This window comes from Liolophura sinensis, chromosome 6 (assembly GCF_032854445.1).
Source record: "Liolophura sinensis isolate JHLJ2023 chromosome 6, CUHK_Ljap_v2, whole genome shotgun sequence".
Classification (NCBI taxonomy): domain Eukaryota; kingdom Metazoa; phylum Mollusca; class Polyplacophora; order Chitonida; family Chitonidae; genus Liolophura; species Liolophura sinensis.
The window spans coordinates 17,303,629-17,447,807 of record NC_088300.1 but is presented as its reverse complement, the minus strand read 5'-3'; the positions used below and the strand labels follow the sequence as shown (position 1 = coordinate 17,447,807).

At 38.9% G+C, this 144,179-nt stretch overlaps 7 protein-coding genes across 11 annotated transcripts; 5 read left to right on the top strand and 2 right to left on the bottom strand.

The window, feature by feature from the left end:
- The first annotated feature begins 3,697 nt into the window (after positions 1 to 3,697).
- Positions 3,698 to 10,406, top strand: LOC135466572 (protein FosB-like). The gene is made up of 4 exons (XM_064744125.1): positions 3,698 to 3,980; positions 5,760 to 6,131; positions 7,722 to 7,829; positions 8,037 to 10,406. Exons 1-4 carry the CDS (start codon positions 3,852 to 3,854, stop codon positions 8,595 to 8,597), a joined length of 1,170 nt encoding a protein of 389 aa, XP_064600195.1. The 5' UTR covers positions 3,698 to 3,851; the 3' UTR covers positions 8,598 to 10,406.
- A 21,845-nt stretch (positions 10,407 to 32,251) lies between these two features.
- LOC135468484 (cyclic AMP-dependent transcription factor ATF-3-like) lies at positions 32,252 to 46,479 on the top strand. The gene is made up of 4 exons (XM_064746766.1): positions 32,252 to 32,284; positions 43,981 to 44,259; positions 44,616 to 44,723; positions 45,192 to 46,479. Exons 2-4 carry the CDS (start codon positions 43,987 to 43,989, stop codon positions 45,426 to 45,428), a joined length of 618 nt encoding a protein of 205 aa, XP_064602836.1. The 5' UTR covers positions 32,252 to 32,284; positions 43,981 to 43,986; the 3' UTR covers positions 45,429 to 46,479.
- A 6,927-nt stretch (positions 46,480 to 53,406) lies between these two features.
- LOC135467717 (uncharacterized) lies at positions 53,407 to 57,910 on the top strand. The gene is made up of 3 exons (XM_064745538.1): positions 53,407 to 54,153; positions 55,301 to 55,411; positions 56,867 to 57,910. Exons 1-3 carry the CDS (start codon positions 53,695 to 53,697, stop codon positions 57,026 to 57,028), a joined length of 732 nt encoding a protein of 243 aa, XP_064601608.1. The 5' UTR covers positions 53,407 to 53,694; the 3' UTR covers positions 57,029 to 57,910.
- A 3,648-nt stretch (positions 57,911 to 61,558) lies between these two features.
- LOC135466957 (uncharacterized) lies at positions 61,559 to 69,512 on the top strand. The gene is made up of 5 exons (XM_064744710.1): positions 61,559 to 61,690; positions 62,956 to 63,073; positions 66,639 to 66,952; positions 68,610 to 68,732; positions 69,255 to 69,512. Exons 2-5 carry the CDS (start codon positions 62,983 to 62,985, stop codon positions 69,510 to 69,512), a joined length of 786 nt encoding a protein of 261 aa, XP_064600780.1. The 5' UTR covers positions 61,559 to 61,690; positions 62,956 to 62,982.
- Positions 69,513 to 76,891: 7,379 nt separating this feature from the next.
- LOC135468099 (rRNA-processing protein FCF1 homolog) lies at positions 76,892 to 121,397 on the top strand. 4 transcript variants are annotated; one of them, XM_064746158.1, is made up of 10 exons: positions 76,892 to 76,969; positions 88,885 to 88,949; positions 96,844 to 96,972; positions 114,270 to 114,337; positions 115,341 to 115,409; positions 115,820 to 115,968; positions 118,096 to 118,168; positions 118,413 to 118,500; positions 119,017 to 119,111; positions 119,414 to 121,397. In XM_064746158.1, exons 4-10 carry the CDS (start codon positions 114,303 to 114,305, stop codon positions 119,460 to 119,462), a joined length of 558 nt encoding a protein of 185 aa, XP_064602228.1. In that variant the 5' UTR covers positions 76,892 to 76,969; positions 88,885 to 88,949; positions 96,844 to 96,972; positions 114,270 to 114,302; the 3' UTR covers positions 119,463 to 121,397. The 4 variants fall into 4 exon arrangements, with proteins under 4 accessions (XP_064602228.1, XP_064602230.1, XP_064602227.1 ...); XM_064746160.1 differs by lacking the exons at positions 76,892 to 76,969; positions 88,885 to 88,949 and having other exon boundaries at positions 96,236 to 96,972; XM_064746157.1 differs by lacking the exons at positions 76,892 to 76,969; positions 88,885 to 88,949; positions 96,844 to 96,972 and adding an exon at positions 111,915 to 112,001.
- On the bottom strand, positions 97,510 to 110,330 carry LOC135468098 (protein unc-93 homolog A-like). Of its 2 annotated transcripts, XM_064746155.1 has the most exons (6): positions 110,049 to 110,330; positions 106,973 to 107,073; positions 101,649 to 102,892; positions 100,443 to 100,578; positions 98,936 to 99,067; positions 97,510 to 98,615 (listed from the first exon to the last, which is right to left on the bottom strand). In XM_064746155.1, exons 3-6 carry the CDS (start codon positions 102,855 to 102,857, stop codon positions 98,395 to 98,397), a joined length of 1,698 nt encoding a protein of 565 aa, XP_064602225.1. In that variant the 5' UTR covers positions 102,858 to 102,892; positions 106,973 to 107,073; positions 110,049 to 110,330; the 3' UTR covers positions 97,510 to 98,394. The 2 variants fall into 2 exon arrangements, with proteins under 2 accessions (XP_064602225.1, XP_064602226.1); XM_064746156.1 differs by lacking the exons at positions 106,973 to 107,073; positions 110,049 to 110,330 and adding an exon at positions 104,572 to 104,649.
- Positions 121,398 to 122,033: 636 nt separating the features above from the next.
- On the bottom strand, positions 122,034 to 128,000 carry LOC135466955 (leucine-rich repeat-containing protein 74B-like). Its single transcript, XM_064744709.1, has 10 exons — positions 127,906 to 128,000; positions 127,244 to 127,422; positions 126,767 to 126,874; positions 126,281 to 126,374; positions 125,953 to 126,002; positions 125,613 to 125,694; positions 125,066 to 125,151; positions 124,243 to 124,437; positions 123,601 to 123,696; positions 122,034 to 122,933 (listed from the first exon to the last, which is right to left on the bottom strand). Exons 1-10 carry the CDS (start codon positions 127,991 to 127,993, stop codon positions 122,034 to 122,036), a joined length of 1,878 nt encoding a protein of 625 aa, XP_064600779.1. The 5' UTR covers positions 127,994 to 128,000.
- Positions 128,001 to 144,179: the final 16,179 nt, after the last annotated feature.

Sequence of the window (144,179 nt, the reverse complement as noted above, 5' to 3'; positions counted from 1 at the left end):
TACTCGCATGTGGGGACGTAAAATGATAACATTAGCGATAAATTGTTGTATGACTGAATTTGAATTATATACGATACCATTTCCATTGAGAAATGAAAGTGAATGGAATGTCGATGCTAAGCGCATGAAATGACATTGGAATAAAGAATGCTATAGTTATCTGTGAGCACACATAACAGTTGATGTTTACACATTCCTTACATACTGCATGTCCACCTAGCATACAGCTATACACACATATGCTATGCATTCCGGGACGAACAAATGAGCGACGAATGGGACTAGAGGGTTAATGCGTATGGACATACATGTACGGTACATAGTTTGTTATTTGGGGTGTGGGGTGTGACTTTGATGACGGATGTAAAGCTAAATGTTAATTTACAAAATTGAACGACTGACGGATTTTTGTAGATTTGACTATATGCATAGGCTGCTAACTGTATGATAGTTATTTATACAGATTTAACGGCTTTTCATCGCAACGGCAGACACATATTTTAAGTTTTATACATTTATGCACCTGTAACATTCCTAGCTCCTTTCCGGAATCATTCATTAGCTGTTGACTTCTTCGCTTCAAATTTTTAGATTTTCTTAGTTCCTTGTTGGTTTATATTTGTGATTACTGACCTTGAACGCCTGTTATTTGTGATGATTTGCATACGAATGTCTGTTATGACGTTTCCATTTGAATGCTATTTAGGTGATCCGATGATGTTTTGGAAAACCTTTCATCTTATCATCTCATCATCTTAACGTATATTACTGTTTTTGTTGTCAGTTAGTCGATGTGACCCACATTACAGCCACAGAGTGCATAAACACTCTAATTTCGCTTATGGAGACTGTTAAATCTTGTCACAAGTACTCATCCTATTTTGTCATATTACGTATGCACACTCCAGAGTAGAACATAAGTACTGGCTCATATTCCAACGATCGAGGTCTTGACAAAGATCGTTACATCTTTTGCCGGACCGCCAATGCCAATTTACGTCATGGAATTAAGCTTCTTTTAAAAGTGAAGTCATTATTGTGAAATTGTGATACTAATTGTTCTATGCAAGTCACTTGTCCCGCATGATTTGATCATTCGCGTATATAACTAAGGGAAGGGCCAAATCTGCGATTTATACCTTGAGAGAAAAGTTTGGGTCAACTGACTCAAATATCTAAGTTATACAAACTGAACTTATTCAACTCACAAAACTGAGTCATGTGACCAAGTAAATCAGCCCAGTCATGAAACTCATCTGGATATATTGTTGACTCACTTGGTTCGTCGGAAAAGTCACAGGAGTCTTTCGTGGCTGACCTGATCTGGGCATATGATACAATTTTCTGAGTTGAATTATAGCTCAACTGTATGTAACTCAAAATTGTGTATTTTTTAGTTAGTTGACGAAAAACTTTTCTCTTAGTGTATACTGGAACAAATCTCTGCAAGGCCGTTGGGACATATGAAACTGCCATATCTTATGACCAGAGTTATATGGTGTACACAGTAACTAGAGTGAACACTTCTCAACAATGCCGCCATTTCAAATGGTACTGTTTTATATTACCAAAGCTATATTATATATACAATAGAAGAACAACTACAATGAAATGCTGCCAAGGACAGTATCTACTAGGCACAGGATGATGAGTGTCACGTCTGCAGTTTTAATGTTTCCCGAACTTATGGTGTATGTAAACAGTTCAGGTTATAGGTCTGCTCACAGGTGTCAAGCTACGTGCTCTTCAGCTTAGTTATTCCTTTCCAGTCTGACAGGTTGTTGTCAAACGCACGTTATTGAGAGAAAGAACTGGATGGGCCGAGTGTGTTTGTCTTATCACTACTACTAATGTCTGTACAATATATACTGTGTGATCATAACATTATACACCGAAAATCTATATAACAGCTCTTCAAGTTACAGTTTACTTTTGAAACTCTTCATACCCGTAAAAGCTGTAATCTACTGATGAAATTCATTCAACCTTTATGGAATGGACGACAAGGGAAAGCTACCATACCTGTCAAAATCATAGTCTAATTAAATGGTAAAACTCATTCCGCTTGCTTAAATTATTGTCTTAACGCCAAGCGAGGAATTGATAACTTCCTCTTTTTTAAGGTTTGGTAGGAATCGACCCAGGATTGACCATGGATCGACCATGGATCTCCCGCACACGAAGCGGACGCTCTACTAACTGTGCTATCGGAACCAGTCCGGTAAAAATAATGAAACTGATTCAAATTATATCACATAGGGTAATAATTATACCATATGGTAAAAGTGATCAAAGTTATTCAAGTTATAGCATACGGTAAAAGTGATCAAATTTATTTAAGTTATAACATACATGTATGGTAAATGCAATCAAAGTCATTCAAGTTATAACATACGGTAAAAGTGATTAAACTTGTTCAACTTTTAGTCTATGGTTAACATCACTGCACTATTTCAAGTGATTGAGAGTCAATCCACTTAATCTGGCAGCATGGACTCGCACTGCCACACAGAAGACAGTATATGTGCACACGCATAAGTGACTCCTCGTCGTCATCGTATGTTTGCATACGTAGTCGTTTTAAGTACGACTTAAAATCCAAAGCATACATTCATGCATACATTCCACTTAATCAAGTTAACGCATACACTGAAAGTCATGGCCATTGTCTACGTTTGGAAAACCATTCATCTATCTAAAATATGAAATAACCCAACAAGGCTGGTTAAGTAATTGGGACTCTTTATAGCAATCTTACTGAAGTTTGGCTGGACGTTGCGTAATATAACAGTACTGAGTTCATGATGCAGCTAAACTGAGCCTCGTGAGCACAAGGTGTGACGTCATACCGAAGTTACTCGGCCTATTATACATGAGAGTATTTCGGACTTTGGTCGTGGTGTTCCGCGACGGTCATAGATCACGGCTTAATCTTGACTCAGTATCAGCTTTACAGAGATATGTTTACAAACCTAGTCCCATGGAGGTCACTCACTTCAGTTTAACTCCTTGTACGTATGAATCCGTATGTAAGCTTGAGGTCATGCTGGCCTGGCTGTACATGCCAGCAGATTTAAAATAAAGCCACAGCAATTAAGTTGCATTCCTGTTGAAATGTACATAATGTAATATGAGTTTAAGTAATAATTATGTGTGCTAAAAGTAAATGTGATCTGAACAGGCGTTTCTAAACTTATTTCTAGAACCTTCCCCTGCAGTAAAAAAAACAAAACAGAAAAAAAAAAAACAACCAAACAAAAAAACAGGTCAACCCAAGCTTCGTGGCCACAGATGTAAAGAATACATAAATATGAATGAGAATAAAACCGTCATGGTTATTCTATATATGGGTATAAAGGGCGTGGCTATGATCATCACTTCGGGACGGCTAACTTTACAATAATCACTGCTAAGAGAGCGTATTTCAATACACACAGCTCCAGATGATTATAGCTGTGTCGGGTTATATTAATTTGCATTATGTTTAAGACGATATTATGGTTGTTTACCTTGGTAAACAACAAAACCAGAAATAAGAGCATACGTCAATCGATCGGTGACGTCAACACTAGAGGCCATATGTAGCGACCACGTGACCCAGCTATTCCGGAACGGTGAGGTAATGTTTCTAAATATAGACCATTACGCTATAACCGGCCGATGACTCAGACTGTATATTATAAGCCCGTAGAGGTATTTTCCCTCCACAAGTTACAAACCAGTGAGTCATCGCAACTTGGAGCAGGAGATTCTCCGGAAGCCAGCGACTTCTGGCCACACTTCTACTACGATTTTCTTCCCGAGAACTAAATATTATAACTGGCAAGCACAGTTTTTCTTTGTGGTCAGCGATGTACAACAGAAATCCCTCGGACAGTACCTCAGAGGACTCACAATCTCAGGCCGGGATAGCCAGCGAGTCTAAATACGTCGCCGATATCTTGTCGTCCATGGCAAACGGGGAGCCAGCGGCTCCTACGGTAAGTTAGACTGTCTAATGTGTATTTGTGAGGGAGAGTTATTAAAGTGGAATGGAGTTTTACATGTTGTGAAGGGCTGTGGGAATTTCTCCTATCCAAAGCGTTGAGCTCCATGACCAAACAATGGAGGTTATGGCTTGACCTAGCCATGGGAGGCTCTAGAGTATGGTTCAGTCGGTGTGTCCCTGGTTCAGTTCTGTATATTCACTGACGAAACTTTCATCTGACACCCCACCCTCACCCCCCAGCCCACTGTTTCATTAGGTTGTCTAATGACACATTTTAATTAAGATAAAAAACAATTCATAAATCAAGCTGGAACTGACGCCTTTCGACTGAATTGGGGGAGGGTATGGAGGGGTGGAGGTGTCGGTTGACCCGCTTTGACACAAGATCAGCGCAAACCATGTTATATGGAATGTGCTAGCGTACGGGCGCAATGCAGGTATACAAGTGCAATAAAGGTGATATGATTGTGTCTGGATAGATACCCTCTGATAAATCAATCAGTCAGTCAATCAGTCGATGAGGCTGAGAATATTCCTAGGTATGTATTTGCCTTTCAATTGATCCCGAGTTCACATGACGTAATCAATCACTTTTGCGAATCTGTTGGTATAAGCTCACATTTCGGTGAAAAATCCGTTTCACGTCAGAAAATTGATTTGGCCCACTACACTTTCTTGTAGGAAGTTTAAATTTGGCGACAGTTAAGTTCAGCCCCTATCACGTCACATCCCTGTCATACTACCACGGCTCTCAAGACAGCAAGACCCGGTCGCATTCCCCGGCACTGTGCGGGCATCAACTACCCTTTTAGCACTGCCATACGTCTTTAATAAAAGGTCGAATTTAAAATTTGCCTTTCGATCATTTCACTGCATTGGACTTTTGGGCTGCTGAAGTGTTTCACCCTCTCTGTGTATGTCTGGTGCATAGTTTTTGTCGTCCCGGTTCGCAAATTGATTTTCCTGCCGATAAGTTTTTCTTGACTTTGAACTTGAACGACTGTATGTCTGCCCATGACAATTCCTCAGGTAACCCTAAATCGAACCCATGGAAACTCAAATAACATTCTCCGTGTCAAAATTTCACCCCTTGTCGAGGAACAGCAACTTTTTGTCCATTCAACATTTCATTCAAATATAGTTGTGTTTGGTGTTCAATTATTTATTGTTACCCTTTACGTGCTAGACAGCCTTTCTTAGGGCCTGTCGATGCCGATGCTTGCAACGTGACCCTAGTCCAAACGTATCGATCCGCCTGGAAAAACGCTGCTGTCTCCATCTCCCGTGTGAGAGAGACCGTGGCCGACGCGGGATCTCTCCTCAACTTATACGACCCCTCGTGTTCTCTACCCCAAGAGATCGAGAAATAGAAATTGGCCTGTTAAACACATACATGTAAATCAGCTGTATGCTGGCCAACCAGTCACCGGAGCGGAAACACACTGTGCTTCGCAGAGAAAAAAAAAACAGTGTCAGTAGGCCAGTGTTATATAGTATGAGTAATAGGTGGTGGTTGAGCCATTCACAGTGTGTCAGTTGACAGCACCGCACTGCAGACCGTTACTTTCTCTGAAGTTTAGCAATCACCCCCTGCGGACAGTTATATTGCACCTTCCACTCCCCGCGGACTTACCTGGTGCCTTACTGTGGATATACTTGTCCTCAACTTAGTCAGTGAGCTGCTGTCCCCCGAGGCTACGTGGCATTACCCGTAACCATGCTTCAGTACCACATGCCTGATTACATGAACATGCATTATTTCCATCCACAGTACACCTTACCGGCGTACGCCAGTGGAGTGACCACAGGAACCACGCCCACACTCACACCTACCACGCTGGCTAACATCGAACAGACGTTCATCGAGCTCCAGTCCGTGCCCGTGAACTCCGGGGGACATGACCCTCTCACCCAGAGCGGCTTCGTCCCGCCCATCGTGGATCCGATCTCGGGCTCGGACCAGACCCCAGGTGGCACACCGGACCACTATGACTACAGTGATAGTGACCAAGAGTGGATGGGTCCAGCCACTAAGACCTCTCGACAGGGCTCAGGCAAGGCTGTTGTTACCGGTACCTCTTATCCCTCAGCCAGGGGAAGGAAATCCCGGCGTCTGGATGATGATCTCGAGTTCTCCTCAAACGTAAGACACCATCTGTTCTTGTAGAATATCGTATGTGGTGGCCATCATTTAAATCGTAAATTATAGATAAACAGAATCAAACTTTTGTAAGAGAATATCTGAAATTGGAGGATGGGTAATAGAATGCAGCCAAAGTTGAAGAACTTAACTGCTTAAATCAAGATTTCACTAAGTCGTGGCTTTCTTTAAGCTTAACTTCCGATTTGTGTGATAAGTGTACACAGGCTTAAGCAGGAGTCGCCTTCTTATCAAAAGAACGCGTAGTAATGAAAAGACGCATAGCAAAATTCCCCTTTTATAAGATGAAATAAAATAATATCAAATCTAGCAAGAAAATATCTATTTGGAAAATGTAGCAAAACACATCATAGCGAAATGGCTTTACATATGGATTTATTTTTATTTCGCTTTGGGAACATACTGTAAATATTTACTGTTGTGGCATACATTAAGCTTAACGTCTATCTATGGATAAGCGGTAATTTCTATGTTCTTGAATATGAAGAGACAATTATAGTGATGAGAGTTTTACGAAACGTTTAGTGGGTGATAATCCCATCCGACATACCGAAATGTTCGAAGTATAATGATGAGAGGCTCGCATATAGTTACGAAATGAGGTTACACTTTCGCAGTACTTCTGTCAATAAACTGCTCTAATATTACGTCTCACATATATATAGTGTTTATAATCCCTGTAACTCACATGCCCGTGTGTCTTCGGTTGGGGGTCGGGAAATCCCGGTGTGTCGACAGCTTCGCCCCTGAGCGAAATCACCTGAATCCCACGGCCTCAGCTCGACCACTCTAATTAGACCTCGGACAATGAACCTCTTATAGCGATACGCTGAAGCTTTGTGCTGAAATATATACCCTCGGGGTATTCTGCTTGTAAAATTACTGCGGAAACTCAACGGAAAGGCTTTTAATACATGAAGGTGGTTGATAAATGCTAGTTCCTGGTCTGAGCGACACAAGCGGAAAACCGTCACTGAAAGCTGTGGGCAGGGGGAGTTCTTAAAGCGCGGACAACTACGACAGCCAGTCATTCACTGTTATACACTGGTGGCGCTCCCCTGTTTTCCACGATCTACCCGCTGTCCGATCCTCTAAATTTTTTCACCTGTGAAGTATACTGTATTGAGACGGGACACTCATTTAGCAAGTTATTGGCTGAGTCGTGGTGTCTGGTTCATCAGGATGAACTCCGCGGGCTACCCCATGGCTTGGTCTCACGAGACTGAACACTACCAGGCCCCACAGGACTTGAGTTACCGGGCGAACAACAGTCATCACTTTCCCTACCACCCACAGCAAACCCCTCATCCATTTTACATGCCGGAGGTCTACCCTCGAATCCGATTGAATACATCGCGACATGTGAGTTACAGACAGCTTGTAGGTTGTACGATATATACAGGGTTAATATTGTGAGCTGTTACCGACAGATGTTTACTACACAGGCTGTTATTGTTGGAAATACTATGTTAGTTTGTTCAAGTTTCACTGTTAATGTTTTACTATGTTTATACATATATGTTCGTGTTCATATTTGCAATTAATGTATTTCTTTGTTTTTGTGTACCACAGGCTTCTCCCGAAGAAATCGAGAGGAGGAGAGTTCGGCGAGAGAGGAACAAAGTGGCTGCCGCCAAATGCCGCCAGAGGAGAGTAGATCATACAAACCGATTGATAACGGTAAGCACCTATCCTGCTTGGTTATTACGTTTTATCAGAATGTGCCAAGGCCTAATGACTAATTTGACCTGTTTATCTCCCACGCACGCCTAAACCATCTCACCATTGTTCACACCCACTGCTCCTATCTGATTTCAACAACAACAATGTTTGTTGTGCTCATGGCTTTGCGTCACTCTGAACCCTGAATTCTCTTTATCCTTTTAGGAGACGGACAAACTTGAAGACGAAAGATCTTCATTGGAATCTGAGATACAAACTCTTCAGAAGCAAAAGGATCAGCTAGAGTTCATTCTCCAGGCTCACAAGCCGTTATGTAAGGCCGATGGTATCATGGAAAAATCCCGAATAAAGCCAGAGTTCCATTCTGCTTGTGGGGCGGAAACTGACCATAGCAGCAACGGTGCAGCCGCATTTCCAAACGGCATCACCACCATCAAACAGGAATTACCTGATTACGTGGATGAGTACGGTAGTCAGTGTGGGATGAAGCCTGACCATCACTCTCTCCACCCCTGTTCCCGACCCAGCACTCTGCCTCTCCAGGCCAAACCAGCGCCAGCCAGATCTCTAGCCCAGGTCACACTGTCATCTGCTACAGGAATCTCCATCACCACGCCATCTAGCGGATTCTTTAGCTTTGATGGGTTTGACGGGCACAGTGGTTTGACGCCTATCGGGGGTCCATCTTGCGCTAGTCAGATCCATAGGAACTCGGCAGACAATAGCCCTGACGGCGTCACTTCACCAACTCTCATCTCATTGTGATACTGATGCTGCTGCGGAGGAGGCATTTTATATTTCAAACTTTTGAGACAATTTAAAAAAAACATTGTTCATCTGAACATGGCTGTTTTGTAATTTTGTTCATGTGACGATGGAAAAACTGCTGAATCATGCAGTATCCCCAGCAGTATCTGGTTATGGTCATGCAGCAAAGAAAAAAAGACTAAGTGGACTTTTTATTGTCTGATAATGCCAGTAGCCGATGCAGAGCCATTAGAAAGCATCGCGGTGTTTAAAATGTTAGATTTTGTTTCTCAGTATTTTGTGAAGACAGTCGGGCTTTGTTGCTCTTTGGTTATGGATCTAGAAAGTCCCGTGCCGGTCACGTGGTCGAGATTCAGAAGTTATGAATATGTTTCAATAGTTTATATATTTTATATTTGGGCATATGTGCTGTACAAATGCTTTTTTGTTTGTTAACTTCTACAAATATAATTTTCTGCTCCACTTTTCTGTTATTAAAGTTTCGATATTTGTTAAAAGTTAGTGGTCAAAGGTAATTATTTTGTGTCGTTTTTTTAGTGCTGAATTTGGAAAAGCTTGTTTTGCTCAAAAGCAATTGTTTACTCTTGTATTTATAATTTCGAGGCGTGTTCTAAGCGGATTTGAGCAAGTCTATGGCCCTGTAGGTTCAAATTTAGCCGTCAAATCTTGTCTTCTCTCGTCTTTATGATGGAATGTGGGATATGGCGTAGTTTCAGCACGATTGTTTCGACCAGCACCGTGTTAGTGACGGTCTTCCATACCGAGGAAACCTCCCGCGCTCACGTTTTGTACATTTGGCAGAGAAGGCTCGGTTTTATGAGAATAATTGCACTAGCAAACAATGGAGTGTGTTGGGAATGCCAGTAAGCTCTGGTGGTTCCAAACACAGCGATGTGAAGCCTGCCGATACAGCTTGTTCCCATGTGACGAGAATCCTCTCTCTTTCTAAGCCCGGATTCGGCCTCTAAAGCCACTAGCAGAGATACTGTTTGATTTCAACCGGTTAATAACGCCGCGGAGTTTTCCAAGTTCTGATAAGCCTTAAGACCGAGATCTTATTGAGATATTTACATAGTGTGTCTACTATGCAAAGAACCAAGTCAGCTATATGCTATCCTCAGTGTTAAATATCCATCAACTTATGCATATGATCTTTACCATTTTTTTGTACCAAGGCTGTTTGAATGTAATTTTGATGATACTATTTCTGGGTATTTTTGACGAGTTGGTTGCCTGAACGTGCCATAACCGCTCGTATATACGTGCGTTGAGCCGGTGACGTCTATCTATGTATACATTCACTATGTCTCCAACGGTACACCGAAGACGGCAGTTTTTTTAAACTTTACATTTTGGATCTACATATTACAGATGCCAGGTGCTACGAAATATTTATATTGTATTTATATATAAGTCTTCCCTTTACGTCGTACGTACTACATTTGGCTGGAATGGTATGTCTTATGAGATTGTCATGCTCGCTGAAACAGTTTGTTTTTATATACATGTAATTGTGGGCTTATAGACAGTAGACTAAGGTACTTTCGTGTGCTAACTGGCTGTATATATGATGGCGACAAACTGTTATTGCTGCGTCGTGCTATTAAAGGCTGCATGTCAATCTGCGTTCCTGTTCATGCAAATCTGTGTTCTGCAAAATGCATTCTAAATATTGATCATTAAGATCATTAAGTGTATATTTCGCTATCAAAATCCATTTCACGTTTGTCACGTCATTTCCATAGTCGTACACATTTCGTGTGTATATGCATGGTAATATATAAGTAATAAAACATTTGAAACTTACTGGTTTGTCCAGACTGTTCATTCAATTGACGACTGACGGACTGATTTACCGATCCATCTTCAGTGAAATGTTCCTCACAACGGTGTTTTGGTTCTATTAAAGTGAATGAAAGTCGGAGTATATTGTGCACCAGTCAACGCAAGCACCCGTAGACATAAACATGGCAATGTTTAATGTAAGAAAGATAGTACCATGTTGGGAGAGGTCTTCACACAGTGCTGAAATAGATAAACGTTTTTCCTACAGAGGTATACATTAACTCATTGTGCGACTGACTGAATGAATGAATGCTGAGGGTTTAACGTCGTACTTAACAATCTGTCAGCCACATGACGACGAGGAGTCATTAGGTGTATGTATATATACTGTGTCACCTTGTTTCAGGGCGAGTCCATGCCGCCAAAGTTATGCGACTGAACACCTGCGTTTGTTAACCAGGTTCAGTATTTGATGGATTATAAATGGCGTGTTTAGCTAAGAGGTGCATTACACCGGATTAGTCGTTTGGTGTACTGAGCTACATGTAGGGCATTTTCATGAAACTTTATTCAAAAACTTTTATCCGTGAGTGTACCCTAAGTTTAAGTACTTTGTAGAGGAAAATATCCTTTCTAAGTTTAATTTGCGAAAGTGCATGGGCCCCCTTTCCCATCTGTTAATCGTGACGTACAGTTTGGGTTAAGCCTACGATGAATAGATTTATCAGAATGAACTGTTCTCCAGTTCTGGCCCACGGTTAGTCCGTTGGCCAGAACAGTCCTATCTAACTATATTGTCATTTTCTTCGAACATATTTATTACACGGTGTACTCCTATATAAATACAACCTGGAACCCAACTTGCCCGCTGGATACATTTCATTTCTGAGTAATACCCTGTTGTGAATGGAAATCTTTTTAGTGTGTCAGGTATATATGAGAAATGTTATTGCAACATAGAGGAGCTTGTAGGTAAAAATATTCATATCTATACAATTCTGATCTTGATTTTGCCTCACCCTAAAAGCACAAATTTTGTACAATTGATTTGAATTTACCTCAAGCTAGAAGCACAAATTTTGTGAAGCATTGACACATACAGCAGTGTGTGTGCACGTGTTATATGTTATTTTTGCCAAAATATACTGTATACCACTTTGTACAGAGTGGGTTTTTTTTACCTCTGTTTTCTTCTTAATAATGTCATATTATTCATTCGTTGATTGGTTGATTCACTCATGTTTGGTGTGTTTATACATTGCACAATTATTTGAAAGCCAGTTTCATACTAGGCTTTTTATCTTTTTATTAATTGTCACGCGGACATTTATTTTTGTCAGCCTGAAATATATACACAACTTCTTCCTGGTTGAAACAGTTTAACATGTCACAATCTTCAGAGCTGCGTATTTCCGGTTTGCGTAGGTTGTTCCTGTTTGTCTATGTAAATATCAGTCGGATCCAAACTGGTCGCATTCTGTATACTATTGGTACATTGGTACTGATACATTTGATGCAGCCAGTGGTGTTATCTGTGATGAAGAATAAAGCACATATATATTATATCACTGAATATTAATAATTATTCAACATGTATCCTTCCAATGTGTGTATATAAGTCATATGTGTTATAATTTGGTCACCGTTGTCAAATGAGTTATTAACCAACTGGATTGCAAATGGCATTATCATGAGGCCTTATCACTTGAATTCTTCCGTTTTAGAGGTCTACCATGTGATTATTACGTAACACTCACCACGTGGTGGGAAGCTAACACGTGGTAGTGGAGAGGTGGGGGGAGGGGGTGCATTTTGTGTTATATTTTCGTAAATATAGGAAAATCAAAATATATGGTACATTTATCCATATTGTTATTTATCCATATAAATAAAAACATTAGGGAATTGCAGTTATACAGCGATATTATTTATGCATGATTAAATGCTCAACTCGTTGGTAAAGATTGAAGACAATACGACCTTGCAATAGCCAAAGCACATAATAGAGGTGTTTGTGCTGGTTGCGTTTTGTATTTTGTGACCGTTGCACTCATAACGTACATAACGGCAAACACTCAGCTTCACAAAAACAATACCTGACATGGGATATAGATTAGAACAGGCCCCAGTGGTCTTACGTAACTCATGCACCTTAGGGTCAGAGCTATAAAAGTCTTGATAGGAGTGCGGGGAAAAGCTCTGAAACGACAGTGAAAAGTGTAACGTGAGATAATATGCATAATTGTTTTACACTGCATCTATCGGCTGATGTGTACATACAGCACGCGTATCTAACAGATGTATAGGGGTCATCCGTGAATGAGGTGCTTATAGCGTGCCAGCGCGGCACAATGACCCTGGAGCCTGTCACCAATGTGGTCGTTATGATTTCAAGTCCAGCTCATGCTGGCTTCCTCTTCGGTACGTGGGAAGGTGAAACATTCTTGAGTTCGGCGTGAAATACCAATCAAATAAATAACAACCGTGCAGGTACGTGGTCACTTGTAATGTGTCCTATAGATTAAGGCTATAGCTACTCAATAACTGTCGGAATTCAAAAAGTGAATATCTCTGGTATTACGCTGAGGGGTGGGAAGACAGGTGCATGGAGTGGAGACATGGCAATTCCTACAGAAAGGCAAATTTCCGCACGCCACGGTCCATACGAGTTCAACAACCAGTGGATAGCAAATTAGTTAAAACTGATCTACCTCAGTTTGAACTTCTAAAAATATGAACTTCCTTAATGTAGGTTTAGACTAAAAAAAAGCTACGTGATGGGATCCACGTAGCCTATAGCTATGGAATTTTATCGCGTATTTCAGGGGGGAGGTGAGGCTTGGGTTGAGGTTGGGACGGGCGGCGGGGTCCCCTTGTTCTGCTATGTTCTTTTCACTCATATAATTATGTTCACCGTTGTAAAATTTATTCATTTACTGACTTCCGTGTTACACTACATGACGGTCAGTTTTATGGGAGGAGGTAACGTGTGCCCGTGGAGAAAACCACCGACCTTTGGTAAGTTGCTGACGAATTTTCCCACGTGTGACTTGCACGTCAGATTGTTGGAAGACAAATGACCTTCAGTGAACGTTACATTACACAAGCGGCCATACCAACCTGCCGTTATAAAAGTGAAATATTCTGAAGAACAGTGTTAACAACCAATCAAATAAACAATGAAATAAATAACGAAAATAATATATAAATAGTTTATTCCGACAGTGTAAAACCAACCGGCAGCCATTTGGCTGAAATGACAGGTGTTATCTGATGCTATTTGATCAATGTGTAGTATCTCAACCGCACATACATTTCAATATATTGCATTCAATTTATATACATTTCCCACCATATTGATGTCTGTGAACAAAAAGCTATGTATAAGCAACGCTTACATATGATCACATTTCGTGTCACCCTTAAAGGCTTATAGACCTGAAGATTTACACAGCTATTGATAACAAACCTAACGTTTTACAAAACCCAAATATTTGAAGAGCAATAATGGTCTACAGACGTAATTAATAGTTTATATATTTACTGGTAACAATGGTATGAAGGCATTAATGGTTTATAGACTCGGTTGTGTAAAGAAGTAATGAGATTTACTCGTAATGTTTTGTATAGACTGAGCTATTGCAGCACACTGACCAGTGAGGCGCAGTCCTTTCCGGTCGTACGTGGGAAGGTCTGTCAGCGGATGGTCATGGGATTCCCCCAGGCTGTATCCGGTTTCCTTCCACCATAATGATGGCCGCCGTTGTAAAAGTAAAATATTTTTGAGTAAGGCTTAAAACACCAATCGAATAAATACATTTATGTAGACTAGTGGCTTACATAACAAACGGTTTGTGCAATAAAAAGAGCTGAATATATAAGAAGGACAATTATAGTATCTTTTGATTATCTCCAATTCCTCATATGACATTTATTTCATCTGCATACAAGAAAGAACATACAAAATCCTCTGAATGAAGTAAATGCAATCTCCTTCAAATAAAAGAAAGAATCACAGGCCAGTTTTTCTCTGGCTACTTTTAGCTTCCTTATTTAATGGTGGACTTGCTGGAAAAAAGCTCGGCAAACATTTCTTTACTATGATGGACATGCCTGGCTAAACTGTCACAAGAAGATCCAACTGCTTACGGTTAGGATAGTTTGTACCTAAGGCAAAATCATCTGAATCATTGGTATAGAGTATATAGTACAATGTACATGTACAATTTCCACTGTACTCAAAACCAATGTGACAAAAAGCGTATTCTTAATTGTAACATTATATTAAACAGGCTAATACTAGTGAGGAAGAGTTTCAGCTTTTGGTCCTTAGACCCATATATGGTGTCTATATTCAACATATGCACCACTATAGCATGAACGGGCAATTAGCTGTAAGCTGACAATGATACATTATACGTCACTCTCCTATATAACAGCTGGGAAGCCAGGGTGTTTAGGTGATTGATACGTGATGTGTTGTACTTTCTAAATAGAACCCGGATTTAGTTCGTGCACAGTTAGAATATTACAAGCACAAATCAAACAATAGTGTGTTATGTGTTATACAATCTGTCACCAAAAGGTTCAGGCTTCCTTCAAACAATGAAGCAGTATATGCTAGCTGACCTCAGCTGCAAGGTTTCTTCGCAGTTTGATATAAGACACAAGTATGAGATAACACACGTTTGTTTCAATTATATAATGGAATTTTCATTTATTACGCTGGTGGTAACTTTTATGGGTGGGAGAAACGGACCTGTAGTGCGTAGTAAACGCATTTTTGATTTTTCTATCAATTTGAACTCGTATTAATTCCCCACTTCTGTACACTTATGTGTCCAGTCATGATTTTACATGTGGCAGGCAGAAAACTCTTGCAGATCATAGATCAAAGCTTTGCTGTCAAGCATTTTAGCTCTTCAGCCAAATTTTCCGCAAATGCCCAGCATTTTGCTTCTATATTAGTGTAATGTAGCTATACGCAAGAACCTACAATGGCTAAAAGAGAGGTCGTACAACTATTTAACAAACTATAATATTTTAAAGATTCAGTGTACGCTTATGAAGCCAGTATTTCTTCATGGTTTAAACTTGTACATCGAGGGGGTTAAGAGTAAATTTACGAGAGACATGCACATGCTGGTGGAGTTACACGTACACTGTGACAAGGTGTCGAATCGATCGTGGACTACAGAGCGTGAGTACAGAATCAAACCAATAGCTTGATTCCCTCATGTACGCGATAAAGCAAAACCACCACTGATGGGTTAAACACAAAATACAGCCAACTGTATCGATAGGTAAGACCAGCATATGTAGTGCACGAAGTATAGAAATGGCTTTTGAACAGATATTTTTTGCCGATTAACCTAGTTTGATAATGTATAAATGTATATAAGTATACATTCCTTATAGTGTGACAGCAGATGTATAGAGAATTGCAGTCTGATGAGCAGTATCATGGTAGAGTGAACGACATGACGGAGAAGTTACAACCCCGGCTACTTAGCAGGTACAGCACACATGGGTTCTGATTTACATACATGTACGAAACTGTGGTCGACGGAAACCGTTAGGTCGATTTGAGGAGAAGTGTAAAAGTAGATGTATGAGTCAGGATGAGTCATAACGCTGACCTAGCCCCGGTTACACGTATAACCTACATACTTACCACACAGTTTACATATGCCCTGCAGGCTACAGGCTTCTCTCGCTGTGTGTGTGGTGTATGCTTACGCAGACACCGTGTTACCTAAAGCTAACCACCTCCGCTAAAGAAAATCAGGCATGTGCGAACCGGCTGTTTGAAGCATATGTATAATGCATGTAACAAAATAATGTTACGCTCGAAACTTACGTTTAGCAATAAAGCATGTTCACAACTTCACATATACAAAGTGCCTTGAAAGTTGACTACCAATGGAAGGAAAAGTTGAAATGAATACACATAACATAATGTGGTAAGTTGGCTATGCAAAGTTATACCCTCACCCTCAACAAACGTAGTTATCCCATTTACACATCATAATCAAATATACTCATGTATTATATGAAGGTTCAAATACCTATACGTTTGATACAAAACAGACATAAACATCAAACACTTCACAAATAAGTGTACACAGACCTGATTCGTGTGCCAGCTATAACACTGTCGTTGCTATTCTGGTTTTCCCCTCTATTCTGTACGTCTTAATTATATGTAAAGACTGTTAAGGCGACGATGGCTATGCTTGTATAACTTTGTATTAATATTCTTCATCTCCTCCAAGATGCTATATACCCATACATACTTCATCTCCTCCAAGATGTTAAATAACATAGTTAATGACGTACAGCACAGAGAGTAAAACCAGAGCAGCGACGACAACGCGATAGATGGCAAATGGTCACACGTAACCGGTGAAATACAACCTTTTATCTATTTACCCCAGTTAGCGTTTTATTTTAACTGTTCATGCAAATGCTTATAAAATAGCATATTATACGCCCCCTAGCACCATGGATGGCTTGAGCAGAATATGGTAAACATATATGCAATGATGTTAATTACAATATATTGTCTCTACTCCAGAATTACTCAAAATGTGCTGTGCCGTCATTCACATTTAACATATAGTCACATTATAACAATATAAAGAGACCAGGCCTCGGGGAGGCCTACATACTCTGTCTCCTCAACAATGTTATATACCAGTACCAATACATACTTTCCCTCCGGCGGGGGTGGGTGGTGGGGGTGAGGGGGTGAGGGGGGGGGGGGCGGGGGATCGAAGGGCTCCATGGCCAAGTAGTTGGCGCCCAAATGCAGCGCAATAAGCCAGTAGCCCCCACCAATGTGGTCCGATTTACTCTCCTGCCGTACGCGGGAAGGTCTTTCAGCAACCTGCGGTTAGTCGTGGGTTCCTCCCATCACAAAACATCAATGAAAACTTCATCTCCGCAAACATACTATATACCCATACATACTTCATCTCTTCAAAGATGTCATATACCCACACGTACTTCATCTCTTCAAAGATGTTGTATACCCATACATACTTCATCTCCGCAAACATACTATATACCCATACATACTTCATCTCTTCAAAGATGTTATATACCCATACGTACTTCATCTCTTCAAAGATGTCATATACCCACACGTACTTCATGTCTTCAAAATGTTATATACCCTTACATACTTCATCTCCGCAAACATACTATATACCCATACATACTTCATCTCTTCAAAGATGTGATATACCCATACGTACTTCATCTCTTCAAAGATGTCATATACCCACACCTACTTCATCTCTTTAAAGATGTTATATACAGATACATGCTGCATCTCTTCAAAGATGTCATATACCCATACATACTTCATCTCTTCAAAGATGTCATATACCCACACGTACTTCATCTCTTCAAAGATGTCATATACCCATACGTACTTCATCTCTTCAAAGATGTCATATACCCACACCTACTTCATCTCTTTAAAGATGTTATATACAGATACATGCTGCATCTCTTCAAAGATGTCATATACCCATACATACTTCATCTCTTCAAAGATGTCATATACCCACACCTACTTCATCTCTTCAAAGATGTCATATACCCACACGTACTTCATCTCTTCAAAGATGTCATATACCCACACGTACTTCATCTCTTCAAAGATGTCATATACCCACACGTACTTCATCTCTTCAAAGATGTCATATACCCACACGTACTTCATCTCTTCAAAGATGTCATATACCCATACATACCTCATCTCTTCAAAGATGTCATATACCCATACGCACTTCATCTCCTCCAAGATGTCATATACCCATACATACTTCATCTCCTCCAAGATGTCATATACCCATACATACTTCATCTTTCCAAAGATGTTATATACCCTAACATACTTCATCTCTTCAAAGATGTTATATACTCATACAGGCGTCTCCGTGGCTCAGTCGGTTAAAGCGCTAGCGCAGCGTAATGACCCAGGTCTCTCACCAACGCGGTCGTTGTGAGTTCAAGTCCAGCTCATGCTGGCTTCTTCTCCGCCCGTATGTGAGAAGGTCTGCCAGCAACTTGCCCGGTTTCCACCCACCAATCAAATAAATAAGTAAATAAATAAAATAAATATACCCATACATACTTCATCCCTGCAAAGATGTCATATACCCACACGTACTTCATCTCTTCAAAGACTTCATATACCCATACATATTTCATCTCCTCCAAGATGTCATATATCCACACACATTCCATATCGACTAGAAAACAATATCCTAATATCTGACACATCCATTGTTACAGATTACTACTGTATAGTGCCAAAGAAATACGAATAACATTAGTTCGCATTTTGTAATCTGTTGTATACTACACCACTAATCCACATTTTCTCATTGTGTAAATTGTACCGCTGAGACGGATTACGTTATGGCCAAAACGAATAGCTGGAATTCATATGTTTCTGGATTGTCCGCTTAAATTAAGCCTGAGCGAATACTATTATACATTAACACTAGTATGTAATATGTAACTTCATACCATAATGATCTGCAAGAACAAAAACCAAATGTTTTACAGTAATGTAATATTAATAAAGTGAAGTGTCTTGAATAGTTGAATCACCGCGTTTCCCAAAGTAATCTGTTAATATACGACAACATGAGGAGTAAAACCAGACCAGCGACGACAGTAAAATATAGCTGATGTATTGTCGCGCGTAGCGGGAAAAATCTGACCTCTTCTCAATTTACCTCAGTCATGGTTTTAGTCCAACTGTTCCTGTAAATACGTTATAGCAGCAATCTGGCACCTTAGCTTAAGCGGAATTAGGTTGAAAAACATGCAGTCCTCTTATTATTTATTAGACGTCACTGGTCTAGAATTGTTCAAAAGGCTGATTACCCACAACATTCAAAAATAATCTCATGAAAAATATGTAAAGGGATTTGGTCTAATCTCAAACACAGTCAGTTTTCAGTGATACAAGAAATATAATTGATACTGTAGGCGTGACATCTTATTACAATTTTAATCTCGTAATCCATGAATAACTTCCGGGAAGATTTCAAATTTAGGTATCTCAGTTGCGTTTCGATTGCAACTGTTCAAAATACTAGTATGTTGAAGTGAAAAAACATGGATGCTTATACTGCCTTGGCCGCAGGGATTAGAGGGTATAGTTACAACTATATAGAATAGATAGCCATAGATCTTAATTGAACGCTCTGTCCATATTTACCAACCAGTGTTATTATCATCATAAAATTTAAGTAACTTAAGAGTGAGTTTGATTGAGTATCCTGGACACTCTTTTTTAAATTAGAAAAACTTGTTACGTATAGATTGAGTGACATCACCACATTTCATGCACACTATCTAGCACAAGGTGAGATATGTATACGCCAAAACTCCTACCTGACCGAAAGTTTTTAATATCTAAAACAGTATATACATATCAGATGTTTCTAGTGTTGATAGAACCGATTAATTGGTTGGTTTGAACGCGTGGTCATATAATTGAATACAGTTAACGTAACTGCCAACGATTCTTCGAGTCTTTGCCTCTTCTCAGAATTTCATATTTGCGCGGAACTGCTTAAACTGAGGCCATGCAGAACGAGACTGACTGTATAATTGTGAAGGATCCGTGACTCAGGTAGATTATTGCTATTCAAAGTGAAGTAATAACCCTTACCTGGAATCCCGCAGTTCTAAATATAACAAATTTCACAGGCTTCGGTCTATATTAAGCCAAAGATTTTATACACCTGAGGAATTTCCACACGAAAGCAGTCTATTTTAGTTCCTGTTTGTTGTAGCCGTGATATACTAGTCAAAGAGGGGGGGGGGGGGGTAGAGGGTCAGGAGCACAGTCACTGGGTGACTTTTGTTGGACAGCTTTATACAATGTCGAGCGTGAGACATGTATACATGGTAACACTAACGCTCGCCGTGTATTTACACACGTTCCTAACGTGAAGCATTAATTCCACATTTGAAGTACAAACACGCAGACAGTATACATTTCAGCGCGGTTCTATATAAGAGAGGGGCCTCCGTGGCTCAGTCGGTTAGCGCGCTAGCGCAGCGTAATGACCCAGGAGCCTCTCACCAATGCGGTCGCTGTGAGTTCAAGTCCAGCTCATGCTGGCTTCCTCTCCGGCCGTAAGTGGGAAGGTCTGCCAGCAACCTGCGGATGGTCGTGGGTTTCCCCCGGGCTGTGCCCGGTTTCCACCCACCATAATGCTGGCCGCCGTCGTATAAGTGAAATATTCTTGAGTACGGCGTAAAACACCAATCAAAAAAAAAAAAAAAAAAAAAAAAATAGAGACTTACAGCATAGAAAACAAAACCAGACAAAGCAGCGACGACAGATGGTCACACGTAACCGTTGAAATATGGATTGTCCATTTACCACGTTTTCTGTTTCATATGCATACTTACATAGTAACAAGTTACTTAAGAAGCATATAAGTAAAACGAAATATTCAGTGATGTTAATTGTAATACTGGTATATCACTGCTCTAGAATTACTCTGAGACTAGAACACAGTCTAACTAATATATAGAGAAAAGAGCGAACATAAGCTAAATTATCATGCTCCAAACATGACAAGAATAGATAATAAAAACACAAAGCAGTGATTAAGTTCAACTTGAAAAAAATTAACGATAGATAACATGAGGATATAAAGCGGAATTTCCTCGGAGTAACGGGACAAGTTCCCCGCGTGATCTGCTACAAAACTGACCGTGTTTGACACACGGCTCATGGAAGGTTTATAAAGTCCTTGTGCATTAAACTGCACAAGTGTGCAGTTACTGAACACCAGGAAAACGGGTCTTCGTACAGATCCGGGCGGACCGTCAGAAGTCAACTGGCTCGTAAGCAACATCTAGGTGTATAGGCTTGGGTTCACTTGAACTGTACGTTGAATATACGTCTTAAAAAAAATGAAAACAAACATGAACAATTGCCGAAGTAAAACGAACTACTCACTGATAATCTCGTCAATTCCACGAAAACACTCTAAAGGAACACATTTTCAATTACATTTACGAGAAAATATAGACCTAAGCAAACCCATGCAAACTTAGCTAACTTTTTTATCTGCATAGTCTTCTTATAAGAAGTTTCAACATATAATGTGTAAAATTATACACCCGCAAGTGGATGCACTAGCACCACTATACAATCCGGTGCTGTGTCTACCACTACATAGTGTTGTTATTGATTCAGTTATAGGAGATGTCCATCTGGATATTCATGCAATCGCGTGCACACTTGCAAGTGGTCTTTTCTTATCGTATACATAAACAGTTAAAACCACAGAATGATAATATTTATTGTTTGTTCATAAAGCAAACATACCTCGACCAAGTTTTAGTTTTGGGATGGATTTATTTGAAGGTTTTAAACCTTCTCCTCAGTTAGGGATTGAAGCAGGGCTGTGATGCTCCGCTCCATCACTGGGAATCAATGTCGCATTAACTTTCAAACATAAGCTTATTTCATGTAATCAAGGTTAATGTTTGAGCTTCAGTGCTGAAACTGGTTTGTCCACATACAAACGCTACGTTTGTTATAATATTTGTATTCTGAAGTGAAATATTAAGAAGTTTATATTTAATTATTTTGTTTCATAGTGTTGACAACGATCTTACGAATGTTTCGATAATATATATTACATAACAGTATACACAATTACACAGAGACATTGGTAAACCTCCTAATGTAAGAGGACAACGGAGCTGGCAAGCAATGCTCTGAAGTACCCATTACATCATTCTGGCAAAGTTCCTTGCTGGTAAGTATTCGTCGAAGGGATGCTGGCATCTATATATAGTTCATAAGAGCAATCACTCATCTGTACACTGTCCCTGTAGTGTGTGAAAGACAATACTCTGTTGTCAGTGAAACGCTACATGTTCACGAAATCAGATTCAAAGATATAATAATTTATTAGTGCCAAACTGTAACTAATTGTAACAGAAAAAGGAGACATGTTGGAAAAGGAAACTAACAACAAAGAGTTTGGATTCGCACATGGCCCAAGTCAATTAAAATATGAGGGATAAAGTCTTTTGACGAATCTTTTGATATGCTACGTACTTTATATGTTAAGTACATATGTTAGCCTATATACCAAGAAAACACATGTGTCCAATTAAAGTGAGTTTATAATTATACTACGTCTAGCATACCTAGTTACTTGATTGTAAGAGGACAAGGGCACTTATATATCGGATAAGCGGTCGACGACACATGCATACATATACATGTTTGTCATCACCAACAAAACTGACCGCAATCGTGGAAGAACATTCTTCAGTACAACGTTCAACGACAGCGAAAGAAACAAAAGAATATATATATAGGATAAGATTGGAGGAGTGGATGGGTTAGGTGGTTCGACTGTGGCCTAACGTCAGGGGGTTTGTTAGGTAGTGCCTGGCTATGTGCGGTTGCTTTCTTCCTGCTCATGTCAACGTGTGATAGATGTGATATTTGTGAAATTGTCTACAATATGGAATATAGCGTATGTGAACTAAAGAAATAACCTGCAGTTCATAATTACAGTTACAAATGGAGTTGGTACAGCGCATTTCAAGAATATGTATATGAACACGTGACCACGGTTAGAGCATTACGGGTATTTTATCCAGCAATACGCTGATGCAGATATAACTGTAAACGGCAGGTGTTTTGGTCACCTGAGGGTACATAAACCTGAACTGTATCACAACTGATCGACACGCCATTATGTAACAGCACATAAAGAAGAAAAAGAGGAAGAAGAATCCAGCAATACGCTGATGCAGATATAACTGTAAACGACAGGTGTTTTGGTCACCTGAGGGTACATAAACCTGAACTGTATCACAACTGATCGACACGCCATTATGTAACAGCACATAAAGAAGAAAAAGAGGAAGAAGAATCCAGCAATACGCTGATGCAGATATAACTGTAAACGACAGGTGGTTTGGTCACCTGAGGGTACATAAACCTGATCTGTATCACAACTGATCGACACGCCATTATGTAACAGCACATAAAAAAGAAGAAGAAGAAAAAAACAAACAAACAAACAAACAAAAAACGCTGCTCTATATGTATAATGCCTAGAGCCGTCAGGCCATATATTTTACCTGAGGCAATCTACTTGTTATCGAACAGGAAATCTGAATGTGAAATAACAAAGACAAAACCATGTCATTTATGTCTGCCTCGGGAGAGTCTCATGGAGAGCGAGCACACATGATTATATGCCACATGCTGGGCACATATCTGAAAGATCAAGCGCAAGTACACGTGCACAGCTAAGTGTTGGGTACACAATATGCATCGTGTGGAACGTAACATTACACTCTTCCATGGCTTCATTTTGCTATACTGCATATTTATGCAAATGCAAGCGCATGTGCAATAGTAAAATCTAAGCTTCAAAGTCCAACATTCGTATACCACTCTTAAACCTTGACGGGTCGTTCCAAGTTGCTAGTCGAAAGATCCATATCCAAAGCAATCTAAACACAGTTCCCGTACAAAACGTAATAAACAATGATACAAATAGCAAACAAAGCTGGTAACATGTACGAGGAAAGCAGTCATCAGTTTGCACTGATGTTGGAGGACAGTCGCTGTTGCTTGATAGGCTATCCCGAAATCAAATTTCATGAATAATTTCCACACCTAATACACCTTGATTGCATCATGTTGATTTAATAAACATGAGTGCTTATACACTCCCAAGTAACGGTTTAAGCGGATACGGCTTGTATACAGGTTGTCAGAAGTCATGCAGTCTGCAGTCAAATCCTGACTGTGCATAATGATGTACTGATGAAATAATATGAAAGACTACTTAACTGCATCGAGAGTAAAACCAGGGAAACCAGTCATGTTGCATCTGTCACATCGAGTAATCTCCCTTGTTTATAGTGTTTTTTTCTGTGCGGATCGTTCCATCTTAGCTTTTACCTCGACAATGCCACGTGATTTCTGATTGATATATACCTTGTGTACTCCCACAGGCATTTGAGGAACTTCAAATCCAAACCGGGCAACCCAGCCCTAGTTTTCTTAACGACTGACTTGTGGAAATAACCCAAACACTTTTCTGGGGTATATACTGCCACACAGGGAAGACGTGGACATCACGGTCACCTTATACAGTCAAATAGTAGTCAGTTTTTGCTCTTAGCACACTTGTTTACTGGTAATGTTGTGTAAGCAATACAGGATGCTGCAAGCGTTTAACTGATGGTAACATTTGACCTTTTGAAAATAGAAACAATCTGGAGCGGCCTGATGTAGAACTCAGTACCGACGGGCGACGCAGACGAAGATTTGCAACATGTACTAGTAATGTTTTCTCCATGAATGATATAAGTGAGATAAAATGGAGATCATTTCAATAACTTAGAACATAATATACATATCTATTTAATCGGAAGGCCAATTTCCAAAAAGACGTTTAATTTAAAAATAAACCACCCAACAACATTGTGTACAGAGAAGCTATCAGCAATTTTCAATGATAATGGAGTCGCGAGGAATGTTCTAGGCAAAATTAGTATTTACATCGGGTACGGCGCTAGTATATAAGTTGTCGATAGTTAAAATATGTATATCTTAGTTGCGCTTTGATTGCAACTGTTCATATATCCAACATGGCCATCTAATTCAACATGATGAGTACTCTGCCCCTAACGCCGGGTTAGAGGAATTAGACACATCAGACAGTTGTGAAGCCGGAGATTTCAGATATCCTCTGCGCTCATTGTAAAACATAAGAAACTTAGAGTAAAGGCGATTGATAGAATAACCTTGACACACCAGCTTTTTTCAATAGTAACGCAACAGTGACGTTCATTGAAACCGTCATATAACACACAGGATCAAACAAATTTGGCAAGGCGAGATACACGTATGTACACATCTTATGCATGACCCTTCAATATATTGCTATACAAGCAGGGCTAATTCCCACTGTCAAAATAGAAACTATACCTCTTGTCCTAAAGTCTGCGAGACAGGAAACCGTTTAGTCTTTTTGTACAAATACAGGTCCAGATAAGATGTATCATCTGGAGGGTAAGTTGTTTCCTTTTCAACATCTTTCACAGATTTTTTGCTACATATGAATTGTCATATTCATACCGGAACAAGTATAGGTCAGCCAAAGAGGGGCACAATTTGTAACCATCGGAATACCTACACATTATATGTCAGTTATTGCCCGTTATTCACTAAAACACCGGCCTGAATAAATTTTGTGTTGGGGCAGATGTAAGGTCCGTGCAAGGTAGTAATCTGGTCGGTGTATGGCTGATGTTGGGAAACATTAGGCTACACTCATTCCATTAAACAGGCAATTCCGGAGATTTTTGGAAAACATGAAATTATGTTTTTTGTATTTATCAACAATATCTGAAATTATTGCTTTTCAGTGCATATCAGACTCGTTCGAGTACTGCATGTATCTATAATGTTAAGATGTTTGGAAAGTTTGAAATAGTTATAATGCGACCCGCTTTATAAATTTTATAAACTTTAGTAACGGTTTTGAGCGGTAACACGTGCACAGGCGAGACTGATATTTTATGAAAGGTATATTTGGGAGCTATTTTAAAATAATAGAAGAAAAATCGATTGGATTTGCACTGATCGAGGTTTCATCAAGGTTTCGGTGAGAGCCTCCGCCTCGAAGTCAGGAGAACTACGAAGTAGCGCGGGGTGGGTTATATCAGGGGGGATAATATCAAGGATTGAGAGGTTAGAACAAGGAAACAAGGACTGGTAGGCCTGGTAGCAGAGTAATGTGACTGAGTGGGTTGTCTGATGTCTTTGGCATGATTCTTCACAGACGGCAGCAGTTTGGCAACGTCACAGATTCTGCTAGAAAACGCAGAATGTGTAAAAACATCTAATGACTACTTGTTGTCATATAACTGGAAAATTCGTAAGTATGACGTAAAATCCCAAGCATACATGTCCTCGAAAAAAGTTACCGTGCATTTTGCAAGTTTGCATAATTTTAACAAACGTTTGAATGAATAAGATTATACAAGTACATCCTCTACATTAATATTCGTTATAGGTGACCTCGGAATGTGCTGATTTGCCATGTTTGTCATAGAATAGTCACACTTCAGCCATAGCAAACGTTTACCCATTCAGTCTTTAAGCCATTACGTCATGCCAAGACTGACTTTAAACGAACGTAAGCAGGCGGTTGGTATGTTTGCCTCAAGATTAACGTAACAGGAGGTCGTGAATCTATGCGTCATTACAAACATTCGTGGACCAGCCGTCAACCAATGAGGACGTTCCAGGTCAAAATCGCACCAGAGATTCTGGACGCTCTGTCCATATTTACTTACAAGAGAATAATACTCACTGTAAAACTTGGAGTGAAGGCGTTTGATGGAATAACCGTGACACACTAGTTTTTGCAGCGATAACTTGTGACGTTAATTGTGATCGGCACACAACACGCAGGATCTAAGAAATGGTACAAGGCGAGAAATGTACACGCCATAGGTAGAACCCATCGATATATTGTTGTCCAAGTAAGGATAATTTATAATGTCAAATTTGGAACTATCCCTCTATGAGGCGGATGCATCGTCACAGAAACACCATAGCAGCGCTCGCCCGACGCCAGAAAATTCTTCTAGTCGTCCACGGGTAACGACGCCTGTGCAAGATCGGTAGATTCGCGTGACATCTCAGGAGCAGACGTCAAACAGCCGTAGGAACCGCTCGAACCATTCCAGATCATCGTTGCATAAACCCCACCAACCGTAAGAAATCTTCTGCGGGAAATTGGATCTCACGGATGTCGTCCTGCGATATATCCGTTGCTGACACCTCAGAATAGTCAAGTAAGGTTGCAGTGGTGCTGACAGCACACTGGTGTCGATTAGTCTTTACGGACGAATCACGTTCTCACCGTTCCCATTCAGATGGGCGCCAACGCGTGTATTGTCATCGTGGTTAGCGTTACTTTGATGCCTGCATGTGCTGTCGAGAGAAACTTTCACGCAATGGCTAGAATCTATGCGTCAAAACAGACATTCGTATATCAGCCGTCAAGCAAGATGGACTTCCAAGGTCAGTAATTGCAAGGCCAATTCCCAAACGACGATTAATACAAACTCCCAACCAAGAGCTAAGAAAGTATGGAAAGTACGAAAATAGGACGAAATCATTCGAAGAGAAGTAGCCACAAGTTTTTTTAGTGATGTTGGAAAGAGGCAAGGTATGTTCTTACAAGTTGGCAAGTTGGCAACTTAGTGATATCAGTATGCAAATCGTGTACCATGCTAGAATGCTTTGACTGCAACTATTCATATGTCTAACGTGGCGATATGTATTTAATTCAACGCGATAAATGTACCGCAATTCCTTGCTCGTTTGGTGACTTAAATGAGACGGAGGTGCACAGAAACCATCGACGCTCCTGGTGGACGTACCTATTAGGTCTACTGAGCTTGCCAGCTTTCATTTTGACACTTCCTCCATCAATGACCTTGAAAACACGTTAGCGACGTGACTCGAATGACCATTTTTAGTCTGCTCATTGGCAATGGGTTGTTCTTCGACCATGAATAGAAAAAAGACAGTATGTATTCGAAAATGGAAGAACAATAAATTTATATCTATGCACAATTGCTTGGTTGCGTGAGTATATATTTACCACCTGAGTGACGATACGTAGTTTTGAAAAGCTAGAAAGAGTTGCCTCCCCTGAAACACCTACATTTGACATATGTGTGTGATGCACATGCATGCGTACGAGGCTAGAAGGCATGTAAGCACCGCAATGAATAAAATCGACACATGGCATATGCGAACAGTTGAAATGAACGCGAAACTGGAGTACATATTTTGATTGTCGACAGCTTATATAATAGTATGGCACGCGATTTGGATACTGAAATAAATTTATAAGCCTAGAACATATATTCTTTACGTCATTGGAAAGTGTTGACTGTCTCGATTTGCTTCTTCTTACTTTACATACTTTATTATTTCTTTATTGGTTTTTCTTTAACATTGCGACCTAGAATTTACATTATAGTGGACGGCTGATAAACAAACTTCTGTTTCGACGCCTAGATGTAAAAAAATTACTTTTGGGGGTCACTCTGTTTTACATGGAGATACACTGTTTCTCACTTGAAAACGGTAAATCAAACTATTTAAGCAAACAAGGGCTTGAGTGTACAGCTGAAGTATAGCAAGAGGTCAACCCTGGCTATGTAAACCAAGATGTTCTTTGATAGACACAGCAAACCTTTGTTCAGTCTAGCTTCACTTTCGAACCATGCCTATTTATGAAGTAATATTGATTAAATAGGTATTTTTAATTTTTTAAAAAGAGTTTATAATAGATATTTCCTCTTCTTCATATTCCAACTCATTGCACGGCCATGTGCAGTCTAATTTATGGCATAATTTAGTAGATACTGTGTTAAGGTTTAATATAGGAGGAGACGTTAGGATTCGGCAGGCCATAACCGACATTAAAAATACACATCAGTAAAGATGGGGATAATATCGAGCTTAGGCAAGAAGAATCTGACCTTTGAGGAGAGTTATTTCTGAGTTATATCTAACTTTAGAAGACTACAGCACGGAAAGTATAACGAGGCCAGTGACGATAGAGTGAGAGCAAGGATAACTTAAATGACAGGTTACTTGTATGTGATTCAGTTGCGCTCAAAAGTTAAGTACGTAGATATGGAAGAGAGGTTATACACACATGTGAGGGATATCTAAAGAAAGGCTGAAGAAATAACTAGATGGAGAAAAAGAGTCTGGCGATCACGGCCACGCCATACGAATGATTCATATTGGCTGGACACATGTATACGCAGCCGCAATATCCACTCTCAGTTCCAGTCTGTCACCTACATGTGCATGTACATACGTTTTTCTGTCGTGTGTTTGGCATTAAAATATGAGTAAATCATGGCATAAACACAATATCCAAACAGATTTTATAGGACGCTGTACATTTACATCGGTTACCTGTACCCTGATTGCTCAGTACTCTGTGCAAGTACAAGTAACCTCGCTGACGTTACAGTCTAACGGGCCTACCTCTGAAGAATAGACTGTGATGAATTCTGAGATCATGCGTTCGAATTCAGCTCGTGCTGGCTCACTTGGTTAGACGCAATGACTTCTCCTGGACGATTCTGTACGGTTATCCTCACCAACTGGTAAACTTGTCCTCCATGATTTAATTGAAATACTCTGGAAAGAATGTGAAGTACCAATCTTATGAATAAATGTACGCAAGACAGTTTAAGAAAATTGTGTAACCAGCATAGAATGAAAATGTAACTATATCATTCCACATATGCTCATCATGCAGTTATATTGGCTCTTTTTTATATGTACAACTAAGTACATACAACACCAGAGTAAAACCAGCGTAGCAAATCCGTCCTTAGCCTAAGATAGGCTTTTATTTCAATTGCCCATGTGAATGCTTATATAATAGCAACTTATGCATGCTCTTGCATCACGATGTAGGCAGAATTAGGTAAAATTAGGCGCTGCGAGAGAACCGGTAAGACCTCGGGGAAAAACAGGAAATTAAATCACCTATAATATAGCTAAAGTTGTGATAGTTGGCAAATAGCTACACGTAACCGGCGAAACCGCGTGCTTCTTGTCAGTTTAGACCATTTAGGGTTTTCATGTTAATGCTTAAATATTATAATGCTCTATATAGTTTGTTTCTTCTAAATGTTGCCTATGTAGTATTCGCTACAAAAACTGCCCTTTTTCAATGACACGTAACACGAAGATCGATGTGTTAGACATCCATATTGTTGCACATAAAATGCAGTTGGAATACTTTTACAAACTGATAATGTTAAACTCAAAGGAGTTTTCATTTCCTCGGGTGACATCATAATTATTCAAAACCAAATGGCATGCTGGACAATGGGCGTGGGGAGATATTTGTTTTACAATAGCTGCACGCCAAGCGGTTAGATCACGCAGACAACACTGTATTATAGCATCAGAAGTCCATCACCAAGAAGTAGGGATGTTGTATAGTTCTAGAATGAATCAATGAATGAATGACTATGGCTTAACGCCACATCGGCAATCTTCCAGCCATTTCGTGGCGACATACTTCTGGATAATGGACTTCTGATAACCCATATGACACACGTAACTGCCATGAGATCATATAGCTACAAGAGATGAAATGACTTTTGTTCAATAAGGTTACGCCGCACAAAACGTGGAAAGGAATTTCATGTATTGCATAGTCAGAAACAGGGTTAAGGTAAAGTCGATCATAGTTTAGATAACTGATGTCCTCCGTCAAAACATAGTGGACTCCGCCCATTTGTCCAGCATGCCCTCGTTTTTAATAATTATGAGGCAATAAGTCCTTTGAGTCAAAAGCAAGCTTATGGTAGTTAAACATTATGAATTAAAATAAAGTTGGCATAAAGTAACTGCATTTTCCTTGCAACGCCCAACATACATGTACAAGTATCAGTTTGTAGTTCTTCTGGTGTCACTCACTAAAGGCAATTTTAAGAGTGAGTATGAATGATAATACTGGGAGTATTATGCCCAATGTCAATTACCGATCTCTGGGAAGTTACTGATGAACTTTCCCACATGTGCCTTACAGATGATAAACACACAACATTGATTTATTTGTTTATTTGATGTTTTACGCCGTACTCAAGAATATTTCACTTATGCAACGGTGGCGACCAGCATTATAGTAGGAGGCAAACGGCGGAAACCCGGTCACGACCACGTACCAGAAAGGAAGCAAGCATGAGCTTGACTTGAACTCACAGCGACCGCATTGGTGAGAGGCTCCTGGGTCATAACGCTGCGCTAGCGCTCTAACCATCTGAACAACAGAGGCTCCCACAACATTGATGGTCTCCCACGAATGCTATAGACTGTATCTGTAAACGACAACAAGAGCGTCGTTGACGTTGACGTTAATGTCAACAAGACCCCGCGTCACAGAGTGAGCGCTGGGGAATCTTTAGTCGCATAGCATTATACTGCATAGACCTATAACAGTGTATATTTTGATGCATAATACATTTGTTTGTTTGTTCGTTTGATTGGTGTTTTACAACGTACTCAAGAATATTTCACTTATACGTAGGCGGCCAGTATTATCGTGGGAGGAAAGCGGGCAGAGCCCGGATGAAACCCTCCACCATCCGCAGGTGCCGACAGATATACCCATGTACGGCCGGAGAGGAAGCCTGCGTGAGCTGGACTTGAACTCTCAGCGACTGCATCGGTGGAAGGCTCCTGGTTCATTGCGCCGTGCTGGCGTGCGAGTAACCCAGAACAGCCAGATTTTCAGTGTCCACGGCTGTTCTCACTAATCCATGCATCCCCGCGTCAACAGTTAACAACAAAGCGCGGGACCATGGTACTCTGTTATTACCAAATATGGTGTTGTACCAAACGTTTCAGACGAGTATGTTAGCGGTGTGTAAAATCCTTTATATATACACTTTACATATACATCCCATAATATCGATTACCTGTAAAAGCTCTCAAGAGATATAGTGTACAGCAATACCGAATTATAACATCAGGTTTATGCCCGATTGTATTCATTAAAGGTACATGTCGTCTGTGTGCTATCTTATATATGTTATTAAATAGCACGATAACGCCCGACAAAAAAATCTAAGGAGTATACACGAAACAGACGTGTAACATTACCATATATGGTCATTATCAACATTACTGGTCACGTGGGTAAAAATGCTCGTATTTATTGTATAGTCGTCTGCGATGTGCTCAGAATTTTATGAACCGAGCTGAATTCCGGATCCTTGTAAGCAATATATGGGCCTATTTCGTAAGTATACTCACTTTGACAAAAAAGCAATCTTTTTCTGCCAAGGTAGAAGAATGTATGTGCATTTCTAAATCTATTATTTTTTTATCAGAATAATTTTACTACAGAATTGCGTTTGGTGTAATTTAAAAAATTCTTTAACAATATAACCGTTACAGATTAACCTCACTTAAATGTGAGTCTGTATATGTAAGACCTGAAGCATCCACTTCTTAAATGTACAGAAAAAAACTGTAAACAGGTTTTGAAATGTCGGTTATCTCCCCTCAACCATACAGACAGCACTGGTCCACAAGGCATAGGCCTATTGAACAGTTTTTTTAGTAGGCCACTTTGCGGTCCTCTGTTGAAGCCCATTAGTGCCACACTGAAAAAAAATCGTAAAAATAATGTTGTAATTACGATAAAAAATCTCGCGACGCTATAATGGGTTCCGTACCGATTGGTGTCGAGAGCTCACAAAATCAACCTGTCTCCAATGGACAACGTCACACTACCTAAATAATTCGTATATGCTGGGTCTAGAAAGGATAAAAAAAAATCGGCCTACTTTTATGACAATCCCTCATGTTATAGGTTGTGCATGGTGCAACGTCACTGAATACGTCTTCCTTGTCACTGTGTTAGTAACTGCCTGTCATCTCACATCGATCTGCAGATGTCACGAGTTCGAATACAGCTCTCGCGGGAAGGCCGGTGGTATACTCAGAGCTTTCTGGTTTCTTTCACCCCAAAAAACTTATTGTCGTCATGTAAGAGAAAATTTCTTGTATACAGCTTTTAAACACCGATCAAATAAATAATAATAATAATAAGAAGAAGAATAAGGATAATAAAGCAGTCTGGATAAAATGCGTACGTAGTCACACTTTGCAGAGCCTGTATGTATAGACTGGTCTTGATAGGGACATATATATGTATGTCAAGGTCTCTTGGAAGCATGATCGATTTGCATAGCAAGAGCGGCTGACATTGTTGGCTTTGCGGATGGGTGTTTGTCGAATTCCTGGAGGCATATTCTCGAGTGTACATGGGTATATATCACCGCGCATGTATATGTAACGTCTCTGTAAGTGGCGGAATCCTGGAAAGGCAAATCGTGAGCCAGCGTACACATGATTTGTATCCTGGACACGTCGTCGCTGTTGCGTACAACAGGGCTATCGCGAGGATGTGTATGTAGCGTATTCGCGGGAACTTAATCTCGGGAGTACTTGTGACGGGTTGTGTATATTGCGGACTCCTGGGGACTGCATCTCTGATGTACATGTAACGGGCCTATATATATAGCGGACTCCCGGGGACTGCATGTCGGGCGTAAATGTAACGGGTCCGTGTATATAGCGGACTCCTGGCGACTTCATCTCGGGAGTACTTGTGACGGGTTTGTGTATATAGCGGACTCCTGGGCACTGCATATCGGGCGTACATGTAACGGGTCTGTTTACACAGCGGACTTCTGGCGCTGCATCTCGTGAGTGCTTGTGACGGGTTTGTGTTTATAGCGGACTCCTTGCGGCTGCATCTCGGGAGTACTTTTGACGGGTTTGTGTATATAGCGGACTCCTTGCGACTGCATCTCGGGAGTACTTTTGACGGGTTTGTGTTTATAGCAGATTGCATCTCGGGTGTACATATGACCGTTCTATAGTCTAGGGACTGTTTCCTCAAAGCTATGCCCGGTTTCCTCTCACCACAATGCTGACCGCCCTCGTAAAAGTGGAATATTCTTGAGTATGGCGTTAAACACCAATCAAATAAATCAAATAAATCAAATAAATGGATAAATAGAACTATCCCAGGCTAAGTTGATTGAAACTTATGTGGTAACAAGAGTTTTAGTGATGTATAACCATTATAGTTACGTTCTTAGTCCAAGATGACTCCGTAACGATGTGTAGGGAAATCTTATAGCTCAAATCTGAATAGCATTTTGACGAAATGTTTTCCATTATAGTAAATATCCAAGGGACACATGTACACCAAACATCAATACCTGTAATTTAATTATATAGGAGCCTGTCATTCATGGAGATATAAAGAAATAATTAGGATCGTATTTGTACGGGCCGTATAGGCCAGGTGACCTGTATAATGTTCGTTTGTGCTAAAGGCGCACAGACGGCGCAATATTGGTAGCATGTACCATGCAGACGGATTGATATCTATGGGAAATCCCCTCTCTGTATGCGTGTTCACTGGTCACGCCTTTTAATAAACCGTCATTCTTGTCTGAAGTCGTCAAGATTCAACAGTAAAATATTTCACCTATTGTCAATCACACGGCGTAATCTTTCTCACACCGTGACCCAGTATGAATTTACAACGCAGATGTAGATACGTCATAATGTCGGAGTGTGCCTGTGTCCGCAGGTTTTGTATGTCACTGGTGTATAGTATACAATTACAAGTGCATGTATAGACAGCGGGAGTTACACGTAGATGTATCTATATACTAGAGTAGGCTAATTGTTTCTTAGGCTGTCATCCGGGTTACTACAGATGAAAAATTACCCTATACGTGATACAGATTTAATCTATTCTTGAACAGTGAAAAATCCACCTTTAAAAACTACAACAACATATGAGTAATGCGACTGACCCAGATGCGTTATGCTGCTTACAGACTGTCATATATAGCTTTAAAATAATAACTTGTCTCCTGGCTGTGATACCTACAAACGCGTCCGAGAACGCAGTGCAGTATAAAAGATTCAAATACAATGGAATAGATAAGCGTAATTCACAGTCGATTTTCTGCATATCCATGCATTCCAACAAGAGGAAGCCTCGATAATGATTCAGAAAATCAGATAAACTACATCACAGTCATGGAAGTTTTATTTTTCTTTACTTAATTTTTACTTTTCCTTGCCGGTCATGTATTTGAAAATGATTTGTGACCAAATAGGCTTTTTATTCATCAGTTTATAAAATTAAGGCACGTAGTACAAAATTTATTTGTCTACTCATTATTCGCAAACTAGGCGCTGGAAAAAAAGCCTCTTTTCACTAACGTTGTAATGTAGCCAGCATCTGAGGATTGTGATGATTTTAGCTTACTAGAATCTTTATGTTGAATTAATTGAATATATGTGTTATATTTAACAGAATAATATGTTGCAAGAGCAGAATACATTCTAAAGTAGATAACAGGAACCAAAGTCAAGACGAAATTCCTGTCCTAGGCTAGGGATACCGTTATAACTTCATGTAGGCCTGAACAGCTATATCTTCATATAATGAAGCATTTTTTTAGGATACAATCTGTATCATATTTCCGTATAAGCTTTCGCTGGATCCTACAGTACAAATGGATCCGGGTTGTTTCTTTGTTTGCTGAATTTGTGTGAGAGGTGTGTCCCCTTGTATAGTCAGTCCTAATGCTGGCATAACGCTTACTCGCCGAAACGCCGTCCAGACACGGCACCACACACACGTCACGTGTTCTCCGGACGGTCCATTTCCCTGATTCAAACTTGACATATTCTCTGCGTGGAAGAAGTCAGGGGTGATATAGATAGAACACACGCGCACTCTTCTTTAGGCTTTTGCTATTACTCCAGCTTTACTGTGATTTTTGCAAACTTCAGATCTACCCGTTAGTATTATCTATAGTAATACACATAATTATTTATCGTTTGTTTCATTTTTATTTTTAAGGGTGTGAGAGAAGGTTATATCTATATGGGTGGGGGGTTAAGTGTGGTTTTCTGGGACAAAGATGTACGTTGAATCAATTCATCACAACGGAAGTGTCGTAATGTTCTATTCCCTTTTGGAATCTTTGGTGAATAGTAGTCCTACTATTAGCTTATAAATCAGTTAGGCATATCAATTGATAAACTTGTACATATGTGTTAATTCGGTCTCTCTTCGAGTACCAATATCATAAGATGCACAGTAGTCCAGTGTGTCACTACGAGCAGTCCCGACCCCTGGGCAACCTTTAATCTACAGGTGGCTGTATTGCACACCTGTAGAGTTACCTGTATGACTAAGGCTGATCAAATCAGTGATGACTCACCCCTGAGTCCCTAGCCGTGGTACCGAGAAGCTACCGCAGACTTGGCCACAGCATAAGCTTGTAGCTCCATTAGCACCATCCACTAACCTACAACTCTATCGCCTAACAGTGCGAGCCAGAAATCAATAACTCTCGGTTTTGTAGGCCGAACCTGAATGATTTGTTTTGTCAATGGTTCCGAACACTTGCCTAGCTACTGTGCAGTATAAATACATCGTTTGAAAAGGGAAGCCCAGAAGCCTCGGTTTCATGGCGGTGGCGCTTGACGGGTCACGTGGTGTCTAAATATAGCAACACAGCATAGCGGTTTATATACAAGACGACAACCCCGAGCTGGCTTCATAGCGCGACCAGAGCTAGGCAGCATCGGACTGGACCTGAGTGAAGGCCTCCACCGACACGTCTACCTAGAGTATTTGTCAAGAACCAAACATCTATTCACCTGATCACCACTAACCATTTCTTCAAAGCACAGTCATTTTGAAACAACAGGTAAGGCATGTGTAACGCGCTCTGGCGCGGGGGAACCCTGTTGACGGGGAGACCCGCTATAAATAGATCTTCCCACCGCAACATGTATAATGGCATCAAGACCTGCACGTCACGTTGATTATTAACTGCAGTAACGAGCTCTTTCCCAGTATTTTTATTAAATCACGTGCTCGGTTGAGCGGTGATATGTTGGCATTTTCCTATGTAATTCACACTAGTTAATATGAATTTATTTTTTCCATCGCGTTTTTCATATGACGTATTGAACCGCATCTTGCGTACATTATAATTTCTTAGTGGGGCATGAGGCGAGATCGTTCTTTCAATGCTTTCCAGTTGTGCTTAAATAAATTTTCTTTTTCAAAATATCTCTTGTGAAAACGTGCTAAATATATTGTAAGCATGCGTTCAGCAATGTGTTTGCTGCTTTTATATCCGGGTTAAACAGATGGCGGTGTATCCCTGCATGCATTATTTTTCAGAGACATGTTCTAGAAATAAATTTTTTGCGGACATATATATACGAGTCCACTCAATGCAGTATTTGTACCTCTGATATATACGTCGTGGGTGTGCATTCATGTGTGCTTAGAGATTTGATGAGTCTATGTAATAATTGGTGAGTGAAAAAAAAAATGAAAAAAAAAAAAATGATCAGATTGCCGTGCAGTGACATGCATATATTTATGAACCACGGGTATTTACTAACATCTATCATTTCATCTTTAATCATCGTCAAATATTTACAAAATGTTGGTGGGATAACACGAATTAACTGCAAATTCCGAAACATGGTAATTAAATATGTTGATGTTTATATAAACACGTGCGTTTGTGCGTATATATGTATATATGTATGTATGTTAATATACGTTATATTCGAAATGGTGAAACTGTTCAGAACAATATATCAACCAATCCAAACTGGATCTAAGTAAAAGAAATGTAAGCACTAAAATAGAGCCATTGGAACATGTGGCATTATTACAAGTTAAGGGTTAAAGCTAAAGAAGAGAAAAAAAAAACAGAGAGGAAAAAAACAACACCCCCCCCCCAAAAAAAACAACAAAAAAAAAAAAAAAAAAAAAAAAAAACAGCAAAAAAATAAATAAATAAGCAAACAAACAGTACAAAACAAACAAACAAGCAATCAAAATAAACCCTATGAAATACACACTGGAATGATGAAAATGTACTTTACCTTGTCGGAGATTCTGCTTCAAAGCAAATCTGACAAGCTGAAAGTACAGACCTCCAGAGCGAGAATTAAGGCCTCGGTAAATAATACATATATGCCATATGTTTCATCATTGGAAATGATGAGTTAACTTGTACAGGAGGACTCAAGCCCTGAGCTAGTCACACTACATGCATTCATTTTACCCACAGTCATTCTTGTCACCCATACAAAAGCTTCCCAGTACTTCACATAGACATCTCCACACTTCCTCTTGTAGCTCAGAATTGAAAAAGACTACATGTATGTTAACCCATGCACCTTGCAAAACAAAGACATGGCGGTTGGTGAAAAACTGTAAGGTAGGTCGCGCAACTTTTACCGAATATATCTGGGCGGCGAGAGGGCCTGAATGTTCTTGCATAAAGCTTAAGGTATCGAGCATTTAAACTCCGATCGATTTTAAACCATGACAAGTGCTATCCAAGTGCTCTTCATTCTCACGGGCTTACAAGTTGACAGCGTACTGTGTTTGTAGGTAAATGTGCAACTATACATCATTGTGAGCTACTGGTTTTGATTCTATACATGTGCTATTCGATTCGTTTGATTGTACATGTCTTAAATCGTCACAGGCATGGACGGAGAGGATTGTACATCTACATTACACTCAAAACACTTAAAACCGAAGTGGTGCATTCAACACTTAAGGCACTGGAGGACTTATACAGCTGGTACAAAAAAACCCTTACAACTGTTATATGCAGTGCACTTACAACTGCTGCTGAGAAGATTTTGAAAGTGTGATCACTCCCACGTCTTATACTAGGTGTCAAATGCATGCATTTTAGTTTTAAGCGTATACAAGCTGCTGAAGAATAGTAATTTTGACTGAATAACCGACTTCCATATGGACCCGGTTGTACGTGTTGCTTGAATAAAGGAACAACAGTGTCTTCCTGATAGTTGGAAATCGTAGTGTTTTTTGTTATTATGAGGTCCTATTTACTTTAAAAGATGCCTTTTGTACCTGCTGCCAACTGACAAACTGAAATATTATCTCTTGTCTGGCTTGGTACAAAATATACAACAAAATAAATAAATAAATAGAAAGATAAAACAGGCCAACAATATATTCACCGAAGTCCGCTGTAAAGTAGTCCTACCCCCCCCCCCCCCTCCACCAATTCCTTAGCCCAATAAAATGTACCACTTCTTCTCTCTTAAACTTTGCTTTGACCAGGTCACTGTTTATAGGTCTTGTTTTGTATGATGCAAGTACAAACAACGGCGATAAGCGGATACGTCCGTTTATACCCGAGTGAGTGAGTGCTTGGGGTTTAACCAGCTTATCCCTGGGTCAATCACAAATGACTGAGGTGTTTAATGATGCATGAAAATATTAGGTGACAATAAAATTACTGAATAGTTTTGGATGAATAGAAATATTACTCATCTGGCTTTTGTGGGGCGTTACCTGTATATCTGGTATACATTGTAAATTTATCTCGCTGACTGATACGTAAGTAGCGACATGGCACGTGGCCGGCGAGAGGGAACCGAATTTGTGTATGTGTGCAGGGGGAGAACAGTGGGGGGGGGGGGGTGGGCGTATGACACCGGTGACTCAAAAGGTCACTGAAGAACGACCCCAAACTTCTGTCCTTGACAAGTGAGACTAGGGTGATGTCATCCACGCGGTCTTAACACGGGAACGAACTACTTCTTTATGCACAGAGTTCGGAATTAGTATTCAGTTAAAAGATACATGTATCAAAACTTCCGAACTTTTACATCTGTACAGAGACAATAGATTGAAACACAACGCTGCAAATGAGTTTGAGAAATCTTTACAAAATGATCGATATAAAAAAAAATGTGAAAAGAAAAGAAGGTATTTTCGTGCATGGTGAAATTTAAAGATGGTTATTTTCGATAGATTTGGGTAATTGACGAAAGTTTGAAAATATGTTAGAGCCCAGCACATCACATTAACATTCACATCACAAGCAAAGAAGTGAGAGCGTGATCTATCTTTGGTGTTACGGGGTGAACCCTTGGTCATTGCACCGAGTTCAGGAAAGAAGTTCCAAGGTGAAACTGTGGCCAGCTGAACAGACATGAAGTGCACTCAAACAAGTTAAATACACACACACATTGCTTTGAGAGACACGTCAGCCTTTACGGGGCATTATGATGTCACAAACGCGCACGTGATGGGGGATTCCCCTGCTCGACCGGCCTCGCTTTAACCTGGATTGATTGATGGTTCACATGCAGGGCATACATAGAGAATAAACGCTATTATGTGAATGTGCGTCTGATGTTTCTGAGCATCACGTGCGGTGCGTATCAAGGGCCACACCTCTAACGAAGATTCACGCGGCCGAAACTGGATATCAACAAATACCAATAAAACAGACTGAATAAAGCGTGATGATCAGTGGGTTAAGTTTCTTGTATACGATCGAGTCGAATAGGTGACAAAAAAAAGTCTATATATTCACCTACTGTTGTCACAAATTACCAAAAAGTTGTTATTTTAATGAACATCAAAGTGTCCTGTCGGAGAGTAAAAACAAATAAACTGAATTTGCCTCCATCACATCAGAACTGGCTGACTGACCATATGTCATATACATGTAGATATCGTCACTGAACAATTTTGTCCGTTCATGTATGAACTAGATAGACGTGGGTATGCTCTTATATACAGTTTTAGTTGGGTTTTGTCTAAAGCATGGTTAAATTATTGAATGAACAGGTTTGCTGTTTACAAACATTCATATATGTCTATTCAGGTCATCATATGACTTGGGTGCGTGGTCTAGTGTATCTGATTGGAGCCAGGCCTTGATTTTCTGTAACTCCGGCGGCATTCATATATAAACCAGCATAATTTCCTGATGTTTGATATTTTGCCAAAGGCCAACTGATTTACGCTAAAGGCTTCACCTGACCCGGCTAATATGTATACAGTAGTATAATGTATGCTGGAATCCGTGAAATACCGGGAATCAGAGCTACTCGGTGCGCAGGTGCACGGCGCTCGGCTGAGGGTCGATACAGAATCATGTGCCTCTTAGTCATCACTAATCTGCTAGGCCAGCGTCAAAGCAAATACAAACACAGCGAACATGTACATCTAAACACAACGCCTCGGGCGCACTCTTAAGACATTGAAGGGTATTTCGCGTTATACTGTTTGTTTGTTCCCGTTTATTTCTGTTGTTTTCTTGTTTCTTTTTCGATGTATTCGAAAACAAAATAGTGCAGTCATCAGTGAAAGCAGGTTAGCGCATCCCTAGATACAAGTTATCTCCCTTCCCACTGGGCGTGTCCATACAGACGATGGGGAATTCCCTGTGGCCTCGTTTTCGTTTAACCTTCCAGCGTGGTTTCACCGTCGTGGTGTAATCCGCTTCATTCATTCCCCAGACGTCAAAGCCTGACCGCGATCTGATTGACGGGATCTCTCTGACTTTTTCACAATATAGTCACACAACGACCACATACTAGGTAAGCACTACACATCTCTGTCTGTATGAAGCAGCGAAAAGAAGCCAACTTGACGAGAATGGAGTGTGCAGTAGTCAACCGGCTGGCTACATTCCATTATGACAAAGCGATGTACGTTTGCTGTACGTTCTTATTGGGCTGTCGGATACCTTTAATGAATTGCTATGTTTCTGAAGCTTTGTGTCTTTTTTTTGTTATTTACGTGAACACTGGAATTATTAGCGTAATTACAAACATGTTGATACTTAGCGGGGCATTACTGCACGCTATCAGTTAGGGCTATCTACTTGTATCTATGGGCCTATTACGTATTATTTGATGAGAATGGATCATGGTTACTTGTAGACTCGCCTGACGTACTGTACACATATCTAATGAAATCTTTGAAAGTCTTATTTTATTGCATGTAGGTCAATTTTCGATATGTATACAATTATGTATATAGGGCTATTATTCATAATAATAAGTACATGTATGTAAAATATCCTCTTTGAATTAGATGTATCGTTCCATGTAAGCCACTGTTAGTTGAACTTAATTAAGGATTTTAAATAATCATGACTAAAATTATGATATGGAGTATAGGTGTATATTTACATGTATATATGTGTAGGTTAATATGTAAAGATCTATGTGTTAAAGTCCTCCCCTGTCGTGCGTGTTAAGGTCTGCAGCAACCTGCGGATGGTCGTGGGTTCACCCCGGGCTCTGCCCGGTTTCCTGCTAACATAATGCTGACCGCCGTTGTATGAGTGAAATATTCTTGTGTACGGCGTAAAACACTAATGAAATAAATAAAGTAAATATGTGTTAAAGACCTGTAAATAACCGTTAAAAAGGATAATTCTATAGTTCTATATCTGCTATACGCAAGCCGAGTTTATAGAAGACCTGTAGTATGTATTTTATGCCGCGGCCCTAGATCGGCACCCAATGCTCCTTCGCTTTCCAGACGTAGGCTTCAAGTACACGCCAGCCTTGAGTCTATGCTTGAGTACACGGCTGTATGCTTGCTCAGGGATTGCCTGCCTGTCGATTTGTTTGTATACACACGGAGACTCCCAGATTTCGTCATCGTTCCGCGCAAGCAGTTGCGGCCAGCTACGACGTCATTTGCCAGCTCGCTCCGGGAGATTATTATAGACCGGCCAACTGGCAGGCACGAGCTGCCCCAGGCTGTGGTATGTCCCCGCTAGGTGACTCAGCGTCAGCCGGCTACCGTGATGTGTGGCGCGATAAAAGGTGCTCGTTTACAGGCGAATAGTAACAGAGTAGAAAATCTTGAACCAGGTTACCGCAGATCAAAACAACCGTGACAATGTGCCCTGTAGTATGAATAAGTCTATGATACGCCAAATCACATGGTTTGCCAGGTCACCAGACTTCTCATGACACACGTAGACTGAAATAATCTTAGTAAACAGTGTGTGACCGATATGTAGACATCACCATGCTATAGTTAACTTTACTTATATGACTAATACACGTCAGGTTTTAAGCTTTTGTCTTTCTTAATTCCCATAGCAAGTCACGTGATGCTAGACTACTGTTTTGTAAGCGATAGGGCAGGTTAAAAAAAATAAGAAAAAAAAAAAGAAAAGAAGAAGACAGAGTAGCCGGTTGTTAGCACATTATGTCGTAATAGTTATCTTTGTGTGTGTTTTTGTTTTTGAGGAGCACTCAAGGTTATAAGATTATTTTAATAACATGTCCATGACTGCTCAGAATAACTATACTACTGCTGTAATTTTTCACTCTTTTCGTATGTTTGCAAGGTGTTTATTTAAGCATATTCTGAAGGTATTTTTCTGTGATGACTGATAAAATTATACTTTTTTGTGAAGCCCTGAAACTGGCCTATAAAGCCAATGCAGTTAGACAAAAATCAAATTAAAAATGTGGGTAAATTGGGAATATTTCTTATTCTGTATTAATGTGTATACAGCTGATAGATTTGCCATATTCATCAAAAACTTTTATTTGGGCTGAGGCTGTTTTATAAACAATAATTATACTTTTTTTTTATATACATCTATGGTTACTAGGTAAGATTAATTTGTGTTTTCCTGTTGAGGAAATATGCTAGAATAAGTATTGTTTTGAAAAATGAATCTACCATTATCGAAGATTCCAGTTTCATACCTGAGAAATCCCATGATGTGACTCCAACGCCTTTTGGCGTTGCCTAGTATAGCGTAGAGTGCCATGTATAAGACAACAATGGCCCTATAAATGTATATCGTTTTATTATAACATATGACAGTTCCTTGGAGATCGTGTGCATGCCAAAATGGCATGTTATGTAAAGGTCGCTATGTGAGTGAAACTCTGGATGTCACATGTGCGAAAGTTGTCACTTTCATTCCAAAGACAGGGGGTTTTCTTCTGGCACTTGGATTTCTCCGTATCTCTGCAATATTAAATTCAGTGCGAGCTTGATTATATTATCTTCACTAACCAACACAAATCTATGTGTTTCAGCCCACCATGGTGATGACGCCAACCCTTGAGCTTTCTGATGACAGCTGTAGCTTTGCAGGACTCTCCACGGCTAGCCTCACGTCCCCGGCTTCTTCAAGCACCCGCAACACGGAGAGTCCATTGTTCTTCAGCGATGAGGAGATGATCAAGCAGCTGGACTTTTCCACAATTATGACGCCTATAATAAAGGACACGCTAAAGGAGACAATCTGGAAACGTCTGGAGGAAACCGGCAAGCCAGTACCGGAAGTGGAGCTAAGGCCCTCATGTACAGAAACGGTAAGACGATGACAATCTTCACGGTATGCTAGAAATTCAAATTAAAGTTTTCTGAAGCGTTTATTTTTAAATTTGATTAAATTGGACAAATTTCAAGGTTCATGTCAATAATGTAGTGCAGTGTTTGTTGCTGTTATCCGTTTTTCATAGCAGAGATAGTGTCTGTTATTTAGATGGGATCTGTTAAAAAAATGTCCCAGACACAGGACACCACGCAACTCAGTTGTAATTTGATTATCTAGAAGGGCATGCGAGCTTCAGCGAGGGCAACTTAGATAAATCAGCCAGAGTCAACCCTGGCAATCTTTGGCAAAGGTGGGATATGTTTTATCCTGAATTCACTGATTATTTAACAGTTAACAAAAGAGGAGGAGGACAAAAGACAAATCCGCCGGTTGAGGAACAAGTTAGCTGCACAGAAGTGTAGGAACCGGAAGCGCGAACGAGGTGACATGCTGGAACAGGTCAGTCATAATGACATCTTAACTTACTACTGAGTACAGTTTTTTCTTACAAACACCTAACTCGTGACCTACATTGTTCAACCATTATTGTATAACACTAGTAGGGAAGGTCGCACATCTTTAGTTGATCATCAGTGTTTTCGGATAAACGAGGTAAAAGTAAGTTCTTGATCAAAGAGGTCGTAGTGCTACGTTTACGTAATTACCATGACGACGTAATACCTATACCATGGATACCATGGAAGTTAATAGCACATATAGAACTATGAAATATATCCTACGTGCGCTTTGTGAAACGGACCCTAGAGATTTTTGAGGTGCCTAACAAAGATCAGTGGTTTACTCCAGGCACTCTACGGTATTTCCACACATAAAGCTGACCACCGTAAAATCAAGTAAATAAACAGTAGTCCAGATAGTCTGATTTACCTGATTAATGTGAAAGTGTCTGGAATTCCTTGTTGACAGCAAGCTGAACAATTGGAGGCTCGCCGGGATAGTTATCAGGAGGAGATAGAGCGGCTCAAGAGGGAGCAAGAAGTTCTACAGGACATGCTCGATGCGCATGCGCCATTCTGTAAGAAGCATCGACCATGCGCACACAACACCATTCAGTGTTTGAACAATGACCATACGTACACGCTGATGGACTGCACTGACCACTCTTCGGCCGTTCCGTCTTTGTCAGACGTGGAGGGTGAGTGAAGACTAACCATGCAGCACAGAAAGGGACGCAAATTCTTGAAGTTGACCTCTTCACAGATTGGATCATTCAGACAGTTACGGGCTATCTGTCATGACGCCATAGCCGGCCTCGTTTTGATCATGATTTGCTCAGAATGTATAACCAAGGAGATTGCTCAAACTTACTCCTATACTGGAGACTTTTTACAAGTCACTGAATACGAGGAATTTGATCAATATACCATCAGAGAACTGGTAAAAGTAAAAACGACGACAGCCGACCGATATTCGATGTTTTAGTGATGAAGAAATTTTTGCTCTTCTTTTAAAGAATGTGATCGGTATATGGTTTGTAAAATAATAAGGCATTTACAACCAACTTTTGGACAGATGTTTCATGGTTGTTATCGATGAGTCACTTTATGACGTACTTACATGTACATTTACTTAATATGCGATTATTGAGGAACTGAAGATTGTTGTTAAAAGAACATCTTAGTGTATTTGTCAACCATTGCTTATTGGAATGTGACTTAGTTTATAGACACCAATAGGGTTTAGAGAGAGTAACCTTTCCATGACCCCTGCACGCATACGATGCTGACCATACATCCGTTAAAGTATTTGAGGTATGATTGAAAATCGTATTGCATTTGGCTGAAACAATGGCCCTATATATGTATATACAAACATATACATTTGGTAAATAAAACCTCATCACCTAGATGGATGGATTCAGCAAGGAAAGGACATTATTGGTTTTCGGTGTAGGCTGAATGCTTAATCATGCATTTTTACAGGCGAACAAATTGGCTCATTCCTCTACGATATATACATAGTGTAACCGAAAACGTACATACAAAACCTATATGTATTTTGAACTATATGAGTGTTTGACCTTGATTGTTGTTTATTCAGATACTGTTTATTGTTAATGTTTGTGTGAATTTTGAGTTGCCAAAGTGCGATGTGGCATGTAAGTTATGTATTAGTTAGAGTCTATCATCCTGTCTGAATGTGAATTGATCTGAACTCATATTTCCAACTTAATAAATTTTGTTATGTTTTAAGAGCTTTGTGTCTGGTGTTCCATTTTTCACTCGTAGGTGCTAAGGATTCCATCGATGCATTGACGTGATCTTTCAGACTATATACAGTTGCATTAATTACTATCAAGTTAAAAAGGTCCTATACGCATGTTTTATCGCTGACTGGAGAGACGAAGGTAAATATTTTAAAGTAGGTTTTTTTGATGATTTCCCTTTCACCAGCATCTGTTCTATTTGTTTATTTGATTGTTGCTTATACTCTTATATAAGAATTTTTTCCTCATATGATTCTTAGGGTTCGTTATATGTGTTAAGAATTAATCGGGCTACTGAAGAGCTCTCTCATCACATATTATACTTCCAGGTCTGCACGCTATATACTGGTGCATGCAGGCCAATTGGTCTTCAAAGAAAGCATATAGGACACGCAAAAGGACACTCGACGGAGATCGACCGTTTGTTGGCACCGAAATCCCGTATAATACTGAGCCAAACTAATAAGCCAGATGGCGGTTTCGAACCCACACCATTACGCATGAGCAGAACATAAGGACATATGCCTGTATATCCCATTAAGCGTATGCTACAACAGTGCATGTTTTATACTGCAGCAACCCAGTTGTAGTTTTTCTATGCGTATGTTCTACATTTTTGACTTAAAAACTTGATTTAAGAGAAACAGGACCAATGTAATCAGGCTTTGTGTTGGCTCATTACTGTACAACAGGCGCAGTATTTTTTGTACAGACTATAACATTTCAGTATCACTGTCAGAAGATTACTTATACCGGAGGTCATTAATTTACCGCGGGCACTCCATTTTCTCGACCCAGTCCTGACCATGGTCGTATAAATGGAATTTTCCAGTCTCTTTAATAACATATCTTTATCTTTCATAGAATGACCATAGGCGACGTCATTACAGAACCCGTGTATATTTAGCGGCTATATTGTGCCTTAAATCCAGTGGCGATGAATGAAGCGTGACAGAATTGGGTATTGCATCGCTCCATGCACTAGTGTTTGCATCAGCATTTCCTTCACTCACATAGTTTCTGTTACCGTTTCGTGTATCGAAGAAAAAATTCTATAATCGAAAACAGAAAGCGTAAGAAGAACCCAAAAGTAACGCTCTGGCTAGAGACAGGCAAATAAGAATGGCGGAACGTGACCAACTCTTATATAGTACCGAAAATATTTATTTATTTATTTGATTGGCATTTTACGCCGTACTCATAATATTTCACTTATACGACGTCGGCCAGCATTATGGTGGGAGGACACTGGGCAGGCCCAGGGGAAACCCACGGTCATCCGCAGGTTGTTGCGAGACCTTCCCACGTACAGCCGGAGAGGAAGCCAGCTTGAGCTGGGCGTTAACTCACAGCGACCGCATTAGAGAGAGACTCCTGGGTCATTACGCTGCGCTAACGCGCTAACCAACTGAGCCACAGAGCCCCCCCACCCCCGTATAAAGCTATACGTTGTTTCAATCAGTTACAAAATAGTTTCGTCTACATGATTACTAAAATGGTAGTAGTCAAACGATGGAAAATACAATAAAAATCATACTCATGACATACTCAAAAAGTTAATATAATTGTACAACAACATCCAGTTGCTGAAATGTTACAGACCATACTCATTATCTTTTCCAGTGTTTGATAAAGTGCTGCCGCATGTGATGAGTCAATTGTTCTGAAAGTGACGAAAACAAATAAAGGAAACACCAAAACAAAAATGAAAACAAAACAAAAGAAACACCAACAAATAAAATTACCTCATTACATGTGGTTGTAAAACTTTCGGAATTTGTCGAATGTTTATTATTCCTGATGACTCCATTGGTTGTGGAAATAACGACAAAATAACAAGAGCATAAACATGAAAACAACAGCAACATCACAAAAAGACACCATAACACCATTATTAACACCATGTTAAGTAGTTGTGAAATTACATATTAACCTCTCGAGTGTGGTGAAGGGTTGCTATATGTGATGTGTCAACTGGTTAAAGAGCTACAGGAACAAAATCAAAGCGGGGGAGGGGCTTTAATGAAGATCATAACCATTCGACGTGACTGTCCTAATCTATGGGCTTTGGGTGTCTTCTAAAATCCATTCTTACACACAAACCTAGGCAAGAATATGTTATAAAACATTCTTTTTGGAACCTAAATATACAGCAGAGAATCAGCTTATATTTCCCAGATCCTAATTGAATAAGGCTGTAAAATATCTGAAAAGATATAACTAGTCTCTTTATGTCAGAAGACAGATCGACTCAGATATACTCATTGAGAAAATAGCTATATGTTGTAAGGCGAATTTTAGATAACGTTTGGCAATAAAATATGTTTTCAGATCTTTTTTAGACAGAAACTATCTCTATCGATTTTGTAAAAAAAAACAAAAACAAAACAAACACTCTACTGTGAACTTATACATCTGAAAATAATAATACGTCAAAATTTTACACGTAAAAGGAAACAACTGTGGATATGTGTCACGTGACTCGTCAGCCACTGACTTGCATTTTCGCCGTTTCGTCACGACTAAAATGGGAAACCTTTAAATTTCACTGCATTACGCAGCTACACTTCATAAAGGGCCATTACAGTTCGCATATACACATGTATTCGTGAAACACTACATCTATGACCAAGTCCTATATGGATGGAAGAGATATGATTCGTGTTTAATTATTCCTTCCGCGAAACTTATTGGATATATACCAAAGGAGTTAGAGGAATTTGTATACACGGTGAAGGTCAGTACATGGCATATAAGGTTTTACGAAATCACACCCACATCTCAGATAGGTGTGGAATTCTATGGACTACTCAACACATATTTAAATCAGCTGTTCAAAGGAGAAGCCCACAATTAAAGGTAATTAGTTTTCTAACATTTTGGTATCCTGTACGCGAAATACTGGTTAATTTGAGGAAATAACAAACTGAGCTGGACAGGGCAGTTTACAGTAGTCAGTGTTGCAAGGCTGCTTAGCAACCCACACATGCGCGCATTCGCTCCATGCAAGTATTTTGTACAACGTTTAGCACACCACACCAGTGGTCAATTCTGATATTTACTTATAGCTTATAGGTCTGTTGAGTTCAGAACTGATTAATGTAAACATGTTCGATGCGTCGTTACCATGGTGTCGTAAAATACCTGAATTATGTGCTACCATTAATGTTGTAAAGAAGGAATCCCACTAAAGAGCTTCTAAAATCATTTTACTTTGACAAGCCTTTTTCACGACCTTAAATATCTCGGCAAAATGTATATATATATATATATATATATATATATATATATATATATATATATATATATATATATATATATCTATATATATATATATATATATATATCTATATATATATATATATATATACTTAACGACATTAACTGTGGGATTTATGAAAAATGTGCCTTCAATAAGCTAATATTCAAATATTTCATTTCTTTACATTCAGCGGAGACAGGTAATGAAGGTATGTAAATATCTATGTATATCTGCATGGGTGGTTAGTGTACATGACCTATACACCTACAAGGCAGCGAGACGATTTATCTCGGTCAATTTATCTTAGTCATTGTTTTATCCTAATTTGACAATATACATGTATTACCTATTGGGTGAACTGTTTACCTATATTATGTCAACGTTTTACCATACTCCTTGCGGAGCATGAGTCACTCTCCACCTTTCACTTAACATCACTGCCACCAATAGCAAATTGTGTACAGAAATATTGAACAACGCCGAGGTCACTGGAGTCACGGTGATGCGGCGGTAGGTGATGTCAGAAGGCACAAACAATCCGTCTCAAACTTTGTCTCTAATAATACTTTACACACATGAATTTTCTTTATCTATAGTATGTACAACATAATTCTAACTGAAACCTAAAACAAACTTATTGATGAATGCTGATTAAGTAGTTCCGCGGGAGGAGACAAGTGATGAGGCTAAGCGTAAACAAGCTTACGTGAGCACTCACAGGCTCCAAAGGTCAAGCTTGTCCATTGGTGGCATTTATGTAAAGCGAAAGGCGGAGAACGACACGATGTAAGGAGTATGGTGTTTTATTGGTAAGGGCAATCCGTGTCATACACATGTATATACCCAGTATGATGAATCATTCATTGTATACAGAGCCAAAAAAGAAATGAGTAAACTAATTTTCCTCAAAACAATGGCATAACTTATCGGCCTATTATTCCGAGTAGGGCTTACAATAGATTATTGCATACCGTTAATCATATTACGTTAACAACACAAAAATTGTATGGTTTGCCTGCATTGTACGCTGTTAAAGGTGAGTGCAATCATTTTATTTGACCATTCCGTCATTCCGGAAGTAGCACTTTCGTCGTGGAAGTGTCCGTTATATGACTCGTACCTTTACATGGCGTTTATATGAACCTGAACATGTTTCACGTGACTTGCAGAAAATTAAGACTAGAGAAAAAAAAAATATTAAACGGATTCAGGTTTATCTTGAAACGGACAACAAAATTTACTAACCTATAGACAGCCTCGTTATAGAAAGTTCTTACTCAACTATTTGAGTTATGTCGTCACGTTTATAAATGCTAAAAACCAGCTATATACGAACTACGCAATTTTGGACACGGTCCATATAGTGTCTCCAATAATACAAACCACAGTGCTTTGGAGACTATATGGTAAAAGATCACATGTTCGAGAGATGACAGGTTGTCACATGAGCCACAAAAGAAATCTTAAAAAAAAAGCCACACTCAAGCTTTCAATTCCTCAAGGCCAATTGATGACCACTTGGTTCTCAAGTTGGTTTTGTCATCGTACACAGGTAAGCAACCAGTTTTAATGTCATATACATTCCTATTATATTCATTTAATTTGTACAGGTAGGTAATTTCAGTTAGTTTTCTGTATACTTGCTTTAGATTGCTGCTACTTTCACTGGTCTTTTAACATCTAAAGCATGTACTTTTAGTCACTTTTAGAGGTTTCGCCATTGTTGATGTAGTTCAAAACTGTGGTTGCTCTTGATACGAATGAAATGCAAGTGCATCTCAGTCGTGAGTTCAAATCACTTCTATAATTCACGCTTCTCGTTAATTTATGTTAAAAATGACTTACATCCACAATGATAGTATGGTAACGTGTCATGTAAGGTGCAACTCAACTGAGATTAAGTCCACAGATATTTGGATGATAGAAAAGTGATTGTTTTCGCGACGTCTTCAGAACAGATTCCATAATGATATTACTGTATAACCAGAAGTTAAATCAGATTTTTCATTCTGTCAGTCTTTCCCACTGTTTCAACAGCTGAGCCTTTAAAAATTTGTCCGCTTAAACAATTCATACACGCAGTACACCATTTCGGTAGCTTTATATATATGATCACATTCAACAAGAAATTAGATTTGATCGTGCACATTAGCTAATTGTGTGTAACAGAAAGTATAGAATATAGGCCTACATCAGTTATCCATATACTTGGTAAGGAATGTACATCAGTCAGTAGGTACAACAGTTAAATAGGTAAACATCGTCGACAGGAGTGACTACATAATGCTTATTAAGAGTAGTATTTATGACTCAAAGTCTTTAATATTTAATGTATATTGCAGTATCGCCTAAGAAATATACACGTCGTGTTTCAGTCATTCAACCTATTGCACCAGATTTTGTATAGCTCTATCTTATGAAGATGCCTTGCCCAAATATGAACTATTTCAATTTAAATTCTATCACGATGGCATCAGCATTTTATCGACCCCTAGAAAAAAACCTAATTCTTGAACCCACATACATTCTTGAACATTTTTCCAGGATTGTTTCATGTGCATCGTGCCATATATCTTACGGTATTGCACAACATCTTGCTGTGTCTTTCTGGGCTCCAGAGTAGTCTCCCCTTACCGTCCCAGTTTCAAAGTGACCTCCTTGTATATGAGGCTTGCGTCAGCCTGCTAGCTCCAGAATGTTCGGCCGTGTCTATGCCGTATCTGCGTACGTGATTCCTAACCGAGCAACAGTTTCGTCCGACCAGCTGATCGGACCAGCTGAGCAATTACACGTCATTTCAGACCTACATCAGCAGCATTGATCTGAGGACCCCTGGATATAGGCTTGTGTTACTCGAACAGGCTGATGTAACCCATAAAAATAGGCCGGTGCAGTAAATGTGGCAGTATATTGCACTATATAAATCAAGTGTTATTCGCACAACACGAAAACAAGATGATTGAAACCGTTACATCTTTGTTTAGCGGTTTAATATTGTAATACATGTTGGGAAAGTTGCTAGACGAGAAGAATAAAGTTGATGATTGTGATATTGCTTGTACATAATGCTATATATGTAGGCCTACATGACTTTTCGAAAATGGTGGCAAAAAGTCCGATCAGTAGCAATGGAAAGATGGCGATGTTATATGTTTAAGATATGTTATTTGGGGGAATATAATTAATATTGCACCACATGTATGGTATGTGCAACGATCTTTCGATGTACAGGTTAAATACGGTGCGACCGTTGAACTTTGACGTACATGTAGCCGAAACATGATGTCATGGATATGAGAATGTACATACGTAATCTTTTAGTAGGGCTTACCACTGATGACGGTGAAACTAATATGTGTTAAACTTAGCTTCGTTAGAGCCAGCAAATATGAAGTTCAGCTTGAAGGACATCTGATTCGATTTGTTTTTGAAAATATATCCGAGCCAAAATGATGAAGTACATTGTATTCATGTAACATTATTATATATATGGAGGCTTTAAGTTCTGACCATTCTCCTCGCAGTGTCTTTTTACCAGTAGATACACATCACTAAGCAGGATAAATTTATGCATGACGCAAGACCCACGAGAATAAACCCACTCTATTTATAGCTCAAGCGAGCGTGGTTATAGTCAGCTGTGGATATTGACCTTCTCACTTACTCATGCAACCGGCGACTGAAAGGTTCTACCACCGTCTCTTTCTTCGTTACCCAGTCTTAGAAAGAAAACAGTTGGATCTAGTTGAAGGGTTTGACAGCATACTGCTTTAAACTAGTTTGGTGTTTACCCGAGAGTGGATATAACTAGTGTTCGGATAAAGTTCGTAGGACTTACGTCTTCGGTGCCTGTTAAGCTATATAGGCCTCTATATATTTCAGGGTGTTGTGTAAGTTGCCGTATTTCACCACATCGGATCGTTCAGACTGAAGAGTGAAATATGGTTCGTATTGTAGGCTCTCACCATTTTGCCAACTCTGGTCAAATTGTACCAGTGATGTACCCACACCTAAAGAAACACCGCAGAGACCTACGGTTACCTGTCACCCAGCTGGGGTCACGTGGACACTTACTGTCCTGTCAACGGCCAGATGACAATTACGACGATACCGGTGAAAGTTGTAACATTCCAAACCTGGCAATCCTGAGTCCTAGGGTCATTGACCTCCGCGCTGCGGAGACGGCTGTACAGGCGCTGAGAGTCAAGCCCTCAACGTCAGGAGCTGAGAGGTTAGGACCAGGGGTGGAAGAGGAAGATGTGGAGATGTATGAGGAGACGGACTACCCAGACCACCACACCCACAGTGACAATGAGGGAATTCGACGGAATTCGACGGAGGATTTAGAGCGGAGATTGACGTGTGACGGGACAGAAAGTGACGCCACAGAGACGCAGCAGGTAAGCTTATATCTTTAGGCTTTAAAAATCCTTTAGATATGAACAATATTATAATCAGTTGTGTGAATAACCGCTAAAGTATAAGTGATGTTTTTGTTAAGCTGCCACCCAGCTGTGGAAACAACGGTGTTATTTATTTGATTGGTGTTTTGTGCCGTACTCAAGGATATTTCACTAATGCGACAGCGGACAGTATTATAGTGGGAGGAAACCGGGAAGAGCCCTGGGGAAACCACGGTCGAGATGACAGCATGTACGTGTTAAATACGCGATACTTTCACGTACCAATCCTCAGCTTGGCAAGTTAGCAATACGGTTAACGAATTGTAGCCTAACTGGCGTAATAAACCAGAAATTATCAAAGTAATGTAATTAAGGTTTGCAGCTTCAGATTAAAAACAGTTGTCGATGGCTGAAAATAATGCTGCACAATATATATAAGACATTGACCTTGCTTATGCCATATAATTACGTGCATGCCGGTTAGCACTGACGGTGGCTGTCTATTGGCTCACGTCTATAGTGGGTGCCAACCACTTGGCCATAGCCGGCCAGCATGGGCTGTGTGGATACCAGTTAAGCTTACTTCACGTGAGAGTCACGCATATATCGTAATCCATATGTGGGTGGGGTTAAAGTGCAACCGCTCTGTTGTAATAGACCTACATTGACCTATAATAGACTTACATTGATCGTGTAAGTAGACTGTGAACATTTTTTGTGTATCCAGTGCTATTTGTAGGTGACGAAGCAGTATCATATACAATTGTGTATGCACAATACTTTTCATTTACTCTGTTGATTAAATGACTGTCAGTATACGACAGCTGACGTGGTTGTGATCTGTCACATATAGTGGGTGGATTTTAAAACTTTAGCAACGTAACACTGCATGTGATCTAGGAGACTGTCATTGGTAACAAATACCGCTTCTTCAGTCTGGAAGGCTGTTCGAGGCCAGCTCTCGTTATTTCAACTGCAACTGGATTTGTTAGGTTTACGCGAGAAGAAATTGGGAAGTCTGAACTAGATTCTGTGGTTCTCTACACCCATGCACAAAAGTTACTGTATAATCCCTCGATAATTAAGGTGGAAATTCCAAATATATGTATATTAAGTAATTGTATCATGTGATATTCTATTGTAGACGACGAATGATGACCGCCTTGCACGAAAAGCTCGAAGACGACAGAGAAATAAATTGTCCGCCAAGGCGTACAGAGACAGGAAACGTTCCAAAGCCCAAGAACAAGAACAGGTGGGCTATTTCGTCCCCATGTCGAATGCTCTCGATCAGTATATATATATATATATATACATATATATATATATATATATATATATATATATATATATATATATATATATATATATATATATATATATATATAACTCTATGTACATAACTGTACCATCGACATATGTTTCCAGCTAAATTTAAATAAAAATCACCTTCTGTAAGTCAAGCCACACTGCCCTTTCAAACCACTCTGTTTTGTGGGAAGTGTCCGACTTCACAAAATGGAGTAAATGAATCTAGACTTAGTCAGAATGAATTGTTCAAGAAGACGACTAACAATTGACCACTGAGGTACAGTGTTCAAATCCAGCTCAAGTCAAGGGATTTGTAGAGCACGTGGGGAGGTGCAGTGTTTCCTCCAGGCTCTTTCCTCTTCATCCATAAATGTTATGTAATCTTACGGAATTTTAATGTTCTTGAGATGGCTGATAACAACCAATCAAGTACAGAATACAGAAACGTAAATAATATAAAATAAATCAGGAATGAATTTGCATTCAGTTGTCTTTTTAAAGGCTCAGTTATTTGAAACAAAAACTGGCGCACTCAACTGAAGATTCAACTTGTTAAAGGTATATGTAGAGGATTTCCATAAGTACATGTAAATGGTAACATTCCAGTACTATTTTGGAGCAGATTAGCCAGGGGATAAACACATTTCTATCTTCGTATCGGTTTATAGTATATAGGCTTAAAAATAATCGTAGATACTATAGTTAACTGCTAGGTTACACAAGGCTGACATTTGGCATTTCTCCATACATTTTGTTGTTTACACCGTCAAAATGTTATGCGTGCTAATTAGCAGGTGATACATTCCTTTCGTCTGATATTGAGTTTGAAGCGCATAAACAATGACGTCATCCGAAGGTATCCCAGAGTGCCACGCGCCACTGCTTCGTATATAATATACACTATACGTATTGTGGTACTCCAATAATAAACGATAATACAAATACCCAGAGATTAAGCCAGACATGACTAATGTCATCTGTAGGACGAATTACTCACTGAAGACACTCGGTGTGTTACACGTGGAAATGTCGCGGTGTTCAATCCAGTACAGTTGAATCATTTGGTTTTATCTCAAAGAAACGGGTCAAGTGCTTACACGTAGCCCACATTTATAACTTATATCTTTTTATTTGTGATGAGTCATCTGTTTGTGAAGTCGTTACCATCACGTGTGTGTGTGTTTTCAATGAAGGTGTTGTTTACGTTGTATGTTCAGCTATTGAGAAAATACGGAACCGTCTGCACAGAGTCAATTAATTCCAGCGTGGCGCACATTGAATGCACATTGCTATCGTCTATGAGTCGCTGTTGAATGGACGGCCATGGCGCACGCAGACTGGTTTGTGAACGTCATTTCCTCACTCAGTGAATCTAACAACATTCTGTTTTTGTTTTCAGGCCTTGACAAACTTAGAGGCTGAGCGAGCCTGTCTGCTTGAAAGCGTGAGGAAATTACAGGAGGAGAAAAGCAGATTCTTACAGTACCTCAAATCAGAGATGAACATTGACATCACGAAAACAGAAACCGATGACGTCAGTATGAACATGGCTGAATCTTGACGTTGATGAATATGTGCTATTTTGTACCAACGAATCAAGCAAATACGTCTCGCAAAGGACAAGTCAAGTGCTATAAGTGTAGTTGGATGATCTTATTTTATCTCTTGACAAACCAGCTTGCTTAATTTGAACGTAAAACTTATGAAAACCAAAGAGCAGTGTTTTGACTGACATGAGTGTAACGACCTTATTCTTGAACATAGATGTAAAAGTGTACATGTACATGTGCAATCAAGGCAGCAGGGATTATTGTGATGTTATGTGAAACGTGTTTTGACGTGTGTAATAGATCGAGAGGAATGTTCAAGGAAACTTGTGTTTGCAGATTGTGATTATATGATTAAACAAAATATAGAGATTACATAGCAGGAATTATATATATGATGAATAATGACACCGTGATACTGTGTCTTATATTTTTCAATTATCGTGTGATTTTACTCATAGATATGTGATTATGCCACATTACAGAGAAACATAAGTCATATATCATTTGATTTAGATATGTTGTATTGTGATAAATGGTTATACCTCTCTGCACTCGGTTGTGTTAAACTGTTGAAATGCAACATTTCAGTAGAGATATTTTTGCCAGTATAGGCCTATGTCTTCGATATTTTGAAATATTTAAGTATTATAACTGCATTTCATTCATATCAGCGTCAATGTTATTCTGCCGACATCTTACTATGAACGCTGTGCACGTAATGCAAGTAAATGATTTTGACTCAAAGTGACCTTGACAAAGTTGCTCTGTGTAATATAAAATGTTTTGATAAAGTTAGTATGAACCTTATGACAGTTTATATATAATATTTACATGTATTTATTTGTATGTCATTTCATATGTTCATAAGAATAGAATCTTATTTACAAAATGCACGCTTCTATTGCCTTTGTTTTTATGTTGTGTTCAATCTTTTCTTTCTTTTTAATATTAGATCCTCACCAACCAATCGCCATGATGCCTGTGTGGTGAATACCGCGGCATTGTAAAACAGCAGTTGAATCTTCATTGGAAAATACCTTAAGATTTATTAATTGTTGAGTAATACCACATTAAATAATTTTTACTGACATGTGTACTATGGCGATCAGATTTGTCGGTTACGAAAATCTGGTTATGGGGGTGGTTGGTGGGGGGGATTGAAACCACCGACCTTCAGCATGAACTAACGAACTTTCTTGTGTGACATGCAGTAGGAAGACAAACGAACGTAACACTGCCGAGCGCTTTTTAGTCGCTAAGGCAACTATATGAACATCTGGTAAGAGCGTTGGAATCTAGAAGACTGTTTGATCGTTGAAAGAAGTTACTGACGAACTAAGGAGTATGGTATAGCTGAATGCTTACAGGACAGGACTTGAATATGAATATATGAGTATACACACGGAGCGAAGTGGTTAATCCGAGCAGCTTGGACGGGACCTGACGAATATGAAAATGGCGAGTCATATTAAAATGGGACTAGATAGAATGAGGACATCAGCTTTGCTGTATGCAACGTCACCTCTACCGGTGCGTAAAAAACCTTACATATACATGGACGCCAAATCCTGTACGTGATATGAACAACTTGCTAGTTTGGCAAACATACATCTGGATGCCACCGTTCTGCTGCCGTGACATGTTTTGTGTTTCATTAATCGCATCGGATTGAATTCTGTTTACTAACGCTCAAGAGCGTGTATGGGTGACGGCGGCTGGGGTTCTACATGAGGGGCAGAGGAGGGAAACGGATGACCCGCACAAAATTAGCACTCCATTAGGTTGCATGGGTGAAACTACCTGTGACCCTTTTCCGCGGTTAGCTTGCAGTCTTAGGTTTAAACAAGGGTTGAATTAATCCGTAAGATTAGAGTTGACAATATTGTTAAAGGCTTTTATTTGAGTTGCCTGAGGTAACTTACGATATAAGGTTAGGGTTAATGTTGCATTATGTTTGGGTTAAAGTTATGGTGTTGGATTTGGGCCAGGTAGAGTCAGAGTAAGGGTAATCGAAGGTAATGTTTGGTTGGGATTTTGGGCAATAAAGTTAGGGCTAAATTAGGTAGAGTTCGGGTAAGATTAGGTAAGTGTAATATTACATTTGGGAAATAAAGCTAGGGTTAGCGTTACGGTAGAATTTGGGTAAGATTAGATGAGGGAAATAAAATTATATTTGTTATAGGGTAATGTCAGGGTCAAAGCTAAGTTTGGGAAAATATTAGGCAAGGGCAATATTTGATTTGGGCAATAAAGTCAGGGGTAAATCGTTGAAAAGGTAGGGTTTGGGTAAGATTGGGCAAGGGCAATATTTAGATTTGGACAATAAAGGTAGGTTTATGTTAGGATTTGGGTGCATGGCGTTCGGGAATGGCGAGGTAATGGCCTTGTTAGAAACAACAGTACAGTTAGGGTTATGTCATTGTTTGGGTCTAGAGATCGGGTGGGATTAGGGTAGGACTAAAGCTAAGAAAAAGTCAGGGGTATGTTAGCACTGGAGTTAGAGTAAGGGTAAGATCTGGGCAAAAAGGGTACGATTATGTTAGAGTTTTGGTCTAAAGATAGGATAAGGTTAGGGTAAGACTATAGTTGGGATAAAGTTAGAGATAGGGTATAGTTTGGATCGAGAGATAAGATAGGGTCAGGGTAGGACTAGTTGGGATTAAGTTGGGTTATGTTAGGGTAGATTATAGGGTGAGGATAGGTAAAGATAATACCCGATTCAAAATTAGGATTTGATTCTAGAGATAGGATAGGGTTAGGGTAAGACTACAGTTGGGATAAAGTTATGGTTAAGGTAGGATTAGGGTAGTGTTAGGGTTGAGTTTGGGTAAAGTTTTGTGACTCGGATAATTTTGGTGGGAGTTTGTTTTTAATAATTATGAGGTTATTCGTGCCAATGACATTTGTTCTAGAAAACATCATGAATTAAAAAAATTAAATTGTGTTTTACACCGTACTCAAGAATATTTCACTTATACGACGGCGGCCAGCATTGTGGTGGGAGGAAACCGGGCAGAGCCCAGGGGAAACCCACGACCATCCGCAGGTTGCTGACAGACACACCCACGTAAGGCCGGAGAGAAAGCCAGCATGAGCTGGACAGCAATCGCATGGGTGAGAGGTTCCTTGCTCATTACGCTGCGCTAGCGCACTAGCTGACTGAGCCATGGAGGCCCCTTAGAAAAACGTAGGCTACACGCCTAAGGAAACAGATTATAGAAACAAGTTGGAATTTCTATAAAAGGTAAGGTATTTTCCCGAAATCCACTCAAATCCAATCTTTAAAATTGCTAAACCGCCGTATAAGTGAAACATTCTTGAGTAAGGCGTAAAACACCAATCAAATAAATAAATTAAAAAAACCTACAACCTTGGTATACTTTCTTTCTCCCAGGTGTAAGAGAAGGTGTCAGTATATCGTATGTATGTATATACTTGAGGTTTAGCGTCGTACTTAACAGTTTTGCAGTCCTATGATGACGAGGAGTCATTAGGAGGGTATACAGGGCGAGTCCATGTCATCAAAGTGCTGCCGCCACTGGAATATCATGCCGAAGATACCAGGCATGACACTCCACCCAATATCATTTTCCTGAGACCGAGCCAGCAATTCCTGTTTTCTTTTTGCTCTGACCTCCCAGTGCTAAACGCCAAGCGAGGCAGCAGCTAGTACCATTTTTTAAGTCTTTAGTAAAACCCGACTGGGTGAGGTGTTGCATTTGTCGACAAAGACACAGCGTTACAGTGATGCAGCGCTGTAACTATATCAACATTGCATGGCTGTTTCAAGGAGACCAGTAGACGCTAGACCTGAAGGAAGCAAAGGAACGTGAGAACCGAACCGTTTCCATATACGTGATTGGACAGCTAATGTATTTATTTATTTGATTAGTGTTTTACACCGTATTCAAGAATGTTTCAAAATGAGGATGGACTCTGTCCGGTTTCCTCCCATGCACTATAATGCTGGCCGCTGCCTTATAAGTGAAATAATCTTGAGTACAGCGTAAGACACTAATCAAATAAATAAATCAAGAAAGTCGCTTACCCGTCGACGGCCAGCATTATATGCTGAGAAGATAGCTAATGAGTGTGCTGATCACATCGTTCATTTCCCTACAGGGCAAGATTTTGGAGAGAACTGGTATTGAACTGATTGTTTTGAAGTCATTGTTAATGTAAACAGATATATATATATAGTTGCAAAAAACAATGCTACTGTTTTTCTTCAAGTGAGTACAGTATATATGCATGAGTTTACATCCGAAAATATAACCATGCACGTATAAACTAGCCTATATAACGCACATTAAATTTTCGTATACAAGTTTCTAACAGTGTGTCGACATGATGTTCAAGAGAAAACTGCATGTTTTTAAGTTAATTCAATCTGCAGCACCAGTATTCGGGGTACCGAAAAGGCCCGCGTAGTCTCTAAGACATATTACATCAGCCACGCGCGTAGGAACAATTATGGGAACACGATCGTGTTCTGGAAAAATCGACCATGAACAGAATCTGATGTAATGATCTGGGTCATTGCTACTACAGACTAAAGCATTAAACCTGCTGTGAGCATGCGAGTAACGAGAATTGTGACTATCATCTGATCATTTGATCTGACGTCGATAGCGAGGTGTAGGCTATATACAGACTCAACAAGCTTTACTGAGGTACTTATATTATCGTATTCATTTATTTGTTTATTTAAATAAAGGTCTAGTAGATATTAATGAACGATTGTTGTGATCTGAATTTGTGTGAAAAAAAATCCCGTACAATGCGCATGTATCTATAAGAAGGACACCCTTAACTGTGAAAGCAAAATGTTACAGTACAGTATATACATGAAAATGTCTGTTTTGTAGTTCAGTAATATAACTCTGGGTCACGCAAGTTTGGATACGGGATGTGCTTGTAAATAAACACTATACCGGTCCTTGGTAAGGAGCGTGCGTGTACATTCAAAGATAATAGTAATTTATTGTCGTCGATGACTTACTTCTGTAAATCTTATAGATGCAGGAAATTCTCCGTAAATGATGTTACTTTTATAGTTTCTGTTGCTCGATCTGTGGATATATTTACGGATTAAAAGTTTTTGAAGGTTTTTGAAATTTAACTTCAGTTCCCAAGTCATATTGTCCATAAAATGTATATATATATATAAAGCTTGAGATTGAATACATTGATTACATAATGTAATCAACAAAGTGATAAGAATGTCAAATGCGTATATGCCCGTATCAAATTCCTCACATACAACTCATGTTGTTGACAAAATATAACGTATTTCTCTTTTTGTATCAAAGGTAAGTGTTTCTTACCTAACTCAATTGATGTTTAACATAGGGCATTTCTTTATTCAAATCTGATTATGTTCTCTTCACTCTAATGACCAATCACCAGACTTAGACCAGCATACTGAGACATTTTCGAATCGTATATTTAGCTTAGCCTTTACACTCTTATATGGTTGTGTGTATACAACGTGTATACAGAAGTTCCAAGAAGCAGTCGAAGGCTGTATATGGTATAGGGGGCCTATAGTATATCATACAAGTGTATTTCTTCAGTTAATGGTTTCATATATTGTACTTAAATGGCCTAAAAATTCATTTTCAAAGGTAAATAACTGTCATGATATACTGACGCTAAACCTGTTTCCTGTACGATATCAGCCTACCTTTCAAACAAACCCAGAAACACCTTTCTAAGATCACTGGAATGTTCATAACCAGGCAAAATGTGCAATTTAGTCATGGAACTTTAGGTCATTTGCCGTATCAATGTATCATCCATAAGATGGCCTCTGGGCGCCTTTATAAGTAATGAGATAAAGACAGTTTGATGAAATGATATTCCTGTTTAGGCCTATCACCAATGAACACTGAGGGGGTGTCCATTTTTTCTGTGTTTTGAATTATTTCTCAAACAGACAAGGAAACACAGAGACACCGGCCTGATGCAATCCTTGAGGCGAACTATTCCTTGGCTGTTCCAGAGAAGTCCATTTGCCAGCGTTTCGCTCTTGACTTCTGTTGCTGGCCACAACAGTAAGTATATTGGCATTTTGCCTTTGTTTATCAAACGCCTGCATACAAGCACTACATACAAGAAGATATTTATATAACGACCTTCTTATAACATGTATACTATAACCATGAAATGTCTTATTTATTTTGTCCATTTATTTATTTTATTACTATTTAATGTCATAGGCAAAAATGTGTCGTTTGAATGATGGCGGTGAGTTTTGTGGAGACGACACGAATACCTGGGGTATAAACCACCGAGTTTTGTCAAGTTATTGACAAACTTTCCAACGTGTGACGTTCATATATGCACAACATGTTGCACATTTGTGAAACAAATTATCTTCAACAAATATTAGACTGCTCAAATGGCCGCTCGTGCTTCGTCGATGGCATGTTGTAAGCAATGTTCAACGAAAAGTTATATAAGACGAATCTACGAATTCCCCGTCGAAGACCGGGTTGAACCCATATAGTGAACCCATATATAGTTTGTTCCACATAACGATTGAAAGACATGCATCTTTCAAACATCTTTCATCTATGACTGAAGTGCAGTGCTGTGTACACTCTGTCCTCACAAACATGGGATATCAAGGCAAGATTGGTTTCGATTATACGTGTAAATTGTCAGTGCATGCATGTGTGTGCAAGCATGTTTTGTAAATTAAACATAATACATGGTAGGCATGTATAATAGTTACCTTATTTTTTCAAAACGTCTGCTGGGACACTTAACTGTGGAATTCTTAAAGATTGGGATTTTCAAATCCCATTCACATAAATGAGCGTCTTAACAGTGCTATAATCAAGCTAAAGTGAAAATATTTCCAGCAACCACTGCATTGCTTTACATATAGTAGAGCCTATATTTTTACGACAACTTCCAAACATGCACTTATAACAGTGCGATTTGTTTTGTTTGGAAACAAAACAAAAACAAAGTAAATAGAAAGTAACGAAACATCATATAGTAGAGCCTATATTTTTACGACAACTTTCAAACAAACACTTATAACAGTGCGATTTATTTCGTCTGGAAACAAACCAAAACAGAAAACAAAGCAACTGGAAATTAAAAGAACATGTATATGGAAAAAATATCCTGGAAAGTTCAAAAAGGTCTTATCTGCCATGTTGACTCCGGCCGCACGTGAGAAGGTCTGCCAGCAACCTGCGGATGGTCGTTGGTTTCCCCCGGGCTCTGCCCGGTTTCCACCCACCATAATGCTGGCCGCCTTCGCATAAGTGAAATATTCTTGTGTACGGCGTAAAACACCAATCAAATAAATAAAATAAATAAATAAATCTGCCATGTTGGTAACAAACGAATCTTAACCTGTATATTAAGGCTGACACAGAAGTGCAGTGTACACGATAGGGAACTAAGGACGTTGGCACAGCAGGTGATAACATGGCGATAATGTTCTCATCTGCATTTCTCTGTCCTCATGATACAGTAACTCACCCAGCTACAAGATGACACAGTATATGTCATACCAAGTTCAGAATGGCGTTTCCATGAGACTTTAAGCTTCAACGAGTTATTTCCCCTGAACTGATCGTTTTCAGCATGGTTAATTCTCTAGCCGTACTTTGTGGCTCTATCGCTCTAAGGCTCTGTGTGTACATATATGACAAGATGGAAAGGAGTTTTCACACACAGGGATAAACTACACGTGTACAAAGCCATGACTAATGACGGTAAACTTAACGATTAACCGACATGGGTCGATCGACTTTAATCAATGTCTGGAAGTAAAATGCTGAATATTCCGACAATGGTTTAACATCTGAAAATAGGCTGACGCTCTGGAAACTTGACCAATATCCAAAGGCCATATGACACCTATTTTAAACCACACTGGGGTACAGCCTATGTAGGATTGCAGGCATGGCCAGATGAATTCTGTTACACAGGGCGTATGCACAAAGAGCAAAGAACCCACACTGTTAATGTTACAGGTTTATGTAGGTTATATATTCTATATAACACATATATAAATGTCGTATATCCGGTGAAATTCCTGCTGACTGAAAAGTGCTGAGTAATGGGGAATGTAAAAAGGGGCGATACTCTGTACCAAAGTCTCGCAGAGGAATTCCGTAACTGTCGCCTTAAATTATCTCCCTTTGCTGTGAGCAGGTCTTCGCTTAAACATGCCCAGACTTGTTGTCATAAGTAACAAATAGGAGAGCTTCGTTTAGACTGGCTCAGTTCGCACGTGGCTTTTAAAGGTATTGCACGGACAGGTCCCGACACGAAAGAAAGGTAAATGATCCTCTTATTGGACTTAAATGATACCTGACATATCGATAATACAAGTGATAACTTTTAAAGCTGTCAAATGTGAACGGCACCTACAGAGGACTGGGTTTGGTAATACAGGCATTCATACTGCTGCAGATGCTGAGTTGAAAACTTCCCATCAATGCACGCTGTGTTACTAACGTCTGCTTGCTACTGTATTTTGTCTTATATTTTGCAACTGTTTTGCCAAAATAAGAATTTTTACTTAAAGTGCAAAATAAATTAATTTCAGGTGATGTAATAAGAAATGTCATGTTAGTGTCACTATTTTAATAAAAACTTATTTTTTTAGTTTGCGTTATTCAGACCGTCTATTCATTGCGAGACATTTTCTGTCTTTTTTAGATAAGATTTTAAATAACATGTCAACGTTAACTTTAAGGAAGTGCAGCTGATGCATTAGCTTGGTATTGGTTTTTAACAGTATACAGTGTCGGCTGCAACATTCCGTCTGTAAAAGTTCGTAGGTCTAAGTTAAAACATATAGTTAAAACATATAGTAAAACATATCGGATGGAAGTACCCTGTGCCAGCCTCATCATCTGTAGACAGGTCCTGATTCCGTCAGGAACAGGCCCATACTTGTCTTCGCGGGCTAGCATGGCCTGTTGGGCCTTGGGATCCCCCGCCCACGGCAGCGCTCTATTGTTAACGCTGTCTCATCGCTCAAGGGGGATGCCTGGAAAACGGGGATTCCCCATTCCTATAGCAGCCTGCTTTAGGTGGCACATTGTTTGCATTTATAGTACGACACTTGTGCGCGGTGAACATTTGAACACTGCGAGGAGAATGCAAACAGCCGCGTCAGCAGAAATAGTTCCTATAAATAGCGCATTACTAGGGAAAGCCGACGTTAGAGCTACGTATATCTCCAAATCCAACATGGCTTCCTTGGGCATTATTTTAGCCAACTGATTTTCGTAATGGTAATTATGGTCTGTGAAAATCAAATATATTTGAATGACAACAGAAATTTTATCCCATTTATCCCAACATTAGCATTTTTAAGCTGGTGCAGGTCGAAGTGATAGATTCGTTCTAGTATTCATACCCACTAAAGCCTTCATAGGCGGACGCTTCTGCCGCAGATTTGGGCTTAAAATGTAGACCCTAACACTCAAATAATGTGGCAATATTTCACAGTCAGTTAAACAGAACACTAATTTTACATGGATCCCAAACTAAAAACCACTGACGGACAAGCTCATGCGTATGTTTATGTGCATTTGCAAAATAGATACGTATATGTGATGCAGAGTATTTGTTTGTTCACAGACAAAATGGCGACACTTGACGAAGTTGCTGGGGGAGATCTGGGGACGTTAAGCCCAACAGACTTAGAAATTTTAGACATCTTTAACGTAAGTCACCACCAACTGCCAAAAGAGGACAAGCCATGTTCCACTACCACGATGACCTTCCAGCGTAGCTTTGACAAAGAATTGCTCGATGCGACCATGACAGTGCTCAAAACTGGCAAACTAACGCCACTGATTAAGGAGGAGCTGAAGTGCACGATACAGAACCGCCGCTTAGCCAGGGGACAGGAGGAACTGATGGTAGACCTCACCCCTTCAACACACTCTCACGTAAGTTTTTACTCACTTACTCATAATAATTATGTTAGCAATTTGTATTTTGTATATATAGTTTTGCCGTATTTTCAAGTTTTAATTGCGGATATGTATTCGTACTAAAATTCTGTATAAAAATACATTTCACTACATTTAGCATTATGTGCATTTGGAATGTCTTTTTACGTTTGTAATGCGAGTTTGTTGGTGTTTTTGAGGCAAAACGTTTCCAGTAAGTCATAAATCCCTCCCCACTGCGGTTTTTAGTGAATTGAGTTTTCGCTCTGCATGTGTGATTTTGAATTTCATATGCTTGCACAATTAAATGCTGCACTCCTATCAATACGTTAATCTTTTCAAGTTTTATATAATGCAAGTAATACGGACTGATCATGTACATTTACAATACCCATAACTAACTTTAGACTTATAAAACGAAAACCCCAAATTGAATAATAAACTTGATCTTATTAATTCTGAATTTTGTAAATTATATACTTTGTCACTTTCACATAAAGTATATTACTGCGTACGGAAGTTAGTTTCTAGTTATTACTCTTTTATGACGAAATTCTCAATAGAATTCTCTTTTTGATATAGGCCTACTCATTCCTAAGTTGTAGCATTGTCATGTGAGTGAAAGATTTTATGTAATTCAAAGGGAAGAATAGTGTATAAACTCCGTGATATACAGTGAAAGTTGAAAGAATATTAAGTTTGCAATTTCAAAGCTAAATTTAAGGAAGTTACTTCAGCATTTAATTATATAAATTAAACTACGGCCCATATGGATATTTTTAAAAATTACAATAAGGAATTATTTACGTATATATTTAGAAAAAATGGAATGTTGGATTTATTTATTTATTTGATCGGCGCTTTACGCTATATACACTCAAGAATATTTCGACGGCGGCCAGCATTACGGTGGGGGGAAACAGGGCAGAGACAAGGGGAAACCCACGACCATACATCTGCAGGTTGATGGGAGACTGGACTGTTTGAAATAATGAGTATCATTTTTATAAGGCGAAAGGTGTTTCCAAAAATAAAGCATTCGCAACCCAGTCCTGTATTAATATAAACAACAACAACAACATCTTTATCGTCGATGGAAAAATTCAACAAAATCTGAATAATGAGAGAGAAATAACCTCACATCAGAAATTACAGCATAAAAATTCAAATTCATTTTATCTTAATGACTATAGCCAAACAGCTGTTGATTCAGATGATTTCGCCTTTCTGCATGAATAGGCCTACAACATATTATTTGTCTATGTGGCCTGGTATAATTCCTACTTATTACATAACCACTTTAGTGGTGCAAGTGTTTATTTATTTATTTGATTGGTGTTTTACGCCGTACTCAAGAATATTTCACTTACATGACAGATGTTTAGAGTTATTGTATGCATACGATGAAACCACACAGAAGCTGCAAGAAAGAGATTCGTATGGGTTATGTACAACTATTTATTCGTAGACTAATTTAAGAAGATTACCTTCCCTGTTATTTAATTTTCAACTTGTAATTGCAACGCAGAAAGATGTATGTAATGAAACCTCCTCGATACGGTTAGTTGCCACCTGTTCCTGTCTCCTGTGTAATGTAAGCACTATACAGTGGTTGGCTTTATTGCTCATCGGTTGCCTGTGTGGTCTGTTACAGACTCTCAGTCCAGAAGAAGAGGCCTCCCTGGATGAAAAGAGGAAAATCCGCAGAGAAAGGAATAGAGTCGCAGCCTTGAAATGTCGCAAAAAGAAACGAGAAGAACAGGCTTCACTTGTTGAGGTACGGCGAAAGCCCAAAGTTTTCCAGTTTATGTGACAAAGACGAAATCTCTATTGATTTGATTTAATTGATTGGTGTTTTATGTGGTATTCTCAGCAATATTTCACTTATATGACAGCCGCCAGCATTATGGTGGAATAAAACCGGACAGAACACCTAGGAAAAACCCACAACCATCTGCAGGTTGCTGACAGACTTCCCAGGTACGGTTGGATAGGAAGACAGCTTGAAATCTGTATTGAAGTATAACGGAATGTATTATGATCTGGTTGTAGGCTTTGTCTGCATTAATTCAGACTATATAATTTCTCAGACTAAAATGCCGGCGATAGTTAACGTTTATTTTGTGCTGAAAGTTTTATCTCATTTTAAACGTTATACCTGAAGATGGGCATTAACATTAGCCCGTTGGTTATCTGAGGCTTGCTTTCTTTTGTGCGGTAATTTCACCGCTAAACTATATCTAAAAAAGCGCATAGTTGAGGTTTTAAATAGTTTTTACTTGTTGTTAAATTTCTTCAGCACTGCCAGATGTTAGAGGCTCGCAATTCTGAACTGCAACAACAACTTCAACAAATGGAGCAAGAAAAGAACACTATCCTACAGGCGCTGGCTGAGGTCAGGGGGCTGCAGCTTGACGTAGGCGGAGCGTTCTGGTCAGAACTGATGGGCGGAGCGAGCAATGAACGTGGCAACGTGGGCGGTGCGATGGATCTGGACGTCCCGCATGATGAGCCGTTGACTGACACGGGCTTGTGTGGCACTCCGGTGTCTCCATGAATGACAGATCATGCTGACTTGTACAGAATGTACCAGGGAGACGTCATTCCCATGATAAACGTCGGCGTAATGTCGCTCTGTTGGACTGTGGCTGAAACAGCACCGAATAAAGATAGTCCATGGAGCAGTTTGAATCAGTTCAAACTCAGACATTTCAGTGTTGAACAACGCAGCCGTTTCTAACGGCCAATGGGTTTTGTGCATAGAAAACAGGCGTTTTACATACGCCTTGGTTACGGATACAGTTTGCCTTGTTACAGGGTGTGTTATAGGGATTTCCTGTTACCAGGAAATACTCAGGAATTCCCGATGAGGTTATAAAAAACCTATACAGGTTTACATTAAATATGCTGTAAGAATCGTAAACAGGATGCCTTTGAAAAAGTCCAGATAGCGAAAAACATCATTTTACCAAAGGTTTTGCACTGTTTTGTTCAAACCGAAAGTTAATCCATCTTGTTGTATCTGTGTGTAACTCATTTACCTTGAGATTTTTATCCAGTCTTCTCTTTTGTTTTCGGTCCATAAATAACGCGGCCAGATACATACGGACATAGTTGCCAATCGCATTTTTTTCATTTTTACACACCAGACATTTTTCATTTTCAGATTCTGTGTTTTACCCCTGAGGTTAAACACACAGCCCACAAACTTCATTTCCGGTGTATAAAGAAAACCAAGTAATGAGATCTTCTTTAAGTCTGATCAGTATTATGGAACGCTGATGGATTATATGTCAGCAAGTATTTGACATCTCGCTAGCAAGTATTTACCGCGCTCACTACATCATCTTACATGAATGGCAAAGAAACAAAGCCAGCCTTGTCTGCACGCATGGTGTTTACAACACTTCGAAATCCTCATATCAATTAAGCTAGTATAACATTACCTGCATTCTTGTCAAATCAATGAAAGAGTCATGTATATCTTGTCAGGGGATGGATGTGTAAAATATGCTCCTGTTGCTCCAGTCAATGTATTTCTTGTATCATCTTTGGTCATATTTTAAAGGTGGCGTGCATTGTTAGAAACAGTATATTTGTTTATTCCATTGTACTATGTTGCAACGAAAAAGCCTCCAAAATTAGGTGTGACTAACGCTTTGTTTCTTCATATCCTTCGCCATTGGAGACTTTGGAACAATGTGCCTACTAAGCTATACAGCCATAACATATGCCAAACAATTATAGTTTTGTCAGCTCATCACCACTTTCATCCATTTCATTCATGGAGGCATTGGAAGCAATTTATGATTTTGCGTGCGCAAAAATTATATTATTTGTACGCCCAATCCTAATGTAGCACCGTTTTTTAACTTGACATTTTTATGTAACGCACATTTAATCATTTGGAATGTCATTTCTTTTGTTGATTGTTTTATAATCGTACTGTAATCGTGCTGCTTCATTGTTGATTTGTACTTTGTTTATGAATATCACATTATGATGAACTCACATTTTGTTTCATGTATGTGTATTCTATCGTTAAGTTGTTTGTGAGTTTTGAATGCGCTGTTTCATTAAAATTAATGCCCATGCTTTATTATGATTCGTGAAAATTGAAAAGCCGGAAAATACGTGAAAACCGATGTACATAAACAAATCAAGAGTAAAAGTAGACGAAGAATTAACGTAAGCTGGTAGACGGATGTGTCTTATGTTCCAAACAGTCTGATTCTCAGATTGCTGATGTTGTGCGTGTCTTCCGTGTGAATGAAAATGTTTTCGTTTCATCATGCATTATATATATATATATATATATATATATATATTTCCATTCCCGTTTCCAAATGTCATTTTATGTTGATTTCATATTTGTTAAACTGTTAAAAATTTTACAAAGTGCTGTTTATAGAAGCTGTTATATTTGATCCCATGCATGACTGTTCCTAAGATTTTGGCAGTCTGTATACTGTTGTCTGAAGTCCATGTTTATAATTTTTCTATAAGTAATAAACTGGTATAATTTGGATTATGTTTATTTCTTGTTTTTCTTTCGACTTTAGCGTTATTTATCTGGGAGCTTCTATGCATCCTCAGTATTACCCTACTTGCACTCTGAGGTCTCTGGTTACCGGTTGTGTCATATATCCTAACGGAACCAGAGAAATTCCACTGCACGTGGCAAGTTCATGTCCACAAGTATATTATGTATACCGGATTCCTCGCTGGCTCAAATGTATGAAGTGCTGGATAGCTGCGTCTATCAGGCCCTTGACCAACGAGGTCGCGTGTTCGAATCCAGCTCTCGGTGTCTCTGCTGCGGTGTTACCTTAAGAGGTTCGTCAGGTAACTGCCAGAGGGCTGTTGTGTATTAGAAGCAGGCATTCCGGTCACCGCCACCTTTAACCTTGGGAAAACTCTGCGGCACAGCGTTAAACACCCATGAAATAAAATAAATATGTATGACTGGACGGGCACATTGTCTTTCTTGTATTTTATCCGCACTATTTCCGCATAAGGATGTCTCCCACGTAACCACACGTAGCAGCGCGGATAATTTTTCAGTGCTCTACTATACATCAGTTGTGTAGTTAGTGGGCTATTCTCTTTAGCTCTGTTAGTGTACACAGAGTGCTGGATTTGGGAGCAGCAAATACGAGTTCTTACCGCCACTCTCTTCTTACCGCCACAGTCAACTTTTCAGCTACAACGTGGTCTAGGTGAGAATCGGTTCGATCTCATCACAATGGCGAATTCACTAATTGCGCCAGCCCAAGCCATGGATACATGCAGGGAAATGCTGCTGAGAAAAGATCATCTCCGTTCTGTACATACATGAATGAAGGGCTAAAGAGGGGCAGCCCATATAAATCCGTTCCTCCCACTGTAATGCTATATGGCCACCGCTGTATAAGTGAAATATTATTGAGTAAAATACAAATCAAAGAAATAAATGAAACAAATATAAAACCCCTAACAAACTATATAGCGGGAGCGAAATTCGAATACATAACTTTATTGTAGACAGGCCTATGTAACATTAAGCTGATTTGTTTTTTCATTCTATCATTTGTCCACATCAGACGGACTTGTGTTGTTTTATCATTTCTCCACATCAGACTCACTTGTTTTCTTATTCTATGATTTCTCCACATCCGGCTGACTTGTTGTTTTATTCTATGATTTCTCCACATCCGGCTGACTTGTTGTTTTATTCTATGATTTCTCCACATCCGGCTGACTTGTTGTTTTATTTTATCATTTCTCCACATCCGAAAAATCTTACTTTTATACTTAACATTAGGTATATAGAGAATTACAATCACACGGCAGTTTTTGAATCCAGCTATCGCTAACTTTAAATGAGGAGGTTTGTCAGGTACATACAGGGCAAAGATTGGTGGTTTCCTGCACTCATAAATCTGATCACTACTATACATATACATATACAGCTGAAAAAAATCTGGAAAACGCGAATCCACCAATAATATTAAACCACAGGAAAATTCCTTTAATTTTTGTATTTTACTGACCTTTAAAAACAAATTTAAAATATTATAATTTGAGCCATACCTGTTTTGGTTTTTCGATCGAAATATTACGGAAAATTTGATCTGTTTATTTGATTGTTATTATTAACGCCATACTCATGAACAGTTTGAAAACAATATAAAGTGCAACTTAAAAGTGCAAGTTATCATCGCACTCTCCATCAGACTCGGGTCATGTTTAGGACTTTGCCAAAGTCAAGGGCAATAATAATTTCACTCGCTCCATGCAGTGAGGCAGTACTGATTATCAGCATATTGAACTGGCTTTGCTGAAAATTTAAGAAGATATCTTTATCATGTGAGTCTGACTGAAATAATATTAAATGCTACCTTAAAACCCAATCGAAAAAGCAAACAGACATTTACTTCTACACACAACTCCCGCAACACACTGCAATGTGCCTCTACAACTATGAATCGTTAACCTTGCTATAAAATAGGTACACTGAAAAAACAAATGTTTAACATTCAAACATATCTCTGAAAACAGATATTAATTTTTTTTTTTTTTTTTGATTGGTGTTTTACGCCGTACTCAAGAATATTTCACTTATACGACGGCGGCCAGCATTATGGTGGGTGGAAACCGGGCAGAACCCGGGGGAAACCCACGACCATCCGCAGGTAGCTGACAGACCTTCCCACATACGGCCGGAGAGAAAGCCAGCGTGAGCTGGACTTGAACTCACAGCGACCGCATTGGTGAGAAACTCCTGGGTCATAACGCTGCGCGAGCGCGCTAACCAACTGAGTCACGGAGGCCCCAATATGGATATTAATGATGATCATATACATTGACAACTTTAAATTACTCCGTTTAAGCAATTAAATCCATTCGATTTACTACATAAATTATTGCATTTATATTATAAATGTGAGTATTTATAAAATAAATTAACATATTTATGAAACATACGCGTGTATTTGAAAAATAAACACCCCTTGAACATGCTAAAAGTAAGCACTGGTTTGTGCACGTGTTACCGTTCAAAACAGTTTATGAATTTCCTAAAATGTATAAAACGGATCAAATTATAGCTTTTTGAAACTTTTGGAATCATTTTAACGCTCTAAATAGTACAGGTACGAGACCGATATTTACTGAAAGGCATAAATTTGTTAAGCACGTTTATTATCTGTTTGCTGGGAAATGTTAAGTAATAAACATTTCTTTTTTCAGTGTATATGGTTGTTTTCTTACGACGTGTTCAACAATTTTGAAGACGAGGATTCTTTCTGTGTGCCTATATACTGACCGACCCGATAGCTCAGTTGGTAAAGCGTCCGCTTCGCGGACGGTAGATCTGGGTCAATCCTGGGTTGAGGGACTCTAAGGACTCCTTCGTTGTCATATGACTGAAAATTTGTTAAGTACGACGACCCAAGCACTCACTCAATCACTGTATGTAATGTGTCTTCTTGGGGCAAATGACACAGACACCAGACATGACAGCTCACCAGTCACAAAATACAGATACCAGGCCAACCAGTCCTCTCTCCTTTCTCTAAACTCTGACAAGAGCGTCAAGCGATTCAGCAACAAATACCACGATATTTAGTCTTTGGCATTGGATACTCTTCCCAGGTATGACTCGAGCCGGTTTTGACCTCAGATCTAACCACTAGGCCAGCGTGCAAAGCGGTTATCTTGCTACAATGGGTTGTTCAGGAGGCCTGTGTATGGTTACATGGCCTCCATGAGACTATATATATCAAGAAGCTCACCATTTACTTGGTGCAGTGTGGCAACTTTATCCGGGCTCTCTGCATGGCTTTCTCCATTCTGAGAGCTGTTCGGTGGCGTGTATTTTGTGCAAAGACTTGCTTTAAACACAGAGGCTCTATATACCATATGAAATAATGTTTGTAAAGGTATGCCTTTATATGATATTTGTATTTATTACTTTTATTTGGTTGGTGTTTTTACGCCGTACTCAAGAATATTTTCGCTTAAATGACTTCGCCCAACATCACGGGAAGAGGAAACCGGGAAACTCACGACAATCCGCAGGTTTCTGGAAGAGCTTTCTGCGTACCGCGAGCTAACCACGTCGGCTAGACATTTTTATGTTTGCATGCAGCTCTTAAGAGCTTCAGGATCAAACTATCCTAAATATAATAGTGTGATAATACTCTATGTTTGGGTTTATATGTTTTCATATTTTTGAATCCTAATTTGAGTGTTATTTTTGCCCTATTTATTACCGCTTCAGATCGTGTGATAGATGTTTATGTATAGGTTTACATATTCATAAAATTTTAAAAAGCAAGCTGTTTTGTTTTGGATTCAATCTGTTTGACATTTTTTTTAGTTTTTTTCAGTAATCTTCTCAAGATTACATTTACATTTATTAGTGTATGTTGCGTTCAATTTCATTTGCACGTAGGCCCGCGCGAAAATTTTTGTTGAAATTGTGAAATCTGGCTTCTATCTAATGATTTGTGGTGTGGTTTGTGCTTGTAGATACGCATGGTTGCCTCATTACAAACAGTTTCCTCTGAACACCTCTGAACGCGACCAGAGGGTGTCTTTTGATCTTTGGGCTCTAGCATCATGATAGAGATTTCGGGACGTGATATCTAGTCCAACTGGTCTAGTCATTATCATATATATTGTCTTGCCATGGTATCAATGGTATAACATGACAGTAATGGTTAACCAATATCCTTAAGAACTAATAAAACTGACCACATATAAACGAATGATTCGGGACAATGGCCACACACAAACGGCTTTGCTCTTCAGTTGCGCATGGACTCACGCTAGAGGGAGAGTTTCATTTAATACAAATCACATCTTAAGATAATCTGCAATCCAGGTTATAACCAGCTTCACAGTGACTGACAGTATAGAGGTTGTAAACGGCTGGTCTGTGTATGAAGGATATATATGAATAGTGTTAGGAAGAGAGAATCATTATGGAGTGTTTTCAATAATTTTTTTTTAGCACTTTGGACTTTGTAGACGTCGGTCGAGCAAATCTAGGGAAAAGTGCGGAAAGCAATCTAGAGAGGATGCCAGAAATGTAAGTTTCCATGAAATGAGCACTACTGTACTGCAACCTTTGCTATAGACATGGCTTCGGGTCTACAGTCTTTTATTTATAATTTAAGTCACATCATAGCCAGTGATCACAAGGGTTCGAATTTATGAATTGATATATATATATGTTGATTTAGTAAAAGACAATTAATACCAATTCCCCTCCCCCAAAGAAATAAATAAAATAAAAAACAAAATAAGAATAAAAGAAAATAAAATAAATAAAAAATAAAATAATGATATAAGAAAAGAAATTTATAAGGTTTTGTGAAAAGTCCCTCATATATGTACGTCCAGCCTACTTTGTATTCGGCTCGTTAGCCCCTCTTTATAGAGAGGATTTTATACTGGATAAAACTCAGAAGTTCGCCATCCAAATCATTACACATGTACTTTCATTTTCAAAATCTTATTATTACGCATGCAGTGTGTTTAAATTTTCTTGCTTTCTCTGGCCTCGTAAGAATAAAGGTTGAAAGATTGTGTACGACTCATTAACTGTGAATTCTCATTAGTTTAAAAGCATTGACGCAGAAATATAAATTTGAAGAGTTACAAGAGTTTTCTTATATCGCTTCTGCTTGTATACATGTATATTGGAAGGTTTTTTCCGCTCTGCTTACGGTGGTATCCGGAATCAACTGAAACAGAAAGAATGCTAATGACGCGTAGGCCCTCGACAGTAGTATGCAGAGTTGTCTCCCGTGATCAACATGCCCAGACTTGTCGGTTGATGTCGAGTTCAACAAAGGTATGTCAGCTGGTCACGTGACGGTTTAAAGCCTGTACTGCTGTGTGGGACGTTTGACACTCATTCATACTGTTTGTTAAAAAGTTGGGCGATAAAGATGGGAGGAATACCATGAACTGTGAGGTTGATAACATATTATATCGGATGGAACAAATTGTGTAATATATACGGTAAGTCTATCAAATATTATTTATTTTTTCATGTTTCCTCTTGTTTACTGAAGTGAAAGCTTATCAAAAGGATAAGGGACTGGTGCAAAAGATGGGAGAGGTTTTTTTGCTTTTTTTCCCATTTTTTTTAAGTGCGGGTCAATACATTTTCCGGTACTTTTCAGGTAGCATGAAATAAGATAATAATATTTATTAACTATATTAACTATGTTATGAAGATAGATAGACCTATCCGTGTTGTTTTTGTGTTCTTCAAACACCTATACAGGTTGCTATAGGACAATTTATGTGTCTAGCATCCCAGTTATACTCATTGTAATCAAGACCATGTCAGGTAGGATCATTATTTTTTGGTCTGAAAATTTGATTATTACAAACTTCGACTTGCACCAGTCATTCCCCGTTATAAATTAAATATTGCTAGGTTATCATATCACATCTATATGCATGCAACTGCCTAAGCAATGTTATAATAACGGTTAAGATAAAACAGTTAAATGACCAAAAGGCGAGATAAGCTAAAAATGTTTATATCATAACCACAACACCTAAGCACCAATTTGTTCACCCATATGTATTCAAACCTAGAAAAACTTTGGACTACATCATATCCCTGTTCCCACAACAGCTAACCTTTGTGTAGCTCTAGACATTATGACAGGTCTGTTATTTTTCTTTGCTGAAAGAATATCTAACAAGCCCCATAAGAATCTTTCTTGATATCTGTGCAACATCAGCTGTCATGCTGTAGGACTATTACAAATATATGTACGTTTGTCGCTATCCACGCATGGGCAAATTGCATGCAGCCTCTCAAAACCACATCTGACATATACAATAACATATGACGTGGTATAGACAGAGCCTCCAACCGCTTTAATGTATAATATCTTATAGTGTTCCTCTCATTATTCGTGTTAAACAAGCAATTAACGGTTTTATATAATGGCATGCGTTAAATTGATATCCAGTATAAGTTACATGGTGTACTATATGCCAGCGGGGAAGAAATGTTTTAGTCAGTCTTGTCACCACTTAGATTCTGTACAAAACAAATTGTTTCCTCACATACGGAAGCACTGTTTAAGGGATGTATATACTCTTAAACGCCCTGCCCTGCCCTGCTGGTTTCTGTGATAAGGTATATAACTGTACAGACTCGGCCTCAGGTCGCTGTGACATTTATAGCCCTATCCTGATATATGGTGTTGGCAGGTTAGTTATACTGACAATAATCGCTGCATCATTAAAGCGACATATTCCAAGTAAATATATTGTATACTATTGGCAGTAAATACAGGCGATTTGTAATCAGTGTTACTAAAGGCGATTTAGTAAGCGCATTGCTTTCCTCTATAATAGCACTATAAAAATGCATACGCAAAACTTTTTATGTATAAGTTATATACAATAGATGAGTTATTTGAGACATATTATACCCGGGTGTTCACGCATTACATTTGTACAGTCAGCAGATCAGATGAAAATTCTCATTTAATCTGTTTCATGACATTAAAATGGATTGTGAGTATATGGTGATGCAAATAGTAGGCCTATATGCTCTTCGTGTGCATAGCTTTTTGCATGTGCTCACCCAGATCTTATACCATATCTTAAGCGGCACTATAGTACGATCTGTATTGACCCCAAAGTTAACGACCCTCAAATGAGTGCTGTCCTCCATTTAGAATACCCGAAGGCAAAAAAGGCCAGGAAATTACTCAAAGCATCAGACTTCATTTTGAACGTGTTATTTTAAACTAGAGACTGACTTCCGGTGACACTTCCGCCATGTTACATGCATGGCCAGCACGCCAGGGGAACACAGTTATATATAAGGCTGTCACCAGGGATCTCAGATGTATACATCCGGGTAGTTTCTAAAAGCTAATTATACAATGACATATAAATAAGAGTACATAGCATGCCCAAATATAGATATCCCTTAAATACAACGACTATAAGAAGGGTGCCAGTTTGCATGAGCAATGACATGCAAGCTTTAAAATGCGCCACAGTTTCTGCAAATGTTCTATACCAAATCTAGTTCGTTATTTCCCATGCAGATGTTCTTGTCAGAGTGCCATTAGACTTATTTAATATACGGTCTATATGGTCTATAATCCTTCGCAAATAGTGCAAACTTTGTAGTGCAAGATATCCATTCAATAATTACCTGTTTACGTTGTATATACATTATATATTTTGAAGTCAAATGGTTATAATATTGTGGTATTAATCACTAAATGCGATTTTCTACTTGTGAAGTCTGGTGGAAGCTTGCCTCTATAATAGCTTTACACATTCTAATTGTTTTTTTTTTTTATATATATATATATAAGACTTCTTCAGTACCACCCGCTGTACCACTTCTACATAATACACATACACTGTAAGAATTGAATGCAAATTTCCAGCCTGAAGCACTGTATATTGTTACAGTAAATCATGTTGTAAATATTTTAGACCATTTTCCAGCCCAATTCTGCACCAATGTGGTGTAATTTTACTCTAGTCGATGTGTATTTACAGCATTGTCTGTAAAACTGTAGCGGTTTGACCACTTACAGTGCACTTTGCTGCAAATGTACACTGGTTTTCTTGGTAGATATGTGGATTTTGTTTATTTCCAATGGCGTTAACTGGTTATTTACAGTGGAATATATGGAAATATACAACTATTTTTGGGTGTAAATATAAAACAGCACGTCTTGTAAATCTACAGTGAAAAGAACTGGTCATAAAATTGCCAGCGCTTTCTGTTGTAAAATTCTGAGTAATTTGTTACAGGGTACTGAGATGTATATAACATATAGCAAAATGTAAACATGGGAAGGTTACTGAGATACAGATATGTTATTTATCTATGTAACTTTAAACACAAAAGCCCAGAAATAGGCCACAACGGTGTAGATGTTGGCTGGCGAATATATACAAAATACAAATTATGTCTACATATAAAACGGGAAAACTATCAAACAGGATGACCAGAATTAACATTCTATTGTATTTTGTCGTAATGTTGGCGTATTCAGTTTCTCTAAAATTATTTCTAAAATGGATATGCTGCGAAACCTATAGATAAACAGAATTCAAGAAAATAATGAAAATATACTAGTAAATCAGGAACCTTGATATTTCTTAAATCTAAATTTGTGTAACTATACAGTCGGAGCATGTCATATCCAAAGAATAAAGGTTAACATTTCCTGCATGTTGTAATCGTGTGATTGTCACGTGACATAACGTTGGCCCAGTGACCATCCGTGTATCTAATTAGTTTGTCTCTACAGCCTGGGTTCTTGTCTCCATATATACCTATATGTACATAACAGAAAGATGTTTACTACAGTAACATATGCTTAAATATTCAAGTATATATACATGCTTGGAAGCTATAATATGGTAATGCTTTATATCAGTTGTTATATCACAAGAAAACATACTTATTATTCATAGAAAACAATTAAGGATGAAAACTATAGCAAAACTAAAAAAAAGTATTTGGAAATGTATTTATGCATTCAACTACAGACTAATTATAACATTTTTTCAGAACATTTCGGGTTACATATGTGTAAATTGTAGGTAACAGTTTCAAGAACATATATATATATATATAGATCCCTGGTGACAGCCTTATGTTATATATATATATATATATATATATATATATATATATATATATATATATATATATATATATATATATATATATACACACACACACACACACACACACACACACACACACACATACACACACACACATATGAATACTATATATGTATACAGGATCATCTAGATAGCTCCATAAACCACCAACATTAAGCTGTTTAGGTTATGCATGTAGCTCATCTACAGAATAAACATAAAAGTCTGCAAAATGTATTTTGAAACGGATGATGCATATGTTGTTTATTTTTAGGAAAGATATGTACAGATTTTTACCAAAGGGATATGTATTTATGATTGACACTCATTCAGTGTTATACGGCCATCAAAATTGACAGAAGGGTCCATACACTAAAAAAATGGTTAAATTTAACAGAACGTCTGTTGTATGAGTGATGCTAGAATGTATTCTGTTATTATAACATGATACATTGTCATATTCAGAATCTTTATGTTGAATTAATAGAATGTGTCCGCTATATTTAACAAAATAACCTGCTGCTATAGCAGAATACACATTCTAGCTTTGCTCCGACAACAGACTTTTTGTTAAATTTAACAGATTATTTTTTAGTGTAGTTCAGTCAAAGGGCGGGGATAATACGACCTTTTTCAATCAAGCGAAAATTAAGTTATATCTACTCTTGATATAAAGGATATACTTATTTGTGTAACTTACATAGCGGTACACACTTATACTTTGAAACGAAACTCTCATTGTACATGCATAATTGTTAAAATACAAGACCCCCTAGTTATGCTGTTTGTAATGAAGCCAGTATGGATATATATAGGCTTATGTACAGAAGACGCCATGGCCGGAGCTGCGGCACGGACACATAGGGGATATATGCATATTAGTCTATATGCTGAAGGCTGCCATACTATGCCATAATACAGATGTAGTCTGTAGCCATGGGAACCGCTTGCACGTGCAGACATACTATCTAACAGTGGAGACTGTATATATGCCTACACATGTTCATATAGGCTTACATGCACGACACAACATGGAATATAAACGTAGTGTGACATGTTGAGATATCCGATCGAGTTACAGCGAAACCGGCTGGTATCTTCAACCGTGTTAGCCCATGAAATTTAAAAACAAATACAGGCGTTTGTAAAGGCCTACATGTACATGTGTGTAGGACATTTTTTCATAGACCTATATAAACCTTTATTTCACTTATACACAAGAAATACAGAATTTAAAGGGCCAATTTTAAATGGATATATCGGAGATCATGTATGGCGATGTCAATACAAACATGTTCATAAGTTTAAAGATTATAAATGTATTTATTTGATTGGTGTTTTATAGACTGTTATAAATAGTCTCAAACATATTTACATGTCGATACCGCACAACTACCATATATTGTTAACAAATATTGTTTAACATGTTATAAATTTAAAATAAACTCTTGTGCAGGTGTGGACTATAGAATATCTTAATCATTTAAATGACTCGATGGATTGTTCAAAATGTGTATATGTTTTTAAATACTTTCAGAATAAATGTTTCTAACGATTTCGAAGCTTTTTCTGTTTGTATCAATGATCTGGCGGAAGCAAAGGGGATAGTGTGGCTGCTGAAGGTTGTCTATGTAAATCGGTATAACCTCGAAATGTTGAGAGTTGACAATGAAATGTTATCTGGCTGTGATTTGTATGATCAAAGACATCACTGACACTGTCAAGTTGACAATTAACACATTATATATATATATATATATATATATATATATATATATATATATATATATATATATATATATATAAAACTGAGCAATGAATAAGTCACGAAATATTAATGTTTTAAGCAAACTTCCTGTATGTAATTTTTGTCAAAGTTCATGTACTATGTCATATTGTGATTTTAACTTGCTATAGTTATTAGTCCTCAATCGATAGAACACAAGCCTGTTTACTGTTCCTATAATTTGTTCTCTGGAGTGTATTAATTAAAGTTGTTCTTCCAATTTTGATAACAACTTTTGCAAGAATTGCTCCAATGTTTTTATTTGTTAACTGTGCGCACATATATGGCAAGACGTTTCGATATTTATTCCCTAACTATGTATACATGTGTGCAAAATGGCCGTACACAAGTCCAGTTCTTTTGCACACATGTGAAATAAACGTTCATGCATGGAAATCTTCTGTACATATGTGCAAATAAAAATTAATCTTACCTTTAAATCGAAACTTTTAAACAGAAGCTAAAATATTTTTACGTATGTAAAATAAATGCTTATACTGAACCATACGTATAATAAACGTTTATATTGAACATATGTAAAATTCTTTGACTCATAGACTTTTGTATAGGCCCTATGTACCATTCGTTTGTGCATATACTGTTGATGCAAATAAAAATGTATTGTATTGTATTTATACACGATAAGTGTAATTAGAAAACACGTTTACAGAAAATATAGCATGGCGGGAACAGAGGCACAAAGGGCTTGATCTATCCAAGTACAAGTATGTAAGTACAGTACAAGTATGTAAGTACAGTACAAGTATGTAAGTACAGTATAAGTATGTAAGTACTTTACAAGTATGTAAGATGGCGCTTGTTGTAGTAAATAATAACAGAGTAAACGTTTTCCATATTTAAGAAAAACACAAAGTATTGCCACGTGCCAAAAGAAATGCTGTGGTGCATGGCTATGAGACATTTATATGAAAATAAGCCAGAATTGTTTCATCACAACCTTGTATGGAATGTATGTACCTAAGATGTCCAAATATGGACAAAAAATGGTACATATACGTACGAATACAAGGAAACTTTTAGTGTTCAAGTCATTGTACAGAAATATGTACACAAGTATTGAACTGTACATTTCTTCTGCGCATGTGTACAGTTATCCAGAGTAAATACTGAACCATGTATGCACATATAGTGGTCCACCCAAGAGTGTTTTTCTTCGTAACTATGCCGTCTAAAGGCAAGCACTGTCATATTCATACCTCAGGATGAACAGTGTTTTACTTTGTTATGGTGTAGAAATAGGAATCAAATGATAATATAAAAAATACAAAAAAATCAGACATTTTTTTTTTTGTTTTGTTTTTTGGAAGAGAAATTCCAAAAAGGTTGTATCAGTATATAGGTGCCTTCGCTACAAGTTTCTTACGTTTTACAATGAGTATAATTCGTTTGTAAGTAACTATGCACAGAGCGTCCAGACTCCCTCGCGCTCTTCTTCATGCTGTGTGTAATTCCGCTTAACCCGGAGGTAGGGGCAGTATATTCAAGTGTTTAATTACATCGCCTCGCTATATATGAACAGTTGCAATCAAAGCGCAAGTGAGATACATATTTTGTTATCGACAACTTATATTCGAGTACGGTACACGATTTGAGTACTGATTTCACTCAGTCACCCAGAACATACCTTGTGTCTTTCCAACATCATTGAAAACTGTCGAGTGCTTCTCTTTGCATGATTCAGTCCTATTTTCTTACTTCATATACTTTTTTACTTCTTTGGTGGTTTGTGTTATACGTCGTTTTTGGAATTTGCGTTATTGACCTGAAACTTTGTTCTTGGTTTACGGCTGGTATATCCAAAATGTCGGTTTCGACGCATAGATTGAAGTATACTAAAACGCATTTTTCATTGTTCTGTGTAATCAAGAGTTTCTGAATGTATACATTTTTATGTAGTATTTTAAAATTCTTTAGATAAAAACAAATTCCCTGTGATACATGTAAGTTAAGTCTATACATGGAGAATGGAACGTCTTTCGAGTTATTTATTTTGTTTTATTTGTTTATCCACCAAAGTATCACTCCCGCCCCCATTCTAGGAGGAAGGGCACATTAAATCGATATGATGATTCAACAATTCATTGCTGCCAGCTTGACACTATCAGCTTTTCATGAAAGGGGGGAGATTATTTGCGAAAAGTCCCACTTTCACAAATTAATTGTCTCACGACACGGGAGGAATGCAGCGCCTTTCCGCGATTAGGGATTTGTTTTGAAATGTCCGAATGCCATTGAATTTCCACCCAAAGTCTGTTTCGCCGAACTGTAGTCGTTCATTTTATGCTATGCTGCTATAATGATGTACTGTCGCCCCCAGCTGTATGGAGATGAGCTGGGTTTGACCACTCACTCACATGCACTGATATACCACCATATATGGTTAGGATATATGGTGGACTAACGCGCATGTGCACACTTTCCTGTAGTGCTGATGTGCTTTTGTGAATCTTCATTGGTCTGGTATGTGTACGCCATCTTTTTAAAAACCGAGGGTATTCTCTACTTTTACAAAGAAACACTAAAAAAAATTTCTATTTGCTCTGTATGATAACATGCAATCCTGGTCAAACTGATGTTTTTAAATAAGTAATCAATTAATCTGACTTTAACACAGGGAAACAAATTGAGGTTGTTTTATATAATCTGTTCTGGTGTGATTTGGCACCGTTCTTGAATACGAAGGCTATTAATGGATCTTATATCTTTTAACTTAAAAAATGTTTGCACGTATATATGGTGGATTGCAGCGTTTTCCATAAGCGCTTATATAGCAGTTACATTCTGGTATTGTCACAGGACAGCAAGAAGTGGACGTTTTTGTTGATAAATATATTTCCTTTTATCTCTTTTTTATGCATACAGTTAAGATAATGTTTTACTTATCGCTCTTAATAAATTTACAGTTATGTGTAAGGGCTCCTGAGACACAGTGTGTGTCTAAACACGCAATCAGAATTTGTTACATGTAGCTAGTTACGTTATCTGCTCAGGCAGAAACAAATTTTTAAAAATATTTTTGATATATTGTGATATCGATATTGCATTCATTTCCACGGCCAACAAAATTGACAGAAGGTTCTATATGTATGCACTCAAAAAAGTTTGTTAAATTTAACATAAAGCCTGTTGTCTGAGTGATCGTAGAATGTATTCTGTTATTATAACATAAGACTTTGTCATATTTAACATCTATTCAGAATCTTTATGTTGAATTTATAGAATGTGTCTGCTATATTTAACAAAATAATCTGTTGCCATAGCAGGATAGACATTCTAGCTTCACTCAGACAACAGACTTTCTAGGAACACTTAGAAACACTAAAAAACGTTTCTACCTGCTCCATATGATAACATATGTCCTGGCCAAACTGATGTTTTAAAATAAGTAATCAATTAATCTGACTTTAACACAGGGAAACAAATTGAGGTTGATTTATATAATCTGTTCTGGTGTGATTTGGCACCGTTCTTGAATACGAAGGCTATTAATGGATCTTATATCTTTTAACTTAAAAAATGTTTGCACGTATATATGGTGGATTGCAGCGTTTTCCATAAGCGCTTATATAGCAGTTACATTCTGGTATTGTCACAGGACAGCAAGAAGTGGACGTTTTTGTTGATAAATATATTTCCTTTTATCTCTTTTTTATGCATACAGTTAAGATAATGTTTTACTTATCGCTCTTAATAAATTTACAGTTATGTGTAAGGGCTCCTGAGACACAGGGTGTGTCTAAACACGCAATCAGAATTTGTTACATGTAGCTAGTTACCTTATCTGCTCAGGCAGAAACAAATTTTTAAAAATATTTTTGATATATTGTGATATCGATATTGCATTCATTTCCACGGCCAACAAAATTGACAGAAGGTTCTATATGTATGCACTCAAAAAAGTTTGTTAAATTTAACATAAAGCCTGTTGTCTGAGTGATCGAAGAAATGTATTCTGTTATTATAACATAATACTTTGTCATATTTAACATCTATGCAGAATCTTTATGTTGAATTAATAGAATGTGTCTGCTATATTTACAAAATAATCTGTTGCCATAGCAGGATAGACATTCTAGCTTCACTCAGACAACAGACTTTCTAGGAACACTTAGAAACACTAAAAAAAAGTTTCTACCTGCTCCATATGATAACATATGTCCTGGCCAAACTGATGTTTTAAAATAAGTAATCATTAATCTGACTTTAACACAGGGAAACAAATTGAGGTTGATTTATATAATCTGTTCTGGTGTGATTTGGCACCGTTCTTGAATACGAAGGCTATTAATGGATCTTATATCTTTTAACTTAAAAAATGTTTGCACGTAGGCCTATATATGGTGGATTGCAGCGTTTTCCATAAGCGCTTATATAGCAGTTACATTCTGGTATTGTCACAGGACAGCAAGAAGTGGACGTTTTTTGTTGATAAATATATTTCCTTTTATCTCTTTTTTATGCATACAGTTAAGATAATGTTTTACTTATCGCTCTTAATAATTTACAGTTATGTGTAAGGGCTCCTGAGACACAGGGTGTGTATAAACACGCAATCAGAATTTGTTACATGTAGCTAGTTACCTTATCTGCACAGGAAGAAACAAATTTTTCAAAAAATTTATTTTGATATATTGTGATATCGATGCTGCATTCATTTTCAAGGCGTTCTTGTTGAAGTAGTTGTCAATTTTATCATTAATTTTTTAGTCATACAGATTATAAAGCTATATAATGTGGAGTAAGTTTATACTAAATTTGTATCTGCATGTATTTCCAATCACTGTACAGAATTTGTTTTAAAACTATCCAGGTTATTTATTTATTTTTTTTTTATCTGCGTAGTGTTACTAATTAATATACATCATATGAAGCGCATGGTTACACCTGTAACCTCTTGTTACAGATGAAGCTTCTGGTCTCTATTTCTTTATAATTTTGTCAAGAAATGTCTCTTGATATACATAAGTATAACATTTTCACCACGCCTATACTGTATATTACAGCATCACGAATGTAAGCACCGAAGTATATAAGCCTATATTTAATTTATATAACAAATATATAATACATGTATTTATGTCAGAACGGTATATACATGTGGAATATTTCACGCATCTGCATCCCACAGGATTCTGTGCGATGTGGGTGTGGAGGTACACTATATCCTTACTCAGACAAGCTCAAACAAACTGTTTAGTTTTGACGTGAGGGAATTTTCAGTTGTAGCAATTTTGCCCCTATATGTAATATTGTGGTAATCGCTTAAAAATTTTATTTAAATTTTTGTTACAGATTCCTTGAACTTTTTCGAAAATCATTGTTGTGGAGTAAATCTTTTTTTACTGGAATTACAAACGCTATAGTTTTTTATAAGCATTATCATACCTCCTAACACATGTATGTGAAACATTCACCACTTTTTCATTTTACTGATATAGCAAAATGTGACCAAAACATGCAGGTGACCACGCACATAAAACAAGAACTACTTTCGAGTCGTATATTGACTGTCAACAGCTTAACCTCACTCTTCAGAGAAAGTTCCAAAAGTCAAACAACACTATCATTTTCTTACCCTACCAATATAAACTAATAATAATAATAATACATTTATCATAAATTATGTCTGCTGTCATATTTAATTTTTTGTGTTAGTTTAAGAATTAAATTTTGGGAATTACTCTTCCAGAATAACAGCCGATTATGGAGCATATATACGGAACAGTCTGCATATATAAATATAGTATGTACGAAACAGCTCAAGGATTTAGTCTGCTTTACTATTTAAATGATATCTTCTAGGTGTATGTACATTTTATGAATTTATGAACACCTGGTGTTTATCAAGTGAATGCCCAATATAAACTTTATAAATTGTCATTTATGTGTAAAAGGAATGGAAAATTTAGGTGTGCAACAAATGGTCTAAAATTTTAATGACAAAGTGTGGACATAATCAGTGAAAACCCAATGCAGCAAATGAGCTGATCACACATGCGGGTAAAATTATATTGATACAGATTACAAAAAAGTATATTACTATGAACATATAGTACCTGAAATAAGTAAATTCAGGTCTCGTATAAAATTATGCAATCTTGTTAAATACCTGCACGTAGAGTGTTTTGTTACGGAAAGGTTTTGTGCATAATTTTTTTTTAATCAGTGTTAAAATATTTTGGTTCGCCCCATGCATTAATTGTCTGCTTTCTCCATAACATATGAATTCGTCATTCAAACAGTGATGCTGTAATTTAATGCAAATGAATACTTTCAGATCTTAATTTTGTCTCTTTTGTTTTCAAAAAGTCTGCTTGCGCATGTGCGTTATATAGCCTACTGTTATATTGAATATCATGAACAGCGCAAACATGGCGGCATGTTGGATATCTTGCTCAAAGTTTTCCTCCAAACATGCACATTTAAAGCTTGAGTGTTATTGTACTGATTTCAGGATGCTGCCCTTGACCTGTGAGAGGTACCCCGGCACCCACGTAGCTCCCTGGGAGGATAGCAAAGGTAAATGTTCTACATGACGTGTTTCAGTCCACGTGGCATGGTCCACTGCGCATGTCCGCTAATCGTGCTGAGTCATCACTATTCGCAGATTAGGATTCTGTCTCTACCGGAAATTCCTGCAGCAAAGACAAAAATTCAGGTCCAGTAGAAAAATCGATAATGAGCACATCTTCAGGAAGATGTTTCACAAGTGAAGTCAGCTGCCGAAGGAAGTGGTCACTTAACATACATGCATATCCGTTAAAGGCATGCATCCATAGCTTACTGTCAGGGTTTGTCCCATTCCCACGTACATTGTTAAGTCGAGGTGTGTTTCATTGTTATGAACACAGTTGTGTTCATAGTTTTTTAAAGATGACCAAGAAGACATTGTTTTCGAAAACAAGGAGGTGATCGACACGGCTACTTAAATCCCGTGGCAACTGGCATGGTGTAAGGGAGATAATCCATAGCCCCCATGAGCGCTTTACACCAGCTCCTTGACAGTTTTCATCGAAGTTTACCATAGTATAACACGTTTTCTTTACTGGCAACTGTCACATGTCTATTTTACCAACGCTGATATTAAGAATATACCTGATAATTTTTAATGTGGACTCTGCCTTACAACTCAAGTCTATGCAGTTTAAACTGCTTCATTGTGTTATCCATGTAACAGATATTTGTTTTCATTAACAGTTTTGGAATACCCTACCTGTATCTGGTGTGGTCAGATTGATTGTATTGAGCATTATCTTGTAACTGCTCACCTAGAACACAATTTGGGACAGATTCCAACAGTGACTGTCTCAATGCTTAAACTTTAATATAGTACTTTCTATGAAACGGAAGCTCCTTGGTTATTTCTTTCAAGAAATTAATTTTTACATCTTGTACAATCTTGTACATCTTGTAAAATGGGCTACATTTAGCTAATTGTATATTGGCGTACATTGTCCCCTGGTAGATGTTAACATCTACCAAGTCTGAGGTCGAAGAAACATTTTCTTAAAAGGGAGACTGACGCTCAGATATTTGGTTTAAAAAATAAAAATTGCCAGTTACTGATTTAAAAAATAGACCAACGTTTCGCCTATATTTAGGCTTATTTATTTCGCCTGGGAAGTGTACAGAGAAAATCGCGTGTTAAATTTCCTCAGACTATTTTACATAAATCACTGTTAGTTCCGCACTTAGTTTATTTATAGTTATAAATCTACACTTTAAATTATGACTGATAATTATTGAATCCATGTGTACATATGCCTAGGTCTTCATGAAAGGAGCTTATAGCTCCAAGTTTTCCCCGAGATATCTGATACGGCATAAGACATATTCTCGTTGTCTTTGTCCACTTTGACGATATAATCGACGAAGGTTCTATTATATTATAAGATTTACGGTATATACACAGTCGAGTTTATGTTTGAGCTATTTGACAGCCTTAATGACGAATGTAATATTCATAATTTAGGTTTTTGCCTATATCATAAATTATCTTATATTTTTGAATACAATACAAAATATATTTTAAAAATGTTAACGTAGTTTTAGTATATCAACTGAGGTTTACTTTCTTTATAGCTTGTTTTGAAAATGTCCGTCTATAGCTTTCGCTTGGCTTTGGATGTTTTCAATAACGCGTCGGAAACCATTTAAAGTCTGTTGGTTTAAAGATTTTTCGGTGGCAAGATTGGCTGCAATGTATATACTGCCCAAGGGGAGAATAGTTGACATGACAATAGTCTTAAGTGACAGCAACACCAACATGAACTGGATTTTCAACACGTTGGTCAAGGATTATTCCGCGGCCACTATGAAATATTCTTTGGGAGTATTGCTCCCAAGTGTGCTGATGTGATGCCGATAGAGCACCGGACATATATCCTTGCTAACTGTGTAGATTTGTTGAGGGAAATATTTGAGGGTCCTTGATCTGTCCTAAGAAAATATAGTTCTATATATATATATATATATATATATATATATATATATATATATATATATATATATATATATATATATATATATAAGCCATTAATTCTATGTTTACAGTGTATTTAATTTTGATGATCTCACAGTCATATCGTTTCATGTTCTCGTCACAATATGGTTGAAATTTTGCCGATGCGGGATTAAACCACAGTCTGTTATCCATTCAAATATTCCTACATAAAGATTATGCATACCAGCGCAGGCTTAGTTTTATGTCTATGCATCGAATCAGATATTCGTATACCGGCCGTAAGCCAATATGGACGTTCCAGGTCAGTAATTGCAAAGCCAATTACCAAAACGACGTTTAGTACAAACCAGCAACTAAGATCAAGAACTTCAGAAAGTATATCAAGTACTGAATTAGGACGGAATCATACAAAGAGAAGTAGTCGACAGTTTTCAGTGATGTCTTTCATTTAAACTGTTATTTATTTATTTATTTATTTTGGTGTTTTACACCGTACTCAAGAATATTTCAGTTATACGACGGCAGCCAGCATTATGGTGGGAGGAAACCGGGCAGAGCCCGGGGAAACCCACGACTATCCGCAGGTTGCTGCAGACCTTCCCACGTACGGCCGGAGAGGAAGCCAACATGAGCTGGACTTCAACTCACAGCGACTGCATTTAAACTGTTAAGAATGTATATATTAATATGTACATTTGATGTGTTAATAGTTTTCAGAAATTTAGTACACGTCTCAGAGCATGTTATCAACACTAATTAATGTTGATTAAAACTTGGAGTAGCTAAATAAAATAAAATAAATAAAATGGGTTAAATATAAGTGATGTACTAATTTTATGTATACCCCTAGTTCTTTCCCTGTAAAATTAGTTTGTTGATTAATTGAATGGAAGGGCTTTGACATGATGAACATTTAGAGCAATATCAGCTAACTTCACTTCATATCATTTCAGCTCTATGAATAACCAACACGTGGTAACCGATATATGCATACGCCATCGCGAAATTAGTTTTACCCTTTTTACGTAAGAGACAATGGTATAACAAACTGTCTATGCATTTGAGCAGCATTGTGGAAAGGGTGAACAGAATGTACTCTCTTTCCTCAGATTGGTTGCTTTATCTTAATCATTGTCTTTTTCAGCGGAAATATTAGAAGAATACAATTTTATCTTGGTTTTACAGCTTTTTAAAAAGAAGTTATTGTGTTATCTTTAACAGTAATAACATGACTCTACTTACATTATGCGAATGAAAATAAGAGTTACATGTAATTCAATTTTAGGATTATAAGAATTCATAACTGGACACGCACTAATTTAACAAAACTGTGCATGTGAATTGGCATTGTTATTATTCTGAAATGTAATAATCACTGACTATTACTAAGGGTACTCGTGAATAGAATAAATTACCTGGTTCATTATATAACAGTAAATCTCTTATTTATTTGAAGGGATTTTAGGTAAGGATAATTTACCATTTAATTTTCACATCTGTATATATCGTCACTTCAAAATCTTATTGAACAAATGAATTAATGAAAACATTTGTGCTACATCGTTGATATAATAGTTTTAAATATTTGTTACAATTCATTTATTATATAAAGATTAGAAATAATTACCAGGAAGATGTAAACGTATGCATTTTAGGCGAATCAGCTGCATCTGTTTGCACTTTTTGCTGTTTTACAATCATGTATTACTTTACACGTGATTCTAATTTTGTTTAAAGACATGGTGCTCAGGGTAAGTTAGGTTGCTAGTACATTTAAGCATTTACATGAACAGTAAGAATAACTCTCTGTAACTTAGGTAAACCCAATTTCCCCATGCATTTGCCGACTTTTGCACTCGCCACCACCTTTTCTTGCTTTGTATGTATCTACATTTGCACTGAAATTCTCGAGTCCTGGACATTGTTGTCGTGTTACTGTTTTGTGTATGATATTTCAACTATACAGATTTCTGTAGACCATGCAGCGATGTCTGATATATTGTCATCAATAGCACTGCATTTTTCTCTGTTTACAAAAATGGCGTTCGAGGTGGTACTGTTTAAGCATTACATGAACAGTTAGAATAAAACTGTAACTGAGGTAAATTGAGTTTGTGGATATAATGGGCTACGTGTGACCATTTGCCAACTGTAGTGATCATGGCCACTGTGTTTTTGCTCTCCATGCTGTATTTTCTTACTTTGTATGGGTATTTGTGGAATACCAGTGAGTTTAGTATACTCAACAAATATATAAACTCACGGCGCAAATTAATATTGTTTTGTTTTGATGTTAAATGACATCAATCAATTTCCACCAGATTTTCACATTTTAGGGTAATAATCCAGAAGCTATGGCAACGTAAAAACAGAGTGGTCAGTAAACACAGTCTTTTTGATGGTAACAGAGAACACACTCGGTACTGAGTGCTGTGAACTGTGTTTACAGACCACTCTATTTTCGCGCAGTTATAGCTCCTGGGTTATTGCCCTAAAAGGTAAAAATCTAGTGGAAACTGAAGCGACAAATAATAATAATTACTCACCCTAATTGTTGAGTTTACACGTCATTTAATACTGAGAGAAAACAACATAAAATTGCTTCGTGCGTATGTATCCGTATTGAATATAGCTTACAGATGCATCCTCACTAACGTACATAAGACTGAATTCGCCTTGTAGCATTTGTTCGATTTCATGTGTTAGTTGATGATTTCAGTCAACGTCACAAGTTATAGCTGCGAAAACTGGTATGTCTAGGTTATTCCATTAAACGCCTTCATTCTAAGCTTATTAAGTTTACAGCGTGTATAATTCTCTTCTAAGTAACTATGGACAGAGCGTCCAGAATCGCTGGCACTCTGCGTGATGTGTATGTCTACATACCTTTAACCCTGGGCTAGGGGAAGTATATTCATCGCGTTTGAATTAGATCGCCATGCACGCTTGATATTTGAACAGTTGCAATGAAAGCGTAAATGAAATATATATTCTGTGATCGACATGTTATATACTGCATGGCATGGTATGGTTTGAATATTGATTTTACTCTTGCATTCGCATAGAACATACCATATGTCTTTCATTACTGAAAACTGTTGACTTGCATGGTTCCGTTTTAATTTCGAACTTTATATACTTTCCGATATAGTTATTTGATGGTTTGTGTTAAACTTCGTTTTGTGAATTGACCTGGAAGGTCCATGTTAACCGAGGTCTGGTATACGAATATATGGAGCAGAATCCAGAGAAACATTAACTCCCTTCACCAAATCTTTGACAAGTATCCAGATCTTTAAGAGTAAAATGGTAAAGGTTGCAAAACGGTTGTCTATATCTCTTTCTAAAGGCCATGCCGGTATTCCATGTGAGAGTAGTTCACAAGGTTTTCTTTCATATACATCTTTGCATTTATGCTGTATAATGTCATAAAACGTAGATTTATAGAACGCCGTAACGTTACATATAAACCTCAGAAAATGTGATCTTTTGTGTGACGCTGTCAGCTGATCAGGCTGCTGGTCAGCTGAACACCCAATGCCCGTTTCGTATTTTTATTTCTTTTTGTATATGCACATACTTAATCGCATGGTGTATATTTTGGTAATTTGCTTTGAGATTTCCATAAGATCAAGAGTTGGTCCCAAATGCATGTATGCAACCTTGTGTCCATTTCCCGATCTAGAGGTAAAAATCGAGAAATGCATGTACCTTGAATACCACATTTATAAATCTACACAGATTTACCTCATTTACAAAACTTTCCACAGAATTTAATATCAGTATTTCTGTGTTCATCTCCCTTAAAGCATTAATGATTGAATAACGACAAACACCTGAATGTCTCTGCTTTATATGAATGTTTTTTGGGTAAGATATAAGCAGGCAAGACAGCAATTTATATCGTAGAAAGACTGTCAGCATTGCTTGAATAACTGCCTCTTTCAGGGTGACTTTATATACATAATGCATGGAAACTAAATTCAGTAATGCAGAACACGACTTTTATTTGCAATAAAACAAAAAGTCACCAGTGATGCACATATAAAGCAATTGCAACACAATCCATTACAAAATGTTCGAAATATATACACATACACACTGCATGGAGTCGGTACCGGAAATACCAACATGAACTATAGATATTTATCATGCAAATACACCATGAACAGGAAATGTCTTGGTTGGACTTTCATCAGTATACGGAAGGACGAAAGTCGTTTCCTCTTGCTTGCTCTTTATACAGCAATTCTAGAGAATGGCGACAGTGGTAAACACGTAACAGCCCAGAGCTGGGTGAAATATCGCCATTGCTGAGAGGCTATAACATTGCAGTGTCTGGGTCCTTACGAAGAAGGCAAAAAGTGTTACCGGAAACAACAAAGGGTGGGTACAGTTTTGTGGTACTGCCTAATATATGGGATGACAACACACAATTCTGAGTAACTCTAGACCAAGAGTAACTTGGCTGCGGGATTTTCATGTTTGCTGTTCGGATACACAGGACGTTTACGATTACCGGGTACAAGGCCGGTGTCACCGATATAGGCCAACTATTCATGGAATGTATATGGACAAGTTAGGCCGATGAAGCCAAAATGCTTGAACGATATTTTTCACATCACCTTAGTAAGGGGCATAACTCTACGTGGCAATAAAGATGAACATAGGTATCTCCTTTTAGCTACAGCATTTCTGGTTGTAGTGTATTGAATTGTACTGAATTTGTCAAAGTGAATTTAACTAAGATACTATGCTGTACCATATTTTGTATAGCCTTTTATTATTTTTTTTACAACATATAAGAAATGGAACCATTTTGGGGCCATTGCGACCTCCAGCGATCCCTCTTTCAAACGTATTTAATATTCTGACATATTAAAAAAAAACTATAGAGTATTACCTAACCTATACACAAAGAAATTAAGTAAGCACCCCGTTGAATATTTATTAGTTAATTTAGTACTATAATGATAATGACCCTGTCAAACAACACATTTCATGTCGGTTAGCACAAAGTTTTAGGTGTTTATTGCTCACAAGAACGCATACACATGCTACTTATTCATTTCATGAAAATCAGTTACTTCCACGTCTGATTTTGGAGTGTAAGGCAAATAAATTTGGAGATAAATTCGCCAGTACCTTTTAAATTGGCAAGGCGTAGGCTATCGTAAGCAATGGGAGGGGCAAATTATTGGTATGCATGCGTCAGACAATGTCATTAAAGGCCAATGGACGACAACTGGGCGACAACCACTCAGTCATTAGTAGGGCTTATCCGAAACATCAAGCTATGGTGTGAATGAGAAGGCTAGACGACGGTCAGGACAACAAAGGAAGACAACTTCTCGTGAAGACAGAGCCCTTGCATGTCTGGTTAGACGAGAACAATTTGCAACAAGTTCCTGTTTGAAACGATGATAGGTCGTCGTGTGCAAGAAAGGGGTCCACCTGTACAAGATCTGGCCCAAGTGGAAGCTGCCTTGCACCAGGAATGGCAGCGACTTCCTCTTCAGAAGTATTAGGACGCTGAGAGGTGGTATGCAGGGAAGGGATCGGGCTGTCATCCAGGCACACGGTGGATACACCCGAAATTGACACTTTACGAGATAAAAATTACGTTTTTAATTTCAACGACTGCTTCAACACTGCTCACTTCAAAACAATACTTGCAAAGCCATTATTTCACTACAAAATCAGCAATGATGGAAATGCGTGTATGTTGTCATTAAAACACATGGATTTCAATCATTTTGTCGTTTCTCATCAGCCAGAGTGTCCCACGGTTCATAACCAATCACATTTTATACACCTTTGATACAGAAGAACATTAATCGTATGTGTACAAAATCGCCTCAGTGAAAACCAGGATGGTGCTTCATTAAGTCCTTTCTGTATATAATGTCTTTGCTAACACTGTTATTTGCTCCAACTCTCTTCAACTAGGAGGCGGGGCCTTCGTGGTCTAGTGGGTACGGTGCTAGCACAGAACAAGACCCATGTGTCTCTCGCCAATGCTCTTCGCCGTGAAATTCAAGTCCACTTCACGTTGGCTTCCTGGTCGCACGTGAAAAGGTATGTTAGCAACCTGCTTATGGTCGTGCTCTTCTCTCATGCCCTGCCCGCTATCCTCCCACCATAATGCTGGCCGAAGTCGTATACGTGAAATATTCTAGAATACGGCGTAAAACAGCAGTCAAATCAAAATAATTCAATTCGGAGGCAAATATTGTAAGACGACATGATTTACAAGTTTAGATTTTGGGCAACGCAGTGATGTAGAGTGAATCTAATTAAATAGAGGACTGTGCAGTTTGTGTAGTATCTGTAGTATCTGTTCACCCAGCAGGACATACGTCACAAATGTCGGCCACACTGCTGACGATATTAACGGCGAATGACTTTAGGGCCTCATTGATAAATGAGGGGCCCTGTCGGATTAGCACACCAGCGCGGCGCAATGACCCAAAAGACTCCCACCGACACGGGCGCTGGCTTCCTCTACAGCCATACGTGGCATCTACCAGCATCCTGCCGGTTGTTGTGGGTTTCTCCAGGTCTCTGCTCTGTTTCTTTCTACCATAATGTTGGCCGCCGTTGAATAAGGTGAAATATTCTTGAGTACGGCGTAAAACAGCAATCAAATAAATAAATAAATCATTGATAAACGTGGCAATGAAGGTGGCAATGAAGGGATTTTTTGACGGAAACTTTAATCTCTGTTACAGGAAGCGCTTTTGACTGTCACAATACGTATTCTTGGTTTACACCCGTAATTCATGCAGGGCATATGTTCACACGCACAAGCTGTACATTCCTCTGTCTTTTTTGACGTGCCAGTCACGTGAATGAGATGTTTAGCCGGTATCCTATGGAATAATACATACAGAACAGTTGCAAAAAAACAAACAGGTTTTACAATAAGCTAGTTTTGATTGTGTTAGAATTTGTCAATTCTGAATGCCGGTAATACGTCATGTTTGAGTCTTTACATGTACATCCCTATGAGTGTGCGTGTGCTTGGGGTTTCACGTCGTGCTTAACAATTTACAATCATATGACAACGAGGAGTCAGTCGGTATGTGTATATACTGTGTCTTCTTGTGACAGAACGAGTCCATGTCGCCAAAGTGCTGCCTCCACGGAAGCATTATGCCGATGACACGTGACAATACACCCCACCCAGTCACATTATACTGACACTGGACCAACCAGTCCGGTTACCTTCCTCTATCCACTCAGTGCTGAGCGCCAAGCGAGGCAGCAACAAGACTGGGCTCGGCTTTGAAAAGAGGTCTCCTGACTTGGAGGCGGACGCTCTAACCATTAGGCCACTGACGCTTTCCACGTATATATAACAATGGGTTCCTCGGACCACTGTAACCAAGATTTAAATTTTGACCTTTGTTAAAAGCACCCTTTGTAAAATAACGGAGGTAAAGTGCATCCCTTGATTCAGGAAAGGCTTCCCATGCAGATTGGATTTACCCCTAGGTATTAGCACTTCACCGGCATGCGCCTCTCTCTACTGATTTGCCATTTGAGTATAACAAAGCTGGTCATACCAAGCACTGCAAATACCCCAACGGCGTAGAGTTTGGATAGCATACACAAATACTGTGACACGGAGTAGCCGACCACCAGGCCTAAAGCTACTATGAACTGGAACGCTGTGTAAGCTGCCTCGATATTGTCTGGGAATAGAAGACCTGTTGCACCTGCAAGAGGAAAGATAATTTTATTGGGTTCTCCAATGGACAGTTTCAGCAGTTTTCTGAACTTTGTAAGCCTTGCGTTCACTTTTTATCTATCTTAATCCAAAAATGCCATCTTTTACCCAGCATTTTAGCATTTATAAGTAGCTAAAACACCTTATATCAGTCAGTTCCTTTTGCCTAAAGCCTTCTTTAAAAGCAAATTCAACCAATACAATTCCAATTACAAAGTTTATCAGTATCATAATTGTACTTACAGTTGAACGTTTGGCAATTCGAAAGTAGCATAAGGCCGAATGGCTTAGGCGAGGTGAATGACTTACAGTTAATGTGAGTTATCCAGATTCCTTCGGCAAATCCCCACAAACAGATGAGAACCAGGACAGGTACTAAGTTGTCCTCGGTTGGCATCCATAGGCCCATCACTACCAGACACGCCGCATTGATGAGAAAACCTTCAAATAAATATCACAACGAGGTTCAGTTGAAATTACTGCATGGTGCACTGTTAAGGAGTGCCATTCAGTTCACAAGGAAAGCCGGACCTTGCAATTAGGAGCATGCAGCTGGGTTTTTGGCGATTCGGAGCTCCTGAGTTTTTGGCCACTCGGAGCTCCTGAGTTTTTGGAGATTAGGAGGAACTGGACGAAAGTGGGAGGAAGCGGGAGAATCCGACCGGGCGCTGGTTTCAGTCAGTCTACGTGGGCTTGCGATCACCGACAACTGTTGACTCAGCAGTTGCTGTGAGTAGAACATGGTCTATTCTTTTCTGCAAATCGAACCATCCACCTAGATAGTACCTTTCCATAGATTAAATTTGGGTGCAATGGAAGTACCAGTACTGTTTGGTTTTGGTCTTGAAGCTTTAATTCATCCGCGAACATCTGGAATTAAAGTGATTTAATAATTGATATAATTTGTTCTGGTTTGTTTGTTTATTTATTTAAGTGGTTATTAGTGCTGTATTAAAGAATTTTTCAATAAATTATATGACGGTGGTTGGGTTAATGCGTGTAGGAAACTGGCGTGTCCGAGATAACCCACCGCCGTTAGCCATATAAAGTTGAGAACGTACTCTATAGTACATGTGCCGCTTTTCTACATTCGCTTTACGTCATTGTCACCATAGACCACTTATGTGGCCTCAGACCCCTATTAATTTTCCATAAGCGACGATGTTACGTTTAGTGCTGTAAATTGGTCCCAAACCCAATAAGCTTTGGTGCATACCTGGCCTAGCCTGTGAGAAAGCAGCCATAAAAATCTTGACATAGGTTGACTGTAAAAATCCGAACCATTTTCAAACTTTCATCATTAAAACTCATTTCTCATACCTGGACACAAAAAATGGCAGACTGGCAACGAAAAAAACTTCGCACCCTAAAGTATACTGAGTTACAATGCCGAAAAACGGAAGTGCTAATATTGTACTGATTCCATGTACAGAAATCTTGAACAAGACCAAGGTTAGTGGATGGGGTCACGGCGATGAGGCAGAATGCGATGTCAGAAACTACAAATTCTCGGTCTCAAGCTTTGTTCTATGAATACTTGATATACATGCATTAATTTTATCTAAAGTATGCACAACATAATTGTAACTAATTGTAACCCATCTTATTGGTGAATGCTGATTGCGGCCACGGATGAGGCTATAAGCCTAAACAAAGGCTCCCTAGGTCAAGTCTGTCTACTGGTGGCAATGATGTAAATTGCCCGTACAGAGCGGCATTTGCGCTCTAAGCAGTATAAATTTAAAGCGAGGGCTCTTGACTGGCTGAGGAAAACGCTTTAGCCAATTTGTTGACCAAGATAGCCCGGTTGTCTTACCAAGACTAAGAATTGCTAGTCGGTTGATGTATCTCTTCAGGTAGCCAGTGACAAAGGACGAGATCGCAGCCGAACAGCCAAACCCGGCCATGGCAAACCCCACCATCTCCATCCCGTACAGACAGGTCACGTAGGCCTGGGAATGGAAGCTAAAAATATTAAGACTAAAATTCTGAGATCAAACAATAGAATCAAAAAACGACAACTAAAGAAGATACACATTCTGTCCTCTTCACTGTTGTCCCAAATCTATTGACAATAAAACTACTTTACCCAACTACGAGATAAATTATTAAGATGATAATCATAAACCGAAAACAAAATTGAGCATATATAAATAAAAAAAAACTTGCCAAAATCTACCACGTAGACAGAATAATTTTTCATATAGAGACGTCCAAACAATGAATTTTCAAAGCAAAACTCAGTATATTTACATATGTTTCTGTCATAATTTTAGAGACAATCCAGACTCCTGAACAGGTTCTTAAGATGTGTGTTCTCAAAACCGCTTTGAAATGTGTATGGCATGTTCTCAAAGTCACTTTGAAATTCTGCAGCTTGTTCTCCAAACAGGTTTGACATTTCTATGGTATGGTTATTATTTTATTTTGAAGCCATTATACCAGTGTCCACAGAACGGATACAAACCATAACAAGAAAGATCAAATGGGACAAAACAGTGATTAAAATGCACGATCTTTAGATAGGGTGTACAATTGTTAGAAAAATGCCAACGGAATCTCTCTGACATGTTCTCAAAACCGTCATGGAATCTCTGTTCGGGAATATACTAAAGGTGGGCATTGAATTTTAGTGGTATATTCTCAAAACTACCTCGAAATCCCACCGCAATGTTCTCTAAAACCTCTTAAATGTAATATAGTATTTTCTTAAAACCGCCTTGTAATTTCTATTGTATGTTTTCAAAACAGTTCTAAAATGTCAATTACATGTGCTCAAAACCACTTTTAGATGTCTATGGTGTGTTCTCAAAGCTTTGAAAGGTTTGTCTTATATGTTCTCAAAACAGCTCTGAAATTTCCGTATCATGTTCTCAAAGTGGCCTTAAAATGTTGCTGGTATATTCTAAAAACCACCTATTTAACTAATGAAATAGGTACATTACACACGAGGTAAATACATAAAGATTTCTTGCTTTTGTTAGTTACATGTAGTATAAACGTGAGTAAAGTTGATTATTACCTTTGTAATCTCTCCTGAGTGAAAGGAAGTCTGGATTCCCATATAAAATATGACAGGCGCCAACAGGTGAAACTTGGGATTTTTCACAAATTTAAGTAGTGATTTGAACTGAGAAATATAACGAGGATTCATTTGCGTTTGATCACGTGGCTCGTCTAGGAACAATGTAAAAATGGTGAATGACAGGACCATGGAGATAACGTATGCCCCGAAAATGATCAATCGGGTTTGAAGTGGAAGGACAAAAAGTTCGTCATTGTTAAGTTCTGCGTGACAAAATAACAAGCCACACGACTTGGTAGGCGTGTCAGGGGTGGTGTAACTGTGGTTTGACCAGTTGTATTCATAGAAATGTTCAAGAGCGGTCCCGTTTGAATCGTAGACTGATTGGTTTGAGAAGTTGACAACGTAGTCCCACGGCACAGCCACCGTTTGCATGAGGACGGAAGTCAAGAGGGAACCAAACACTGGTGCCAAAGAATAGAAGAGGAAAAATACTCCAAAATAGACGCTGGCGGTACTGTTGAGAGATTTAGACGATCTCGCGCTTCCTGCCTTGGAGAGTTTGATGAGGTAGGCTCCTTGCGCTGTCCACATCAGTACCTGAGAGAATCCAGCAAGTGTGGATGACGGTATGACGGTGTAAAATGTCGGGTGGATGTTAGCCGCTACGTAGATGATATGACAGACGAGTCCGGCTGCGAGGATTCGTCTCGTGCCCAGCCTTCTGACTATTGGGATGGTAACGAGGCATCCCACGAGAAACCCGGCGTAAATACAGGCTAGAGAAGCCAGTCCTAGACCTGCCACGTGGTTGATGCTGCTCTGAAGAGAACGTAATGAGAAGAAGCTCATGAAGTAAAACATCCAACCTATGCTTAGCACCAGCAAATTTTTCAAAGGTCTCCCCAGTTCAGAGTTGGTGGGAAGCTTGGAGACAACACTAGACTGGGCGGCTTGCTCACCCAACAGCTTACGCAAGGCGCCATGTTCACTATGGACGTTTAGTAGCGATTGGTGCCAGTCTCTAGTGTGGTGCACCCGAGTCGAGCTGGTGGGTAAAGACGGCATAGACGTGTAAGTCGTCTTGAGGGCACTATAATCTGCCGTCGGCAGGAGGTTGTACCGTGTGACGTCACCCCTTCCCGCCAAGGATATGCCGTCTTCTTGTAGGCTGTTGAGTCCACAGGGCTGGGAAATGGTCAACATGACTGGAAGTAGATCGACTTAGATGTACACCATCTCTGAAATGACACAAGTGACGAGTAACTATACAATGAACGCATACTAGTGTAGCTAGACACGTATACACGTGTCGACCACAGGGACACAGATGTTCTCCACTATGTATATAGATCGGTACCGGTGTTACTAATTAACAGTATTACTGAACCCACCGTTGTTACCTGTTATAACAACAGCAAAAGCCCATCTGACACCTTCCTACACAAAATAAGCGACATGCGCTGAATGGACATATTCGTGATTTAACGAGTTTTTCACGTCTGTGCACTCAGTTTTAATAAAGAGTAGATGAACTGTTGAACACAGGTCAAGCCGGTGTACAGCACAATAGACGGGCACCATCATAACGTGAAATATATCCGGGACATGAAGCAACAATGGTACATATGTGACAAATAAATTACCAAATGCAAATGGCATTTATGCGCGGCTGGCTGCAGCCATGGTAAATCACCTTAGGGGCAAAAGCTAAGCCAAGAAAGTCTTCTACGCATTAATAAGGAAAGGGCTACTGCTACACAAAGGAGTAGTAACTTGGAAAATTGTCAGTTGGCAACTTAAGTTGCGCTCATCGAATCAGACAGTCTCTTTAAAAAAATGTTTTTTTCACCATTGTAGAGACATGGATGTAGAAACTATCGTAATGTGATCAATTTCATATATATATTGCACAGTCTGGTAAACTGCCTTGGAGAGTTTTTAACATGGCAACATGGCGTCTATTGTGAAACACATGGATGCCGTAACAGTAACCTTATCTGCACGTTGTCATTATGCACAAATTGACTTTTCAGGAGAAAGAAATCGTTGTGCAAACCAAGCTCTGTATACAGAATAAAAGTGATAGTTCTACAGCTATAAGATGCGAATCATACGCATTTCAAAAATGCACCCCAACATGGCACGATCAAGAAGAACACTGTCCCCGAACAAGAACAACAAAAACGCTGCTCTTCCCAGCTAAAAACCCAGAATTTCTCAATCATGTCTATTATGTTCTGCAACTTACTAGTATCGTTAAATATAATAAAACTCCTTCGCATCGCTATGTTCCTCTACAAATTTACAGTGAGAGGCTGGCCCTCCACGCATCTCAGATAATATTACATTAAGACTGACGGCTTGGGCAGTTCCGTATCATGCATTCTTTACCACGACCAAACCAGGCAATCAGCAAAGCTTGCAAAATGGCAGGGAAGGTCAACATCAGCCGACATCTAGGTCGTCTTGTGATACTGAAAACCTAGTAAACCTCTTCTATTTGTTTGACTTTCTTCGCAAACAAAACAATGCGTTAGGAATAAAAATTAATTTAAATGATCATATATATGTATAAATACTATGTATAAACAGTGGGTATATAGCCTACATACTTGTTTGATAAACCTTTGCTCCAGTTACCGATGTGGAAAAAAAGCGCTAAACAGAGCTAATTCCTGATACAGTCTATATACAGTCTCGACACCTTCATAAGTAGAGGGTTGATGAATATGAGATCATATCTTACTATTAACCAGATTGTCACAGATGACCTCAGGTCCAGAACATTGTCTGGAAGTAGTTCTTGACGCTTTCTATCCGGTAACAGATGTATACTGCACGAAATGCACCGGGTATTTCCTAATATTGCCAGAAAAGATTACCGTACACCATCATAGCGTTATTCGTGTTTACTTACCTCTGCACAGAGCTCTGAGCCACTGCGATTCCCAGGCCCTATCTGCACTGTTATAGGCTATACGTCCTCTAATTGTTCTGGTTACTTGGGAATAATTCCCATGCTCTGGGTTAATAAACCTACATTGCACATGATGGCAGCCAGAAAAAAACATATACATATACTTTGTGGATCATAATAGCAAAACTATCCCCCAGGTCGCATGTTTACATATAATGAAAAGTTTGACAGATTCTTTCAGGTGTGAGAGATAACGGCAAGGTGCACGTTGTAAAGTGCATGTTTCTGTGCGGTGTAAGTCAATGCGGCACTGTTACATTGCCATGCGTTATTTATCGCGAGCTCTTGACCTCTTTATCTACATGATATAAATTAATGACGGATTCTGACAATATGGACTTCTCAAACCGTCGTACTTGATCTTTTTATATCTAGTGAAGCCTGCCTATCTCCCACGACAACAGCTCATCCTGCTTAATCAGATCATTTATAAACATATACAAGTCAATGTGTGGTTCAGCTGACTAAAATAACACTCTCCCATCCCGTATTAGCTGTTAATACAAAAACAGCTAATAAATAGTCTGGGAGCATAAACTGGGGTAAAATTTATTCATAAATTTCTGGCCCGAACATAATCTGTTGACGCATGGAATAAATTATAGGGTGAAAAAAAATACGCCTGTACCATGTGTTAACGTTATTCACGGCTGAGTTATAGACACGGAGAATACTGCTGGAAAAGCCGTATATCCCCTCTTCCATGCGTCGATGCAATAAATATTGACAAAACTGCCGAACATTAAATTAAGTATAGATGGGAGTGGTTTTTCATTTGAAGAGGTTGTCATCTATAGAACTGACTTTTAAACGCCACTAAAAAGAAAATCTGCTGAAATAGGACAGTTCTTACGAGATATGGTTGTGCACACCCAAGATGTCAAGTGTTGTGCTGTAGCTATAGAGAGAGTGTATAAGAGAGAGAATAAACAATGCAAGAACGCACAATGCAACTGGTTGCTAAGTGACTAGAAGACCTAAAACCTATACACGTACCGTAACAGTCTTTTAGACCATCGACACTGCATCACTTAACTGTTAACACTTGTGTACTATAACTGACGTACTCTCAACGTCAGGGGATGTCATGTACGTGTACACTTCTCCTAGGGCCATCAGGTCGTCTTACTTACTCTCAACTTTTGGTAAGAGGCGATCATGTACATGTACACTTCTCCTAGGGCCATGAAGTCGTCTTACTTACTCTCAACTTTTGGTAAGAGGCGATCATGTACGTATACACTTCTCCTAAGGCCATGAAGTCGTCTTACTTACTCTCAACTTTTGGTAAGAGGCGATCATGTACATGTACACTTCTCCTAGGGCCATTAGGTCGTCTTACTTACTCTCAACTTTTGGTAAGAGGCGATCATGTACGTATACACTTCTCCTAAGGCCATGAAGTCGTCTTACTTACTCTCAACTTTTGGTAAGAGGCGATCATGTACATGTACTCTTCTCCTAGGGCCATTAGGTCGCCTTACTTACTCCCAACTTTTGGTAAGAGGCGATCATGTACGTATACACTTCTCCTAAGGCCATGAAGTCGTCTTACTTACTCTCAACTTTTGGTAAGAGGCGATCATGTACGTATACACTTCTCCTAAGGCCATGAAGTCGTCTTACTTACTCTCAACTTTTGGTAAGAGGCGATCATGTACGTGTACACTTCTCCTAGGGCCATGAAGTCGTCTTACTTACTCTCAACTTTTGGTAAGAGGCGATCATGTACATGTACTCTTCTCCTAAGGTCATTAGGTCGTCTTACTTACTCTCAACTTTTGGTAAGAGGCGATCATGTACGTGTACACTTCTCCTAGGGCCATGAAGTCGTCTTACTTACTCTCAACTTTTGGTAAGAGGCGATCATGTACATGTACTCTTCTCCTAAGGTCATTAGGTCGTCTTACTTACTCTCAACTTTTGGTAAGAGGCGATCATGTATATGTACTATATATGCCACTTTGCCACCACACTCCTTCTCAACTTCATAAATATATGGCATGATTTTTATGACAAAATTATTGAGTTGGACGATAAAAACTTATCAAATAAATAAAAAGGCAAACACTGTCGCTCGACAACATATATATTGAGGATGGCAGAGAAATGAAACACACATCACGATGACCCTCAAAGAAGACAAGGCGCGGTGGGTCAGATTGTCAATGCTAGGTATCATTTGGCCGCTTTTATTGGCGCCAATAAATATACATGAAAACTGCAACTAATAATTAAGATTTATACTTAAATCGAAGCAGCATTAGTTATACAGTATCAAAATAAATCGATCTTTAAAGTTATTTTTTTTAAATTTCGACGTGCGTATACATGCACTTACCTGGGTTAACATGCATCTACAGTTGTGGGTTTAGTACCGTTCAGCATCTAGTGCTTCATATGTACTGGGACGTGTTCAAGCTCTGCACCTATGGCTATGCTCTGTGAGGAAGTAAGAATCAAATGAGGGTAGTAGGCCAGTCAGTCATGTGTTCAGTATGTTGGTAAAGAGTATCGGAGTAGTATACATGAGTATTTTACTGTACATCAACTACATAGCATGCAGCCATCATTCGCTTTTATCATTTTATGTCTCACTATATGCAGTAGTGACGTAGACCTATAGACATGAAATAGACTACAGTGGAGGTTTACGTCTTATCTTTAAATAAACTCTACACTGTATAGCCTTATACATAAGGGTAAGTGAAGGTCACACCTTATCCTTATTAAAACAGTCCACAGGGCGGAATTAATGTTAAGTCTTGTCTTTAAATACATTGTCAAATGTTTGTGTTATCATTAAATGAACGGTGTTAAACGAAAACGGCCACGACTACAGTGGAAGGTTAGGACTTATTATTAAGAATACTACAAAGGAGAGGTACGTCTAATCCAGTACCATAAAGATTCCGGCTATACTTCACCTTGACACACATCTATTCCTATATGGAGGCGACCTTCCCCTTAACATCGTCTGTACAGACAGGCTGATATACTGCTGTTAGGCCAGTGACAGTAGACACGGCCTTAATGGATTCCGATACTGCTACGTAAAAAATATCCCTTTGAGATTCATTATTTCAAATAATATTAGTACAGGAAGACTGATTCATTTATTGTTTTAATTTATGCTCAAAATCTGGTTTAAGAGTTTAATACGGACTGCTTAGTTATTAACCTATGTGTACGTATGATATGATATGATATGATATACATCGTAATGTAGACCACAAATCTCTTGACGAACCATCCGTTCCACCACCAGAGAACGTATTTTTGCCTAAAAGCGAGTGTGATTTTTTCCTCTAACCTTTGATGAGTGAGTTCACTCCTGCAAGACGCAAATGCATTTATATTGTGCGTGTTTTTCTATATCTGTAAGTTCCTTAGCTTTGTTCACTGATATCCTTTGCTCCGTGACTAAAACTAAAACTTCTTACTCGCACATACACATTCAGTCTACATGCGCATATAGAGTTTAGCTGCGTAAACAGCTAAGTGAGTTCGCTGAAGTTGTTTTCACGCCGCAGTGTCAAACGGTCTCTATCTATACATGTCTTTGTAGACGTCAAGCAATTAACAAGTGCGTCAATTTAGCATGTAAGTTAAACGAAGCTAGGCGATAGACCTGTCCAAAAAGAAATATGTGGCCATTCTATGCTCAAAAGACAATTGTTTGTATCCTGAGAAAATACTTCAACCTAATACATGAGTGACAAATCCGTGATGATTAATACGTACCTGTACACGCGTATATACGGAGGACTTGTGACAATATTCACATCCTTACGGCAGTTTGACGTCACACAGACATCTTCTGCATTTTGCATTAACCTTTGCATATGCTCTTTACTTAAGCATATAGTTATGCAGGTTAGCAAATCTTAGTTGTTGTCTGATAAACATAGAAATAAGCTTACAGGGATTTAGGTCTATATACAAGTAGAGCTTAATTAAACAAAACAAACAATAGCAATACCCTCACAATGATGAAATCTAGCTGTTAAGTTCGGGCTTGAAATCCCGAATAAAGTGCTGTTCCACATGAACAAGTTTTGTCTTATCCTCAGAAAATAATTTTAAAAGGGGCAATATTAAGAATTTAATCATAGTATTATAGGCGTCCGACGTCCCAAACATTCAATTACACTCAGCTCACAAAAACGCCAGAGGTTCGTCATTTCCTGCAAAATTTAATTTAAAACATATGTCACTCCGTACACAGTTTCACGAAAAACATATGGCTCATAGAGGGTTTGAGCTACCCTGTCATTCTAGGGTACATAGTGCTGAGTTACGAGGCCAGTTTTATTCCGCCCTAATATAGCTAACAAGCAGTGGTTCTACGTTGAATGTGTAGGCCTTGTTTCTCCTTACACCATTTATACACAGTAAAATAATCAGTTAAACTAAAAAAAAAAATATATATATCTTTGATCAGCATTTTAAGCCGTACTCAAGAATATTTACTTATACGACAGCTGTCAACATATTATGGTGGGATTGAGAAAACCGCAAAAAATATATGTACAATGTATGTATCTATGATGATTAATTGTAATGTGTGACCATTGTAGCCTCTACATGGAGGTGCGTGGTAATGTATATACACGGAAATATGTTCGGTTCTTACAAAGCTCTTGCATATGTGCAATACAGTACAATGTATTGTATGTATATTTACTATTATCAGATCGGGGTTCCAGCACTCTTCACGTCTGTTTTAAATCTTGGATACGACTGTTCAAATTGCGCACTTGTGTAACCTTTAGACAACCCTGTATAATCAGTCTAAAAGGTAGGTGTCGTAAAAGTCATGGCCGCTGTCTTTGGCATGATACTTCAGTGGGCGTAGTACTTTTAGCGGCATGGATTCGCCTTGCCACAAGAAGACACAGTATACATTTACACAATTCTAATGATTCCATCTGATAAAAAAGTGTTAAGTACGACGTAAAACCCCAAGCATTCATACATATGTACATACACACATGTATACACGCGCACACATTCCCCCCGGGCTCTGCTCAGATTCCTTCCAACATAATGCTGACCGCTGTCGTATTATTGAGTAAGGCGTAAAACAGCAATAAAAAAAATTGAAAAAAAAAAAAAATACATAGAGGCCTACTGTTCCCCCAAAGCAGTCAAAATCAGTTAATTTCCACTACATCACGCTTGGACACTCATGTTTAAAATAAATGCCATACACTGCACAACTAAATGTCTGTACGATTGCACTGTGACAAGGCATAGTAGCTTGGATATCGCTCAGAGCTTTCTCCACGCACATTTTACGATGTGAGGTGCCTACTGTGGACCCCCCCCCCCCCCCCCCCCACGACAAGAGATAAGAGATACAGAGTACGGTAACAACAACCCCTTGCTTACAGGCTAATGTAAGTTAAACTCACCTCCTTAGTGTTGGCAATGTCTCAAGTCGTCAAATTCAAACACCTCAGGTCAGGGGGACAGTTACATTTCCTTGACAATTAAGCATTTCGAGAGGGCGACGGAGAGTAAGCGAACTTTTATGAGCGACCCTGTTCACAATCCCAATAGTACAGTCGATGAAGCTATGAGCTTAAACTCATTTGTTTTCATATCCCACACCGTGAACCTGTCAGATTTCATTCTAATGTTTGTGACAATTAGCCCGCATTGTAAATGAAAAAAACGATTTTTGTTTGCTAGAATAGGGAAGAGAGAAAAGTGATTTTATCAGTCATAATTATACCTGTATGCTATACGTGCTGATTAAATATTAGTGATCATCATCTATGTCCTAGATCGCTGCATGTCGGTTTGTGTTTCGGCCGATGGGTACATTTTTTCCACAGGAATTAATTGTCACAGCTGCTAAATTGCGCTTATATTTCACGAGACGGCTGCTCTGTACATATTCTGTCCTTTGTGCGATTGGCTTAACTTTGTCATGTGAAATTTAAACCAGTCAGGCGTTTTATGTCAGGAACTGTGTCAGGGATCTTGGCCAAGTATGTTGGTTTCCTCCCGACCCTCGGGCAATGTCACTGGTTCATTCGTTTAGAGTGTCGTTATCAATCCTAATGCCTGAGGTCACAGGCTCAAATCCAGCTCTTATTATAGTCCGGCTATGGCTTTAAATCGGTACGCTATAGTTTTTTATCTGGCGAAGGGCGGTGGTTTCCTCCGGGAAATCCGGTTTCTTCCACTTGTAATAATGACGACCGTCATAAAAGTTTAAAATTCTTGATCACTGCGTTAAACACCATTGAAATAAATAAATAAATAAATAAATAAATAAATAAATATGAATGATAAAACCGGTGTCAGATTTGAATTTAGAGAGCTTCGTGGTATGAATTACAGACGTGCCTACGATATGTAACGATATGTAGTGCACCCCCTATATTCTTGTGTTTTTCATGAATGTTCTAATCTAATGCTATCTTCTGAAGTTAACACAAGTTTCATTATATTGGTATATATTGTCAAGTTCCGTTCATAAACCTAGATACACTTTTCGAGTCGAGCCTAGCTTTGAGTTACACCCTGAAAACGGGTGTAGCGTGTTTTGTTTTATACGCATCTCGGTGATCATTGTTCTGACCTAATAACTGTCCTAAAAACAAAACGAACCTTTCAAATGTATAACAAAGCTGTCATGGATGTAGGCCTAATTTAATTAAACCTTAATTAAATTAAGGTTGTGACATACCTTACGATTTTTTATTTTAATGCTTAACGTTATGAATACAATACTTAAAATTAGTGTTTAAGTTCAAGTCTCAGTTTAGGATTAAAGTCACCATCATTTAGACCTAGGCTTGGCTTTAGCCTAAGGCAAAATAAAAGGAGATTCCACAAGGAGATTTGCGTTTATAACTGGCGACTCAAGAAACTGTTTTATGTTAGATTCTGAAATAGTAATTTTGGATCTTGGACTCCCGTTTAAGACTATCTATCCGTCTAGCTTAATCCCAGCTTGGACTTACTCAATTTTTCCCCATAGTTCATGTATCCGGAAAACATATAGGCCTACTGCATCTCCAGTAACATTTAAAAACATCACAAGTATTTCTCTTTAAAGTTCATATATCCTGTCTTATTTCAGTTTTATTATTTCAGTGTGAAATTAGTTTGTCTGTTTTGATAATTAGTGACATTGGCAGATTGGGTAACGTCTTTTCAGAGATCCCATTAGGCCTCCCTGAACAACAACCGCCAGCAGCTGAATTATCTCCCTTATTTAATCTTCGCATATGAAGGCGCGAAAGGGTGGCCTGACAACATCCACCAAAATTTACGAAGTACCACGTGGCTGAGGTGGAAAGCACATCGAACCGTCTCTTTTTTTGTGATACGATCAACTGAAACACATTATGGTAATGCAAATTCTGATTGGACAGTGGTCAATTCACTGTTTTGGCTGATGTTTATTCCTGAGGACTGGTGGGGAGCATGTTGTTTGGCCGACTGTATCGAGTATCGCAAAAAGCACACTCAGTGATTTATTTACCGTTACACATTGACAGATGTGTCTTTACAAGGTTTTGTTAAAAAGAGTATACTGGTGTTGCATTGGTCATAAAATGTGCAACTTAGTCACTCAGACTATCGCACAAAACATGCCTGGTGCATTACCACAGAGCACCCTACCCACATTTTTAGAAATTTCTTACAACAGCATTGTCAAATTAATCAGTGTGGATGGTTTATGTCGGTAACATTTCTTTAGCTGTCTGCGTGAACTGATATTTTCAGAAACACAGGTGGGTTGCCCTACATTAACATATGAAGATCGTTTTACATGATAGTTGTACATGTATGTGAGCATTAGAAATAGATATGCAGATTTAAGTGTGCGCCACATTGTCTTAAAACATATTTAGATTAATCTTAATTGTAGGCTATGTGTTAACTTTTTTTTGTAAGTTTGAGTCTTTATTGTTGTGCTATTTTTAGTATAAACTAAGATGTGGCTGAAAACAAATTTGCTAATATCTGACATCTGGAGACCTAGCTTTGTAAGTAAGTCATGTAGACACCAATCAATAGGCATTACAGCAAAATAATTGAATCCATCTATCAGTGCCTAAATTTAATTCCTTCCTTTGTGTTGGGATGTGTAGTGTGGTCAGTGTATGGTCCATCAACTCAACATTTCATGCAGTAATCATTAAAGAAACAAGATACACACACTGACTTTCACTGCCTTTGAACTATGGAACCCTTCCCTTATTAAGTAAATGGTCAAAATGTATTGTAAAGCAATGCCTATTTCCTGATCTGTGTAGACAACAAAGAGGCAAAATCGAAATCAATCAAAGGACCATACATACATCACCAAAAATACACCAATCTACATTACATTTATACAGTGAAATAAAGACAAACAGTGGTTAGAATATTTGACACATAGACTAGTTGGCCATCAGATTTCTGGCATCCTCTCCTCCTTATTTGTGAACAAATAGGGAGAGAAGACAAGATGTAAAAAGTTCCTCTATTTTCACATATACTTATTACTGTGAAAGACATATAAGAAAGTGTGTCCATTCAAATGGCTTACCTTCCACCATAAATAAATTCAATAAGAATTGTTGAGAAGGAAAGAAGTTGTGATCAGTACAAACTAGTCAGATTCGGCCACTAATTTCTATTTCTATTTGTAACAGTCAATCTAGACATTAAATTTAGGGGGTACACAGGCTCCCAACTTTCTAATTATGATAGAATAGAAGTGTCATATGCATTCATTCTAACTTTTGACAATGGGCAGTCAGTCTCCGGACTGAGGAGGACCGGCCCGGATAGCGCAGTTGGTAGAGCGTCTGCTTCGGGACCGGTAGATCCAGGATCAATCCTTGATCGAGTCACACCTAAGACTTTAAAAGAGGAAGTTGTAACTTCCTCGCTTGGCGTTCAGCATGAAGGGGATAGTGCAACGACTGGTTGACCCGTATCAGTATAATGGCTCGGGCGGGGCGGCTTACTTGCCTTCGGTAAGTCGTCTCAGTGAAGCAGCACTAAAGAAAAGAGCGGTGGAAATCCGTCCTGCAACAACTAGGCACATTACACGTACCTGCACCCTAATGATTCCTTCGTCGTCATATGACTGAAAAATTGTTGAGTACAATGTTAAACCCCAAGCACTCACTCACTCACTCCGGACTGAGGATGGAGTCAGTTGTAGGCATATTATGGCTTTTTCTCTGTGGAGTCAAGATAAACATTAATGTTTAATTTATGGGACTGTATTTTGAATTACTGGTCATCATTGTTACTGAAAATTTTATAATGTATTCTGGTTGCTGTAAAGATGGGGTTGCTGTCCATACCTAGTCATCGACATCCACGGTCATTGGTAGAGTAATCGAACTAACGAAGTTGATGTAATGTGACATATTATGATGATGTGGCAATGTTTGTTATGGTGTCTTGTTAAACTGCAGACTTAGATTTGAAATGTATTATTGCGCTTTATTTTTAATTGTTTGTTGTTTTCAAGGCCAGGGGTATATCTTGAGGATTTAAAGTTTTATTCATTTTCTGCCAACTCTAATCACTTTTCTGGTCATCTTTATACATTGTACCTCTCCCTTTAACATTTGTGTTATTAACTTACATTACATGCATTTTCTCCTTGATAGGGTAAAACCAAACAAGCCAAACGCTATGCCACAATGAAGAGAATGATCAGCCTGAAGGACTCCAGGATGTAAGCTTGTCACGTCTTTATGATATCATATGTTTAAACATCATATGTTCAAAAAGTATTCATCATTGTTTCTGTTTATAAATATTTCTGTTTAATGTATTAATATATCATTGACAAGTAAACATGTAGAGAACGTTAACATCTGAGTGTAAAGATAATTGAATGTATATGCCATGGCAGAAATGAACTTTTAGTTCATGTATATTTGCCTAATACAGTTATGAGAACATCACAGGTTAAAATCAACGTGCCATTATTGTTTTTTATTAATAATTTCTTTTTATGTATGTTTACAGCTTTACTATGTATTATTGACTACTTCAGGGGCCTATTGTTTAGAGCATCTGCCTCAAAGTCGAGAGAGAGAGGGGGGCCTCCGTGGCTCAGTCGGTTAGCGCACTAGCGCAGCGTAATTACCCAGGAGCCTCTCACCAATGCAGTCGCTGTGAGTTCAAGTCCAGCTTATGCTGGCTTCCTCTCCGGCCGTAAGTGGGAAGGTCTGGCAGCAACCTGTGGATGGTCGTGGGTTTCCCCCGGGCTGTGCCGGGTTTCCACCCACCATAATGCTGGCCGCCGTCGTATTTGAAGTGAAAGTTCTGGAGTACAGCATAAAACACCAATCAAATAAATAAATAAATAAATAAATCAAATTCGAGAGACCCCGGGATTAAACCCGGGTTGGGTCATACTAAAGACTTTAGAAGAGTCTTTACTTGGTGCTCAGCAATGAGAGGTTAGAGCAGCAAGGAAATGTGACGGGTTGGCTTGGTGTCAGTATAATGTGACTGGGTGGGTGTCATGTCTGGTGTCTTTGGCATGATACTTCATCGGCGGCATGAAGTGGTGGCCCTGCCCTAGGAATAGAATATATGTACATACACCAAATAATTCCTCGGCGTCATAACTGACAAAGTCTAAAGTATGACATTAAACCCCAAAGATACGTACAAATATCATATATAGTTGTGTGACTTTCATACATTTTAATTTCCTTTATTTGTAGAAAATCAAAAGACAGAATCAAAAAGAAGAGGAAAAAGTCTGACCCACAAAATCTGAAAGTCAGAGAAGTGTATGTTCCTTTGAAGGAAGATATTCAGATCTGAGATAACACAGTTTAGTGATTTGTAAAAATATGTTCATACTTTAACTATATGAGCATTTTTCAAATTTTATGTTATATGTACTCAAATTAGATGTTGGTTGATGTAGCCACATCTGGCATATGCTGTGATGATGTCACTGGTTTAACATTTGTAAGGATCTTGTTGAGTTTTTACTATAATAACTCTATGACCATTGGCTTACAATTGATCACATGGTAGTTGTCAGATAAGTTCGGTACTAGTTAAACCTAAACTCCACTGGTCTGTGTATTACTGTGAATGTTATTCCATTCATGCTAATAACTTACATAGTGTAAAGAAACACAATACATGTATTTCATTATTTTTTGATGCAAAACCATTCAATCTTTTTCAGCCCCCAAGCTTCCTCTGCTATGTTTTTCCAGTACAACACACAGTTAGGGCCCCCTTATCATATACTCATTGACACCAACTTCGTCAACTTTTCAATCAAGAACAAGCTGGATATCATACAGTCTATGATGGATTGCTTGTATGCTAAATGTATGTACACATAATACACTTGATGCTAGAATAATAGGCACTAAACTACATGTACAGTCATGGAAAAAATTATTAGACCACTCATATTTTCTTTGGTTTCTTGTTCATTTTAATGCCTGGCAACCCTAAAGGTGTATTAACCGAAGATTACAATGAATACGACAAAAATCCAGCTGATTCCATAATACTTTGTCGTACTTGATATGCTTTAAGGTCAGTTGTATTCCTAGGGTGTATGTGAGGCAATTTCATGCTTTCCATTTACATGCAGACTTACATAAAGAGTGGTTTCCTGTTTACATGTCGGCTTACATAAATAGGGGTCTCTTGTTTATATATTAAGACGCAGCCGAACTCGGTAGTTGTCAGCTCTCATAATGCCTAAAACGAAAGAATTATGTGGAGCCAGAAAGGCAGCCATCTTGGCACAGCTGGATACTGGATTGAGCGAGCGACAAGTGGCCCAAAAAACTGAAGATCTCTAAGACAGCAGTTCATTACACCAAGAAAAAGCAAGCCGAACATGGTACTACAAAACTGCTAGCTGGTCGAGGCAGGAAACGTCTTTCTACCCCACGAGATGACTGAGCACTCATCCGGTCCTGTATCAAGAATCGTCGTCAGACCTCCAGAGACCTTAGAAATGAGTGGGCATTGTCAACAAATGTGACTTGTTCAGCAAGAACAGTTCGAAACCGGCTTCTTGAAGCTGGTCTAAAGTCGCACAGGGCACTGAAGAAGCCCTTCATCAACGAGAGGCAGCGGAAGGCCCTCTTGCGTTTTGCGAGGGATCACAAGAATTGGACTGTTGATGATTATGCTAAAGTTCTCTTCAGTGATGAATCCAATTTTGAGTTGATGCCTACTCCAGCCAACTTACTGGTTAGGAGGAAGCCTGGGGAAGCCCACAAACCAGACTGCCTTGCTCCTACTGTAAAGCATGGGGGTGGATCAGTGATGATCTGGGGTTGTTTCAGTATGGGTGGAACAGGACAGATGCAGTTGTGTGAAGGGAGAATGAACCAAGTCACATACAGAGAGACTCTTGAAAACAGTCTTCTTCCATCAGCTGCTAAACTCTTTCCTGGCTCGAATGACTGGATTTTCCAACAAGACAATGCCCCTTGCCACACGGCAAGGTCAGTTAAAACCTGGATAGAGAACCGGAACATTCGAACCATGAATTGGCCTGCTCAGTCACCTGATCTGAATCCAATTGAAAACCTGTGGAATATTATCAAGTTCAAAATGGAGAACCACAAGCCCCAAAACAAAGCAAATTTGTTCGAATTTTTGCAACAGGAATGGGCTGCTGTGACCGCAGGGCAATGTAACAAACTGGTGGAGAGCATGCCAAGGCGCATGGCTGCAGTCATCAAAAACAATGGGCATGCAATCAAGTACTAACTCCCGTGGAATGAGAGTCATGTGACTACGTGACTAGGAGACAGGAGAAAAAATTGAATGCCAAAATGTTTTTGAGAATACAGTTGCCACATCTACAGATGTATGAACTTAAGTGATTTTGGTCATTGTCAAGAAAGTCATAGAGAACTGATAGATATCACCTCTTAAATAAAACCCTTATGAACTATTTCCGTTTTCATCACTTTCTTTGCCCAAACAAATGTTCCTTCAGTTGTGCAAGGTTTTAAAATGAACAAGAAATGGGAGAAAGCAAGGGTGGTCTAATAATTTTTTCCATGACTGTATATTGTTTTCTGTCTGATGTGAGAGCTAATTATAAATGATGGTAGATCATTTCGTTTTTCTGTGCAATTCTCTGTATTAAAGTTGACTTAAGTTGAATTGGATAAGAATTTGAAATGAGTTTGAAATGAATAATTTTGGAGTTAATATTGCCAACATCAATAAACCAGTGTTATGTCGTGGTAATTCTGTTAGAGTGTGAACTTCTGGAAGTGTAAACCGTAACAGATTTATATGAGAAACTGGATAATCAGTCCATGCTACTCACAATCCGTTAATTGTGTTACTCAAAACAGTCAGAGCATTTATATACATGTAGAAGTTAACTGGCTGTATCTCCTTTTTGCACTGTTTGTTTGAATTCTATGTTAAATAATGTATCAAATGTTGAATAAGATTGTTTTTTGTTCCATTCAGGTATACCTTATATAACAGATTGTGTGATGGCTGAATTAGAAAAACTGGGAAGTAAATACAGAGTAGCTTTAAGGTAAGTCAAAAAAACTGCCCAGTTTATGTAGATGGGTAAAAACTGATAGTGAATATTAAACTAAGATGAGCCCTTCCAGTAACACTTGCATATATGAATTTTAAAGTTAAGCATAAATTCTGAGATATTTTTATGTGTGCTCTTATAAATGTAAATAATATAATTATGAAATTATCTCTGCGTGTACGTTATGTAAGAATGATATTAATACATATATACATGCATTATGATGATATATTTTCAGAATTGTGAAGGATGACCGATTTCAGAGGTTGCCATGTTTACACAAAGGCACCTACGCTGATGATTGCCTGGTTCAGAGAGTTACTCAGGTAGGGCACAGAGTGTATCCCGTTTCAGGCTCACCCAAGTTACATATACATGTACTTGTCAACAATAAATGGAAATTTTGTAAGGGGCGATAACTCTGTCCAAGTTTGGCAAAGTCCTCAGTTGGTTATCAGAGTATACTGTAGCTGCACAGCTTTACCAAATCATTGTAAATTACTGTGAGAAGGCATGATTTCTTGGTTATCAATTTATATGGTACACCTCATAGCTCCTTCATGCATTGTTTACATATACTTGTATACATCTGAATGATTGGTTCAGTTTGATTGGTTTGTAATATTTATGCATTACATCTTTTGTTATTTATTTATTTATTTGATTGGTCTTTTACACTGTGTGCAAAAGTATTTCACTTATATGATGTCGGCCAGTATTTGGGTGGGAGGAAACTGGCAGAGGCCGGGTGCAACCTGTGACCATCCGTAGGTTTCTGACAGAGCTTCCAATGTAGGTCTTTTGTCTGATATCACCCTATTAATCTTTTGTATGCTTTGCAGCACAAATGTTACATCGTGGCCACTCATGACAAGGATTTGAAGAGAAGGATACGTAAGATACCAGGTGTTCCCATCATGTATATTGCACAACACAGGTTAGTCTGTGAATTTGATTGTATTACAGCCCTTAAGAGTCAACTACAGGCTTCGCCCAAAAACACTTAGCCATTAACATGTAATTCTGACGACTGCGCAAGATGTTGGGGATAAACATAAACTCATCTCTGAAATAATTTAGTGGTCAGTGGATATTGGACTTTATGATGCATGACTCTTGTGAAACTTTCTTTAAGATTGACTCATCTATGAACTTTTACCTGAACAAACTTTATGTGAGATGGATAGATACCTGAAGTATCACCTCATGGTAATGACAAATGTGTTTTTCACATTTCAGGTATTCCATAGAGAGGATGCCGGATGCTTATGGAGCTCCTAAAGTCTGACCAGATTTATGTTGTGAAGAGTGACTATTATCACACACTGGCACCTGGCTAGTAAGAAAACTGTAGCTTGGCCAGTTTTAGGCATGGACTATCAGAAGTTGGGCACCAGTTCTGATGTTCATATTGATGGATGATATACATTCTGGTGGACACGACTTTGATGTACACACTGATGATCATCATTTCAGATGTACACACGGATGGGTGCCACTTACATGTATGGTGTACACACTGATGGGCACTGCTTACATGCATAATGTACACACTGATGATCATCATTTCTGATGTACACATGGATGGGTACCACTTACATGTATGGTGTACACACTGATGGGCACGGCTTACATGTATAATGTACACACTGATGATCATCATTTCTGATGTACACATGGATGGGCACCACTTACATGTATGATGTACACACTGATGGGCACTGCTTACATGTGTAATCATGATCACTGATGATCATCGTTTCTGATGTGCACACGGATAGGCACCACTTACATGTATGATGTACACACTGATGGGCACTGCTTACATGTATAATGTACACACTGATGATCATCATTTCTGATGTACACATGGATGGGTACCACTTACATGTATGGTGTAAACACTGATGGGCACCGCATACATGTATAATGTACTCACTGATCGTCATCATTTCTGATGTACACACATATAGGCACCACTTACATGGATGATGTACACACTGATGGGCACCGCTTACATGTATAATGTACACACTGGTTGTCATTATTTCTGATGTACACACTTCAGAGCACAACTTACATGTAAAATGTACACACTTCTGAGCACAACTTACATGTAAAATGTACACACTGATGGTACCAAGTGTATGTAATGCCAGCAACCAGCAGATGGTTGTGGGTTTCCCCTGGGCTCTGCCTCCCACCATAATGCTGGCCGCCGTCGTATAAGTGAAATATTACGATCCTCCGCAGGTTTCATTCATGATGATGTGCACACTGATGGGCCCCACATATGATGTACACATTGATGGGCAACATATATGATGTACGCATTGATGGGCACCACATATGATGTACACATTGATGGGCAACATATATGATGTACACCCGGATGGTCTTCGTTTATGATGTACATACTAATAATGGGCACCACTTACATGTATGATGTACACACTGATGGGCACACATATGATGTACACATGGATGGGCACCACATATGATGTACACACTGATGGGCACCACTAATGATGTACACACTGATGGTCACTGTGAGTTCAAGTCCAGCTCACGCTGGCTTCCCTAAGTGGGAATGTCTGACAGCAACCCGCAGCTGGTTGTGGGTTACCCCTGGGCTCTGCCCGGCTTCCTCCCACCATAACGCTGGCCGCTTTCGTATAAGTGAAATATTCTTGAGTATGGCGTAAAACACCATTGAAATCAAAATGTACACACTGATGGAAAAGAGTTTCTCTGATATCATGGAAACAAAAACAATATAATTATGGTCACTTACCCACACTGTAGAATTCATATATTCTGTTAAAAAGTGATGGTTTTGCCAGATACAACCTTTGCCTTTTTTTGAGGTAAGAAATGCATTACACCTTTTCAACTTGCACAAAAATCTTGAAAGTATTGGCAGAATTGTGTTTGAGTCTATACAGTGCATGTATGTATGTCTGCTTGATTAAATCGCAGAGTAACTCGGCCTCTTGAAGTGTTCTAGGGAGATTTCTTAATTTTGGGTGACTACATGTACATAAACCTGGTCATTAGCAGGGCTGATATATAGATGAGATGAGAGACTAAATAATGATATTGACAGTATTATCGTCATTTGGGGTTGTTTTCAGCTTCAGAAACTGCAATCTCCATTAATGCTAATGCTTTTAATAAAACCAATTTCATCCACTTATCTACATAATGTTGCCTTCACTATTTGGTGTGCATTCATTTAACAAACATGTAAGTACTAGTCAGTCTAAAACTACCTAGGGGTTACACCTCTGTTAAGCAGTGGCCTGCCAATGGCCGTTTTGCGGCGATATCATGTCACAAGTCATTTTACTGTTCTAACTAGATTTATTTATTGATTTGATTGGTGTTTTACGCCGTACTCAAGAATATTTCACTCCTACGACGGGCAGAGCCCGGGGGAAACCCACAACCATCCGCAGGTTGCCGGCAGACCTCACGTACGGCCGGAGAGGAAGCCAGCATGAGCTGGACTTGAACTCACAGCGACCGCATTGGTGAGAGACTCCTAGGTCATTACGCTGCGCTAGCGCGCTAACCGACTGAGCCACGGAGGCCCCCGTTCTAACTAGAAAACCTAGTAGAGTAGAACACTGTACACTCCTGGTCACCTTATCTACTGACCACACCAATAATTCTACAACGTCACAAGATGAAAAATAGGAGAATAGAAGGAGACATCACTGAGAACCTGGTTTGTAGTTCTGTATCAGTGAACGTAGCCTGATATTTGGGACAGTATCTCTGGAGAGCCTAGACAACTGGTATTCCATTCACGAGAATAGATTTTGTATATCTACACTGACAGGGTGTCCGTAGTAGGTTAAGCAACCTCCCTATCACTAGTACGTGACACAACATCTCTTTCACTAGAACGCGAAGCAGCTTCTCTTTCACTTGCACGTGAAGCAGCCTCCCTTTCACTAGTACGTGACGTGGCCTCCCTTTCACTTGCACGTGAAACAACCTCCCTTTCACTAGTACGTGAAGTTGCCTCCCTTTCACTTGCGCGTGAATCAGCCTCCCTTTCACTTGCGCGTGAATCAGCCTCCCTTTCACTAGCACGTGAAGCAACCTCCCTATCACTAGTATGTGAAGCAACCGCCTTTCCACTAGTACGCGAAGCGACCTCTCTTTCACTAGCACGTGAAGCAACCTCTCTTTCACTGACAGGAGAATCAGTTGTCTCTCTTTCACTAGACGGACTCGCCTTTCCTATGTTCTCAATACCTATGCCATCGGGATTTTTTTCCGTTGTTTCCTTTGCAACATTGCTTTCTCTACCTGTGTCTTGCTCCGAGTCATTGATTTCATTCAGTTTATTTTGTTCAGTTTCTTCCTTTTGGTTAACTTCGTCTTCACTGTCACCACCCGGGCTATTTTCATCCTCAGAATTTTTGAGACTTGCTGCTAACGTCCCGACAGCTCTGTTTTCACTTTCATCCCCATCTCGGCTTTGATCGTTCGTCTGTTCGGCCGCCGCGTTCTTGTCGGTCTGATCTCTTACGGTTGCACCCACATTTCTATCGCCCTCTCCGCTCTCTCCCTGGCTGTCATCCACCTGTCTAGGTGCTGTTGTTTCCTCCCCGTCTGGGTTGACCGCTCCCACAAATTCTGGTTTGATGATGCGGATTTTGGACTTGAGACCGTAGATCGCCTTAAATTGTCTGCTTTGTTGGATTTCTTCGACAACGTTGAGAAACTCTTGCGAAACGCAAACATCCTATTGGTTAAAAAAAATAGGAAGAAAAGCGAGTCTTTATGATCTGGGGGCAAGACATGGCCAAAAATGTGGATGTACATATAATATGAGTAACATAACCCTCCGAGACGAACTCGGTCCAAGTGGTGTACTCTTTGTTCTAGTTTGTTTCTATATACTGTATTTAACCTGAAATTTGGTGTGAAAAATGACCTTTCACAGGCCTAAAAAAGGAAATTTAAATTTTTTTTTGATGTTCACTAAAGTGGCCGTACAAGGTGGATGAATCAGTTAGAATCAAGTGAAACCTGTCACTTGAAAAATGCTAAACAGTTGTTGTAACGGAAGAGAACGGTGTGTGTGTGTGTTTTTTTTTTTTACACGGCTTGGAACCGACATGTGTAGGGGTGAAATTTCCTCTATTATATACGCAGTTAGTGAAGGATTCTTGCCCTTTGTGTGGGATAACAGGTAGCATTTTCAATGAAGATGATGATGAACTGCGACTGTATTGTACATTGCATTTGGCGGGAAACCAAAGTCCCAATCACGCTTGGGAGACCAAAGTTGATCCGATTGTTGCATGTCTTCATGACATGAGTATGGAATGTCAAGAGGTACAACGTAAAACAGTAGTTATGAATAGTTATGATGCGAATCTGGCATAGTATTTAGCTGTAATAGTTACCTTTAGATCGAGAAGACGAAGTGCCCCGGTCTCATTCCGGTTGATTGCCTCCACAAGGGCCAGGGGACTTGGCAGTTGGAACGAACTCACACCTATCTGTAAGAACAGCGCCGTAATGCTTCATCGTACGCTTAACTCCTTTGTACATGTATATATTGACTTCAAGAATGGTCATTTTATACAACATGCGATCAAGCTTATGAGAGAAATAAACCACCAAACTTACACTTGCGCCAAAGAATGTTATATTTCTGCTGACGTTTGTTTGTGTTTCTGCAACTTTACAGAATAGGTTATTCAGTGGGGTTGGACGACAATTTGTGCACAGATTGGCCTTAGGGTTAGGACCAGTCCACCCAATTTTATTGATGACCCACAATTTCTTTTAAGAGATTCCTCATTACTGCGAGATAGAAGACAAAGATCATTGTCTCTTTGTAATGAGGAAATTTCTAATCTAAGCCGGAGCGGAGGTTTGCACTCTCTGAATGCCTTCTAGTTGTCAAAGCATTCATACATTTTATCATGTGGCCTATGCTATAATAGTTCAGTAGATCTAATCCCTATAGATCTCAACATAAAGCCTTAAAATTTGGATTTGAAATTTTGCCAAGTTACCTATAATACCTGCTTAAGTCTGACCTTAAGTATTTCGAGCCCATCATTAGCTGCTAAACCCGCGGCCATGTCCCGGACGGCAGTGTCCGTGATCCTGTTGTTGGACAGATCTAATTCCTTCAGTGTTCGATTGCCCGCCAGAGCCTGCCCCATAGCAGAACCACCATCATTGCCGAAACCATTGAATTCCAACCGTAGCACCTTTAGGCCAACATTTTCCTGACAATGTAAGATATTTAATTCAATTTTTTGTGTGTCTTCCAGTGGCTCCTTTACAATGGCAAGAGATGTTCCTAGGCCAAAAGAAATGAATTGAACGTAGATATGAGTAACGACAGGCTTCACTAAACTAGTGAGAAATAATGCCAAAAACACATTTTGCACAACATGATCATGTATTGCTAACTTTCGGAGAATGCTTTCCCCATCATCAGATAAAGTGGCAATTGTCACTTTCTTATTACTCAGTAGAACTGAACGTATATCTACATCCCATGCAGTCTGTTAAATAAGGCATCAAGGTGCATATGCATGGGCAGAGTGAGGTATTTTTTTTTTTTTTTTACATTTTTACGGTTTTCTTCACCCGTATTACCGTTATCGCATTGGTGGAGCATATCAGATCCGACAGTTCTGGAACCGTCCGATTTATCTACCACCGACTGACGACAGGTTAAAATTTCGTTCTTAGTGGTTGTTCAAGCAAGCAGTTGTGCTGGACCACTGACTGTCAACAAGGAGATATCACCCTGATTGTAATCTTGGAAGTGACGTTAAACTCCAATCAGACAAAGAAATAAACGCTTATACTGTCATTGTTAAGTAGTGCAGTCCACGGCTCCCTTACCTTAACAGCGTTAGCTATTGCTATCGCTCCCTTGCCTCGGATTTGATTCCAGCTAAGGTCCAGTAGCTCAAGACTGTCATTGGATGCTGTGAAGTAGTGATCAGGTTTGGTGTGTCACGAAAACAAGAATCGATGTCATTTTGCAAAGATCAAATAGTTCTTGTTCATGCAATACCCTTGCTGAATGTACCCAATCTGATAAAAACATATCCCAATACATAACTTCCCATCGACACTGTAGCGCTTGCGATCTGCCGGTGGTCGTGGAATTTACCCGGGTTCTGTCCAGTTTTCTCCCACCATAATGCTGCGTGCCGTCGTATAAATGAAATACTCTTTAGTAGGGCGTAAAATACCAATTAAATAAACAAATCGACCCTGAAGCATGTAAATCTGGGAGCATCATTACCAACAGGACTTCCCACAGTACAAGGACTCTTGCAAATAGGATATAGACTATCAAATGGCTGTAGATATGACATTAACCACCCAGATTGAAATATACCAAGTATAAGCGAGATAAATACAATCGTACTCAATTACTGACCTATCTCGGGACCGAGCACTTTTCCACTATGTTCCCCAAAGTCGTTTTTTGACAAAATCATCTCTTTCAGGTGTTTGTTCTCCTGTAGACAGAGCAATGTGATAATTTATTAATGTAAAGATTAATATTATATGTAAACATGAATATTAAAGAGTATTGCGACTTACATGTACATGCAAGATTCTCTGAGCGGAAAGTGCCGGTATAATCAATTTACACCATAAAAGACTCAATAAAGTTGTATACATACGACCATTAACAATTTTACACAGCCATCTCTACTTCCTTGATGAGTTCGAAAGGAAGTAAATTCCTAATGTAAGCCCAATAAAACACTTACCTTTAGAACTTGAGCAAATATATCCGCATCGATGTCTGTAAACTTGTTCTCTGAAAGATAATATGCAATATTTCAGGTGGCTAATAATGATAATACACACTTTGTCTTTCAATACTCCTACTTTAGCAGTGAGTTTTACAGGCTGTTTTGTCCGCAGACTGAAACGTACATGCACGCTGCAGACTTACTATACCTACATAAACGAGGACTTTTTTCTGATGGCTTATCGAGAACTGCTCACTTTTTAATGACGGTCTGATTTAATTGAAAGAATGGACAAATATTGCATTTTTCACTGAATGTATCTGGATTAAATTCGGTCCATTACCTGAGACATTAATGTGTACGATGTAGAAGTTGCCCAGAAGAAGATGCTTGACCATCTGTGCCCCGTGGTGGCCGATCTGATTATTGGCTAAATTCTGAAAGGCAGATGTGTTTATAAACTCTCAAACGGCAATGTACACGAATGAAATATCATACATTGGAAAGCAGGACAAGTAAGCATGCAGTTACTAGATTTATTTACTAGCATTTATTTCATTGTTGTTTTACGCTGTACTCGTGAATATTTGACTTGTACGACGGCGGCCAGCATTATGATGAAAGGTAGAGCCCAGGGAAAACCCATGACTATCCGCAGGTTGCTGAATACCTTCCCACGTACGGCAGGAGATGCCAGCATGAGCTGGACTTGATCTCACAGCGAGCGGCAAGAGAAAATGAAAACATCACTACCTGCGACATGCAAACATTTTTGGGACCCTGGTTAAGACGATTTAGACATTTTATTGCAGACAAGATGAACATTTACCACATGTGTGATGTAGTTACTCTCCAACAGGGCTCCTACTATACTCCGCAGTCCCTCAGCACCTATACTGTTACCCTCCAGGTCAACTGACGTCACGGACGAATCCAGCTGATGACGGAAACAGGAAAGTGTGACGTCACATTTTAGATAGATCTTACAAGTTGAGATGATATTACTAGTGTCAATGAATCAAGGCTTAAAATCTAATAAGTTAAATAAGATAAACATCAGTTTCAGCCTAAATTTCTCTTGGAGAAATAAACAACGGTATAGTGTGACACAGAGTTCTAACTGCAATCACTGCCTGTCACTTGGTGTCACATGGAAGTATTGCTAGGCTTGTGTTGTGTTGTTATAAATCTTTAAGGCCTTAATTCTATAGCCCTAAAGATAGATTCCGTTTAGCTCGTGTTTCAGACATTCATAAAACCTTTATTTTACCATGTGTATAAACCAGTGTCTTGGTGAATGACTTACCAGTAATGGCACAGCAAGAGCAGCCGCCCCTTTGGGACCCAGAGAGTAATTCCTCAGCTCGACAGAGGCCTTACCCGGTGCCCTGAGGAAGGCACCCACGGGACATACCCCTAGTCGCTTACACTCCTTCTCATACAGAACCTTCATCACTTCTCCCACAGCCAGGTGCCTCGGCTTATCTACAAACGGGTATTAGCTAAGTTATTGTGCCCATATTATTTAAAGAATAGCTTTAAAACTTCGTGCAGCATGTTTGCCCACTCCTTCTTGATCTGATTTAAATATTTATTTACCGCCCTCCTATATGATTGGTGTTCTACGCTGTACTCCAGAACATTTCACTTATACGACGGCGAGCAGCATTATGGTGGGAGGAAATCGGCAAGAGTCTGGGAAAAACCCATGACCGTCCGCACGTTGCTGGAAGACCCTCCGATGTACGGCTGGAGAGGAAGCCAGCATGGACTGGACATTAACTCACACTGAACGCATTAGTGAGAGGCTCCTGTGCCATTATATGTACGCCAGAAGGGTTGCTAGCATGCTGTGCTCTGTTTGCCTCACCCATAAACCTAACCGACATTCTGCACCTGTAGATAAGCACTGTGTTCTAGAGGGTACAGCGGAAAATAACAACCTAAAAAGGAATGAAAAAATCGCACCAATACTTTCCGTCTCCGAAAAATCGGATCGGCCCAAGTTGTCACTTTGACTGGGCGGGAGATCATCTTGTTCGTGGAGACAATCCATAGATGAAGATTCGAATCCACAAACCAGCAGTTCTTCTTTCGTGAACCGAACTTAATCTCTACCTCTTCTCAATCGCACCACATACCAATTTGTTTTACATGTAAACATTTAAAGGCTCCAGTGATTTAAAACGTCACGTTATAGACATAGCCTATATATGAGCCTGTTTCCACCTCGGTTCTATTAGGAATTCTTTATTATATTGCTGTCTGGCTAAGTAAGGTGGTATATCAGATTTCTCAGCCGCGTCTCCTGTAGTTAAGTAGAGGTGATTAGCTGGTTGGCCTGCTTGTCAAATCGAACACTGTGTTCCCATTATGTTGTTTACCGGCCACTATAAGCTTACAGCACCATATGCCTTACCCAAACCAGCGTCACCTGAACCCTGGTGGGCCCGCACGCTACAGCATGTCAAGGGTAGAGCACATGACGATTGATCTGTCAGGATAAATAGATCTAGGCCTACACCCACACTGTGCCCGTATAATTACATTATGTTCAGGGTAATTTAACTTCACAGTAGGTTTGTTTGAGATAGATTTGTAGATTGGGCAGTATATTGGGTGGGCATAAAAAATTGGCCGTACTTTGACACTCAATATCTCCGAAACCCTCTTACGTCAGCTTCTAAAAATTTACACACTCAAAAGCCATTATGTCAATTTCTGTTCATGGGACCAAAATGAAAATAGAGTCAAAACCGCATGTTCCGGATTTCAAAATGATGTTCTACCTTGCTATACTTGAAAAGGTGATCAATTGGTTCTTCTCTTATCTTCTCGGTAGACGGCGCGCAAACGTTTCTTCCATGAACTGAGTCCCGAATCTCCTCAAGAGTAATTTTTTCCAGCAGTCCTTAATGCGTGTCACACAAATGCAGTGATTCTAATCATGACACCTGACAGGTGATGCAGTGTGGGTCACCGGAACGTGCGTTTTTGAGGCTATGTTTTCATTTTAACCCTGTGTACAGACTACTCAAGCTGTGACCTTGAAAATTGGTCAATGTATCAACAAAATCATGCCATGTGAATGTCTAAAGTTTGAAAAGGTTTGAACAAAGGATATTGGAGCGATGCAGCATCAAATTACGGCCCATTTTTTATGCCCACCCAATATATATGCACGTCCTTGACTTCATAACTACCTAGGCTCATATCTTTTATCAGGTTCTAAAACAAACAGTCCGACATTAGGTGGCCTAATGGTAATAGCGTCCGCCTCGAAGTAGGGAGAACCGGGATCAAAACCGGGTCTAGTCATACCAAAGATGGCATTTGCTGCGGCTTCGCTTGGCACTCAGCACTGAAACGTTAGGGCACGGAAAAATAACTGGTTGGCCTGGTGTCAGTATAATGTGACTGGGTGAGGTGTCATGTCTGGTGTCTTCAGCATGATGCTTCAGTGGTGCCAGGAATTTGGCGGCGAGGATCCACCCTCCCACAAGGAGGCACAATATATGTACATACACTTAATGACTCCTCGTTGTCATATGGTTGAAAAATTTATATGTACGACGTATAACCACAAGCATACATACATACAAACAGTCCGTCTAGATAATGCAATTAATTTTTGGAGCATACAGTGTCTGTACCAAAGGCTTGAAATAAAATCCCAGTTTCTCCACCAAGAACTTGTTTTTTTAGCTTAAAACATACGCATGATGTGATCTTTCATATAATTCATCAGGCTGCAATCAACCACATGTATTAGAGGAAACAACACCATACAGTCACGTGTACCTTTCAGTCTAGGTCACAGCAAACTTATGTCTAGCTGATGCACCATTTCATATTTTATCTATGCCTGTTTGAAGTGAGGTCACCATGGTATAACCTCTAGGATAATGGTTATAGGACATGTATGTCTTGGCAAACAATCTTCCGTTTTTTCAAAACGCTCACAAAACTCTGACAAATCTTTGGAACAAAATAAAAGTACAAAAATTTATGATATAACATCTGCCTATAGTGTCTGTGTGGCAATACTGTCCATTCAGTGTTTCTAACACTCTTAAAGGGATACAGAATCTATTCTGATTGTTGTGAGAGATAGGCAAGTTCGGGCTATGCCTTGCATAAACTGCAAGATGTCGCCAAGGAAACCCTATCTCCATTGTCAACCAATCAGCGTCGATTCTGTGTCCTTTTAAAAGCTGGTGCAAATATTGGGTCCATTTCTGGAAGTGCGCGTGTGGAACTTTCATGGGAATTTGGTGTGTATTTCTGTGGTAACCAGGTGCAGTCGCGTTAAACTACGGCGATGATCAAAGGGATTGCGAGAACGAACAGCCATGTTGAAACAATTATGGTCCCATACCAGCCAATGTTGGCATGGTTCATACTCCCTACAGCACATGAGCCGCTCTCTATACACGCTTTACATCGCTGCCACACACATAGGCTCGTTTAAGCTTACCCTCACTGCTAGTGTCCTTGCGCTGACCTATAATCAGCATACTAACATAAAACTGTGTCAAATGATTGCTAGAATGATGTTAAACAGACTCTCGATAAATACACTGCATGTTCATCAATTAGCCCGGTGTTAGTGGATGTATAGAAACAAAACGCTAAGACAGAGATTTTGTATTTTCGGACATCACTTACTGCCTCAACACCCTGACCTCAGTGACCTTGGCGTTGTTCAAGATTTCAGTACAAAATTTGCTAGTGGTAGCAGTGGTGTAAAACGAATGTAGGGAGCGACGCATGCGCAGTAAGGAGTATTGTATTGTTCCAAAATGGTTAAAAAGCTGCCAGAGACGCCAAAAATTATAGCATACCAGAGTGTTCACCGGCCTCCTCATCCGAGGAGCGATAGATGTCACTGGAGATATCCCATATGTCGTTGGAGGTAATGCTCGCGTTTCTCAACTCTGGTGTTTCCGTTTGAAAGATCGGCTGCTCGCGACGTCGTCTTCGCACTGTTCGTTGGGAGACCCGAGTTGACGACCTACCTTTTTGCTTGATGGGCTCCTATAAAAAGAAAACATTAGCCTTGTAGGTTACATAATGTATGCAAAGCTTAAGTCACTATGTCCTGGTTGGAGAAAGAAAAGTGTTTGCTCATTGATAGAAGTATATTGATAACTGCCATCGTGTAACTTACAATTTTTTTTGGAGGTGACTTACCTGTAAGCAAGACATAACGTTATGATCAAGAGCAAATGTATCAAGAGAAAATGACGATGAAAACACAGTTCACGATTAATTATTGTTCGTACCTGCACAAAGTCCGTCTTAAAGGCCATGTCTTATCTTCGTCGTATTGGGGATTTGAACTCTACATTGTTGACCCCCACTCTCACTGAAAGTTTAGAGTGCAGAAGGAGATGTTTGCAAGGTCTGACATCTATATGGCTATGGAAAATACTAAAGACAGTTGTATCACTACGGCACCTCAACTGATATTTCTGTTACTGAACCACCGACTTATCAATTTCTTGTCTTATGTTCTGTCAGTAACCAATACTGCTCAAACAATTAGGCTACAATCTCTATAGGTTCCAGAACTATAGGGGACATATGCCTTGAACAGAGTTGTCACGAAATGTCTCGTGAGATTGGCTTTGACCTTTGCGAGAAATAAACTTCTCGATGGCAATTCGTACCATACATAATTATGTACATGTACATCTCACATTGGGAGTTTTTGTCGAACTGGTGACCGAGTACACATCTGCATGTTGATCAACCAAAGATAAACAATCGCTCTTGTATGCAAGGGTACACTGAATTCAATGAGTTTTGTTACTGTGCTTTTGGTGTATTTAATCTAGGTAACCAGAGCTTCTTTATAACTGTGCTTGTGGTGTGCATTAACTGGTACTTTGTGTACTCACGTATCTGATGAAGTCAGTGGTCCATGTAATGTTTTGGAACAGAGCCAGGAAGTTATAATATTGCTCCGTTATGTCGCTCTGCGACTTTTATAGACAACGCTTATTTCTGACCAAAGTGGCCCAGATTTACAGACAGGCGTTTAGGAGATTTCGGACTTCTTTTAGTCGTAAATATAAAACACGCCAGAAGTGTGAAGTTGTGTCATAGTTTATTGAGAGGAAACAACAAACAATGCATCACTAATGTTTATTTATATCCTTTTTTCACTGATACACAACCGCTCTCTTTTTATAATCAACACCAACAGAAGCAGGGAAATCTTGGAAACTCTGCCCTCGGACGATATTGAACTTTCACTACTCGCGAAGTGAAACCATTATATAGTTTGCATTATCAGGTAAATAAAATCCGTAATTTACTTTATACTGGGGAGGTCTGTCAAGAACCTGTGGGTGGTCGTGGTTTCGTTTCCCGCGGTTTAGTCCACCAATAAGGCTGGCCGCCGTAGTATAAGTGAAATATGGCGTAGGGTGTAAAACACAAATCAAATAAATAAATAAATCGAAGCGCCATTAGACTGGAAAAGTAAGTAGATATGATAGTTTTGCATACAGCCTCTGATTACGCATCTTTTGTAACTCGGGTCCTAGGTGTTCTAATTTAAGTTCCTTTGCAAGAATATGAACTTTCAACATATCCATGTGTAGAGCTTGTGTTGTTGCGTGTCACTAACTAAAGGCAATTTTGGTAGCGAGTGTGAATGATGTTACTGACAGCTGAATACAGGCGACTCTCCACCAGAGATAGACTAAACTTTGGCACTTCTAGGACGAGACGTGGCAGAGTTGTCTCCCCTCTACCAGAAATTGAACAGATTTCTGTACGAGTCTGAGGGGAGAGTGAACCGAGACATCCATATTTGCTCATTAGAATATTGCGAAAGATTGAAAAACTTAGTGACTACACAGCTCATTCCGTGTTCCTTTTGATACGAATCTGTAACGCGAACTCTGCTCAAACCAGTATTTGTAGGATGAATTGTAGGCCTACTACGAGCCTATTTATAAGAAATCTGAGAGCACCCAAAGACAAGGACGTTTATGAAGGAAGATGAAGGATACGGTATGTCTGACTGAAGAATATATACATGGCCCTGAACGAAGAATACATTATATGCTGTGACGAAAAACTAGGTTATGCTGTGTGTGAAGGATGCACCCAGTTGTGTCTGAAGAATTCATATGCGCTGTGTCTGTAAGATATGATGTGTTGTACCAGGGATATTTTGCGCCATGACCAAACGATGTAGTGTACTTTGCTGACTGAAGAATGCAGTGTGCTGTTACTAAGGACACAATGTGTTGTGACTGAAGGATGCAATGTGCTGTAACTGAAGGATACAATGTGCTGTAACCTCAGGATACAATATGCTGTGATTGAAGGATACAATGTGCTGTGACTGAAGGATACATTGTGCTGTGATTGAAGGATACAATGTACTATGGCTGAAGGATACAATGGGCTGTGCTCTGACTAAGGGATATAATGTGTTGTGCTGTGACTGAAGGATACAATGTGCTGTAACTGAAGGATACAATGTGATGTGACTGAAGGATACAATGTGTTGTGACTGAAAGATACAAAGTGCTCTGCTGTGACTGGAGGATACATTGGGCTGTGACTAAAGCATATAATGTGTTATGACTGAAGGATATAATGTGCTGTGACTAAAGGATAGAATGTGCTATGACTGAAGGATACAATGTGCTATGACTGAAGGATGCAATTGACTGCACTGTGACTGAAGGATATAATGTGCTGTGCTATGAGTGAAGGATATAATGGGCTGTGCTGTGACTGAACTATACAATGGGGTTGTGCTCTGACTGAAGGTTATAATGTGCCGTTCTGTGACTGAAGGATACAATGGGCTGTGACTAAAGGAGACAATATGCCTATGATTGAAGGATACAGTGTGTTATGACTGAAGGATGCAATTGACTGCACTGTGACTGAAGGATATAATGTGCTGTGCTATGACTGAAGGATACGATGTGCTGTGACTGAAGGATTACAATGTGATGTGACTGAAGGATACAATGTGATTGTGACTGAAGGATACAATGTGTTGTGACTGAAAGATACAAAATGCTCTGCTGTGACTGGAGGATACATTGGGCTGTGACAAAAGCATATAATGTGTTATGACTGAAGGATATAATGTGCTGTCAATAAGGGATAGAATGTGCTATGACTGAAGGATACAATGTGCTATGACTGAAGGATGCAATTGACTGCACTGTGACTGAAGGATATAATGTGCTGTGCTATGACTGAAGGATACAATGGGCTGTGCTGTGGCTGAACTATACAATGGGTTGTGCTCTGGCTGAAGGTTATAATGTGTGTGCTGTGCTGTGCTATGAATAAAGGATACAATGTGCTGTGCTGTGGGCTGTGCTGTGAATAAAGGATACAATGTGCTGTGCTGTGGGCTGTGCTGTGAATAAAGGATACAATGTGCTGTGCTGTGACTGGAGGATACAATGGCTTGTGCCATGAACGAAGAATACACTATAACATTACCTTTGTTTTTGAAAACTCCCTTTGTGAGAATCCAGAGTCTTAATATAACCTAAAACTTAGTTTTTGAAGAAACCGGACTGTGAGTTATAGCAGCATAAAATTTGCTTTCCGGAGAAACTAGGGTAAACTTTATTTTTCTTATAAGAAGAATTAAGATTTAAAATAAGTGCGCTATATATTGATAATCTATATTGAAACTAATTTGGCTACAGAATTTTAAAAACAATAACAACGATAGACTGAAATAAAGAGCAGATTTAGTTTAGTTTTCGAGACTTACCTCCTTTGACCACATGAAGTCATGAGGAAGCATGGAAACATGAAATGCATAATTTATGCCACATTTTACCGTATTTAAGCATACAATGTACAAATATAATATATATATAATATATATATATTATATATATATATATATATATATATATATATTCATATCAGAACTCAGCATACACAACGATAGATACATGTTTATCTTTAAATATTATTCTTTTAGTCAGTGTGGGTCTTTCGTAAGTTTCCTCCTCCATTAAACAAAACTTTGAATTACGTTATGATTTTTATCACCTATACCGTGGCAAATTGCACCAGTTAGCATTACTTCATCCAGACATGTAAACCCAATCAACGGCATACAAGTGGAATATTCTAAGACACATTTAGACCGAATAAGATTCTGTTCTATTCTGATCAGACGGACATGCAATCGTGCAGTTCATGTGGGAAACGATAGGTCAGTATACCTTGACGGCCAATTTTCGAACTGATTCCAAATATTAAAAAACAAATAGACTACGTAACTGTTTTATTGCTTTATACTTGTAATTTACTCAGTTGTAAACTTTACCTATTGATTAATGCATAAAACATTATTTTACCTTTAGTTTAGTGGTCAGGCTGATTATAGCATATCAACAGTGGTTAAAAACCAGACTGCAAATACACCCGGGACGACGCATATCGCAAAATGCTATTTTGTATATAAGTAATCGATGTCTCTCTATATTGATGTTTTGTGTTCTAACACAGCATCAGGTGCAATTCGATATTAAACTAATCCGGGGTTATCTCTGTCACCCTCATTCCTACAGGTGCATGCAAGTTATATATAAAGTTGCGCTTTACTTGCATGTCACGTTATCTTTGATTCATTAATCGAGGTGTGGAAAACAATGCTTTCTTTTGAAACTATGATTTCTTTTGAAATGCTTTTATTGCAACTCATTTCCCTGAGGCGTGTGTGTGTGTGTGTGTGTGTGTGTGTGTGTGTGTGTGTCCAGGATAAAAACGTTAAAAAATCTCTGCCTGATTGGTTATTATATAAATTCGGTATCTGGGTCGACACCGACAGTACTGCTTAAATACACTAATCCCGTTCATATTCTAGGTTTTCCACTTAAGGGAGCCTCATATAGCCAGTTACTGCCGAATGTAACGCTACGGAGTGTTTCTTAGATCCCCGTGTTCTTTCCCATCACGACTCTTATCCACTTTTCGAAAAAGCACATCGTAAACAGACCATAGCCAGAGGCAAGTCACAAGTGCTCCTAAATATAGATGATCGTGTCTCTGCGATACACGGGCTGTCATAGCTCGCACGGCAATTGTCCGACAGATCTCGAATCTCAGACTTATTCCCACGAAAGCCTTAACCTACACACACATACACACACACACACACACACAAAAAAGAAAAACATACATGATAAGATAAAAACAGTTAATACTCCCTAGATTGAAAACGTGACTTAACAGCAGGTGAGGAATTTAAAACTATGTTTTTTCGGGTTTCATTATCATTTTTTTGGTAAATGTATGTGGTACGGACGTGGATGAGTTGCAAACTTAAACCGACGCTCTTTGTATCCGGTTATGAAATGTTATTATCGCGTATAAGGAATATCATCATGTATTTAGGTATACTTATGTATACATACATATGCACGAATGCAAAATTATGTATGTTTGAGTTATTTAAAACAAAATAATCAGTTTTATCAGAAGATTAAATTATCCTACAACAAAGTCTAAAAATAAAATACTGTTGAACTTGTTAGTACTGAAAACGTGACTCAGAAACAAGAAACTGATTTTTTCGGACTGTCATTCGGATTGAAAGAAAACTGAAACAAAGGAACTTTTAACAATGTTTGTTTTTTTGTAAACCGAGATGAATGAGCAGTACTCATGAGTAAAACTTACTATAAGCGTGTGTGTATATACGGTCCTGAAACCATGGGGCTGCAATGAAGTACAACACGTGACCCAGATAAGAACCAAATACCTATGCCATTCTTCTGACAAGATACAGACTAGGGTTTGGTCAATATGTATAGTTTTAAGGAATGCCAAGTATGTAGAAATCGTGATGCAAAGTTTTTGTTGGAAAAAAGTAAAACAAAAAAACACAAAAAAACAAACAAACAAGAATAAAACTGATCAGGTAGTGTCACAAGCTGAGGCGCACGCATATTTCAAAATGCGAAGGACTGTCAAAAATAAGAACACCGTCACCAACAAAAAGAAGAACGCCGTCCTCGATCCCTGTAGAAACACCCATCGCACCTAAGAAGACAACATAGCGATGATAAAGACAATCAAGTGTATTTTATAAAGGTTAATTTAGAGTTCAGTGTATAATCGTAAACTAGTGTACCTAGTATACTTAACTGATCGGGCTTTCTCTTTCCCCTCTCGCTAGATTGTTACCCTGTTCGTTGAGAGATTATCCACCTGTCTCAGGTTTTCACCCGTAATTCTAAGGGATTTTGATTTGTTGATTTGAATTTAGCCCTACACTGCTTAAAATGATAGTGCATACTATGCGTTGTGAAGCATATTGTGTTATACAAGCCTTTACCTTGGTCTAAGAGCTTGCATGGGCTACACGGAGGTAATATGTAAACATGTTGTATAGGTTATAAGCTTTTATATACAATTTATTTTTGCATGACGTTATAAAGGTATATATTAAGTTGCTATATAAATGAGCAAACTGTTATACACAAGATTACATACTTGCTGTTCCATATGTATATCAGTCTAGAAGCTGTTATACATGTCTACATGCATCGCTTGTGAAAGTGCCAGTTTGCAACGGCCTTATGTAAATTCTTCTTCAATATATTAATGCCTGTAATATTCAAGTTCGCTTTTTACACCTTTCCTAATTCCCTTTAGCTTGAAGGCATGCACGGAGTAAATCAAAATGTACCAGACCTTGCTTTAAAATAAACAGTCAGAGGCGGATGAGTTGCTAACGGGGTATAAGTACATTTATGTTGGACGTATCATGACATCAAGTAACATAATGAGGTAGATTTTAAGTCGAAGAACAACAGACTTAATTAGTTGTTATTAATAAATGCATGCCACGCCTCAATGGTATTCAGTCTTTAAGGAAGTCATAAATATTGCACCTTTATCGTTGTTCGACTAAGCATTTATTCTGATTATCATGTTCACCATATAGCCGGCTATTTGAGCGTGAATTAGGGTCGTATGACTCTCACTGAAGTAGAACTAATGAACCCTAAGGTATGCTCAAATAGGCATTGCGGGTTTCGGTGTATATATGATCAGATATATGATACGGCAAATTTTGTTAATGTTCATGCGTTAGGTCAATATTGCACATAAACGTTATATCCTTCTTCTGTACGCCTGTCTTTGCCCCTGTGAGTGAGTGTTGTAGGTGCACTGTGGTAAAAGTTACAAGTTGGATAATCTGCTAGCGGTGTACGCACAGCGGTATAAACGTTTCTGGGGCCTCCGTGGCTCAGTTGCTTAGCGCGCCAGCGCAGCGTAATGACCCAGGAGTGCCTCACCAATGTGGCCGCTGTGAGTTCAAGTCCAGCTCATGCTGGCTTCCTATCCAATCGTACGTGGGAAGGTCTTGCAGCAACCTGCGGATGGTCGTGGGTTTCCTCGGGGCTCTGTCCGGTTTCCACCAACCAAACCGTCGTATAAGTGAAATATTCTTGAGTACGGCGTAAAACACCAATCAAATAAATAAATAAATAAATAAACGTTTCTCATTCATCAACCGAGTAAATCTCAACTAGTGACCAGGACCAGTCCAAACTTTGAAAAGACACGTTTCATCCGCACATGTAGCTATTTTAGACTGCATGTACGTATAGTCTTTTTCACATTCTTTACCAGGTTTTATACATGCTATATAACGTTGCACCATCACCAAGCTGTGTTGTAGGCTAATATGTGAACACTCAAAGAAAAAAGCTCGTTCGATGGCATTCCCTTCTTGTTGTTGTGAATTTATTGAAGTATTGTTTTGTGAAGATCTGGGCATGTTTCATGACAGCCTGCTTCAACCCGCAGGTTATAAAATCATTACTAGACAGAACCGGATTTGATGAAAACATCCGAATAAACAGCATGGAAAATCAACATGATTTATTGCAACAAAAATTGAAAATTTCCGCTTATTTTTTTTTCTCCACTCATCGTTTTAATTGTTTTGACACGAACAGAGAATAAATCTGACTAGAACCTTTTTGCAATGGCATAACTTTTGGAAGCTGTAAAGGTTCTATCCAATGTGTGTGATATCGACGATGAAGTCTTTTCTTGGTCGTTGAGAGGTCTGTGGCGTGTGAATACTAAAACACTAACCTTAACAAGTTATAGGAATTGAAATGTGTCTTTGGCTATACTTGTACCTAGAGATTTTCTCTAGGTTAGACTTATTCGTGGATCGTGTATCGATATAAGAGTAGAACAAGCGTGGGCCTTATATTAATGACAAGTTTATAATCTATCTTGTCCGGACTTGCCCTCGTGTATATCTCCCGGCAGTATAGACAGCATTTTATTATACAGCGCTTCTCACATTACATGTATATCAGCGTGGTTTGTACATGTACTCTGTGAGTTTATTGTTTCACAAGGAGGGTAGATTTGATTTGCTTGAGTTATATCAGATGTTTAAGTCCGACAGAGTTATATTGTGGCAAGTGTACAGGTGACGAGTAGAGTTTGCAAGGTTCAGGTGTAGAAAAGAATGGGTAAAGAATGAGGTTTAGAGGTTTGAGGGTTGTAGGGGTTAGATATATGAGGATTGGGGTCTGTGAGGTTTAGATGTGAGAGGATTGAGGTTTGTAAGGATCAGATATATGAGGATTGGGGTCTGCGAGGCTTAGATGTGAGAGGAATGTTGTCTGTGATGTTTAAATGTGAGAGGAATGTGGTCTGTGATGAGGAATAAAATGTCATGGGTTCCAGACGTAAAAGGAAGGGGGTCAGAGGATGGATTGTTAACGTTAAGATACGACTGTAAAGGAATCTGATAGTTTACGATTCGACATGAATTAAGGGTAACAGTTTACCCGGGTAGTTTACAGGTGAGGGAAGAAATTTGACAGGTTTTGATGTCACAAGAATTAAGATGTGAAAGTAGCCTAGTCGAGAGAAGAGGAAAGGGGTTTAAACCTGAGAGCGTGAATTGGCTATATACCAGAGATTTATGGCAAGCAATCCATGTTTACTATGATCAAAAAAATTTTCTGTATTTCCTAAGAATAACTCAGATTATTGCATTTCAGTATATATCAGGCCAACGCCTGTAGAATTTAAAGTGTTAAAATGTGTTTTTATTACTGTGACCTATTTTGAACGGTAACACTTACACAAACTATTCTCATATTTGTAAAAAGGTAATTATTAGGGCTGTTCTGTAGAATAATAGCAAAAATTGCATTTTCTACCAAACGTTTTTACCAAAATAGCGCGAGGAGATCAACTGTTATATATCGCCCTATCCATATAGCGTTATGGGTCTACATGGTTGTATTTATTTATTTGATTGGTGTTTTACGCTGTACTCAAGTACATGGTTGTACATCTTAAGAGTAACTTCCCAAATGGTGGATCGTACATCAGGGTAAAAATAACAATGCCAAGATAAGTTTAGCTCAGTACAACATATCAGGCCTCCATAGACGACAGTATCAACAGTCATTGTCTCTGGCATTCATAACTTCAACATTGTTCTCCAAATTTAGCACTTGTGACAAATGCAAAAAAAAAATAATCTGCCGAAGACATGTGCCACAAGAGTAGGTGTTATGTGTGAAAGAACTGTTGTAGTACAAGCTACTTGTGCCTAGGCGATAGGCTTATTTTAAGACGGTACTTATTTTTTTTATCACTCACCGATGTATAACACTTTCTCATCTTGTCTAATGGCCGTCATTTGGCCCTCCAGTACACATCAGCACTGTTTTATTTTCTGGCATTTCAACCATCTGTCCAACTCTCTAGTTGGCTTATCAATCAGTCCAGCATAGCATAAGGTTGTCTTTGTCGACTTATTTCGTAAAAATGTTGTCTCACTCCGAACTAAATTATCTCATTGTAACGAGTTTAAGTGACACAGTCAACGTGTGTAGGCACGGCTCTGCACCTGAACAGCTGATAGCAAATAAGGTTGTCTTAGCACAGGACCCTTCTTTTGCAGTACTTGACAGGAGACACGCACCAATCCCTGTGCTAACTTTTTATTGCCATATCTGTTTTTGTGTATATGTATATACAAACAAATTTAAAGTAAAACTGCGCCATAATTGTTGACAACAAAATGAGTGAATTAATTATTTTCAACTAAGACCTTGTGTTGTTAATACAAAATTCCCTTTTAATCGCACTGTTTGGAGTAAGCCAAAAACAGTACACGGTATATTTACATCCACAGTGTGCTTGTCTAGTCATTGTGTGCCGGGTGTGTTATGTACAAAACTTCACTCAAAATCGCTCTTTATGCTGTAAGCCAAAAACGGTGCACGGTAAGTTGCATTCACAGTATGCTGATCTACATCCACTGTGTGCCGTGTGTATTATATACAAGACTTCAAGTCGCTCTGTATGCTGTAGTCTAAAAACGGTGCACGGTATATATACATCCATAGTGTGCTGGTCTACAGTCATTGTGTGCCGCATGTGTCAAATACAAGACTTCACTCAAAGTTGCTCTGTATGCTGTAAGCCAAAAGCGGTGCACGGTATATTTGCATCCACAGTGTGCTAATCTACACCAACTGTCTGCCGCTTGTAACAATACTCTGGGATGTTCAAAGTTGTTTCACAAACATAAATTTAGCTATGAGAGCCTTGGCCTAATACTGAATCGTGTTCTTTTCCTCAGGGGATTATACATGGAATTTTTACTGACTAGAGCTCAGGTGATACAAGCAGGCTTTATTTACTAGGATAGGCAAATAAAAGGCAATTGTCTTCTTTCCTTTTTAATTTTTCTCATGCTATTTTTGGTCGTATTGAAGGAACACAAAAGTAAAAAAAGTAAAAGGCAGTAAATATTTCTTTGGTGAGGACGGTTCTGTATTGAAGCCGGTAGAGGACATCTCGCTACCTCAACCTCTCTAATACAGAGCTATGCAGCGGAATAGTGACATGTTCTCTATCGGCTTTCACAGTTCTAACAATTAACCTGCGAATTCCACACTCTGGCACAGGCCTACCTCAGTTCATTTTTCCGTAGGTAGTCAAATTAACTGTATCTCAGTACAGTCAAATGTGAACTGCAAAGATTTTTTTCACATGAAACTGTAAGTTATAACAACAAATACATGACCTTGAGCATTTTCTGTTATTTTGTATAGGCCCTATGCGTTTGGCCAGAAATAACCTCACAATTTTGGACTGTCGGTAATTTGGTCAAAGCGCCATGACTTTGGCGTAAGGTCGAATTTCATATAATACGTCAATAAATAGCTACATTTTATATTATGGCCGTGGGGGCCTCCGTGGCGCAGTCGGTTAGCGCGCTAGCGCAGCGTAGTGACCCTGAAGCCCCTCACCTATGCGGTCCCTGTGAGTTCAAGACCAGCTCATGCTGGCTTCCTCTAAGGCCGTACGTGGGAAGGTCTTGCAGCAACCTGCGGATGGTCGTGGGTTTCCCCCGGGCTGTGCCCGGTTTCCACCCACCATAATGCTGGCCGCCGTCGTATAAGTGAAATATTCTTGAGTACGGCGTAAAACGCCAATCAAATAAATAAATAATTATTATGGCCGTTAGCAGCGATGACGTCAAGACATCAAAGAGAGTTAAGCGGTGTAAAGTTTCATTCAATGTTACATTGAACAATTGCAAAGACTTATATAAGAATTACTTAGTAATCTATTATTTTCACAAAGAAAACATCCACAATTCAATTCAAAAACAACAGACTGAAGGCAATTATTTTTGCGAAATCTGAAAACTTTGCGGTTTGCCCTTACATACAAGACTGATTTGTATTTACCGTTGGATTTCTATAATGCGAATAAGCACGTCAAATATTCCAAAGGATATTTTTTCCCCTACAGTGTCCTTTATAGCTGGGGAAACGTGGACACTGCGGGCCAATAAACGGCCTTACTGTAGTAAAAATATACACCAATTATTATGTCATATATAATCACTTCCACCAAAAGAATATATCCATGATTATGGCATGTATTAAAATTACCCCTCTTCAGCGTGTCCGTGCATAGGAGCACGAGCTCGAAGTGAGTCACACTATGCATAAGACTTCAATCTTTATAGTCCATTAGGCCAAAACTAACACCTCTAACACCTCTACTGCAGTAGGGCACATCAAATGACGTGCTCGTAAACTGAATTGTTTTATCATATGATTAGAGCTTCTGTGTAAATCCAACATTTTAGGCAGCGGATGTGTAATTTAACACTAAGTAAAGCTTGGCCATACTATAAAAGACATTTGTTTTTATAAACATATCATCACTAAGTATAAACATGTAGGTGAATAACGGATGGTAGAGCGTTTTTCCCGGGTCCGGTCGGGTTTCCCTCCACCATAAATGAATATGGTGGCCTCTGTCGTATCAGGGAAATATGCTCGTGTACGGCATAAAACACACCAATCAAAAAAAAAATCTAAGTATATGTAACGTAATGTTATTTGGATCTTCATATGATCAGAATAAATATTTGATCTCGTGCGTTAGAAAATGTTTAATTCTATTTTTAAAGAGGATTTGGATTAGCATTGATCACTTGGACAATGACAAGGATCCATTAATAATTCTCTCACAGAGATTCCCGTTGTTTCGTGTACAATTTATTGGAGACTTAATATTTTTGACATACCTGACTAAAGTTAAAATAACAGACAATGTGTTCAAACATAGATAAACTTTTATAGGAGCGTTGATCCCTGGCCCTATGGCGTGTGAAATCTGAAATATTTGATCAGATCAATCGAGTGTCGAGCTGTGTGCAGCGTAATTAAACATAAGAAGTAATAAACCGGTTTTGGCTATGGCTATCTGATTATTGATACATACATATTGTGTTCGTGAAGTGTCATATTTATTCATGATATACACAAGAACCACCTGTGGAACCACCTGTCCCACTTGTATCGCACTGAGGGCTACAATAAGACTTACATGCATTTGCATATATTAAAATAATGTATTATAAATTCACATTTAAAAAGTGTGCAACAGTGAATAAAACATAGATAGTATATGCGCTGAATATGTTAATTATGTTTACATTTACATGCGCTGTCGTATCCTCTTACAAAATACGTTCGCGTTTTATTATATATTATTCATTCAACACCTACTTGCTGATTCAATGAATATTTTTTTTATCAACCAGGCCCCAAACGCGCTAACCCTCATACCCAAAGTTAACAGTCATTTGTAAACTTGATGGAACTATACACAGCAAACAATAGAAATTTCGGACCGTTATCTGGATC

Bases quoted from the DNA above. Each gene is read 5' to 3' on its own strand.
- LOC135468098 (XM_064746155.1), bottom strand. From the start codon at position 102,857: ATGTTGACCATTTCCCAGCCCTGTGGACTCAACAGCCTACAAGAAGAC. The intron at 99,068-100,442 runs GTAAGACAACCG...ATTTATTTGAAG, and splicing joins ACTAGCAATTCTTAGTCTTG to GTTTTCTCATCAATGCGGCG. The intron at 98,616-98,935 runs GTAAGTCATTCA...TTCCTCTTGCAG, and splicing joins CTGGATAACTCACATTAACT to GTGCAACAGGTCTTCTATTC.
- LOC135468099 (XM_064746157.1), top strand. The intron at 115,410-115,819 runs GTATGTTCCTTT...AATCTTTTTCAG, and splicing joins AATCTGAAAGTCAGAGAAGT to CCCCCAAGCTTCCTCTGCTA. The intron at 118,169-118,412 runs GTAAGTCAAAAA...ATATATTTTCAG, and splicing joins AAATACAGAGTAGCTTTAAG to AATTGTGAAGGATGACCGAT.
- LOC135467717 (XM_064745538.1), top strand. From the start codon at position 53,695: ATGGTTCGTATTGTAGGCTCTCACCATTTTGCCAACTCTGGTCAAATT. The intron at 54,154-55,300 runs GTAAGCTTATAT...ATTCTATTGTAG, and splicing joins ACGCCACAGAGACGCAGCAG to ACGACGAATGATGACCGCCT. The intron at 55,412-56,866 runs GTGGGCTATTTC...TTTTGTTTTCAG, and splicing joins AAGCCCAAGAACAAGAACAG to GCCTTGACAAACTTAGAGGC.
- LOC135468484 (XM_064746766.1), top strand. From the start codon at position 43,987: ATGGTGATGACGCCAACCCTTGAGCTTTCTGATGACAGCTGTAGCTTT. The intron at 44,260-44,615 runs GTAAGACGATGA...ATTATTTAACAG, and splicing joins GGCCCTCATGTACAGAAACG to TTAACAAAAGAGGAGGAGGA. The intron at 44,724-45,191 runs GTCAGTCATAAT...CCTTGTTGACAG, and splicing joins GAGGTGACATGCTGGAACAG to CAAGCTGAACAATTGGAGGC.
- LOC135466957 (XM_064744710.1), top strand. From the start codon at position 62,983: ATGCAATCCTTGAGGCGAACTATTCCTTGGCTGTTCCAGAGAAGTCCA. The intron at 66,953-68,609 runs GTAAGTTTTTAC...GGTCTGTTACAG, and splicing joins CCCCTTCAACACACTCTCAC to ACTCTCAGTCCAGAAGAAGA. The intron at 68,733-69,254 runs GTACGGCGAAAG...AAATTTCTTCAG, and splicing joins AACAGGCTTCACTTGTTGAG to CACTGCCAGATGTTAGAGGC.
- LOC135466572 (XM_064744125.1), top strand. From the start codon at position 3,852: ATGTACAACAGAAATCCCTCGGACAGTACCTCAGAGGACTCACAATCT. The intron at 3,981-5,759 runs GTAAGTTAGACT...TTCCATCCACAG, and splicing joins GGGAGCCAGCGGCTCCTACG to TACACCTTACCGGCGTACGC. The intron at 7,830-8,036 runs GTAAGCACCTAT...TTATCCTTTTAG, and splicing joins ATACAAACCGATTGATAACG to GAGACGGACAAACTTGAAGA.
- LOC135466955 (XM_064744709.1), bottom strand. From the start codon at position 127,993: ATGGATTGTCTCCACGAACAAGATGATCTCCCGCCCAGTCAAAGTGAC. The intron at 126,003-126,280 runs GTAATGGACCGA...ATTATCTTTCAG, and splicing joins CGTACACATTAATGTCTCAG to AGAACAAGTTTACAGACATC. The intron at 125,152-125,612 runs GTCAGTAATTGA...ACTACTTCACAG, and splicing joins AGTGCTCGGTCCCGAGATAG to CATCCAATGACAGTCTTGAG.